At 42.5% G+C, this 144179-nt stretch overlaps 2 protein-coding genes across 4 annotated transcripts in view; one reads left to right on the forward strand and one right to left on the reverse strand.

Annotated features, from left to right (window-relative positions):
* Positions 1-18110: 18110 nt before the first annotated feature.
* Positions 18111-78387, reverse strand: hhipl1 (HHIP-like 1). Of its 2 annotated transcripts, none has more exons than XM_028821251.2 (10): positions 77989-78387; positions 59706-60352; positions 49299-49442; positions 42260-42588; positions 41506-41632; positions 39055-39200; positions 38198-38279; positions 30068-30150; positions 20225-21975; positions 18111-19653 (listed from the first exon to the last, which is right to left on the reverse strand). In XM_028821251.2, exons 1-9 carry the CDS (start codon positions 78268-78270, stop codon positions 21356-21358), a joined length of 2460 nt encoding a protein of 819 aa, XP_028677084.2. In that variant the 5' UTR covers positions 78271-78387; the 3' UTR covers positions 18111-19653; positions 20225-21355. The 2 variants fall into 2 exon arrangements, with proteins under 2 accessions (XP_028677084.2, XP_051775753.1); XM_051919793.1 differs by having other exon boundaries at positions 18111-19674; positions 19706-21975.
* A 37020-nt stretch (positions 78388-115407) lies between these two features.
* The window catches only part of ccdc85ca (coiled-coil domain containing 85C, a), a 229277-nt gene continuing 200505 nt past the window's right edge, over positions 115408-144179 (forward strand). The window contains exon 1 of one of the 2 annotated variants that reach the window (XM_028821331.2): positions 115408-116997. In XM_028821331.2, the coding sequence (XP_028677164.1) occupies positions 116289-116997 (709 nt within the window). In that variant the 5' untranslated portion in view covers positions 115408-116288. The remainder of the gene's footprint in view (positions 116998-144179) is intronic. The other variant, XM_028821332.2, reaches the window with a different exon arrangement.

Genomic DNA, 144179 nt, shown 5'->3' on the forward strand with positions numbered 1-144179 from the left:
AGAAAGGAAAAAAAACTGTACTGCTAGTAACAGTTATGGCTTCATAAATTGTACAAAGTGATAGATTTACATGCTTGTCTGTCTGTCTGTCTGTCCCCACAAAGTCGATCAGTCACAGCTGTCAGTCTGAGGATATTATAAAGACAATGAAATGACTGTGGTAACACAGCACATGAATACATAGCTTTGCTAGCTTCGCCTGGCGTAGCTAAAGTTAAGATTATAAAACGGGATTTTCTAATGGGCAAATATAACCAAAACAATTGTTCAGCCTTACCTATGAAATGTATTCCCCCGGGATCTGGTTTGGTGCGTACATCGGTTTGTACAATCCCAAGCAGCACATGCGTGAGGCATCTTTATCCACTACTCCACGTATGATGCTGCTGGAGATAGCAATTCAGGAGAAGCACTTTGAAAGGGTCTGTCTCCCTGTTGCTGAAGTCTTCCCGGCTGCATGCATGGCCACTGGCAAATCTTGGGTGTGGACTCTGGTCTTGGCTCGGCTCATGGAGCCCACGTAAAGTCTGACCCCAGGTGAGCGGAGTGAGGCGAGATTGGCAGTGGGAATGAAGCAGCGGGCAGCACGTGGTGCCGCACAGGGCCTGTGCAGTGTGGTGGAGTGGCTGATGAAGAAGGGAACAGATCTAGCCACAGAAGAAGTTAACAGTTCTTCTACAGTGTGGGCCATCTACTGTTATCTTTGTACAGAGTGCTAAGTTCTTACAGTATTTTCTCAGTAACTCTACCAGATTATGAAAATGTGGAGAAAATCTAAAATACAGGGGGTCCTCGGGTTACAACGTCTCAGCATATAATGTTTCGAGTTTACAACACTCACTCTCATAAAAACTTAAAAAGATTGAGATGTGAGTGTTTCGGCTTACGCCGTTAGCGTCGTACTTACGGACTACGTGGGCGAACTAGTTTGGTTGCACGCAGCGGAAGAATACGCAGTAATGAGGCGTATGAGTGAGGGAGTTGGCGAACTCGTTTGGTTGTGCGCGGAGGAAGTGTTCCATTTGTGTTGCTTTGTTTGGTGACTTTGTGGCCCTTATCATGGTTCCTAAACAAAAGTCAGAGTCTTCAGTTGGTAGTGCATCGAAGAAAAGGAAAGCCATCACAATGGAAGTGAAATTAGACATTGTAAAGAGATCAGAAGGAATAAAGGTACGGAATTTTTTTACACTCATTTTTTGTCATTTTTTCTGTTACTACAGTACAGTGTACAGTATATTTAGGTCGTTTTCCTTTTTCTGTTGCTTAGTTGTGTTTTTATGTAGATTATTATTTTGCAAATGTGTTAGGATAGGTAAGCGACTTAGGCTAGGGTGTGTTTCGACTTACACCAAAATTCGGGTTACATCACTGTTGTAGGAACGGAACTGTGTCGTAACCCGAGGACCCCCTGTATTTTTAAAAAATGTATTGGAAGATATTCCCATTTAAAATGCACGATTGCTTCTCTTCTTTAAGACAATACAAATGTTAATGCCACTGGCATAGTTTATACGTTATTCTTTTTTTCCTGTTGAATGAATGAAATATTTATAATAAAATTATTAAATTACTCAATGTATTGATGCACTTTGTAGTATATTTATATTAAAATGGCAGGCAGTTGTGACATAGTAGTTAGGGATTGACCCTGAAGTTGTGAATTCCACTACTGACACTGTGTGACCATTGCTACAACTGCCAATCATATCTTAAATATTGTAAGTTGTATTGGATAAATGCCAAATTAGTCAGCCAAATCAGTAAATAGATAAACAAAGATGGTTCTTGTGCACATTATTTCACCATGATATTTGTAGATGTGTTTCTGGGGTTGATTGATGTCATAATTTCCATGCTGAAAAGGATTGAAAGTAAATGTTGTGTCTCTTGTCTTCTATTATCTTCACTGTGGAAACCCTTTTATTCTTTGCAAATGCATGGTTACAAGAGGCTCTGTTCGTCATTTTGTTCTACCATTTGTTACATTTATTTAAAAAAATCCAATTAACAACGCTGCTCTATAGGTTGTACCCTAAGCCATTTTGAAAAATTCTCTCAGAATGTAGCTGCCTATCCCGTCTCCTCATGCAAATTAAGTAGCAATTATCCCATCAAATGAGTGACATTCCCAGGGGTGTGAACTTGGGGATTGGGTAGCAGTTTGCTTACTCAAAATGAGCTAAACAATCTTGGGCTAGATTTTGTGGGAATAGGCAGGATTTTGACTTTGAATTATATTGTTAAAAGGTTAGCTCTCCAAGGATGTCTGTGATTGCCTGTGTCTTCTGTGGAACAAGATGTTCCTATGCATGCACTCGTAACAACCCAAAGATGTTGCCATCTTTAATCTTCCTCCTTGTCCCCTGTCTCTCTATTACAGGATCAGGGGCCTCATGTATAAACGGTGCATACGCACAAAAATGTTGCGTAAGAGTGTTTCCACGTTCAAATCGCGATGTATAAAACCTAAACTTGGCGTAAAGCCACGCACATTTCCACGGTAGCTCATACCCTGTCGTAAGCAAATTCTCCACTCGGTTTTGCAGACTGGCGGCACCCAGCATCAAAGCAGTCCTACTGTTCCTGTGTGGTTTCCCTTTCTTTTTTTTTAGATATGGCTTTATAAATACACTGAAATTAACCACATATCGTTTATTAGTTTAATGCATCTGATTGTAATTAACCCGTAACAATATAATGGTCCACAGAATGGTCATACTATTCCAAATACCATAGCTGCTTTAGCGTTGTTACTCTCACTGCACCTTCTTCTTCTCCTTTCAGCTGCTCCCGTTAGAGGTTGTCACATCAGATCATTTTTTCCATATTACTCTCACTGCACCACTCAGAGTATTTATATCACTGTATCTGAGTGTGAATCACAGATCTACAGCAGCTGATCGGAAAGAGAATTATCGATATACAGCATCAAGCAAACGCTGCCTTAGCCATGCTGTATATTGAACTGCTCTCATACGGCAAACACTTCAGAGCCTTTCCTATATTGACCTTGTGGTTCAGAAACAGTTTCATCCCAAGAACTATAAACGCACTCTATCAGTCCATCAAGTGCTCCTGGTAGAACTGTTTGCACTTATAAGTACAATTACCTCACTGTAAACTTGCAATACAGTTATAATATTGCACAACCTGAGCCACTTTATAAAGCGCGTATTTACATATGATGACGATATCATTTTTAAGATGAAATGCAGCAAAATATGTTTATTATATTATACAGATAAAACTTTAACTTCATTTAAATAATCTATATTGTTAATAATTAAACATGTGAGGACACGGTGCCGCAACACTAGTGAGGAGATGGCGCTCCATTCACGGATTGTTCCTGCCTTGCCCTGTATTCTTGCTGGTGCTGACGCTACACTGGAAGGATAGATGGATAGAATACTTAAACACGTACTACGAAGATATTTCAAAGTTCCTTAAAAAAGTTTTGAAGAATCGGCGTTCTAAGCTTACAGATGGCTTAATGTCTATTACAGAGCTGATCGTGTGGCGATTGGGTATTTGGAGAAAGAAAAGTAAGGACAGGAATAGGGGGTTAGTATAAGTTTGAAAGAGACAGTACTGCTGCAATAAAGTATTTCATCGAAGGTCGCGCATGGCGCAGCAAGCATCTTGCGTGAGACATGAACAATCACTGCACCACCGTGTTCCCATGTTTAATAACATGCTTTAACTCCTATCATCATGAAAATGATATCACGTATACATCTCCGTATTTAAATTATTCAGAGAGCTGTAATATTACGAATGTAATGGATTCTGTGTCCTGTCAGAGGAAGAGAAAGCCCGGAAGCACATAGTGATTCACACACATTGAGCACATAGAAGATCAAATACAAAACAAAGCATGTAACGTGCTACTTTAGTTGCGATGGGATTTGATAAACTAGTAAATGAAACAATTTTAAGATTAAGTTTATGATGTTCTACTTTAATGACAAAATAAACTACGTGATTAAAGTGGAAATTTCGAGATTAAAGTTGACATTTCGTGCTTTTTGCCCACTATGTGCCTTTTTTTTTCTCTGTACCCTAATAAGCTTTTGTGTGACACTCAGACAGTGGGCTACAACTCACCTTTTCACGGCGACTTTGATATCTGACAACTTCTTTTTATTTTGGGCACTGTGCGACTTTGTGAACTTGAGCTTTCGAGTTTCCCTGACACGCCATGTCACTCGATCAACTTCCTTTTGTTGTTTATACCACTGTTTAAACCAACAAATAGTACATTTTGCCTTTGCCTGCACTTGGTATTCGCTGAAATTCTATTTTCGCCTCGTGCTTTTGCCATTGTCTTTTCACAGAAGGCTCAGCTTAAGGGCTATTTATATTGATTTGCATATTCAAAGAGGCGTAATTCTGGGAGGAGTTTGGTTAGGGCAGCAGGCGTGTGCACGTGTGTTAATTTTCACGCTGACTGGGATTTATGTAGCAGAAGAACGTGGAAGCTGGCGTTCGCACAGATTCCTGCATCTAGATTTTATTGCGCGCCAGCACATTTCTGCTTTTGTGCTTACGTCATGTTATAGTGCGAATTCTACGCACAGTGTTATACATGAGGCCCCAGGTGACTGGGTCATATGCCCTGTTTTGTCCTGCATGAATATTGCACATATTGTCTTTTCTCCTATGTTAGGTTAGTGCCCCTACGTACAACTCTAGAGAGACATTCTCATTATCACAGCATATTGCCACCTGGCTGCGAGGCAGCTATATCTACATGGTTAGTCATATTTCCATTTTCCGTTTACTATCTGTCCAGCAGACCACACCTTAACAGGGCTCTTGCCTGGACTTTTCCCTGTCCTGTATTGTATGACAATTACAGTAGATAGATAGATAAATAGATAGATTGATTGGGAGTGACTAAATGGAGACAAATGGAATTATTACATCTTGTTGCATTTATTACTGAGCAGCTCTGTGAGGATTATGTTTTTTGTTTCCTTCAGTGCCTTCAGGACTATCAAGCCATTTATGTTAAGGGGTAAACTCAGAGATGTACAGTTGGATGAGCCTATGGTGTCCTGGAGAACAGACTATCTGTCCAGCAGACCACACCTTAATAGGGACTTGCCTGGTCTTTTCTCTGTCCTGTTTTTCATGACAATTAGACGCTTCACCCTGTACACACAACGCGTGGGCCTAATGCTAAAAACCTTGAGGCTCAGCACGTGTAAGGCAAATAGACTGATTGATTGATTGGGAGTGACTAATTAGAGACAAATTGAATTATTAGTTCTTGTTGCTATTTTTACGGAGCAGAAAGTCTACACTTGAATAAACCAATCCAATTATGTTAGTGCAGTTTCCTTCCATGTCCCATACATGTTAAGCTAAACTGACCGCTCCACATTTTCTCAACATACACAAGTGTGCCTTGTGATGAACAAAAATTAATTCCACATTGTCAGCCCATTAGCTATGAATCCCTTTACCCCTTTTTACAGACACAAGAGGAGTCAGGGTTCCCAGTGGGGAAAATCATCGTGGACAAGACCAGGAGATGCAGAGACAGCAATTCAGAGTAGGCAACATCCTAGTCTAGGGAATGGCTGAGGTCAGAAACTGGAAGAGCCAAACATAATAATAACTAAGGACAAAATGAGGAGACAACTGAAGAGGCTGCACACAGCAAAAGCTGTGGGACTAGATGGAGTCAGTCTTCAAGCTCTTAAGGTCTCTGCTAATCAGCTTTGTGGTAACCTCTGTCACATGTCCTGTCTTTCTCTAAGGTTACATTAAGAGGTGCTGCCGTGGAATACATCGTGCATTGTTCCTGTTCAAGAGAAGGCAGGGAACTGTTCACGTAATGACTACAGAGTGGTGGACCTTACTGTATGTCTAACATCATTAAGACCTTTGGGAGGCAAGTCCTGGACTTTATGAGTCCTCTTGTGGTAGATCACCTAAACCCACTGCCGTTTACCTATCAGACAAAGATTGGTGTGGAAGATGCAATTATCTATCTGCTCCACAAGGCGTATTCTCACCTGGATAAAGCTGGCAGCACTGTGAGAATAATTTTTTGTTTTGTTTTCTTCAGTGCCTTCAGTACTATCATGCCATTTCTGTTAAGGGGTAAACTCAGAAATATTCAGTTGGATGAGCCTATGGTGTCCTGGATAACTGATTGTCTGTCCAGCAGACCACAGTTTGTGAGACTGAAGGACTATATTTCTGAGTATAACACTCTATGGCCAGTCATTATTTAGGGAATGGATGAGGAGGTGGTGCTCTCATACAGGAACTTGGGGGTCCACATCAATGACAGGTTGGAACAGTCTCAGAACACATAGGGACTACATAAGAAAGGGCAGAGCAGACTCTTTTTTCTTAGGAGACTGTATTCCTTGCATGTGGGTATTGACATCTTTCACATCTTCTAAAACTCTATGATGGCCAGTGTGATTTTCTATGCTGTGGTGTGCTGGGTTGGTAACATCAGTACAAGAGAGGCCCACCAAATGAACAAACTAATTAAAACTACAGGCTCAATAATGGGAGGTACTCTGGACATGCTGGAGGCAGTAGTGGAGGAGAGAATTAAGACAAAACTAATGGCCATCATGAGCAATGCTGCACATCCTCTCTCTGACAAATTATATGCAATAACTGGACACCTCTGCTTCTTGTTAAACATCAAGAAAATCCTGTCACCCGTTAAACAATACTTTTACGGTAGGATTAGATGTAGACATATTCCAAAAGACCAATGCCTGTCCACATTCGATTGCCAGTCCCCAGGAATGCCCGTGTTACATCAACAACATTTTCTATTTTGGAGAGCTCACAACTGAGACTTTCTAGGATTCCAGTCAGAGTTGATGGATCACTGCCTTCCTGGAGAAGCAGATGCACTGTATTTGTTTGACTGTGCCACATCTGGCACCTCCATGAACTTCAGTCTATGTTGTGTAGCCCCTTGTATTGCCAAGTATTTAGTATTAGCCACTGTGGACCAACAAATCATTCCTTTGGTCTTGTTTTCATATCGGATCTTATTCAAGTCTCCTTTTCATATGCAATGGCTACCACTTCTTCTGAAGGAAAGAGTTTTTTTCTGTGTGTATCCATATTACTAACTGAGAATGGTAAACCGGATGGCATGGACGCAAGTACACGGCGATGGGACCATGAGACATACTGCGCAGGCGCGTACAGCGTGCGTCTCATAAACCGCACGCGAAGTCGTATCCACCGTGAACGAAGGAGTCACGGCCCAAAAACGAAAGAGCTCAACTGACGTGAATGAGAAATGAAGCAACAACGCGCCCATAGGTAACAACTAACGAGACAGCCATACAAAAAAGAGGATTCTGCGCTGCAGCCCAGATTCAAATGGAAGAGGCTACGGCGGCCCCACAGGTCCACAATGATAGTACGGAAGGCGCAGGCGTCACCGCCATATTGTGAGTGGCACTACTGCGGAGTGAAGTTAGGAATAATGTGCTGCTTGGGATTGTACAAACCGCTGAACGATTTACACAGAATTCAAACACAATACAGCTCAACGATACAAACATGAGCCCACCTACATAAGATCAATGAACGCAGGCGCCTACAACGCGCGTCTGAAACTGCGGAAGCAAAGCAGGCACGGGTTCAAAACGAACAAGCTCGACTGATGGATATACAAACACGAGCCCGCCTGGATAAAATCAATGAATGCGGGCGCCTACAACGTGCGTCTGAAATGCCGCAAGCAAAGCGGGCACGGCTCCAAGATGAACGAGCTTGACTAATGTATTTCAGGATACCCAACGCCGGGGGTAGGCGAGCGAAGCGAGCAGGGGGCGGAACCCCCCTTGTATGAATATAATGGTCATTTCTTTTCAAAGTAAGTAAACACTTTCCTCTGTAATTAATAACTGCATCATAAGGGTAACTGATTGTAACTGGCTTGAAAAATGATGTTTTCAGGAGAGAACATTAATGTTTTTTGATGAGCAATTACAGAGTCTCAAAAATTTGAGTTCAAAATGACAGCTTCACACGGTCATTGTAGTGATCAAGTGTTGATGACAGTATATAGACTCTGCCAAGCACTGCTCTGAGAATGTCACGTCGGATCAGTGCAGGTATGCTGTCTGATGGAGCTGCTGGCATTATCTTCCTTAGCTCCTGTCAAAACTACACATTTTTTAAAATAAATATTTCATTTAGAGGGTTTTTAAAGAGGCACCAAGTGACAGAGTGCACTATCAAGTCTTCATACATGGCTTGTTGTTTCAGCATCGGATCAGATCCGACAGTTGACATTGCTTGCCGTCAATGAGAAAAGACAGCTGTCTCTTTGTGTCACCAACATTGTAAAGCTTTAATGCTTTTTTCTTGCAGGCACAATTCACAAAAGCAGTTTATAATACACCGTAGAAAGATGGCTTGAAATTTCCATTAGGAGAGTTACACTCCATGCAGCCTTACATATCAAGCAGTATTAGCAAAGACACATGCTTCACTCTCCTTCTTGTCTGAAGCTTTGTACTTCTTCACATTGTACCCAGATATCTCAGGAGTTGTCAAAGTATTATACTTTTAAATGATATTTGACAGGTGCCTAACAATGTAGTTTTTTTTTTATTATTAAATTACTAAAGTGCTACGTTTTGCAAGTAAAGTGGAATACACTCAAGACATGATTGGGGTGAATTGGGCTTTTTTAAATGCTTAGTAGGTCTGTCAAACCAGAAATATCCATTGCTGGGCAGGAGCAGATCAGCAGCCTCTTAGGTTTCTTTCAGAGTGCACTTTGTCTTGAAAACAGTAAGAGAAGGGAAGTCAGCCCAGGTCAGGTGATGGGAACCTAGAGGATTAAGTCAAGGCAAGGTAAGGCAACATGCTCAAAATGTCGAGGGCTTTGTCACCTACAGCAGCTACTCACGTTTTCGTCCTTGTAGAAGACCAACAGGAGACATTGTGTTTCATATCTTTATCCAATGAATTGCCGTTATTGTTTTTGATTGGGCAATATTAAGCATTTCCCTTTTTCTTTCTCGTCTTTGGTGTCCAAAGTGGCACTGGGTTTTGCCTTGAAGAGGATTTGTGGTCACATATGTCGGGCCAGTTCCAGATGTCTTCATCAATTTCAAATGGTCTAGGAGTGTTGGAGTCTGGTCTCACCCTGTATATAGGTGTGTATACTACCTGGCATATCTGTAAATGAAATCTTTTCACGGCAGAGTCCTGTTTATAGACTACATCTCAGCATTTAACACGTTTTTTACAATGAAACTTGGATCACCAAGGTGCGTGGCACTCTGTGACACTCTCTGCAACTTAATTTTGGAGTTCTTAAATGGCAGTCCCCAACATGAGTGGGCTGGCAGCATCACTGTCTTCACACTGTTTTTTTAGCACTGCACCCCCTTAATATATTATCTGATAAAGGTGATGTTCTCCTTGGTCACCTATGACTGTGCAACCGGACACATCTCCCAACTTCATCACTTGCTGATGACATCAGCATCATAGGCCTGATCATCAACAATGGAAAGAGATTTACCTTCTGACTCAGAGGGGTCAAAACTTTAATCTCTTTCTTAATGTGAGGAAAACCAAGGAGCTTGTCACAGATATCACGAAACAGAAATCAGGCCTCTCTCCCATCTACATCAAAATGCGTGCTGTGGAAAGGGTCAGCAGCTTTAAATTTCTTGAAGTGACCATCACGGATTACCTTACCTGGGCTATAATCAAGAAAGCTCACCTACATCTTTACTTTTAAAAATGTCAGAGAAATGCTGAAATGGTTCATTCTGTGCTTAACAGATTCTAGAGGAGCACAGTTCAGTCCATTCTTAAAAGTTGTAGACAATCCTGGTATGGCACTTGCTCAGCTTTGGACTGCAAAACACTACTGAAGGTGATGAAGACGGACAGAATGTTATTGGCACACAACACCCTTTTGTGCAGAACATGTAATATGTATGTAATATAAAATCCTACTAATAACTTACAAAGCCTTAAATAACCTCGCGCCAAACTACATCAGTGACCTTCTCCATCACTATGTGCCTGTCCGCCCACTAAGGTCCTCTGATTCTGGTAATCTTGTTGTGCCCCTCACTAATCTACACTCCATGGGTGACAGCGGGCCTTCAGCTGTATAGCGCCCAGACTCGGGAATGACCTACTGAAATTAATCAGGTCAGCTGACTCCATGAATTCTTTTAAAAAACAACTCAAAACTCATCTGTTCAGGAAGGCTTTTAGCTCTACTTGACTTTATTACCCTTCTCTCAGTTTACTTCTCTGTCAAGATGCTCATGTAACCTGTGTGTGTGTGTGTGTGCGAGACCATCAATTATGTTGTCTGTTTCTTTTTTTTTCAGAATTCACTGTCTTAATCTTCTTTATTTATTTATCTGGTTTGTACATTGCTGTATACTGTATACGCTGCTGTTCTTTATTATATTCTGTAAGTGCCTTGAGCATGGGAAAGGCGCTATATAAATAAAATGTATTATTATTTATTATTATGTAACACCCACGCCTTTAGAAAATACCTGTGGGAATCATTTAAGTAAGAACTGTATTGTACTCTGTGAAAGTAACAATAATTTAACATTGTGGTAAACAGCATCCCTGTACATCGCAGACACGACACCAATGTCCAAAACACACACTTTTTATTCTTCCTTTGCGATACACCACACAGTGCACTGCACTATGCTTTGTCACACTCACTCCTCCTCTCTCAAGCTCTGTCTCCTTCCTCCCAACTCCGGCTCATCTACTGGAGTGAAGCGGCCTCCTTTATAATGCCCCGGATGTGCTGCAGGTGCTTCCTGATAGTCTTCTGATGGCACTTCCTGGTGCGGTGGAAGTGTCGTATCAGCACCCGGAAGCACTCCGGGTGTTTCTGGAATTACTTCTGGCAGCATTTCCAGTTGTGGCAGAAGTGCTGTATTCCAGGGCTCCTTAATCCTCCGGGTGCCCCCTGGTAGTGGCCACAGTCCCCAACAGGGATGAGCTTCCCAGCTCTGTTCCTGTGGCCCCCATGCAGACCAGGGCGGCTGCCCTCTCGTGGCCCAGGGAGGGTATTGTCCCTCTCGTGGTCCTTCCGGGCATCCCGACTGGGTAGGGTCCCAAGCCGTCTGCCACAACATCCATCCCTCCATTTTCTTGATCTGCTTATCTAAGACAGGGTGGCAGGGAAGCTGGAGCCCCTCAAAGCATATTCTCAGATTGGGAGCCTATCTCTGCAGGATCAGGTACAAGGCACAAAAATATTGGACATGGTGTAAGTCCATCATAGGACTTTTTAGAAGTTATAAGCCTCTGACATCTTGCTGCAAAATATGTATTTTTTAATTTTTTTATCTATACTAATAAAAGGCAAAGCCCTCACTGACTGACTCACTGACTGACTGACTCACTCATCACTATTTCTCCAACTTTCCGTGTAGGTAGAAGGCTGAAAATTGGCAGGCTCATTCCTTACAGCTTACTTACAAAAGTTAAGCAGGTTTCATTTCAAAATTCTACGTGTAACGGTCATAACGGTCGACAACGTACGCCATGTTAAACTTTCTTATTTATGGCCCCATCTTCACGAAACTTGGTAGGCGGCTTCCCTGTGCTAACCAAAACCGATGTACTTACTTATTTCGGTGGTATGACGCCACTGTCGGCCACCATATTAACTTTCCAACGGTCTTTGTTACTTATGGGCCCATCTTCAAGAAATTTGGTACGTGGGTTCCCAACGCTAACTGAATCCTACTTGCGTACATATATACGTCCATAGCCTGCAGTTCGGTTGCCGTGTGAGGCGGCGTTGGGTCCCCCATCCCCACGCCTCCCACGTAGTTGGCTGCCTGCCTATATAAGGCCGTCCGTCACTCCGGTCTCTTCATTCCCTTCCTTGCTTCGCCACGGTATTCACGTCTCCCTGCTGATAACTGCAGCCTTTTTATTATTGTTTGTTTATTATGATTATAGTTATTGTGTAGGTATTTTAGACTTAGTTTACATTGTTCAGGTACCCATTTCCTTTATCGTTCCAACCATACCCCCATTAACATGTCTATCGAGGTGATCACCATCGATCAAAGAACTGTCACTTACTGAGTGGTTTCCATACCCGGAGATGGCGACTGCCTTTTCCATTCTCTGTGTTACATATTGCACGGCAATATCAGACTCACTCTTGATATACGGAGGAACATTGTGTCTTATGTATTGAATGACTGGTACAGGTTCAAGGTGTGGAGTGATGACGGTACAGGAGATAATTATACTACACAGGAGCACTAGAAGAGTGAAATGCTTAAGCCCTTCACCTATGGTTCTGCATGTGAGTTGATGGCTGCCGCTGAATTGTTCGGTTGTCGCTTTCAAGTGTACCGAAATAGCCAAATATTTTACACCTTTGGACAACCGCCAATGCCTCTTAAACATCTTAGATTCACAGGTGACGATTTGAGTAGTGGACACTTTGATGTTTATTAGTGTTTAAACTCTCAAAAGCTGGGTGTGAAGTTATCGATTTCAATTCAAACGCCTCCAATTTCCAGTAAGGGTCTGCTTCGCAATTACAATTAAAGTCTCAGGGACAGACCTTACAAAAGGTTGGCATTGATTTGAGGCAAGATTGCTTTTCACATACGTTGCATGCTCAAGAGTAAGCTCAGCGCACAGCTTGGTCATATTACAACCGGAGGGCCGAACTGACAACGTGGTATACAAAGAGATCCTTAACAAATAATTATTGGTATATTTTCCCTCAGTTTAAAAAGGTTTACTTTTCTTCTTAATAAAAATTTTAAAGCAGTACTTCGCCGCTGTATTTTGCTAGTTGTTAATATTCTTAGTATCTTTTTCATGAAACACGATCATAGATGTGTTTTGGTTCAATTGTTTAGTTTGAGAAAGATATTAATATTTCTGTTATTTAATATAACATGCGATAGTCTTAGCATTTTGTTGCGAGTTGCTAGGGCGCACTGCATCATTACTAAGAAATGTCTCCCAAGATCCACCACACATCCCATCATGAAGGCTCCACCAATAAAACTCAGTGCAATGCTTAAGTTCTCTGTCCGAGATTACGGATATAAACCTTGAACAGTGTTCAGTGTTGAGCGCATAGTGTTAGGTATTCTGATTACCAACTCATAGCTTCCCTCTTCTCAGTTTGTTTGACAGTCTTAGCATACAGTCATAGTCTTTGGGTCTGGTGATAGTCTTGTAGTTTTGGTAATGACTCCAGAGAATTCTAAATTTGACTTTCATTGCAGTTTAGCCTTCTGGACTTTGTTGTTCATAGCGAAACTTAAATATTCTAGAAAATGCACATCTGCCAGTGTGACTTTAGCAATGTTTTTGCAGTGAATCACAATTCACCAAAATTGGTCTGCTGGAATTTAAAAAAAGCAAGTAGAGCGAGTCCGTGCTATGGTCCAGTCAAGCTGCTTGAGTATTCACTTCTGTCCATTCACACACCTTTTAACTCCTCTTTCTTGCTCACCATATGATATCTAATTTGTCTGTAGTCATTAAAACAGCCGCACCGTATACTTGTACAGCATTGGACACAGCCTATATGTTGAGAGTCAGCCAGCCACTGCCAATTCTGCCTTGTTCTAACTTCAGTGTTGAGAGAGCAAAATTAAGTAAGAAACTTCTGCAAGTCCCAAAACACACTCATGAGAGGAGAACAACACATACAGTAGGTGACTCATGACTGAACTGGAATGTTTTTCATTGATAGATGGTTTAGGCTAAACATTTCTTTGTTTTTATCGACAGCTTGGTAGCTGTGCCTCTTCCATTAGTGTCAACAGCTTGTTATCTTCAATACAGTGATCCCTCCTCGATTGCAGGGGTTGTGTTCCAGAACCCCCCGGGAAAGGTGAAAATCCGCGAAGTAAAACCCATATGTTTATATGGTTATTTTTATATATTTTAAGCCCTTATAAACTCTCCCACACTCTTATAAACATTTTCCACACAGTTATACAGCATAAACCACCTTATTACGTCCACTTACAACTCGTTTCACGCCCTGGTTAAAGGACACTGTGGCCGTAGATCTTATATTCTTTTCATCCTTCTTAATATAATGAACCATGGACTCATTGATGTTGTAACGGCGTCCTATAGCTGTTCCCTTCCTTCAACATATCCAAAATTTTACCTTTTCAGTGATTGTTAGCATCTTCTGGTGGCGCTTGGGCATGGCCTCGGAAGCAGTAGCAGGAGCAAATTGTTTTGGAGACATAACAAAGGGCTTGACTACGCACAAAGATAAGCACAAAAGAGCACAAAAGTTAACTCTTTACACAGCGAAACACGTTGATGCTGAATGAACAAGACGAGATGCTGGCTAACGCGAAGCGGAATCGAATGCTGCTCTCCGTCGCTGAGCCAATCAGCACCCAGGAGCTTAACTGCGTGCTCTGATTGGGTAGCCTCTCAGCAATCCACCAATAGCGTCCCTTGTATGAAATCAACTGGGCAAACCAACTGAGGAAGCATGTACCAGAAATAAAAAGACCCATTGTCCGAAGAAATCCGCGAACCAGCGAAAAATCTGCGATATATATTTAGATATGCTTACATATAAAATCTGCAATAGAGTGAAGCTGCGCAAGTCAAAGCGCGATATAGCGAGGGATTACTGTATGCCAAATGCTCAGTGGACCGTCTTAGGCCAGGGTTGTCCAAACTTTTTTCACTGGGGGTCACATACAGAGAAATATACGAAGGGCTGAGCCACCCACTAGAGGTGAGCTATATTGCCTCACCTCCTATGTATTAAGCTAGCAAAATCAATCAAATATCGGTAAATTATGCTTCATAATAGAATATGATTAAAGAATAAAGCAGCATCACAGCTCTCCATTAATAGGTCTTCATTTATCTATATATATAAAATTCTTTTCGTGTTTGAAACGGAAATTACGTATTACCATAGAGGAACAGGAAACACATTCTTAATAAACCTGATTCTTGCCGAGAGAGCAAATGGTGACATAGCTCTGGCTGTAGCGTCATCGGGAATCGCTTTTACATTATTAGATGGAGGCCGCACAGTACATTCGGCATTGCAATTACCATTAAACCTTGCTCACGATGAAAATCCAATTTGCAACATACGCAAGGGCTCTGGAAAGGCAAAAGTCTCGCAACATTCAAAGATAATAGTTTGGGATGAGTGCACCATGGCACATAAAAGAGCTTATGAAGCCTTGAACCGAACAATGCAAGATCTCAGAGATCCTAGCAAAATAACGGGAGGTACTGTCGTTTTACTCGCAGGAGATTTTCGTCAGACATTACCAGTTATTCCACGAGGGACACCAGCAGATGAATTCAATGCATGTTTAAAATCCATGCTTCTCCCACGGTCAGTTATATGTCACGTGTTCTTAGGTAGGTACACCAAAAAATGTATACATTTATACATGTAATGGGCAAACAAGAAATGTAGTACAGTAATCCCTGACTTATCACGGGAGATAGGTTCCAAGGCCGACCGCGATAACTGAATTTCCGCAAAGTAGGGACACCATATTTATTTAATTATTTAACGTGTATTTGGACATTTTTAAACCCTCCCTGTATTGTTTACAACCCACCCTTTACTCTATTAATAACAGGGACAACTTCTAAGCAATATGGTAGATAGATAATATCGGTAGATAAGTTTACACTTACTGTATAGCGAAGTACATGTAGCAGCTTGTAGGCGGTCATGACGTCGTCAACCTTGTTGCAATGATTCCTAAAGCAGATTCCATCCAGACTACTGCCTTATCACGTCCACTTGCAACTCGTTTTGCGCCCTGGTTAAAGGACACTGCGGCCGTAGATCTTATATGCTTTTCCTCCTTTTTAAATAAAAAGAATCGTGGACTCATTGATGCTGTAATGGTGTCCTGCAACGGTGTAGCTGTTCCCTTCCTTCAACATATCCAAAACTTTTACCTTTTCTGCAATCATTTGCATCTTCTGTTGGCGCTTGGACACGGCCCCTGAAGCATTAGCACGTTAATGATGAATGAGTGAGATGAGACTTCCTGGTTAATGCAGCACTCTGTCACTAAGCCAATCAGCAGCACACAGGAACTTAACTGCGTGCTCTGATTGAGTAGCTTCTCAGCCATCCGCCAATAGCATCTCTTGTATGAAATCAACTGGGCAAACCAACTGAGGAAGCAAGTACCAGAAGTAAAAAGACCCATTGTCCGCAGAAACCCGCGAAGCAGCGAAAAATCCGCGTTATATATTTAGATATGCTTACATATAAAATCCGCGAAGTCGTGAATCCGTGAAAAGTGAACCGCGAAGTAGCGAGGGATTACTGTATACCCGAAAGCACTGCAGTAGTACTCAATGTATCTTTACTTCTTAAATGTTAATGTATTACTGTTTAACACTGTAATTTATATGCTTCTTATATGTTGTTCAAATTCTTTTATCAAAATATTTTACTGTTTAATAATTTATATTTATATGCAATGTGCTTCTTATATATTCATATTCTCATATGATAATGATGTTAATAATGTTGTTTATATTAATTTCTATGTTATTGTAAGTGCTTTTTATTTGTTAAAAAATAAAATTGGCAATTAACAAACTTATTTTATAAATACTACATTTAATTTTTTTCCCTTGCACTCAGTGAGCGAAGCCACTGGGTAATCAGCTAGTTGTATTATAAAGTGCTCTCATCACATGCAATCAAGTAAAAATCAAAAGCACAAGCTTTATCTGACACTTGATGTTTTAAGTTAGCTGACAAACTTTCCATTCACCGCACAACTGCGTTTCTGGACAAGTGAACAACTTGTTGAATTCCTGCATTTTCTCTGGGCACATTATTCCTGCGACTGTTTTATGAAGTCACCATCTGAGAAAGGTTTCCCGTGTCGGGCAGTGAGTTGTGCTACCTTATAACTAGCTAATGTGGCATTTTCTTGTGTTTTGTTAGCATGGAAAAAATCCTGTTGTTGAGCTAGCAGACTAGCTGCCATTTGCTTAAACTTTCTGTTCTCGCTTGGCACCGGTGTAGGACGTGTAGGTCGGATGTTCGGTTTCGTAGTGTCGACACACATTATATTCTTTCATCACTGTTCTTTCATCACTTTCATGAATAGTTTCATTGCAAATCAAGTAGACACAGTTGCCCTTTACTAGATTCTAGGAAGAAATATTCATTTTCCCACCGTGTCTGAAATTTTCTGCACTCACTTGCTATTGTGAGTTCCTTTGGCTCTGCCATTTTTGGTCACTCGTAGCAAAATTGTTCTTTGGTTGGAATGTTTGTGAAGACGTTGCCTTGATCAAGACAGTATCTCTGCCTTGTGTTAAACCTAAGAAGTGCAATACAGTTAAGAACAAGTTTCTTGTGTTGGCCATATTTTATTATATTTTTAGAATTTGCTGCAGGCCAATTCAAAATGGCCCGCAGGCCATAGATTGGACACCCTTGTCTTGCTTCCCAAGTAGTATCAGCTCCAGCCAGTCACTATTTTGCATGTCTTACTGTATATTTCATGGCTTAGCATCACTTGTACAGATCCTTTTTTAACACACAGCATCATCAATTATTGTCCCCCAATGGCAAACTGGCAGTGTGGTGTAGTGATCTTGCTGTTGGCACTGTGTGACCCTGAGCAAGTCACTTGACCCTCCTGTGCTCCAATTTAAAACTAAAGAAATGCAACCGAATTGCATCTCAAATGTTGTAAGTTGCTTTGGATAAAGGCCTCAGTCACAAATAATTGAAATGTGTTATTTTTCTTTATGTAAACATGTATAGAACATGGATTCCCAAGCTGCTGCCCAAGTGAGACATGGAGACAGCACCAGCTGCTTTATCAGAAACAGAAAATTCACAACACATTAAACTGGACAGGAGAAACAGTTCAGTTCAGGACTTTCTGTCCTGTACGGATTTCTGTTTTACAAAAAAATTGAGAATGCTGCACACATTAAAGAGTGGAAAACAAAAGTTAACAGGGCCGAGGCACACTTTGAACTGAGCGAGTAAATAAAAAAGAAGCAAGTTGCACAAATCCATCAAGAGGCTAATGATTTGAAAACACAACTCCTTCAGACAGTTTTATCTTAGAAACAAAATTGATTTATTGAGTAACAGCCTGAGAGTCAACAAAAGATCAATAACATAAGACAATGCGTTCTTTATCCTGGGCAAGTTACGGTATTTACTTGTAAAACATACTTTTGACTTGAATTGCCTTCTGCATTTCATTTATCCAGTTGTACCTTTTCAGAGAATGTAAGAAAAACAGCAGCAGGCTAGTGTAATGCATACCGACATCCTAAAATGGCAGCAGAAATTCTGTCAGCCATCTTGGTGAAGTCACAGTGAGGTTCAGACTTGCCCGAGTGTCGATTTATATTTTGCATCGGTGACAGCAGTTTATTCTGCACCAAAGTACATGTACAAAAAGATTTTGATATTCTAGGGGACAAAGCGATTACACCCAAGCATCAAACATTAGGACTAAATGACAACAAGAGTACACACAGGCTGAGGCTGAGGCTAGGGATCTGCACTGGCAATCGGAAAGGTTGCCGGTTCGAATCCCGTAACTGCCAATAGGGACTCTGCTCTGTTGGGCCCTTAACCTGCAATTGCTGAGCGCTTTGCATTTACAGTCGACCCTTGATATACGACCGGCCTGACATGCGAACAACTTGATTTACGACCAAAATTTTTATTTTGATTTACGACCAACATCTTGCGTTACAACGTGAATGCGGTCACGTGTATCCGCTTGCGTGATTGTAAACAAACAGCCGACAGCGTTCGTAAGCGTCAGTCAGAGCCCAGATACATGTGTTTGTGGACGTAATTTCGGTCAGTGCAGTGATTTATCTATATATATAATTCACTAAGACCATGGCAAGCAAGACACATAATTGCTAAGGAAGGAAGAGAAGGTAACGAAGGTAAAGAAAGCGATCACAATCGAAACGAAGAAGGAAATTGTGTGGAAATATGAGAATGCTGTTCGTGTAACCGATCTCACTAATATGTACAGCATGTCGAAATCCACCATCTTGACAATTTTACAAAGAAAAGATTTGTATAAGGAGGCTCCTTCTAAACAATAACCACCTTCCATTTCATTCTCTTCCTCCTCCCTTCCTGCAGCCCAAAGATGTCAAAATAAATGGTGAGTACAGTATGAAATTGGTGTTTCTGGTAGGCTAGGCACTTTTAATAACTTTTTGGTTAGTACATTAGAAAAATTATTGGTGTTTTGGTAAATTATGCACATTATACAACCCTTTTTTATTATGAAAAGGTTAAGTAAGTGTTGCTCTGCGAGGTTCTGAACGCATTATGGGTATTTCCATTATTTCTTATGGGAAAAATAGTCTTGAGTTACAACCAACTTGAGTTACAACCAGCCCTTGCGAACGAATTAAGTTCGTAAGTCAAGGGTCCACTGTATATAGCGCTTTTCTCACTACTCAAAGAATTATTATTATTACACAGGGGTAAGTGAGTGACAAGTGTAACCAGATGTCATAAATGAACATCTATAAATGTATCCTTAATTATGATCAGATAATAAAGGACTGAAATAAAATTAAACTTGTTCACCAATGGTACAACTTTAGACATGTAAACTGGTGACCCAATGTTTTTCTCTTTCTTCTCATCGAGCCTTAATGCCCTTACTGCTTTTTAATATTTGACACAGTGTGTTAAAATGCACTTATTATACATCTTTAACTCAATGATTATTGAGCGCTGGGTCCAGTCCAACTGATTTCCAACACAAAGGCCAATTCCTTCCTCGTTTCATGAGCTTGAAGGTTTCTGAACAGTCTTCATTGTGTATTTTATTTTGATGACGATTTCATCTGGCAGAAATCTTATTAAAATCCATTTTCGAAGGCTCCTTTTCACACTACCATGTCATGGGTTGATCACTGTACGTAAAACGTTTCGTTAGAATCTGCATTAGCTGTACCTTTGGGATTTATATGATATTGCCATTGTGGTGGGGCGGGTTGGGACGCCAATGGAATGGAAAGACAGCGCTGAGGCAATACCTCCCCTGGGACGCTAGAGGGGGCTATGGCACCATGGATTCCCGTAGGGCACGCTGGGAGCCGGAGTTTGGCGCAGCCCTGTTGGGTTCTGTGAGGAATGCCAGGGGGAGCTGCAGAGGAATTCAATGGATTTCCACCACACCTGGAAGTGATTCCAGGTAATCCTGATGAACCGCCTGGAGCCCTCCCAGGTGCTGAATAAAAAGAGCCGCCTCACTCCATTCAGAGAACCAGAGTCAGGAGGAGGTGGACGAAGCTTGTCTGGAGAGGAGTGAAGGCGGAGGAAGAAGAAGAAGGAAAGGAAAAGGACTGTCCTTTGTTATTGGAGCTTTGGACTGTAATGTGCTGTGGGGAGCGAGAGAAAAGCGCTCCCCGACTGTAAATAAAACGTGTGTTGTGTGGCAGACTGGTGTCGGGTTAGGGGCATCTGTACGCACCCCGGTGGTCCACATCATCCATCACAGAACCCACTTAATCCAGTTTATGGTCACTAATGCTGATGCCTACAGCTCTTGAGAGAGTGCCAGTCTATTCCAAGACCCATCCACGCATAAGGAGCCTATTTAGAGTTGCCAGTTAACCTCGTCTTTGGGATATTGGGGGGAAAGCTGGAGCACCCATTGAAAAACCCACACTGCGACAAAGAGAAAACTTATAGACTCCACATCACAAAGATATCTAACACATTTGAAGAACAATAGAATTCATTCTTTAGTGTTTGTAACAGAACACACCATCTGATTGCCTGCATTCAACTAAATGTAGGATCCCTGACTAAGAAACAGGGAACTGGAAACATGTTGGATCCCTGGAATGCCATTTAAAATGACTTTTACAATTAATGCACAATAATGAGTATTGTGTTTTACATGACAGAATACAGAAATGGAATAACAAAGCAGTTTTAATTTGTCTGAATGCCACCTTACCTGAACCTTCATGTTCGTACAGAATTGTTCAGACTACATTTTTTGTTGCATTAAATCCAATAAAATAACCTTTTTTTAAATCAACAAAAGAAATAAGTGTCTATTACAAATTACTGGCTACAGACCACTATGAACTTGGTGGTCTGATAACAGGCAACCTAGACCAAAAAAAAAAACTCTTTTGTTTTTGCCCATTTCATTTGGAACAAGTTGGCTATGAAATTTGATTTGAATACATCATTTTCAGTACCTGAACAAAATAATCTTAAAAAAAAAAAATGTAGCACACGTAAGGTCTTGTTTGAGACATACATAAGAAATATCCCTGCAGAACTTCTTCATACCTAAAAGCCAATCTCCTCCGTCTCAGTAAGCTGCCCGCTTCCACAGACAACTCCTGCATCCTCATAATGGCCACAGTTGTGATGCCCTATTTCAGAATGCTTACATTGAAGAAGGCTCGTCTCCATTCCTTCACACTGCACATCATCTAGTAAAATCCTTAAATGCCTTCCCTCTCCAAACTCAGCCTTTTTAGAAGCTCTCACAACATACTGGAAGCCCAGTTGATGGCAGACGACAGCCGCAGCCTGCACATTCCACAGGTCATCACAGATTGTCCCCCATTCTTTATTAATGTAGATTTCCACTCTCCCACGGTCACGTCTGCCTTCCTCATTCGCCAGTCGCAAAGCTCCATCCTGGAGAGTTTCAGAACGTGGCCTTCCCTTTCTTTTTCGCCCATGCCTGGTTCGTCCTCTGCCGTCTTTTTGTGGGCTTCTTGTTGTGGACGTTGTTGTCATTGTGGTGGTAGCCACTGTTGTTTGCTCTACATAAGTGTTTTCCTGATTGCGAAGAATTTTCATGAGCTCCTGAAACCAATCTGAGGTTGTTGGTTTGGGAGCTGAAGTTGTCTTTGGAATAGGCTTTGGTCGTTTCGTAGGTTGGACTTCAATTATAAGTTCTTGAAAACAAAAAGAAGAACTTCATGAGTACACATCATGAATAGTCAATTGAATTGGTTAAGAAGCTCTAAGATATTCCACGCTAGAATAAATGGTAATAACATATCAAAACCATCTCTTTATAAACATGATATGTTAATTAACAAACAGCAAGGATCAGCAGATTTACTGTATACAGGTAGTCCCCAGGTTACGGACACCCAACCTACGACTTACGAACGAGGCCGCAGCTGTGACGCATGCGCCTCATTAACTGCCGCTCCATCATCTTTGACCGGAGGACGCTGCAAGTAGTGGCTGGAGGGGTGCGATTTCGCTGCTCGCGCAGTGTAGTGTCCCTGTGTCCCTCGGGCGGCAAGCGAGCGCTGACCCGTGGTCCATAGTCACTGGGGCCACAGCTATCGCTCATGTGCAGGACGGAGGCTTAATGGGGTGTTTCACTGCCTGCCCACTACACACGGCTCCCCCCGAATCATTTTCAGTGGGCGGCTGGTAATGCTGCAAGTGGTGACCTGGTTGTGGCTGAACGGAGGCCATTGAGGATGAACGGGGCGGCGGGGGGTAGCATTGTAGTGTGCTTCGGGTGGCTGCCTGTTGAATGGAGGCTCATGGGGCTCGGCCGGGCACAGCCCGAAGAGGCAACGTGGGTCCCCCTTCCCATGGGCTCACCACCTATAGGAGGGGCCAAGGAGGTCGGGTGCAGTGTGAGTTGGCTGGTGACCTTGGCGGTCCGATCCTCGGCTACATAAGCTGGCTCTTGGGACGTGGAATGTCACCTCTCTGAAGGGGAAGGAGCCTGAGCTAGTGCGCGAAGTTGAGAGGTTCCGGCTAGATATAGTCGGACTCACCTCGACACACAGCTTGGACTCTGGAACCAATCTTCTTGAGAGGGGCTGGACTCTGTACCACTCTGGAGTTGCCCCCGGTGAGAGGCGCCGAGCAGGTGTGGGTATACTTATTGCCCCCCGACTTGGAGCCTGTACATTGGGGTTTACCCCAGTAGACAAGAGGGTAGCCTCCCTTCGCCTTCGGGTGGGGGGACAGGTCCTAACTGTTGTTTGTGCGTATGCACCGAACAGCAGTTCGGAGTACCCACCCTTTTTGGAGTCCTTGGAGGGGGTGCTAGAGGGCATACCTTCTGGGGACTCCCTCGTTCTGCTGGGAGACTTCAATGCTCACGTGGGCAATGACAATGAGACCTGGAAGGGCGTGATTGGGAGGAATGGCCCCCCCGATCTGAACCCGAGTGGTGTTTTGTTACTGGACTTCTGTGCTCGTCACGGATTGTCCATAACGAACACCATGTTCAAGCATAGGGGTGTTCATATGTGCACTTGGCACCAGGACACCCTAGGCCTCAGTTCGATGATCGACTTTGTGGTCATGTCGTCGGACTTGTGGCCACATGTCTTGGACACTCGGGTGAAGAGAGGGGCGGAGCTGTCAGCTGATCACCACCTGGTGGTGAGTTGGCTTCGATGGTGGGGGAGGATGCCGGTCAGGCGTGGTAGGCCCAAACGTGTTGTGAGAGTCTGCTGGGAACGTCTGGCAGAGCCCCCTGTCAGAAGTAGCTTCAACTCCCACCTCCGGCAGAACTTCAACCACTTCCCGAGGGAGGTGGGGGACATTGAGTCCGAATGGGCCATGTTCCATGCCTCTATTGTTGAGGCAGCTGACCGGAGCTGTGGCCATAAGGTGGTCGGTGCCTGTCGTGGCGGCAATCCCCGAACCCGTTGGTGGACACCGGCGGTGAAGGATGCCGTCAAGCTGAAGAAGGAGTCCTACCAGTCTCTTTTGTCCTGTGGGACCCTGGAGGCAGCTGATAGGTACCGGCAGGCCAAGCGGAATGCGGCTTTGGTGGTTGCTGAGGCAAAAACTCGGGCGTGGGAGGAGTTCGGGGAGGCCATGGAGAACGACTTTCGGACGGCTTCGAGGAGATTCTGGTCCACCATCCGGCGTCTCAGGAAGGGGAAGCAGTGCAGTGTCAACACTGTATATGGTGGGGATGGTGCGCTGCTGACCTCGACTCGGGACGTTGTGGGTCGGTGGGGGGAGTACTTCGAAGACCTCCTCAATCCCATTAACATGCCTTCCAATGAGGAAGCAGAGCCTGGGGACTCAGAGGTGGGCTCCCCCATCTCTGGGACTGAGGTCACCGAGGTGGTCAAAAAACTCCTTGGTGGCAGGGCCCCGGGGGTGGATGAGATACGCCTGGAGTTCCTCAAGGCTCTGGATGTTGTAGGACTGTCTTGGTTGACACGCCTCTGCAACATCGCATGGACATCAGGGACAGTGCCTCTGGATTGGCAGACCGGGGTGGTGGTCCCCCTCTTTAAGAAAGGGGATCGGAGGGTGTGTTCCAACTACAGAGGGATCACACTCCTCAGCCTCCCTGGAAAAGTCTATTCAGGGGTCCTAGAGAGGAGGGTCCGTCGGATAGTCGAGCCTCGAATTCAGGAGGAACAGTGTGGTTTTCGTCCTGGTAGCGGAACAGTGGACCAGCTCTATACCCTTAGCAGGGTCCTGGAGGGTGCATGGGAGTTTGCCCAACCAGTCTACATGTGTTTTGTGGACTTGGAAAAGGCATTCGACCGTGTCCCTCGGGGAATCCTGTGGGGGGTACTCCGAGAGTATGGGGTACCGGCCCCCTTGATAAGGGCTGTTCGGTCCCTGTACGATCGTTGCCAGAGCCTGGTCCGCATTGCCGGCAGTAAGTCGAACCCGTTTCCAGTGAGAGTTGGACTCCGCCAGGGCTGCCCTTTGTCACCGATTCTGTTCATAACTTTTATGGACAGAATTTCTAGGCGCAGCCAGGGTGTTGAGGGGGTCCAGTTTGGTGGACTCAGGATTGGGTCACTGCTTTTTGCAGATGATGTTGTCCTGTTTGCTTCATCAGGCCGTGATCTTCAGCTCTCTCTGGATCGGTTCGCAGCCGAGTGTGAAGCGGCTGGGATGAGAATCAGCATCTCCAGATCCGAGACCATGGTCCTCAGCCGGAAAAGGGTGGAGTGCCCTCTCAGGGTTGGTAGCGAGATCCTGCCCCAAGTGGAGGAGTTCAAGTATCTCGGGGTCTTGTTCACGAGTGAGGGAAGAATGGAGCGTAAGATCGACAGGCGGATCGGTGCGGCATCCGCAGTAATGCGGGCGCTGCATCAGTCTGTCGTGGTGAAAAAGGAGCTGAGCCGCAAGGCGAAGCTCTCAATTTACCAGTCGATCTATGTTCCTACCCTCACCTATGGTCATGAGCTATGGGTAGTGACCGAAAGAACGAGATCGCGAATACAAGCGGCTGAAATGAGTTTCCTACGCAGGGTGCCTGGGCTTTCCCTTAAAGATAGGGTGAGAAGCTCAGTCATCCGGGAGGGGCTCAGAGTAGAGCAGCTGCTCCTCCACATCGAGAGGGGTCAGATGAGGTGGCTCGGGCATCTGATCAGGATGCCTCCTGGACGCCTCCCTGGTGAGGTGTTCCGGGCACGTCTAACCGGGAGGAGGCCCCGGGGAAGACCCAGGACACGCTGGAGGGACTATGTCTCTCGACTGGCCTGGGAACGCCTTGGGATTCTCCCGGAAGAGCTAGAAGAAGTGGCCAGGGAGAGGGAAGTCTGGGCATCTCTGCTGAAGCTGCTGCCCCGTGACCCGACCTCGGATAAGCGGGAGACAATGGATGGATGGGTGGATGGATGAATTACTCTCTGATTACTCTCTGACTCAGCATGAAACCAATTCAGTATTTCGTTGTAGTAAGTAAAAGAACGCTTTTCAGTCATTCGAGCATATAATATAATAAATGAAGTTGAAAGGAATATTTTTCTATTTGAATAGATTATAAAAATTACAGTCATACTTAAATATTTTGTGGAATATGGAAAAGGACAGCAGAATATCAAACTGATTATAAAACTGCTCATAGTTAATGTTCATGTTATTTCAGTTAGCTAAAAAACCTAACTCTAAACTCAACTGATATTGCATTGCAATGTTTTCACATACTTATTCATACAAAGTACATCACCAGCATCAATTTAACGTGTGGAAAGAAGAACACGCATGAGAATACATTGTGGATGGATCAAGCTGTGATTAAAGCAGCTTGCTTTCATATTTTTCACGGACACGACATTCGCACTAAGTGTGTGTTGCTACCCACATGTCTCATTCTCCTCCAGACAACTTTACAATAATCACAAAAAAATATCAAAATATAATATTTTTCAGTTAGCTACAAAAGTATATAAACTCACCTGAAATTGCATTGCAGTGTTTTCACAGAACTTTCAATACAAAACATACCGGGAGTATCAATTTGACGTGGTGTAAGGAGAACATGCGAGGTGGCATATTGTGGATGGTATCAGTTGCAATGTGATGAGCACAGCAATAGAATGATGCTCACTCTCAACGGCAGACATGGCAGACCACTACAATGTATGCAAATGCAAGAATGAACAATGGGCTTTCTTTGTGAAAATACAAGGATTGACAGAATGTGGTATATGCCACGAGTGAAGTGCTTTTTACAAAAAAAATTAATCTGAATTGAATTCAGGTATATTGAAATGCACACCTTTTACAGCAGATGTGTGCACAAGCAAAGAAAACTGACTGTTTATTTGTTTACACTGTGTGAAGGATGGCCAGGGATCTTGCCCAGATGGGATGCCCTTTTGAAGAGAAGACCAGGGAAATGGAAATACTACCAGCAGTACCTCCACCGAGACACGAGAGGGCAGCCCCCTTGGTTTACATCGGGGCCACGAAATTGGAGCTCAGAAGCGCAGCCTGGCGGGGGTCCGTGGCCACCACCAAGGGGACAGCTCAAGAGTCTGGGCATACAGCACTTCCACCACACCCGGAAGTGCTGCCGGATGTCAATCGGGAGAAACCTGGAGCACTTCCGGGTGCAGTATAAAGGAGGCCGCCTCGCTCCATTCGGGTTGCTAGAGTTGGGTGGAAGGTGGATGAAGCTTAGGAGGAAAGGAGTAGAGGCAGCAGAAGAAAAGAAAGGAAAAGGGAATGAGTTAGTGTGGCTGTTTGGTGCACTGTGTTGTGTGCAGGAATTAAAGAAGAAATAAATGTGTGTGCTTTTGGATATTCTGAGTTAGTGTCTGTCTGTGTCCGGGGTTCAAGTTCTACAACTGCCAGAAATGATAGTGTCTGTGCATTGTAATGTTTTCATACAACTTGGAATACAAACTACACAGCTAGTTTCGATTATAAGATGTGCTGTGTTCTTCAGCGCTTTGCTCTTTACACGCAGCACGCTCTGTCCACAATGTGCCATCTCATGTGTTCGCCTTCGTTTCTGACTTCGTACACTGACAGCTTTGCTGACACTCGGGACACTTTAATGCTGGCTGCGTCCCTCGTATTCCAGGTTGTGTGAAGACATTGCACTGCAATTTCAAGTGCGTTTATACAATATTTTTATCTCACTGTAAATACAGGAACACCCATAGTTTTTAGATGTGCCTATTATTTTTTATTACATACTCTAAAAACGTGAGTAATTATAAGTGATATTTATTTTACAGTTATTGTATAGCCATCTGTAGGAGGGAGACACAGTAATTGACATTTGGGAAACAACATTCAATAACCTTGATAAAGGTGGCTAGATTGGATTTTTTTGAAGTAAAAAGAATATGCAAATGTGGTCAATGGTGAGAAGAGAGAGACAGTGAATCACACCAGGGGACCAATGTTTAATGAGTCACTTGTGGCAGTAAAAAGGGGTCTTTCATGTAAGAAAACAAAGAAAAATATCATCAATCACGTTTTCTGAATAGAATTTCAGAGTCACAGCAATGGAGGAATTTGCAGTGCGGCAAATTAGGAAAAGTCAAGGAGGAACTAATTAAAGATTTAAAACAACAATGCCAGTTAGCATCGGCCATGGCGCTTCTAGTGTTAAAAGTCAATAGTGGAATTTCACTGGCTTCTACAGGAAACGTAGAGAGCCTTGGCATGTGCTGGGATATTCCAGGAGGCTTTAATGCAGGTCTCCACACTCCCCCTCACATGGCCCTTACCTAACCACAATGATACTCTAACTTGCTGCCACTGGTACCACTTTGTTAGTGAGGGAAACCTCTACAATGTTCAAACAAAATTATACAGTCATATGAAAAAGTTTGGGAACCCCTCTCAGCCTGCATAATAATTGACTCTCCTTTCAACAAAAAGATAACAGTGGTATGTCTTTCATTTCCTAGAAGTACTGGGGTGTTTTCTGAACAAAGATTTTTAGTGACGTAGTATTTAGTTGTATGAAATTAAATCAAATGTGAAAAACTGGCTGTGCACAAATGTGGGTCCCCTTGTCATTGTGCTGATTTGAATGCCTGTCACTGCTCAATGCTGATTACAACACCAAATTGGTTGGATGAGCTCTTTAAGCCTTGAACTTCATAGACAGGTGTGTCCAATCATGAGATATAAAGGGATTTAAGGTGGTCAATTGCAAGTTGTGCTTCCTTCCCTTTGACTCTCCTCTGAAGAGTGACAGCATGGGATCCTCAAAGCAACTCTCCAAAGATCTGAAAACAAAGATTGTTGAGTCTCCTGGTTTACGGGAAGGCTACAAAAAGCCATCTCAGAGGTTTAAACTGTCAGTTTCAACTGTAAGTAATGGAATCAGGACATGGAAGGCCACAAGCACAGTTGCTGTTGAACACAGCAGGTCTGGCAGGCCAAGAAAAATACAGGAGCGGCATATGAACAGGATTGTGAGAATGGTTACAGACAACCCACAGATCACCTCCAAAGACCTGCAAGAACATCTTGCTGCAGATGGTGTATCTGGACATCGTTCTACAATTCAGCACAATTTGTACAAAGAACATCTGTATGGCAGGGTGATGAGAAAGAAGCCCTTTCTGCACTCGCGCCACAAACAGAGTCGCTTGTTGTATGCCAATGCTCATTTAGACAAGCCAGATTCATTTTGGAACAAAGTGCTTTGGACTGATGAGACAAAAATGGAGTTATTTGGTCAGAACAAAAAGTGCTTTGCATGGCGGAAGAAGAACACCGCATTCCAAGAAAAACACCTGCTACCTACTGTCAAATTTGGTGGAGTTTCCATCATGCTGTGGGGCTGTGTGGCTAGTTCAGGGACTGGGGCCCTTGTTAAAGTCGAGGGTCAGATAAATTCAACCCAATATCAACAAATTCTTCAGGATAATGTTCAAGCATCAGTCACAAAGTTGAAGTTACTCAGGGGTTGAATATTCCAACAAGACAATGACCCAAAACACAGTTGGAAATCTACAAAGGCATTCATGCAGAGGGAGAAGTACAATGTTCTGGAATGGTCGTCACAGTCCCCTGACTTGAATATCATCGAAAATCTATGGGATGATTTGAAGCAGGCTGTCCATGCTCGGCAGCCATCAAATTGAAGTGAACTGGAGAGATTTTGTATGAAGAATGGTCTGAAATACCTCCATCCAGAATCCAGACACTCATCAGAGGCTTTAGGAGGACAGCGTCTAGAGGCTGTTAGATTTGAAAAGGAGGCTCAACTAAGTATTGATGTCATATCTCTGTTGTGGTGCCCACATTTATGCACCTGTCTAATTTTGTTATAATGCATATTGCATATTTTCTGTTAATCCAATAAACTTAATGTCACTGCTGAAATCCTACTGTTTCCATAAAGCATGTCAGATATTAAAAGGAAGTTGATACTTTGAAAGCTCAGCCAATGAGAAACACAAATCCAAAGAATTAAGAGGGGTTCCCAAACTTTTTCATATGACTGTAGCAAAGGAAAACAAATACATATTAATTGTAAAACATTTCTATGAAGTCTGTGGTAATTCAATAGGTACTCGTATCATACTGTTACAGAAAAATTTGATATCTGCTCAGTTACACTATCAGAGGTCAAGATCCCTTCCATAAAATAGTTTCAATCATGAACATATCTTCATGAATATGAAGCAACGCAAACCACACATTCAGGCCAAACTCTGTAAATGTAACACTTCACACATTCAACACAGAAATCATTTTAAATGTTGAACAACACTTTATAATTCTGAATTTCTGTGTTCATTATCTGTACTAAATAAAATAAATTATACATACTTTCCTTTGGCTGAAAATGGATTTGCCTGCTTTTAAGTTTAACCGGCAAAGGATCATAGTGACATTTTCTTGGCGGAGCTCGTCTATAACAAAGAGAGAATGAAATTAAACCCAGAGCAAGGCAGGCTTTCACCAATAATTCACACTACAGCAGGATGCTGACATTGTGTTTTCCATTGCAGTATTCAAATAAAAAAAGCAGTGAATGTAAACCAATATCTATAATAACATTGAAAATAATGAATAATGCATAAAGTACATTTACTAGGGAGAGTCATCTCACGATTGTAATAATTGTGTACCTATTCTGGTGTAATGATTACAAAGCTGAGATGTAAATTATAAGGTCAGTTACCAAAATAGGCACAAATATGAAGGGGTAAACATCAAAGAAATTCGGCAGAAATGCCTTCTGTTCTTCTAGTGGCTTCTCAATAAAACATTAAACCTTAGAGATGCATGGCACTATAGTAGAGTATCCTTGTTTAGAAAACTATACTTTCATCCAAAAAGCACGGATTTAAAAACATAAAATCCAGCAATGCAGTAAAGGAAGGCAGACAAAGGCATTCGTAAGGCGGACCCAGCACAGTGCATCCTCTGTGTGACTCTTACCCTTCAAGCAGCACATTTATTAAAGATTGTATGACTCAAGAACAGTTGAAAGAGCAGGAAAACAAAGACAGCATTCAAACGTCATTCAGAAACTACAACAAATAGTTTAATGATCATTATCTGAGTTAAGCTAGGTTGGCCCGTTGCCACCGAAATTCCCTTCCTCCATTTTCTACTGCGTCGGAGTCCGTATGGATGAAGCCTTTCTGATTGATGTCATTTCATCAATGTTTTCTTTATCCCTCCTTTTTAATGTCAATCTTCCTCTTTGTGTTCCTTTTTACCCAAATAAACTCAGCATGGTGTGACCACCAGAGGGCATAGCAGCACCCCAAACCCTGAGACGTAACTAGACGGCACAGTCCTGAGTTCAAATGCAAGATGTTTTATTTACACAGTACCTCAACAGACTTCCAATTCCTCTTTCCAAGGTAACACAAAACAATAACTGGGTTTTCTTTCTCCTTCCACACCTCACATTGAGTCTCATCCACTTCCTCCCGACTCTGGTGAAAGAAAATTGGCTTCTTTTTATGCTGGACCCAGGAGCACTTCAGGTGCCACAACTTTGCGCAACTGCACCACTTCCAGGTCAGGTGGAAGCTCTTCAATGGAAGTATAATGTTCTCCTGCAACTTCCTGCTAGAGGCACCCAAGAATCCCGACAAGGCTGTCCCACGGGACTGCAATTCCCAGTCTGCCCTGCGGGTATCAATATGGGAGTAGCACAAGCTGGATTTTGCCATCGTGTGCATGGGGTTGGACATAACTCTGGGAAGCAGCTACACTTTGTCCATCTGAGCAGGCCTCCTGTCCTGGCGATGAACTAGCACCCATCCCAGATGGGATGCCAGTCCAGTTCTGTCCTTCTATTATAGCCCCCTGTCCTGGCAAGTAATCAGCTTCCATCCCGGTCAGGTCGCTGGACCATCCAGCATGATGCTGACAATAGTAAAACCACCTTAGCCTGTTTCTGCTTCATTATAATTAATTTTCCTTTCCCTGCCCCAAGATCATTTTCATCTCAGTTGCTTCTCTCCCAGAAAATTTAACACAGCTAGGTAAATTTCCTAGACTGGCATACATATGACCCAAAGGAGAAAATTGTTGGGGAAAGTATGCAAAATATCACAACATCCTTGGGTAAGATGTGCTGACACGCATGTGATTGACGCAGTAATGAGAGATCTGGGCAATGCTAAAGGAAAAATCTAGCCTGAAGTTGATTTATTGGCTTACTAATGTTAACAGTTTGAAAAGTATTGGCAAGTTAGAATGATCCTGAAGTAAAGCTTCTCAGTCCAACACAAGAAGTAAACTGTTGAGCCTGGCTGAGTACTGAAAAAAGACTTGTGTGGAGGTGCATTTGTCTGAAGGAAACTGAGCTTTGTGAAGCTTTTTGGATCAATAATCATGCAGTGGTGTTAGCCGTATTATTTTTCATGTTAGATAGATAGATAGATAGATAGATAGATAGATAGATAGATAGATAGATAGATAGATAGATAGATAGATAGATAGATAGATAGATAGATACTTTATTAATCCCCAAGGGGAAATTCACATACTCCAGCAGCAGCATATTGATAAAAAACAATATCAAATTAAAAAGTGATAAAAATGCAGGTATAACAGACAGTAACTTTGTATAATGTTAACGTTTACCCCCCCCCCCCCCGGGTGGAATTGAAGAGTCGTATAGTGTGGTGGAGGAACGATCTCCTCAGTCTGTCAGTGGAGCAGGACGGTGACAGCAGTCTGTCGCTGACGCTGCTCCTCTGTCTGGAGATGATCCTGTTCAGTGGATGCAGTGGATTCTCCATGATTGACAGGAGTCTGCTCAGCGCCCGTCGCTCTGCCACAGATGTCAAACTGTCCAGCTCCATGCCTACAATAGAGCCTGCCTTCCTCACCAGTTTGTCCAGGTGTGAGGCGTCCCTCTTCTTTATGCTGCCTCCCCAGCACACCACCGTATAGAAGAGGGTGCTCGCCACAACCGTCTGATAGAACATCTGCAGCATCTTATTGCAGATGTTGAAGGACGCCAGCCTTCTAAGGAAGTATAGTCGGCTCTGTCCTCTCTTGCACAGAGCATCAGTATTGGCAGTCCAGTCTAATTTATCATCCAGCTGCACTCCCAGGTATTTATAGGTCTGCACCCTCTGCACACAGTCACCTCTGATGATCACGGGGTCCATGAGGGGCCTGGTCCTCCTAAAATCCACCACCAGCTCTTTGGTTTTGCTGGTGTTCAGTTGTAGGTGGTTTGAATCACACCATTTAACAAAGTCATTGATTAGGTTCCTATACTCCTCCTCCTGCCCACTCCTGATGTAGCCCACGATAGCAGTGTCATCAGCGAACTTTTGCATGTGGCAGGACTCTGAGTTGTATTGGAAGTCTGATGTATATAGGCTGAACAGGACCAGAGAAAGCACAGTTCCCTGCGGCGCTCCTGCGTTGCTGACCACAATGTCAGACCTGCAGTTCCCGAGACGCACATACTGAGGTCTGTCTGTAAGATAGTCCACGATCCATGCCACCAGGTATGAATCTACTCCCATCTCTGTCAGCTTATCCCTGAGGAGCAGAGGTTGAATGGTGTTGAAGGCGCTAGAGAAGTCCAGAAACATAATTCTTACAGCACCACTGCCTCTGTCCAAGTGGGAGAGGGAACTGTGTAGCATGTAGATGATGGCATCCTCCGCTCCCACCTTCTCCTGGTATGCGAACTGCAGAGGGTCGAGGGCGTGGCGGATCTGTGGCCTCAGGTGGTGAAGCAGCAGCCGCTCCATGGTCTTCATCACATGCGACGTCAGAGCAACAGGCCGGAAGTCATTCAGCTCACCAGGACGTGATACCTTTGGGACTGGGGTGATACAAGATGTTTTCCAAAGCCTCGGGACTCTCCCCTGTTCCAGGCTCAGGTTGAAGATGTGCTGTAGAGGACTCCCCAGCTCGAACACACAGGCCTTCAGCAGTCGTGGCGATACTCCATCTGGCGTATGTGTCTTTGGGGTTCAAGTACATTGCACAAAAAATAAAGAAATAGAAAGAATGCAACACTTGAGCACTGCTGCTCCCCAAAGTATTTTCTTCCAGAGATTGTGATGATAATGGTCAGTTCTTACACAAATCTCTAAGGTTTAACACTGCGATGATGTTAAGATTTCGATAGACCAAAGGAATGTAGTGGCCAAGAAATGAAAAGACAAAGGAAGTAGGGAGACAAGTATTCAAAAAACAGGCAAAGGTCAGAATGCCAAAAATATCTTGGTCAAAGCCCAAAACACAAAATAAGAATAACGGTCAAAAAAAGTTAATGAACATTTACTTTGAAGTACAATTAATCTTCCACTAACACTAGTAAGAACATCTTTAGTGAGATTTGAGAAAGACATCCAGTTTACAGATATCAAGAGCTGTGTGCCACCACTTTTTATGGGCAAATCAAGATAACACACGTGACTGCCAATGGGCATTGTCATTGTCAAAAATAAGGCTGTGGGCATGCATGCAAAGATAGTAACAAAATGGCAGCGTACACCCAAACAGAAGAACACATAATGTTTTCATCCAAAAAAATGATAAAATAAAAGTAAAAATTACAAAAACAACACATATTGTGAACATAACAGATGAGACTTTCACACACTGTATGCATGCTGACATCCTAGGAAACGGCACAGTATCCCAGCCATATAAGACCAGCACAATCCTAGTAAACTCTCGGGACAGCTAACCCTGGAATTTCTTAGGCTCTATGTATTAAAAGGACTTTTGTCTCTTGATCCGCCGTGTCTCACTCCCATGCCTTGAGCAACTCTGCACACAGCCTGTATAAAATATCTCTTTTAATGCCAGAAAGACTGAGGGAGAGTTGCTGGGAATTCTTCCATACACATGTTACCATTACGTCTGCCAGCAAACTAAACTAACTCTTACACCACTGCAGCTTTTACAGCATACAGCACATGCCCAATCACCTCCTACATATCTCTGGTTCTTCACCCCCAGGGTTCACCTTAGCCTCTCCTGCTTATACCCTCCTGACGTTAGCCCAGGTTTCAATTTTCTTCGCACATCCCCAAACATGTATATCTTAAGCCGAAGTCATACTGTAAAACTTCTAGTCAGACGGGAAGTCAAACTTGCAGACTGCAGCAACTGATCCCGTTGCTTGAGCATGTCACATGACAAAACTAAAAACAGCAGGGTATGTCAAATTACATGACCGCGGAATGACTTTCCAGCACAATTGCACATTTATAAAGTATCAGAAGCTTGATCTTTTTTCTGAGAGGCTGTAACGTCCTGTCTCACAGAATAGGTGCCCAAGCAAAGGCTTTCCAGGTACGGCAAGTTCAGCTGCAGTCTTCAACGTTTTATTTTTCTTTTTCTTTTCTGTTGTGGTACATGAAACACACAACATCAGACAGAAGAGTTTCTATTCTGCTTGTTAGGTCCAAACACCTGCGTTCCTCATCTTATTCCTCATTGCTGCGATATATGCATTGAGTGTGCACTCAATAGTTATAATGTCTCACACACACACACAAGTCCACCCATATGACTTAAGACAAAATTGAACCTATTTGATTTTGTCAAATGTTAGTTGTAGACTAGTTGGCCTGGAACATTAGAACAATCTAACAAGAACAGGCCATTCAGCACAACAAAGCTTGACGGTCTTATCTACCTAATTCTTCTGAAACAACAGCAAGTCGAGTTTTGAGCATCCCTAAAGTCCTACTGTCTACCACACTACTTGGCAACTTATCCCATGTGCCTGTGGTTTTCTGTGTGAAGAAAAGCTTCCTAATGTTTGTCTGAAATTTACCCTTAACAAGTTTCTGACTGTGTCCCTGTGTTCTTGATAAACTCATTTTAAAGCAACAGTCTCATAATTTTAAAACACTTCAATCATGTCACCTCTTAATCTCCTTTTGCTTTAACTGAAAAGCCTTAGCTCCTTTAGTGTTTCCTGCAGTCCTTGAATTAGCCTAGTCACTCTTCTATGCAGGATATGTCAGACTACCCGACCGGCGGTCATGGGAGCGTCCCGACTTGCTAAGATTCTCTGGAATATTCAGGTAATGTGGTATGCCATTAGGTGGATTGGCTATTCAAAACTGAGCCCAGTCGGAGTGATTACAGGAGTGCTTTATGAGCTCCTTGAAATCCAGAATTACATTAAGCAGTTTTTAGAATATATTCATGCATAGAAAAGAATAACTTGATTGGGGTTAGCACAGAAATACTCTTGGAGTTAGGGGTGCGGATGTAAATAGCTGTTTCTTCTTCTTCTTTCGGCTGCTCCCGTTAGGGGTTGCCACAGTGGATCATCTTCTTCCATATCTTTCTGTTCTCGTCATCTTGCTCTGTTACACCCATCACCTGCATGTCCTCTCCCACCACATGGATAAACCTTCTCTTAGGCCTTCCTCTTTTCCTCTTCCCTGGCAGCTCTATCCTTAGTATCCTTCTCCCAATACACCCAGCATCTCTCCTCTGCACATGTCCAAACCAACACAATCTCGCCTCTCTGACTTTGTCTCCCAACTGTCCAACTTGAGCTGACCCTCTAATGTCCTCATTTCTAATCCTGTCCATCCTCGTCACACCCAGTGCAAATCTTAGCATCTTTAACTCTGCCACCTCCAGCTCTGTCTCCTGCTTTCTGGCCAGTGCCACCGTCTCCAACCCATATAACATAGCTGGTCTCACTACCGTCCTGTAGACCTTTCCTTTCACTCTCGCTGATACCCGTCTGTCACACATCACTCCTGACACTCTTCTCCACCCATTCCACCCTGCCTGCACTCTCTTCTTCACGTCTCTTCCACAATCCCCATTACTCTGTACTGTTGATCCCATGTATTTAAACTCCTCCACCTTCGCCAACTCTACTCCCTGCATCCTCACCATTCCACTGACCTCCCTCTCATTCACACACATGTATTCTGTCTTGTTCCTACTGACCTTCGTTCTTCTCCTCTCTAGATCATATCTCCACCTCTCCAGGGTCTCCTCAACCTGCTCCCTACTATTGCTACAGATCACAATGTCATCAGCAAACGAATAGCTGTTTCAAATCAGTATAATAGCACAAAAATAAACTGTAGCAAAGAAACATTTTCTTGTTAATATTAATAACAATAATAATAATAATAATAATAATAATACATTTTATTTATATAGCACCTTTCCCATGCTCAAGGCACTTACAGAATATAAGAAGAACGGCAGGGTATACAGTATATAGCATTGTACAAACCAGATAAATAAATAAAGAAGATTACGACAGTGAATTCAGAGAAAAAAATCCTAACAGACAACATCATTGACGGTCTCGCACACACACACACACACAGGTTACATGAGCATCTTGACAGAGAAGTAAACTGAGAGAAGGGTAATAAAGTCAAGTGGAGCTAAAAGCCTTCCTGAACAGATGAGTTTTCAGTTGTTTTTTAAAAGAATTCATGGAGTCAGCTGACCTGATTAATTTCGGTAGGTCATTCCAGAGTCTGGGCGCTCTACAGCTGAAGGCCCTGCTGTCACCCATGGAGTGTAGATTAGTGAGGGGCACAACAAGATTACCAGAATCAGAGGACCTTAGTGGGCGGAAGGTTATTGAAGGCTTTGTAGGTGATTAGTAGGATTTTATATTCGATTCTGTAAGACACAGGGAGCCAGTGAAGACGGAGCAGGATGGTGTGATGTGCTCGCTGTTGCTGGTTCGAGTAAGGACTCTTGCAGCTGAGTTTTGAATAAGCTGGAGCTGTGATAGAAGATTAGAAGGGGCACCTGCCAGTAGGGAATTTTAATAATCGATGTGGGATGTGATAATAGCATGGACAAGTTTCTCAGCGTTAGAAAAGGAGAGGAAGGAGCAAACACGGGATATGTTATGGAGGTGAAAGTAAGAAAGTTTCTTAATGTGATTTATGTGGGCGGAATAAGAGAGGGAGGAATCATAAATGACACCAAGATTCTTTACAATAGAGGCAGGTCTGATGAGACTATCCATCCATCTTACCTAAGGAAGTCTACTGCCACAGGAGAGAGGGGGAGGCAGGGCACAAACACAGAAATGGATAATTAGACTAAAGTGAAAATGCATGGCTGAAACATTTGCAAGAGTCTGAACCAATAATATCAAATGAACCAATACACCAACGCCAAAATCCATCCATCCATTCATTATCCAACCTGCTATATCCTAACTACAGGGTCACGGGGGTCAGCTGGAGCCAATCCCAGCCAATGCAGGGCGCAAGGCAGGAACAAACTCTGGGCAGGACGCCAGCCCACCGCAGTAGTTCAGACTATTGAACTGTAATTCACACATATCAAACATAGCAGGCAGAAGACAAAAAGGAAAATTACTATAAAACTAATAAGGACTCATGTATGATTTCTGATATTAACCTCGATGGTAGGAAATTGCTTCAAATGAATAGGCTTGCTGCCTTAATGTACATAAATAAGCTTGTATTAACAATCTTTTACCGTGATGGGTCCACAATTTTGTAAACTACTCCAGAGGGTGCAGTTGCACTTGGTATGCCAGTTGACATGAAATACAATTCCCCTGTAAAGGCAAAAAAAAAAAAAATCAATAAATCTTGTCCGGATAAAGAAAATGCAGTGTACAGATCTCCCAAAATCAGCACAAATAAAGTGTCCTATTTACATAACCTCCATAAGCAAGGAATAGCTGAAGTCTGCAACGGCTAAATCATGAATCCTTTGATTCATGTAAGGTTATCCAGATGTGAGAAATTCAAACCAGAGTCTTTCCTAAAGCTGCAACCAAATGAAAAGTATATAAATAATTAATAAAGACTCGAGGAGTGTAGCTAGAGGCCATCACACAACACATCTGCTGTATTCTCTTCCTGCTGTTTGAAGAAAACTAAAACAAGGTGAAGATTAAGTTATTGTATTAAAAAAAAAAAAATGTATTGCATAAAAGGGCCTTCCTCTTTTATTTGGATCAACAAACTACCTTTTAAAATTATTAAAAAAAATACACACTTTCCAGAATTAGATTGGCTTAGTGACAAAGCTGTTAAAGCTACTGCCTCAAGGGTTCACATCTTGCGCCCAGTCATTGTTTTGTGAAACCTGCATGTTGTTCCTGAGCCTGCACATTTCCTCCCAGTCATTCCGGCTTTCCTTCTCCATCCCCTGAGACACGTGTTTCCAATTCTCAAGTGTGAGTTGGCCCTGCGATGGACTGGGGCCTTGTTCAGGGCTGCTTCTCACCTTGGGCTCAGAATTGCCAGGATAGGCTGAAGTGTTTTACAATACTATGTTACTCTTCAGAATTAATAATGAAGAAATTGATTAAAGAATAAAGTTACCTGCCTCATCTTCAGCAAAAGAAATGATGTACTGATAATAGTTATTGATGAGTCCAGGGAACATGCATGTTTGTCCCATTCCCATGCAGATTTCATGGTAGTCCCACTGGCTTGACTGCCTGTTCTCTTGCAAAGACATTAACCTCCTGCAAAGATGAGTAGATGCAATAATAATGTATCAAACTTTCTACCATATTTTAATAAATGATATATTGTACAATGATTCATTTATATATGAAATGTCTCAAAATCTGTAAATATTTCATAATCTCAAAGGATAAGTGACACTATGTTTTGCACTGCTGCCTCCCAGCTGACAGTTGGGTTCAATTTTCTGCCTGCTTATTATCTGTGTGGAGTCTCAGTGTTCTCTCTGTGTCTCCACAACTCTTCTCAGGCTATGTCCACACTACTATGTTTTCATTTAAAAAAACACCATTTTTAGTCCAAAACGAACTTCATGCTTTCTAGAGTTTTCACATCATGTACGAAAGTATCTCCGTCCGCTCTAAAACAACCGAAAATGCATATGTCATGGCTTTTCGCCTGCACCGGGCATGAATGCATCGGTGTAAAAATCCTTGAAAGAGCGGTAATGCCAACGGCCATGACGTTTATCACAAAACTGTAACTGCTGGTACTTTATTTGTCTTCTGCTCATGTATCAAAATTGTACAAAATGCAATTTAGATGCATATGGGTAAACAACACAACAAATGCCATGGGAAGCAACTCCTCTGTGTCCATTATATAGGAATATGGTTTTCTTCCATGAAAGGTAGCCAATCAGGGAATCTATCTTACTAAACCACAGTTAATTTATGCACGGCGGACGCACCGAGGCGCATGCGCACTGCGGCCTTTGCGCCCGCCCCATAGTCCAGAGTCAAACGCAGCGGCTTCCCAAAAACGCGGCAGCTTCCCAGAGTCAGTAGGTGGCGCCCAAACAACACAACCTGTGAGCGCCCCCGCCCCATAATCCAGAGTCAAACGCAGTGCACTACACTTACTCTAATCCACTGTGCCAGTAATATAGTTCATATAACGGTCACAGACTCAAACCCAGCGGCTTCCCAGACTCAGTGGCTGGCACACGAACACCATAACCTGTAAACTAAACCTGCTGTGCTCCACTCTGCCAGCAGTCGGTGTCAGCAAAGGCAACGGAATCACGTCTCCACAAAACGAAACCGCCTTAGTAAAGATATGCTTATTTAATTAAATGACTTTTCCCCAGACGCACCCACACTCCATCATATGTCATCCATCCAAATAATTTATGCACGGCGGACGCGCCGCTGTGCGCGGATAAACACAATGAACGATCGCGCCCATAACGCGCTTTTGACACAGCACAGGCAAAGGAGGCACGTATTCAAATGGAGGGAGCTCAATGATTAGTAATACAAACACGAGCCCGTATGGCTACGACCTGTAAACGAGCCCGTATGCATACAAACAATGAACGAAGGCGCCCACACAAAGAAACCACTTTAGTTCAAATAGGGTTATTGAATTAAATGGAAACTTTACCATGCCTACGACCTGTGAACTACACCTGAGGTAAAGTGTGCACGCCGGGCTGTACAGCCGCTCGGACGCGACCATAACTAAACTTGCTGTGCTCCACTCTGCCAGCAGTCGGTGTCAGCAAAGGCAACAGAATCACGTCTCCACAAAACAAAACCGCTTTAGTACAGATGTGCTTATTGAATTAAATGACATTTCCCCAGACGCACACACCCTCCATGATATGTCATCCATCCAAATATCGGACAGAACAGAAACTGATTGCCATTCTTGGATTTCCGATTTGCTCGCAAATCACGGGCTTACTTGTGAGACATAAAGAACAGGAACCAATCAGGGAAAGAGACATTGTAATGAGCAGGATCCAGTTAAGAAAATAATGTAATAAGCACAAGCAAATCAGAGCACAATTAGAGTTTGTGTTTTAACTTGTCCCCATTACGATTTCGAGACTGCGTTGTCAGAAGTATACGGCTGAGAGAGCGTTTTCAAATGTCTTTGTTTTCAGGAAATTAAAACACCAGTTTGTGTGGACGAAAGCCAAAAACGGAGACTAATATCTGTGTTTTTAAACAAAAACGTCAGAGTGTGGGTTAGGTTTCAGCATACTCTGGCTTTTCTCATATCCCACAGATGTATGCGTAAGGTTCATTTAACTTGGAGTTCTGTAAATCTGTGCGTGTGAGGGAACGTGCTTGACCGTGCCCTGTGAAGTGACTGCCATCCTGTCCCATCTGCTCCTTGCACCCTAAAACGAAATAAATGGGTTCAAGAAAAGAACAGATAGAAAATGATATGATTATTCGGTAGTATAACCATTTAACTTCACAAAAATTTAAATACTTCATTGATACTTGTGACTTTCTCTGCTACGTTACATTTATAAATTCGGGCAAAATAGAAGTGCAATAGAAGTCTCACCCACTCATAAAGTCTCCAAATATATACATTCCATTGAGGTTAGGATACTCGCAGCCCCTGTAGATGTATCCCCCCGTCACCGACTTGCCCATTTTGTGTGGATATGCATATATCGGAAGTACATCATCTGTTGAAACAGAACAAACTGCATTTTAGCACCTCTGCTTATGGATACTCATTAAACAATGCTGGCTTATTTTTTTTAGTTAAATCATAACTACAACTAATTTATTTGGGAAAAGTCTTGTCATGTTATAATGATCAAATTATAGTTGTCATCCACTTCCAATAAAGAGCTACTTAGGAAGGATTTAAAACATAATGTTTACATCTACTACAGTATATAACTCCAGCTAGCAGTTTATTGGAGCTGAGTTTATTTACGCAGATGCTAATATGTCTCATAAAATAATGAAAAAAAAAAAACATTTATAATGTAAGTCCTGCTTTGGGCAAGAAACTGCGATTCTGATAACAAATTCTGCCAACAATGACCTTAAAATCTTTTAAAGTGTTATGTGTTTATTTTACTAGACATGCAATGTTAATTTCCTTGTATCTAAAATGGAATGTAAATAAGGAAAAAAGTGAAGGCCAACGATAAAAAACTATCTTGACACAACACTTTGAATACAAAATAATGATAATATATTAATGTACTCCAACAGAAACACCCAAGACTCAGACGCTTTTTTTGTATCACTTTAAAAACACGAGCGCAAGTCAAAGACAGCATGACTGCAGGCGGCTCTACCTAATGATCTGTTTGCACACAGCTTCTTGTCATAACAAGAGAACCCTTCTTTCGCTCTCCAGCCGTAGTTTTTCCCACTTTCAATGATGTCTACTTCTTCATATTTATTTTGGCCCACATCCCCACAGAAGATTCTCCCTTTTCCTTCTTTGGTGATCGGGTCTCCTCGATCTACAGAACATCTCCACATGTTGCGAACTCCATAAGCATAAACCTCCGGTCGAGCTTTCAGGTCGTGGATGAACGGATTATCAGGAGGAATTCTGTAGAGTGGCCCTTTGTTATTGTTGTCGACATCAATTCGGAGCACTTTACCCAAGAGTGCTGACCTGAAAATAACCAAAGTTAAAGAAAGCTCATTATTAAACTGTTGTTTAGCTTTTACTAACTGACTCAACTCATGCCTTTTCAGACCTTTGTCTAGAGTTAAAAACCTGTAGAGATAGTAAAAACGAGGAAGCATTTTTACTCCTTTATACTTTTTCAAGTCAAAACATGAAATTCTCTTTATCTCCTGTGGCATTAGATGAAATGCCTTCAGGCCTGATTTGAACTTGCAAAATCCAGTAATTAACTCTCTTTCTCCCCTGGCATTTTCACCTTTTTTTCAAATTTAATACATTCTTGCAAAGCTCAGTAAATGTTACACTTTAAATTCAATCTGACAAAAATTAAATCTGGCACCTAGAAAAAAAATGCAAAATACAAACAAGAGAAATAAAATTAAGAAAACTACAAAAATAAGTAGGCTTTTAAAATGGAACTATTTTCATAAAACTATTTGTGAAAATATACAGTACATCTAGCTTTAAATCGCACATATGTAGTGCTAAACCACAAACTCATACAGTGGATGAAATAAGTATTCAGACCCCTGAATTGTTTTTTTTACATTATGCCATGTTGTAGCTGTAAGAGCCATTTTCCTAGTTCTGTAAGATTCATAAATATTTTACTAGATAACAATGCATAATCTATGGGAGGTTCCTATAACCCCCCATAAGTAGAATTGTATTGGTATATACTTGCCATTTCTAGCAGCTTTGAGTAAGTATTATACTTCAGTTAGTGACAGCCTTGCCATGTGCAAGGTGTAGAGGCATACGGTTTTAAACCATGACCGTGCTTACGCACGTGACCGTGCCTGGGCATGTGCTCGTGCCCGCACCTACGGACTTTTTGAGTGTGTAAAGTAAATTGTAAAATAGCACATATTTAAGTGTTGAACCGTACACTTAAGACGTACAGAAGAAGAAATTAAGAACCTTTAAGTATAGAAAGAAGAAGTAAGAAACTTTTAAGTACAGAAATAGCTAAACTTTCTTAAGGAAAGCTTACTTTAGAGAAGATACAATTTTCCTTTTTTTTTTGCCTTTTATTCTACGTGTGTAATTACTTTTCTTTATTCTTGTGTGGATTATTTGCTTTTAACTTTCACTAAATATTTTCAAAACGAACTTTTGGACTGTTTTGCCCATGCTCAACTTTGCCTTATACTTCGGCGGCTACAGTAGCTGTGTGCTAAAATCATTTAAATTCAGTTTTTATCTACATCAAGCCAACACTCAATACTCCAGAATACAAAGCAAAAACAGGATTTTAGGAATTTTTGCATATTTATTAAAAACTAGACATTAAGCCCGTTACAATAACGGGCGCTAGAATAGTAGTGCATAAACATTAGTAGGAACAGTCTATATTAAATGGCAGAGGACCGTCTATTTTCTGTTACAGTAATACTGGCTTGTATGTGGCTGTAATATGCGTCACTGTATTGTGTGCCTTTAATTTTCTCTCACAGTAATACGTCTCTCCAGCAAGTATTTTAATCTGTGCTGGCGTGCAGCTGATTATTATATGTATGGCGTCTCCCCAGCAACGGATTTTATGTGCGCGAGCATAAATCTACTTTTAAAAGTCATCCTATTGTAATATCATGAAAATTCGTATATTTAGGAAAACACTTTACACTTTACCGGGCCAAGTTTGTTAATTGCAAATCTGACATCCTCAGAGTGAACAACAAACACTAATCCCACCTCTTTGGGGAAACTGGTCTCCGCATCTCAGTACCTGATTGGATTTTTCATGTGATTTTTCATCCAATTGGATCGGCCGTGCGATATTTTATAGGTCCCGCCCTCTCTGTCTTGTGTGACGCGTCAGGCGGCCTTTGAAGCATCGCACCGTGCCCCGCGCATGCGCACTTCACCAGAAGACACACACACGGACACATGGACGCACACAGGGATTTTATTAAAGAGGATAAGAAAGTAAAATATCACACTGACCCTTTACTTTGCACTTATTTGAAGCCTGTTCCTCAGCCTTGCCTACTCTCCCAGTCCCTGGCACTGAACAACAACCCCACAGGTTGATACATCCACCACCATGCTATTACACAAGTGATGACCAGTGCCTGGTTTCCTCCATACATGACTGGGAGTCCTTTAGGTGGTTTTTGGCAAACTGCAGGCAGGCTTATTAAATGAGGTTTCTGTCTGGCCACTCTGACGTAAAGCCCAGATTGGTGGAGTGTTGCAGTGATAGTTCTCCTTCTGGAAGTTTCTCCTATCTCCAAACAGTTTCTCTGGAGCTCAACCAGAGTGACCGTTGGGTTCTTGGTCACCCATTTTACCAATGCCTTTCTCCTATGATTGCTCAGTTTAGCAAGGTGGCCAGCTTTAGGAAGCGTTGTGGTTGTTCCAAACTTCTTCCATTTAAGAATTATGAAGGCAACGTCTTGCTTTTTGGAACTTTCAGTGGTGCAGGAATTTGTTGTAACCTTCCCGAGATCTGTGCTTTGACACAATCTCATCTCTAATTGTCTAAGCTCTGCAGACATTCCTCCAAGCACATGGCTGGCTATTTGCTCTGATACTGTTTGACTGTTTGCACTGCCAACAGTCCATAAACATTTGTGTGTGCCTTTCGTGATCAAGTCCAATCAATTGAATTGACTACAGGTGGACTCTAAACAGAGCAGAGGATGCCATCATCTATATGCTACACCGATCCCTCTCTCACTTGGACAGAGGTAGTGGTGCTGTAAGAATTATGTTTCTAGACTTCTCTAGCGCCTTCAACACAATCCAACCTCTGCTCCTTAGGGACAAGCTGACAGAGATGGGATTAGATTCATACCTAGTGGCATGGATCGTGGACTATCTTAAAGACAGACCTCAGTATGTGCGTCTTGGGAACTGCACATCTGACATTGTGGTCAGCAACACAGGAGCACCACAGGGGACTGTACTTTCTCCGGTCCTGTTCAGCCTATATACATCGGACTTCCAATACAACTCAGAGTCCTGCCATGTGCAAAAGTTCGCTGATGACACTGCTATCGTGGGCTGCATCAGGAATGGGCTGGAGGAGGAGTATAGGGACCTAATCATGGTGCGACTCAAACCACCTACACCTGAACACCAGCAAAACCAAAGAGCTGGTGGTGGATTTTAGGAGGCCCAGACCCCTCATAGACCCAGTGATCATCAAAGGTGACTGTGTGCAGATGGTGCAGACCTATAAATATCTGGGAGTGCAGCTGGATGATAAATTAGACTGGACTGCCAATACTGATGCGCTGTGCAAGAAAGGACAGAGCCGGTTATACTACCTTAGAAGGCTGGCGTCCTTCAACATCTGCAATAAGATGCTGCAGATGTTCTATCAGACAGTTGTGGCGATCGCCCTCTTCTACGCAGTGGTGTGCTGGGGAGGCAGCATTAAGAGGAAAGACGCCTCACGCCTGGACAAACTGGTGAGGAAGGCAGGCTCTATTGTTGGCATGGAGCTGGACAGTTTAACATCTGTGGCAGAGCGAAGGGCGCTCAGCAGGCTCCTATCAATTATGGAGAATCCACTGCATCCACTTAATAGTATCATCTCCAGACAGAAGAGCAGCTTCAGCGACAGACTGCTGTCACTGTCCTGCTCCACTGACAGATTGAGGAGATCGTTTCTCCCCCAAACTATGCGACTCTTTAATTTCACCCAGAGGGGTAAACGTTAACATTCAACATTATACATAGTTATTGTCTGTTTTTCTGTTTTTTTCACCTGCATTGTTATCATTCTTTAATTTAATATTATTTATTATATCAGTATGCTGCTGCTGAAGAATGTGAATTTCCCATTGGGATTAATAAAGTATCTATCTATCTATCTATCTATCTATCTATCTATCTATCTATCTATCTATCTATCTATCTATCTATCTATCTATCTATCTATCTATCTATCTATCTATCTATCTATCTATCTATCTATCTATCTATCTATCTATCTATCTATCTATCTAAACAAGGTGCAAAAACATCTCAACAATGATCAAAATAAAGGGATGCCCCTCACCCATATTTCAAATGTCAGAGCAAAGGGTTTGTGTCAATACTTGTGTCAATATGATATTTCAGGCTTTTATTTTTAACTAGCTGTGTAAGTCTGTGCTGTAAAAAGCCCAGGCTCCTAGAAATCATGGATTCTAGCACTTCAATCAATCGATTGCATCGGTTGTGAATTAGCAGCTAGGCGAGGTTCTCTTTTTTTCAGCAATTTCGTTTTGTGGATGTGCTCGCCTCCATTGTCTATCAGCAGCTAAGCGAGTTTCTCTCTCCTCGGAGGTTTCGTTTTGCCGATGTGTTCGCCTCGCTTGTGTATTAGCGGCGGTGGTTTCACTTTGGTGACAGAGTCGCTTTCTTTGAGCTTCATGCTGTAGCCTCACACTTCCGGGCCAGACAGACAGACATACATACTTCCACACGTAGATAGTTTATAATATAAAAGATGACTGCAAAAATTTCTAAAATCTTGTTTTTTCTTTGGCATTTCAGGATATTTACTGTTGTTTGAGGAGGGAAAAAAAGTAATTTAAATGATTGTAGCACAAGGCAGCAACATAGGACATTTGCAAGAAAAACAACTCTCTGCTGCTTTACTTTATTTCAGTTTATTGCTTCTTTGCTTGTGTATTTCTGCCCAGGTATGGAACAGCTTCCATCAGAATTTTACTCTCATTTTTGGGAGCTTTTGTCTTTTCCCTGCAGATACTACCAGTCATCAGTCTCAAGTAACCATTTTAAGCCTTGTATTAACATGTCACACTGTTTAAGCAAAACAAGAGTTCCCTGACATGTTCAAGCTACAGGCCCCTATCACTAATGAACAAAGATGTAAAAATGCTTGTCCTAAGGCTGCATACTGCTACAACTGGCCCGTCCAGACCAGATGAGATTGATTAAATCATGTAAGGCTTCTGACTTTGTCCACAAGTTTTATGACTTTATTCCCCGTGTGCAGACTTAACTGTCGGATGCAGAAAAGACTTTTGACCTACTAAACTGGACTTACAGATCATATTCCACCGCAAGGGTCAAGTTCATTGGCATGACTGAAACACAATAGTCAGCACCAATGTTCCCTCAAAGGAGTAGCATATAGTAAGCAAAAAACATTGTTTATGAGCGACATTTTGTTTAAGCCAAAAATTTATGAGCACCTCGGAGTGAGCGATCGTGCGATAAGTACGAGCGACGCCATCGGAATGAGCGATCGTGAGGGAAGTATGAGCGACGCTCTGAATTCGTGTGAGCGATCGCTCACGCGCTCAGCTTAGAGGGAACAATGGTCAGCACCATCAGTGAGTCTAAGCAACTCAGACATCTTCATCTCCTTTCAGATTACAAAGGGCTCAAGGCAGGGCTTCCTGTTGTCACCATTAGTATACCTTGCCTTGTCCAATACGAAAATGGCACCAGCACAAGCCTATATTCAGAAAACATTCCTGGTTGACCTGCATATTTTTCTCCTTTCTGGTTGCAATGTGCTGTTAATACTTTGGGAGGATACTGTATTTTTGATAATCATAGCCCCAGAAAATTCTATGAACTCTACAAGGTAACTTCTTCCTCATTTTTCTTTTATCCAAAGCTCTGCTCCCTCCTTAAGAGCATGAATTCTCTTTTAAGCTCAAAGTCCTAGCCATCTTGCTTACTTGCTTAGTTTTAGCCTTACTTTGTTCCTCTTTCTTCTTTGTGCTCTTTTTTTAATGTAAAACGTCTTCTCAGTCCCTCCCCTTCTGCAATATCTACACTCATGATACTCCTCCTGTTCTTCTTCCATTTGTTGGAACAATGTTTTAAGAAACATCAAGCTGTGCTCTAAGACTGACTATCAATATAGCAATTTCAGTTTGGAGGCGGGTTATATCTAACCTCTTCATTGTTTGAATATGGGTATTGCCCTTAGCCCATTTCGTTACTCTTGTCACATCACCGAGCCTGGGACGGTGTTAAAAATGTTTAGGATATGTCTGTCTGTCATGTCCTTGTGGTCTGCTCTCTGTTCCTAGTTCCTTCTTTTTCATACACTGTGTGCTTAATTACGATGTCCTTGTATTTTTTATCCTGTTTATCTGTGATTCATATCCAAATGAAAGATCTCGCAGTGAACACCGTAGCAGCTAAACCCCTGTATAATTCCAGGATAATAACATCCCAAGGTTATCAGTATTCACCAGAGGGTAACATCTTTGAGTAATGTTATTCATCTGGAATTGTCTGAAACTTGAATTAATAAAGCTTCAGTCAAATCTGGCACCACCTGGGAAAAGGCCTCATTATCATTTAAAGTACTGGTAGATATTCTCCCATAATACCCCTTGTTTTCACTTAAACTTTCACTGTCTGTATTTTTTTTTTCTGCTCTAAGTTGACTGTTGACATCTGATTGATATCAACATGTACAGTAAATGGCATACAACATGTGATTATTTTAGCATGGCGTTCACGTTTTAGAACCATTGACAAGCCTCTTCAGATGACATTGTTCTGTTTAATGTATCTCTTAACAATTCATCGATCCTCTCCCACAACTACCTTCATGTTAAAGAGCAACCATAAGATGAGATTCAAATAAACTGAACCAGACCTTCCACATCATTTGAGTGTTCTCAGAATCACAGCAGTCTCATTTATTAGTTTATATTTTCAGTTAATACTCTCTACAGAACAACACAGTGGTTAGACAGACATCTTACTTGTTCTGAGCATTTCCAAAATCTCCAAATGGATCACCAGACATTCCTCCATCTCCAGTAAAGATGTATAGAAATCCATCGTCGGCAAACAGCAACTGCCCCCCATTATGATTAGAAGCTGGTTCATCTATCTCTAAAATAATCCTGTAAGGACAATCAAATAAATGTTTAGAACTGTTTGAAACATTTCAGTTACTTATTATACAAGTACACTAATAACAGGTCCTCCCTGCGTGGAGTTTGCATGTTCTCCCCGTGTCTGCGTGGGTTTCCTCCCACAGTCCAAAGACATGCAGGTTACGTGCATTGGCGATCCTAAATTGTCCCTAGTGTCTGCTTGGTGTGTGTGTGTGTGCCCTGTGGTGGGCTGGCGCCCTGCCCGGGGTTTGTTTCCTGTCTTGCACCCTGTGTTGGGTGGGATTGGCTCCAGCAGACCCCCCGTGACCTTGTGTTAGTACCTCTTCCTCCTGACTCTGGCCCCTCTAAATGGTGGGACTGACCCCTTTTTATAGGGCACCCAGAAGGACTCCTGGTGCCTAATGAGCTTCTTCCGGATGTGGCAGAAGTGTGGCCCAATAAGGCCCTGGAACGGTCCATGCGCCCCCTGGTGATGGTTCCAATAGGGTTCAGCTCCCTCTGTCAGCCCGGGGGAGAAACAAAAATACTCTCCCCCAGTCCTTCCACACTTTGGGTGTCCTGGCCACTCACCACACTATCTTATCTATCTATCTATCTATCTATCTATCTATCTATCTATCTATCTATCTATCTATCTATCTATCTATCTATCTATCTATCTATCTATCTATCTATCTATCTATCTATCTATCTATCTATCTATCTATGTTTAGAAATACTCAGTGATGGTAAATGACACACAGTGATGCTTCATAAGATGTGGTACTAAGTTTGTAGTAGGACTGTCGTCTGAACCAATTGCTGAAATTCAAATATTATATATTTAAAATGTGTCAAATCAGTTTGAATTTGGGTTTATCCCACCATTCACAGGTATTTTCTTTTCTCAAGTACATGACCCTGGGAGTCAATCTGCATCCTGTTTTTACAATAAATAATTTGTTAAACACATTTGTTTAGATTGTTGAAGTAGCATTAAAAAAGCATAATGCGTTGAACACTATTCAACTCCTAAATTCTATGTTGATTAGCCACTAAAGAATAAACATCCTGTGATGTTCTGCATACCCTTCATTTTTAGTAAAGGAATTTCTTTGCTTTTTAAAATTTTTTTACAGAGATTTATTACCGATCAGGCCAGATTTAAGCTACGTTCAATTTACCAGGCTCAAATCTGATTTTTTTGCCTTCATGTGACACAAATCTGATGTTCTCACAGAAATCCAATCTTTTCAAATTAGATTTGAGTCACTTTCATATGTGGTCCTACATAGGATACATATCTGATTTGTGGCCATGCGACATAAATGAGAATGGTCAGATGGGAATTCAAGTGGTTTTTTGCCTGTACATATGGGCTGAGCACTGCCATCATCAGCCAGCACCAGCACCGCAGCAAAACAACAATGAAGGAGAACTACAACTGTGACGGTGCTACCATTGCTGGTTCTTTTCTCATACGCACACATCTTTTGGTGCAGTAGTGTCAGCAGTAGCTGCGAAAAGAGCAAAAGCTACCTGTCTGGCGAGCTTTGTTGGGCTGAATGGCCTGTTCTTGTCTAGAGTGTTCTAATGTTCTAATGTCTGGCTTTTTTTCACCTTCTTGACTTATTCATCTACAGCTGTCAAGCTTTTTGCCGTCCTCCAGAGCAAAATGCAATGCATACAACTAGGTTCTACTCACTCGTCCATTTTCTTGGTTTTAATGCTGTATTCCATCTGAAGTGGGAAGTCCGATTTTTTGAAGTCCTAGTCAGGATTTTCAACTGGAATGCCCCCTTAAGCCAGATCTCCAAACCAGAAACTCTGAGCTGGTCTGTCAAGTCCGAGTTTGTCAGACTTCAAATCATGACGTCAATCCAAAATGGTGACATACATCGCAAACTTTAGTGAAAGCTGTAGTATTACACTGTTTATCAGTATTTCTGTTCTTTTGTGTATCATTAAATCAGTCCTAGACAAAGTAGCCTACTGTCCAACCTCTATCCATAGATGTTGCTATGGTATTTAGATATGCAAAATACCACGCAACGTGTTGTTATCAACTGCTATTTATTCCATTTGAGCAAGCACAACAAAGGATTTCCTGGACGTGTCCATATTGGTTTTCCGAATGTTTTACTGGAATTCAGTCAACTCAGGTGTGATGTCATTCCCAACTTCAATATCTGACTTGTGAGGTAAATGGACTTATTCCATAAGTCGTCTCACAAATATGACATTTTTTTGTTGTTGGTGACACAGATGATGCATACACAAACGTATCAATGTGCACGTGCGTGCCGTTTCGAAGGATGGATGTCTTCACGCTACAATTAGATATACAGTAGGTCACTTGTACTTATGAATGTGAACCATCAAGATACAGTAGGTAAATCAATCTCAGCAAAAAATCAAAATTGAACAGTGAGGCTTGTAATGCAAATGTGAACGTTTCACTTTATCCAGAAAGAAACTTTGCCTAAGTAGGATGGGAGCACACAAAGAGCCCACTGCAGCTCTCCCATGAAAGTACCAAGTAGTTATAGCCAGGGCTTTTTCTAAGCTCTTGTAGTCGCTCTGTGTGCAGCGGGTAGTTAGAGACACATTGTGTGAAGTGTTTGAAGTGTTAGCGTCTCCTCTTTCTCTCTTCACTGTTAGTGAAATGGAAACAATTACAACAGATCACAATAAAACACATTATAATACCCAACAGCCCCCCACCAACTTCTGAGTTTATATAATCCTCTTTCTCTTTGGTTACATTACAGCACTACATTACTGAGAATCCAAACCTCGGCTCCACATGAGGCCTCAACCAGAATTCAAGAGCTCCTGTCAGCTGGAGGAGAGAAGGTGAGACGTTTTCTTCCTTTTTAAAATGAACAGACTACTCGTTCTCACTGGACAGGAGGCTATTCATTTAATTCATGACAAGAGAATCTAACCAATCACAAATATAAATAACCTTTTTCTAAAAGCAATTTTAAAAGATAAGATATGGATTTCCAAAATGTCACTGCATTACATAACATGCTCTGAGTAAAATGGCATGCACTGCAAATGCATGTGCTAATGCTATCATCATTTTCAATATAATTTGAATATTCAAGCTGTAACACTGTCATGTTTCTGCTTATGATTTTTTTCTTGTTTTTCGTGTCTCTAGTTTCTCTTTTCTAATTTTTTGCCTTCATTATATTAATTTTTAGAGATAGGGAAAAAATCAGTACTGCAGAATATTACAATATTCTCCATGGTGATATATCATCAATAAAATGAGGACAGGTGTTGGGATTATGTTTTTGCCCTATTATTCTTTGTAAAGGTATAAGAATCTATGTGGCAGTGGTAACTTGGTGATACACCATCTGTTAGAATAAAAAAAAAAAAACGCTGTATTTTATAAGTTCATGAATTTTGAAATGCAATTAATGAAATGATAAATATAAATGATATCGGAGGTCAGGGGTGGGAGTCCCCTTTCAAAGCTTAATATGTATGTAATACAAATGTATTTTACAATGGAGTAGCTTGTGGGGTACCCATTGAGTTTAAACTCGAACCATCGATATAGGGGCATTTCTAGAATTTGCTGGTATCAAGGTCTTAGCCCCCTGGGTGATTGTTGCACTTGGTCTTACATGTATATAAAATTGAAGATCTCTTTGGGCATTCTTGTACATTCACATAATAGTTTAATAAATTGATCATGATATTGTATATGAAGGACAAAGGATCAGGGGCTTGTCACTATTGTCATGTAAATAATCGAGTAAAATATCAAAAAACAGAAAACATCAGCAACTTATGACTGTGAAGCTCCTACCACCCTCCTGACGCCACTGCGTCGCTCCTGGCTGGTCTTGGATCCGAAGACATCACATTCAGCTCTGCTTCTGTCTCACTCACATTTTGCTCAAGATTTATGCATGCTTGCTAACCTTTAACCTTTGCATCTTCCTTGAGCATTTTTACTGTCACCTTCCATTTCACACCTGACTGCAGACACCAAATATGGTCATGTCTCCCTTTTCGTGTCCAGGACACCACCTCTTCTTCAGGCATTCGTCCACCCTATTGGCCAGTGCTGCTGTTCAACTTGTCAATCGCTTCTGCTGCACCCTTTGTTTGCATAAAGCATCTTCTCAGCACAGCACAGAGCATGCAAGTTAGCATAATATTGTTAAAAAAATAATCGACAAATAAAAAAAAGTGTCAGGTAATTTTCTTCCTTCTATAAAGCAAAATTTCAATCAAATCTGTCAAGGCATGTTTTAAGGTATTTAGTTTTTCTATTGTATGTTTACCTGTAAATCTTCCATCCATCCATCCATTTTCCAACCCGCTGAATCCGAACACAGGGTCACGGGGGTCTGCTGGAGCCAATCCCAGCCAACACAGGGCACAAGGCAGGAATCAATCCCGGGCAGGGTGCCAACCCACTACCTGTAAATCTTGATATATCAAAATGTCCTTTCTTAGTGGATACCCACTGCTCTAGATGTACCATCCTGCCAAATTTGAGCTTTTTAACAAAACAGGACATAGTGCTTTAGTTGATGAATGAGTGAGTAAGTCAGTCAGCTTTGCATTATATACATATAGATATGATGATCATTAACTTTCTCAATAAATTAAATTTATTAAATACTACTATGCTCTCAGTTACTGCTAAAAGTTTCATGTCAATTAATCTCGGGGCAAACTTTCTGGCAAAGCTTCACATTCTCTTACTTTTCCTCTTTTAGGGATAAGCACTTTGTTTGTTCTGGAATGTTTGTTGCAGGTCAGGCAGGGGTGAACTTTGACCAATCAGAATGAGAACAAAACAAATGACCACAAGAGTTTGCACGTGATGTGTGATTTTGGCAGAGTTTTCTTGCTTCTCGACATTCTGTTTGATTACATTAGTTTGTGATTCTGAATTAAGGCCTTATCTCATAAGGACTTGTCCAGTTAAAATGTCCATTATAGACCAATCTGCTGTATGTGTGTTATGTTTACTGTAACAATGTAGAAAGTGCTTCAAATCCATTTCCATTACTACAAAAAAAGTAAGTGAAATTAATTGAGCCAATAGTTTCTCTGGTTAGGTATGTGACAATTTATGTCTATGGTGATATAATTTCAGTAATATAAAGAAGGAAATACATTATAGTACAGAATCAAATCACAGCACTTAATATACCGCAAAATGTTTTAAAAAATTAAATTTTATTGTATTGCAACCTAAATATCAGGATTAGTAGCAGTTCTTACCCCTGCACCAGCAAAGCTGATAGGCCATATCATGGAAATGAATCGTCTTCTTTAGCCAAATTAGACCAACACCCGGTGAGGCATGGCCTTTAACTGAAGATTACCCTTCACTTGCTGCTATTAATAGTAAATTAAATTATCATGTGGTCACCTGCAGAGCTTCTAAGAAAGCAAAGGGCCGACTACTGCCTCATATGAGTGTTCCAGCACTGAGCTTATTCTCTTGGCTAATTCAAAAATTAGTTTTGGTAAATGATCTCCTTGTAAAAGACCAAGGTTATATCCATGATTAAGTCCTTCTTCTGTTTGTTGTTGTGTGCATAGGTTTGGTTGTTCATGGTTACTTTTTACCTTATGGTTTTGATGTTTTTAAGCATCATGGTTTAAGGTCATGAACGTTAATCTAGGATTATACACAACTTATTATTAAATATTATTGCTTTTTTTTGCCTGTTTCTGTATTTAGGTATACAATTTTAGTTCTTGATTCAAACATTTAATTTGGTTAATTAATCTATTATTAGGATTTTGTCTGTTCTAGATTTGTTTTTATTTGAGTGCATATGAATTCATTTCTATCCTTTTTATGCGTTTGACTCTTGTTTTGCAAAGTAAAAAAACTCCATTTTTTATTAGTCATTTAGAGGACAATTTCTTTCATTTTAGTTGGGTTTTTTGGGTTCTTCTTTTCCCACTGAATTATCCTCTCAAATTCTCATTTAACTATGCATGAAATGCAAATGGGAAAATGACAATCCTAGCTTGTAATTTGCCGCAGTAACTGCTTTTCACGTGACAGTGTTTGAAAATTGTGTATTTTTACATCAAGCTCTTTCTTCTTTGTAAATCTGTGATATGTCATAACATATTATGTGATCCTTCGTGGGGTTTTTTTTTCCTAATTTTCTCCTTGCTGTTCTATTATTTTGTTGAGTTCTATTTGGGTTTTGTTACATAGAGAATACATTTAGACTATTTATTATTTTGATCTATACGTGTACATTTGATTTTGTATGTTTATTTTCTACTAGACAAAGAGCCCGTTTTGACAACGTAAGATGAAACGGGCACGAGTGGAATAGTAATAAGTATAAGCACCACAAACCTGATATAGGTGTATTGAATGAATGCGTAATTAGGCCTCGAGCTGTAGTCGAAATCGCCTTTCAGGCCTCTAGAGCTTTAATCGAAGTCGCCTTTCTCTTTGAATTTTTGCGGCCGTAAATCCGCCGCCTCCCGCGATGTTGGGGTTGGATATCGGTCGAAGTCGCCTTTCTCTTTGAATTTTTGCGGCCGTAAATCCGCCGCCTCCCGCGATGTTGGGGTTGGATGTCGGTCGAAGTCGCCTTTCTCTTTGAATTTTTGCGGCCGTAAATCCGCCGCCTCCCGCGATGTTGGGGTTGGATGTCGGTCGAAGTCGCCTTTCTCTTTGAATTTTCACGGCCGTAAATCCGCCGCCTGCCGCGATGTTGGGGTTGGATGTCGGTCGAAGTCGCCTTTCTCTTTGAATTTTTGCGGCCGTAAATCCGCCGTCTCCCGCGATGTTGGGGTTGGATGTCAGTCGAAGTCGCCTTTCTCTTTGAATTTTCACGGCCGTAAATCCGCCGCCTGCCGCGATGTTGGGGTTGGATGTCGGTCGAAGTCGCCTTTCTCTTTGAATTTTCACGGCCGTAAATCTGCCGCCTGCTGCGATGTTGGGGTTGGATGTCAGTTGAAGTTGCCTTTCTCTTTGAATTTTCGCGGCCGTAAATCCGCCGCCTGCCGCGATGTCGGTCTCGTAAGGTTTTTCGGGCAGCTGCGCAGAAGGCGACTGCGCATTCGGCTTCGGACATGTGCAGAAGGCAACGTGCGCAGAAGGAGACTCCGCATTCGGACGTGAGTGAGTGACTGAGTGAGTGAGTGAGTGAGTGAGTGAGTGAGTGAGTGAGTGAGTGAGTGAGTGAGTGAGTAGACTGGCGAATTATATATTAAGATTATGGGCAGCACGGTGGCACAGTAGGTAGCGCTGCTGCCTCGCAGTAAGGAGACCTGGGTTCGCTTCCCTGTGTGGAGTTTGCATGTTCTCCCCGTGTCTGCGTGGGTTTCCTCCCACAGTCCAAAGACATGCAGGTTAGGTGCATTGGCGATTCTAAATTGTCCCTAGTGTGTGGGTGTGTGTGTGTGTGTCCTGCGGTGAGCTGGGTTTGTTTCCTGCCTTGCGCCGTGTTGGCTGGGATTGGCTCCAGCAGACCCCCGTGACCTTGTAGTTAGGCTATAGCGGGTTGGATGATGGATGGATTTTCTGTTGTCATTTTGTTTTCTATGGGCACCAATATTTTTTATGAATCATTGGGATAGGAGGGTCATTTGGCCAGCCCGAGTGAACCCAGAAAATGTCCAATAAACCGCCTGACTGACAGAGACAGAGAGAGTATAAATCAGGTATCAAGTGCTTCTGTCAGCTCGAGAGGAGAGACAGTCCTAGGTTGTAGTATTGCTGGAGTTTTTGAATGACAATACTTAGAGATGCCATGTTAATTCATTAAACTTCTTTTCCCCAGTAACACTGTGAAATGCAAAAGGAAATATGGCTGAAGCATTTTGTTCTGGAATCTGTAAGCAGTGTTCTATCAACTGGAGTTTACAAGCAAAACATTTTATTATGTTGGTACCAATAAATCTCATGTAAATTTCATACACCTCTCCATTGCCTACACATACAGCCTATCTGAAACGCATCCATTTATCTCATTACAAGGTTAACAGGGCACAATACCAATTTCTCAATAATTTCAGATGGAAAGGAAGTGTTTCTGATTACAGGGTCCACTCATACACACAGCCAACAATGCATTCACTCGCTTACTCACTGTCTTTCAAGAATGACACAGCAATAAATCAAAGTCACAAGTTAACCTAATGAACACACATGTGAGATGTGGGCAGACTTCATTGTACCCATATGAACATAAGAAGACAGTACCAAGTCCACATAGTGTCCTGAGCTCAGATTTATATCATCTTTGTATGCACATAAAGAGGTTGAAAATGTGTGTACACAGCTTTCCAAACAAAAGTCAGGATTTATAAAAGAAAACTTGATTGGGGAAAATGCGTATATTTACCATAATTCTGATCTATCAAGACACAACATTTTGGAGAAACTGAAAAATGATGACACCATTATTCAAGTAGGGAAATTCAACCAAATCAGCTCACTGATGACTCACATCTTTATATATAATACGCTAACATGGCTGTCCGTCTGTCTGTCCATGATTTTAAATGACCTGTAGCTCGCAAACCGTTTGACCGAGTGACCTGAAATTTGGTACACATATACTACGTGACATCTACTATCCGCTTTCAGGGTGATGACTAACCTCCAAGGTTATTCCTCTTTTTATTTTTATTTTATTATAGAATCAACTCTCGGCAGCAGGGTGGCCGTGTGGCACACGCGTAAGGGCGCTGTTATAATCCCTACCTCCTTCGCCATCACTTCCCCTATCTCTTCATATCTTAAATCATTCTTGAGGAAGATTGAAGACTTAAGTGCCAGGTTAAGTGAAAAATTAAAGAAAACATATTAAGTAATTGCAACACAAACACTGACTTAATCAGTTTTAACATGAAAAGATGGCGACAAAAGAAGAGAAGAAGCGGGCCGCTAGAGTGGAGAAAAGAAGAGCTGCTAAGGAAGCAGCAAGCGCATCGACCTCTGAACAAACGAATGCTAAACGTACAGAGAAAGAGGAGGAAAACTAGGAATGCTCAAGTCAAGTGTATTCACTGCACGTTATTGTGCAGTAGGCCATTACTGGTACATAATAATCTGTATCACCAAGCTGTTGTTATAATCTGCATTGACTTGATTTGTAATTATCATAAATGATAAATGTGACGTACAGACTGTACTTTAGTTCGTTTTAATGAGGGCCAACTCTGCATATTTGCAATGAAGAACGTTTTTGGTTTTTCAGTAGTTTGTATTGGCCACTGGTTGTCACTTCTATGGCTGATAGCCAAACGTCACTTCATCATGCCTGCTGTGCCAGAAGCCATGAACCGACCAGCAAGGCACCACATTCAGTTTTTGTATCGTGTCGGTGTACATACTGTACATGAAACATAAAAGTTTTCTGCCAACTTAGAAAGGCAGTTTGCAGTTGTGTCCGGTTTTTCTTATGTATTTGGAGCAATTGACTGAACTCATATTGCAAAAAAGGTACCTAGTGAGAATGAAGCTGCTTTTGTTAACCATGAGCACTGACATTCCATTAACGCACAAGTAATCTGTGATATCAAGAGGGGTCTGACAAACATTGTGGCTCGGTGGCCTGGGTCATTTATTTTGAGGCAAAGTAGCTTTAGCGGACGTGATGTTCTGTATGTGATGACTGGCTTCTTGGTAAGGTAATTGGCTGAGCCCTCAGTGTTTTATATGGCCTGTAGTATTTATTGTAACATCAATCACGTCATTATGTGTAGCAGGCAATAGCATCTATCTGCTCAGGCACTGGTGTCTTTCCTTAACCCCCAGAACACAGAGGAGAGGTACCACAATGCTGTGAATGATCTTCTGTTCTCAGTTGCCAGATACGCAGCCAGATTCTCTTGAATGCAGGTGGTGGTGTCTCAATATGTCAGGAGGGATGTGGCCAATAAAGTTCTGCAGCATCGAGACTGCGTATGTATGAGGTTGATTGGTATAGTCCATGTATGGCTGTTTTGGGGTGGCGTTCGAGGTGCGTTCACGTACACACATTTACAAGATGACTGTGATTTATGAAGGTAAATTGAGCAGAAATGTCACATGCCAGATTTTATAAATTTGATTATTTTGTGCTGTATACATTTTCCTGTTTTTTTGGCCATTGCATTGCTCAGAAAGTTTTATCTATTTGTCCTCTAGTACAGAATTTTCATGCTTCATAATAAACATAGTAAGACTGAAATATTTCATTAAATATGCGAAACATGAAATTACATTATACAAGAATGTGGATAAAACATTGCCAATAGAACAAAATATCTTGCAGCACTCACCTTTCTGAATTGTGGTCTACAGTGTTCATGTCATTTGAATCTATTCGAAACTCACTTATTCGAATCCTCTCGTCAAAACCCACCTCCACTGAATAATAAACGTAAAGTTTCCCATTAAACTTGAACTGAGGGTGAAAGACCAATCCAAGAAATCCTCTTTCATCGCCTTCCCAAGGTGACGTAAGTACTGCTTTGCTGATGTTTAGAAAGGGTTTTTCTAATCTTGACCGATCTGGAAGGTATGTCCATACAACACCAACTTGTTCAGCAATAAAAAATCTGTGTGTTCCATCATTGGCATGTACCATTGCCAATGGATTCCTTAAACTATTGGCAACCTCCTCAAGACAAAGCTGTAGGCATCCATCAGAATCATATGTTACTCGTCCCAGATTCTTACTCAGTTTGTCATTAACCAATAAATGGGGATAGCAGTAATCCACATCGTCAAGCTGTAGATACTGGCAGAATTGTTCCTGGTCCTGTTCAACTTCTATCAGTCTTTTATCATCTGAGAGCAGTGTGATGGCTGACCTGCATTTGAGCCAAAATTCCGAGCAGTAGTCCCCACAAAGACCTGGTAACTCTTTCAGTTCTGTACTCGTATCTTCAGCATCATATAAGTGGGCAGCATAAGGAGAGCATTCCTAAATAAAGGTAAGCAAAAATTGGTTTAATTAACCTCTTTCAAGGTTTATGTGAGCAATGCTTTGTAAAAGAGAACTCGGGGCAGGAGTTTGTCAATTTAGAAATGCTGCTGAGCCCATATGTCAAAAAGAGCAAACTTCTCATTTATGCAGCTGGTTAAGAAAAAGGAAAGCAAAAAGAAGTTTAGAATGTGAACAGGCTTTGAATTCAAATTAGACAGAGAATGAAAGAAGCATGTGCAGGAGGTGCAGTGGTTAGTTCTTCTGCCTCCCAGAGCCTGGGCTGAAACCTGGCCAAAGTCACAGTCTGAAACTTCTTCTTATGTCTGGGTTTCCATTCTCATCCATATAAGTAAAATCATAATCTGTACGTTTGCTTGCCAGTCATGCAAAAATGGCCAAACCAATTTTCATATGTGTTGCCGTTAGTCCCAGTTAAAATATGGCCTATATGGCGTTTCAGTGAGAGAAGTTGTAATGGAAGCTGGCAACTCAAAAGCCAACACCAACATGAGGACTACAATTACAGTGGAACCTCGAGATACGAACAGCTCTGTATACGAGAAATTCAAGATACGAGGATAGTATGAGTGAAAAATTCGGATCTAAATATGAGCATTGGCTCGCGTAACGAGCCATGAGCCAGGCTGTGGGTATGCGTGATGCGTTTCCCGATCTGCCTCGACTCGGGGATTCACCCAAGCTGACGCTGCCCGCCCATCAGCTCACTCAGTGTTCCTTGTTCTCCCATAGCGTGAGGATTTACGTGTTTGTGCGCTTGTGATTTCATTGTTTTTTTTGCATTTAACGTGAAAATAATTATTCCACGATGCCTCTCGGTAACCCGTTTCCTCCTCCCCACCTCCCTATCGTCTCCCTCAAGCCAGCCAGGACTCTTCATAAAGGTAAACTACAGTTATATTATTTACCAGTGTTATTTATTAAAGGTAAACTACAGTACATATTATTTATCAGTGTTATTTGTTAGGAAAATTGATTTTTATGTTGATATTTTTGGGGGTGCGGAACAGATTAACTGGATTTCCATTATTTTCAATGGGGAAGTTTGTTCTAGATACGAGAAATTCGCTATACGAGCTCAGTGCTGGGATGAATTAAACTCGTATCTCGAGGTTCCACTGTACTATCTGGCAGGAGGAGAGTGCTGGGGCTGATGGGAGGGGACAGCGCACACAAAGTTTTGTACTGGCCTTTAAACAAGGATCTCATCAAAAGCCACAGGTACTGGTTTTTCTTCTAAACTAATTTGGATAACAATTTTATTTTCTTGCTGGATTACAGCTTATGTCTAAATATACGTCACTTTGTCTCATCATGGGTCGTGTTAAGCCATGTTGAATTACCTAAAGTATTCTTTCCCTGTTTATTTTCTTCTAGACACTTTTCTGAAAAATATATACAGGTCCACAAGTGGTATACAGTGTTGACAAACCCTTATGGAGCAAAGTTTCTTTCTTTTAACCCTCCCCTCCTCAAAAAGTTTTTAAAACTCTAAAACACCCTTTTTTGTGAATTAACATTTGCGAAATTTCAGGTGAAAAAGAAGCTCGGCATCAATTTCGCAAAAATATATGTGAAAGAAAGCTTAGCTGTTTCGCTCACCACTACAAATTATTTTGCAATGTTATACATAACCTATGGAGCAAGATTTGGGCCATCGGGCAAAGAGAATGGTGGTCTGCTCCTTGTTGGTCAAACATGTAGGCAGGAATCTCATTGCTCTATGCACACATGACGATAATTCTAATAAGAACTGATGACACTCCAGATTTCATAAAAGCAAACCATTACATTTTTGAAAAATCGGGAGTGGTCTCCCCCTAGACTTTCTCGTTTACTCAGATATGGGGATGGATATTTGAGGAGTAAACTGTAAAACAATGATTACAATTTCATATTATTAGGGCCCTATGATTTCTGCAATGCGGAAAACATGGACGGAATCACAGAATGAACACTTAAAAATGGATTTTAGATTTACAAATGGAAATTTAGAGACTGAAGGGGTAACTGTTACAAAACTTCCCAATAAATTAAATGATTGAATAATCTGTAGTCTATCATTGAGATACTATTTTCTAGTTTGTTGTTTTTGAAGAGAATGCAGTTCTTCGTAGAAATCCAGTCGTGCCTCTATCTGTCTGTGCGTGTGTTTCCTGTATGTTTTCTCATTAAAGGCACCAGAATTAGCTAGCTGCATGAGAAATGAAATGTCGAAGCGAGCAGTACCAGATACCCTAACTTCGTCGAAAAAACTAAGAAACACGAGCTTAACTGCAAAATTAAGGGCACAACAATATCTCGGTGACATTTACGAATCTGGACAACTTTTCTGCAAGTTTTGCCAGCATACCATAGACTGGACACGCAAAGATACTTGCAATGACCACGTCAAGTCTAAAGCCCATCTCAAAAACAAGGAGAAATTAAAATCAAAAAGTGTTCCCCTTCAGGTAGTGACAGAGGAAACAACAAAATCGTCAGATGTCAGTTTGGGGCCATGTGAGTCAGACATACCACTTGTTTTGTCTTGGTAGAGCAATATTTTACTCTACTTTCCCCTTTTGTATTATTAATGTGTAGACTTTGTCAGAATGCCTCAAATCTTCCAGACTTACCACTGTTTATAAGGTATTATAGTATATAACTTCTCCCCACCTTCCCTTCTGCATTTATAACCTCAGGCAATTAGGTGTAGTAAAAGACAAGCAGGAGTTAAGTTACAATTAAAAAATGTATTATTGATAATATTCATAAATAATAACAATATGCAAAGTACATTTGAATATTGGCAACTATACAACCTGATAAATGGTGATGTGTAGTTTCAGACGGCACACAGACTTGTTAGTTACTTAAAATGTCTCTAGTTAAGGCATCATTGGTGGTCAGCTTTCTTTAGAACAGGCTGTCTCAATATGGCTGCCGAGCTGTGCTCTCCATTGTCTTGTCCTTTTCAGTTCATGGTGTGAGATGGTCATTCATCAGTTTGGTAAGAGAGACAGAGAGCTGGGTGAAGTAAACAAATTTATAGGTTTTCTGTCCAACGCCTAGAGCCAATAGGACATCATGGTACTTAAAGGCTTCTGATACAAGCCAGTTCCAAACAGCCATACTTCAGACCAATGGGGGAACAGAAAACATCTTCACGCCTGCCACCCCCCAAAACCATTTGTTGAGCTAAAGTTTGCCAGTTAGGCAGCCTGACTTTCCTATGGGGGTTTAGAGACTTCAGAGAAACATTTACCAATTTTTTGTATGAATGCTTCTCACTAATGTAACACTAATATTACATTTGCTTTGCCTAAGTTACAAATAAAGACATACAAAATATTTATCAACTTGCATGCAAAATTTCACATCACAACACCACTCGAAAAAACAATGAAGATGTGTGATTTCTTTATTAAGCATTGTAGACAAGGAGGCGCACTGCCAGAAAATGAGAGTAGTCTTCATCAAACTCATTTGCCCCGTGTCTTTGAACAACATTTGGACGCCATTCTTCGAAATGAATTGTGGCAAGAAAATGTTGTAGGTGATGAAACCACAGATAGCCAAGAGCACATAGTGATAGGTGAGTAAACATTTGACTGTACGGTAATTCTTTTACGTAGGCAGTTCTAATTGTACAGGATGTATTTACTGTGAATCATATAACTGATTAAATTATACAGATATTTAACCAGTATTAACAGTCTTTCCCGTAGAAAAATGTTATTAGTGAATGGAACTGGTTGTTAATGGGTTCCCTTTTAAAAATTAACAACGATGTTTGTGGATTTAATAGATGTTTTGCCTCATGGTGACTCGACACGCAAGGCCCACATTTGACTCTCCTGTTACCTGCACCTACAAACCAGGTGTCTCCACAGATGCAACGAGGCCTTAAAAGTGGGTCACTCTTTCTCTTTTCTAAAAGTGAAGTTAACCTTCATCTCAGAAGGATGCATCACACTAGTAACTGTTCTGACAATTCTGGGGGGGGCTCTCACTGTTCTACTGCAGTCTCAGCATACAGCATCATGGAGGATCTGGGCTCCTACCTGATGAATGGAACTGTAGAATAAGGTTCAGTTGTGCTAGTGTGCTGTGTCATTAAAAGGAATGTAAAGTGCCATTTCATTATTGTTTGTTTTGCTGTAGCTGTTACTAATTTCGTACAGTAAAAAAAAAAATCTAAATCAAGGAAAAATAAAATGGTGAAAACCAAAAATAAAAAAAAAAATAAAACTGAATTTGTGAAAAAATAAAACTGTTTCCATAGGGCCCTATATTATGTACATTAAAGAACCAATAACAACAAATCAAATCAAATTAATAATATATTGAACAATTATTATAAAAGTAAAGTTGAATAAATCAGATTCTGCAGCTGCAATGAAAAATTTGTCACAATAATTTTATTTTGGCAAACGATTCAGGTAAATTACCACTTTCACTAAGCGGAAGTGAGTCAAAAGTTGCAAGAGACTTTAGTAATGTGTATAATGTAACACTTGTACACTCATTTACATAAAGCAAAAATGTTCTCAAATATGTCTGTATTACCATTTGAACGTCAAACGGAAAATTGCGATTATCTCGAAAACTAGTCTCTTTTCGAAAAAATGCAAAGCAACAAAAAACGCTTAGAATGTGGTGCTTTAACATAATATGATGTGAAATTATCAAATTTCTGCGGTGGGATGGCACCCATGGGCGGCACGGTGGCGCAGTGGGTAGCGCTGCTGCCTTGCAGTTAGGAGACCCGGGTTCGCTTCCCGGGTCCTCCCTGCGTGGAGTTTGCATGTTCTCCCCGTGTCTGCGTTGGATTCCTCCGGGTGCTCCAGTTTCCTCCCACAGTCCAAAGACATGCAGGTTAGGTGGATTGGCGATTCTAAATGGGCCCTAGTGTGTGCTTGGTGTGTGGGTGTGTTTGTGTGTGTCCTGCGGTGGGTTGGCACCCTGCCGGGATTGGTTCCTGCCTTGTGCCCTGTGTTGGCTGGGATTGGCTCCAGCAGACCCCTGTGACCCTGTGTTCGGATTCAGCGGGTTGGAAAATGGATGGATGGATGGGATGGCACCCTGCCCAGGGTTTGTTTCCTGCTTTGTGCCCTGTGTTGGCTGGGATTGGCTCCAGTAGACCCCCGTGACCCTGTGTTAGGATATAGCAGGTTGGACAATGACTGACTGACTGATTATCAAATTTTTAATATTTTTTGGGAAACGTTCCAGGTTAAGTACTACTTCTGATTAGTCGAAACAGCTCAAAAGTTGATAGAAAGCTACGGTTTGTATCTAATACTTACATACAAAATTTGGTTGACCTAAGTGAAAGCGTACTCAAGTTATCCTGTTTACACACTGTGATCAACGGCCAGCATTTCAGTCCGGCCGGGACGTCCCTCATCAGAAGAAAATAGCCTTTTCAGGGCAAAATATCCCCCGGGACGCTAGATGGCAGCTCCCCGGGATGGAAATGGTTTTTCGGATTCCCACAGGGCAGCATGGGACATGGAGTCCATCTCTTCAGCCCTGTTGGGTGCTGTGGGTGCCGCCAGGGGAAGCTCACCAAGAACCCGGGGACTATTACGGTTACGTCAACCCGGAAGCACTTCGGAGTCACGAGGACGGAAGCCCGCAGTACTTCCGGGATACTTGAAGAAGGTGTTTGACCCGGAGAAGGAATACTTCCTGGTCATGGACTTTAAAAGGACTATGGGAAACCCAGCAGATCGAGCCGGAGTTGGGAGGGAGTGTAATAGAGCGGCTGGGAGTGGAGGATTGGTTATTGTGCTTATTGATTACTAGGTTTAGGTTTAGGTTTATTTGTCATATATAGGTTAACACAGGGTCAACATACAATGAAATGTGTATGACGAGAAAAACAAGTCGCTCAGCCTAGATCTAATAAAGCTTAAAAAAAGATTACAAGTTAAAAATAGACAAGCCATATAAAATAACATGTGTACGTTTTAAAAGAAGTTATAGAGCAATATGAGTTGAATGAGCAGCAAGTACAGATGACAGTTATTGCACAGATAATGTTTTATAAGTACAGATGCATATTCCATAAAGTGCAGATGCATGTTCCAGTCAGTATTCTGAGTGTGTGCAGGTACAGTTTGTGTGTGAGTAGTGCAATGTTGATGTAATGTAAGTGTATGTAAGTGTTCAGGTGTTGCTGTTGAGGAGTCGAATGACCTGGTGGTAAAAGCTGTTCTTAAGTCTTGTAGTCCGAGCAGCCAGACTCCTGTATCGTCTGCCAGACGGTAACAAGGAGAACAGCTGGCGTGCTGGATGGCTGTGGTCCTTTATGATGCTGCTTGTCTTACGCAAGCACCGCTGGAGGTAAATGTCTTCAATGGCAGGAAGACTCTTGCCCGTGATGTGCTCTGCTGCCTTCACCACTCTCTGTAGTGATTTCCGGCTGCTGGCAGATCAGCTCCCATACCAGACGGTAATGCAGCCCGTCAACAGACTCTCGACCACACTCCTGTTTGAGGTGATGTTGGCATTCATGCCAAACTTCCTCAGCCTCCTCAGGAAGTAGAGCCGCTGGCGAGCTTTCTTGACCACAGTGTCTATGTGAAGGGTCCATGAGAGATCCTTGGTGATGTTTACTCTGAGGAACTTGAAGCTGTTAACCCTTTCAACTTCTATGCCGCTGATGTAGATAGCCTGGTGTTCTCTGCCTTGTTGTTTTCGATAGTCCACAATCATCTCCTTGGTTTTGCTGACGTTAAGAGACAAGTTGTTATCTAAGCACCAATTACTCAGTGCCAGCATGTCCTCTCTGTAGGCCGTCTCATCGTTGTCAGTGATAAGGCCTATGATGGTTGTGTCGTCTGCAAACTTGATGATGGTGTTTGTGCCGTGTTTTGCAACACAGTCATGGGTGAACAAGGAATACAAGAGGGGGCTAAGCACACAGCCCTGCGGCGCTCCTGTGTTTAAAATGAGTGATGAGGATGTGTGTGTTTGCCGACTCTCACCACCTGGGGCCTGTTTGTGAGGAAAGAGAAAATCCATCTGCAGATGGTCGTCCCCAACCCAAGGTCGTCAAGCTTCAAGACGAGTTTTGAGGGGATGATGGTGTTGAATGCCGAGCTGTAATCTATGAACAGCATTCTTACATATGTATTTCCTCTTTCCAGGTGGGTGAGGGCAGTGTTTATTGTTAGTGCAACGGCATCCTCTGTCGATCTGTTTGCTCTGTAAGCAAATTGGAGAGGATCCAGCGTGTCAGGGAGGGGAGAGCAGATGTAACCTTTGACTAGTTGCTCGAAACACTTCATAATGACCGATGTCAGTGCAACCGGGCGATAGTCATTCAGACAGGAGACCACCGGTTTCTTTGGGACAGGAATGATGGTGGATGCCTTGAAGGAAGTGGGGACCACTGACTGCCTCAGGGAGAGATTGAAAATGTTGGTGAACACACCTGCTAGCTGGTCAGCACACGCCCTGAGGGCACGGCCTGGGATGCCATCTGGTCCCGGAGCTTTGCGAGGATTGACCTTTTTGAAGGACCTTCTCACATCAGACGTTAAACGTCGAGATTCATCAAAATCTTGAAATCAAATTTTTGGACGATTCCAATACTTACATATATGAGAAAGTAAAAAGACAATGCTATTATACCTCTGTATATCTTTAACAAGGGTGATAGAGATTGGCCATGATGAAACAGAATGAAACACAATTTTTCACAGTTAAGAATGTGGTTGAAAGATAACAACTGTTTCTTGATGGCAGACATTTATTCCGGTCCATTTTATGATGAGGCAGTTATAATTTTAGACTTTGATGTCAGCATAGCCACACAATTTGTAGCAATTTTAAATCAAGCACTAGCTTATGCAAAAACTAAAAACTGGATTAAACAGATGGATCTAATAAATGTTGACATTCAATTGACATGTGCAGTTAAAACTATGACAGCAATGATATTTTATGTTATTAAAAAGAAAAGCAAAAAAAATCCATGGTTGGTAGTTTATGTGATTGCAGACAGGGAGCAGAAACATGACGGTTAATTAAATGACACAATCTAATTAAAACAAGACTGGGATTCTAATTAACAAACTGAATTGATCAAACACCTGCTGCCATTGTGGCCCTCTGGAAGCGGAGTTTGAGATCTCTGGTGTAAGCGTTAAGAAATAATCAGGAGCAAACTGTGGACAAAATTAACAGTTTATAATGAAGTAGTAGTGCCAGTAGCCTTGTATGGAGCCAGAAACTGGACGTTTAGCCAAGCAATTAAGAGAAGACTAGACGTGTGTGACAGCAGATGCTTGAGAAGAATTATGAAAATATGATGGCCAAGGACAATTAAGATTTGAGAGAAAAGACTGGTCAAAAATGGAGCTGAGTGAAACAGGCGTATCGAGAATGATAAGATGGGCAGGACATGTAGGGCGCGTGGACGACTCAAGGACAGGAAGAAAACAGTGGAAAGATGGTTTCCAGTAGAAAGGAAAAGAGCAGGAAAGCCAAGAAAGAAATGGGAAGATGTGGTGACAGAGGAATTAAGAGGAGAGGAACAAATAGAAGAAACCCGGGGAAAGTTGCACAGGATAGAGAAAAGTGGAGGAGGCTCCAGAACAGGCCGGGGCGTAGCATTGAAGACGAGAGAAGCGTGGCTAACTAACTAAACTGTAAAAACGTCCCTAATGAAACTGTTTTGCTCCTTAGAACGCAAGGTTAGGTCCAAAAAATGTCCCTAAAATGAAGCATAAAATTAGTAACCATTTAATAGGTGTCACTATCATGCTAAAATGCTGCTTTGACACTCTGGCTTCTTCTGACGTTATGCTTGTTTTCACTGCGTTGACTTCTCCTGCCTTCACATACAGACTGCATAAGCCCTCTTGTTCATAAAATGGATTGCCTCCTTATGTGAATGGCTACTGGGAAACCTGATTCAAATGCAAAGGACATTAACACACCATAAACATGGGGCTCGTAACTATTAAACAGATCGGTCAGTCAGTCGACCAACCATTGGAAAACGGAAGTTACATTAGCTAGAAATAGAAAGGCATGCTGATAAAACTACTTTAAATGGACTTCAAAGCCTGCTGGGCTTCCTTCACAGTAGCACCACTGCTGCTTTATGGAACCAATCGACCAAGCATCATATTATTATTATTTATGTAGCAGACACCTTTATCCAAGGTGACTTGCAAAACAAGTTAAATACATACAAGAATGACGGTGACGGCATCTAAAGCAACAGAGAATAAGACAAAAAACGAGTACATGGGAATTAGAACATATATCTGAAGCTAGAAAACAGCAATCCGTATCTTAAACTCTTTGTCATTTCAACATCAGGCTTCCCTGTAGGAGAGAAACTAAGCAGTACCAAAATATTTAATAAGAGGGTGTGTTTTCAAAGGATGCCTAAAAGCAAGCAAATTGGGTGCCATTCAAATAGACAAAGTGAGATCATTCGACAGCTTTGGAGCAAGAACGGAGAAGCACTGTCCAGTCTTGGCACGTCTGGCAAGAGAAGGGAAGGTCAGCAGACAGGCAGAGGCAGATCGGAGACTTCTTGAGGGGATGTAAGGAGAGGTTTGAATTACGGAGCAGAACCGTTCAGAGAATAGTAGGTCAGGACAAGGGATGTCTGTATACAGTGTTACAGACATGGGTGTTGACTGGAATCCTGACCGGAGTTGAGGTTTCCCTTACTTGACTGGGAGACCTTTATAATGGAAGGAGAAGGATGAACAAGCATCCCATTCTGGGTTGGATAAAATTGCCTATCCCCGTCGGGAGGCCATTATAGGAGGAGGACCTGGGGGAGGCTGCCTCCCAGGGAATTGTGTTCAGCCAGTACGCTGGGTGGCAGTATCCCTCTGGTATGGACACCCACAAAGCAGTATGGGAATTGTGGTGCTAGTGGGCAGCCCTGTCCTCAGGTGATGCTAGGGTTAGCTGCTTGGGGCAGGTTCTCCTGTTACAGGGTGGTTACACCTGACCCAGAAGTGCTTGCTGGATGCAATGTGGTGATACCAGAAATACTCCAGAGTCTGGTATAAAGAAAGCTGCTCCGCTTCACCTGGGTGAGTTGGATTCAGGAGTGAAGAATGGGCAAAGTTAGCCCGGGAGGAGAAATCTAGGGGGAAGAAGAAAAGGAATCTTGTGTGTGTGTTTGTGCTCATGCAAATCTTATGAAGAAGACTTTGTTAAGGTGTTTGGTTACAACTAAATCATTATATCAACACAAGATTCGTGTCTGTGCAATTGTGTTTGAGGTTGGGGTGCTGTTACGGCCCCTACTGTTCTCAGTCACTCTGATGGTAGCTTATGAATGGGTCATTTGGGTAGCGGACAGGCAGGGTAATGTCATGTTAGCAATCCAGGCCGGAAACGTATATCAGTGGTTCTCAAAGTGTGACAGTCATTGTGTCACAGCATCGTGATATTTAAGTGGCTCAAACTGTTTAGTGTGTGCTGCTAAATTAACTAAGAGCCATGAGGAACGGGTCTACAACTACCTCTGTGGAGCACACCATCTGACTTTGCAGGAGACAAGAACGATTTTTACATGAATTCCATTCCTGCTCTGATCCTGTTCACTTGTTCTGATGGCTCCCTCTCTTTCTCTCAGCCAGCACTCCTTCAAACTTGGTGCTTCTTTCAGTTCAACCGGTCTCTCTTTCTTACACTCAGTTATGTCCGCTTAGAGAGCTCATTTCAGGTCACTGCAGTCCCTTAATTCTATTTGGATGGTGACATGTGCCACTTCTGCTGTAGCAGTGCTGTCAAGCCCCTTGTTGTTACAATATGTCCATGGCCAAGGGGTTATTATGGAACACAGGCAGGAAAGTGGGAATTGGAAACATAAACCCAGAAACACTGGATTAAAACATTGGCATTTTCATACAAATACATTTAGTACAATAAATACATGTAATTTTAAGTGAATTTACTCTAACAAGTGGCTTTTGACCATTTGTGGCCCACTGTATTTTTAACTTTAGCAGACTGGTCTTCACTTTGAGTCATTTCAATTACATACAGACTTAGATAGATAGATAGATAGATAGATAGATAGATAGATAGATAGATAGATAGATAGATAGATAGATAGATAGATAGATAGATAGATAGATAGATAGATAGATAGATAGATAGATAGATAGAGTGAAAATCACTATATAATAAATAGATAGATAGAGTGAAAGGCACTATATAATAGATAGATAGATAGATAGATAGATAGATAGATAGATAGATAGATAGATAGATAGATAGATAGATAGATAGATAGATAGATAGATAGATAGATACTTTATTCATCCCAAGGGGAAATTCACACCCAAGAGGAAATTCACAATTATATAAAACATGAATGAATATATTGCTTATAGTTTGACTTTGTTCAATATGAAAGAAATTTGAATCAATACACTGCTTAATTTACAGCGGATCTGGAAAGTATTCAGACCCCTTCACTTTCTGCAGTCTTTATTGTGTTGTAGATTTAGTTTTAAATGGATACATTTGTCATAACCCATAATGACAAAGTGAAAGCATATTTTCAGAAAGGTTTGCAAATTTATTAAAATCAGAAATCTGCCACTCATATAAAGTATTCAGACCCTTTGCTGTGTCACTCCAAATTGTGGTCAGGTGGCTCCTGATTGCTTCAGTTCTTCTTGAGATGTGTGTAGACCTTGAATGGGGTCCACCTGAATTGATTGGACATCATTTAGAAAAAGGCACACATCTGAGTAGAGAAGGTCCCACAATTGACACCATATAACAGGACAAAAGCCAAGTCAGAGGACCTCTTTAGACTTCCACGATCAAATTGTGTTTAGGTGTAGATCGGGTCAAGGGGATAAAACCATTTTTAAAACTTTGAGTGTTCCCAGGAGTACAACAGCCTCAATAATTGAGAAATGAAAGAAGTTTGCAACCACCAGGACTCCTCCTAAAGTTGCTCGTCTGACCAAACTGAGCAACCAGGCATGAAGGACTGTGGGAAGGGGGTGACTAAGAACTCAATGGTCACTCCAACATTGCTTCACAGGTCCTCTGCTGAGATGTAAGAACCTCTCAGAAGGACTACTGTCTCAGCAGCACTCCATTAAACAGGCAGAATCCACTCTTTGGATAAAAGGTATATGACAGTTTAAAGGGCACTAAGAGTCTGAGACAAAAATTTTACTTTTTGGACACAACTTCAATCACTGTGTCTAGTGAAGACCAAGCACTGCTCAACACCTGGCTAATACCTGTACCCACTGTGATGGACGGCCAACAGCTCATCCCGGTCGACACATCCAAGACGCTAGATGGCATCTTCCCTGCACCATGGAAGATGGAGTTCGGCTTCACAGCCCTGCTGGGTGCCATTGTGTGACGCTGCAGGGAGATGCGGGGATTTTTTTTTTCTCTATAGCCCGGAAGTACTCCCAAGTCACGGGGAAGGAAGAACAGAAGTACTTCCGGGCTGAAGAAAAATGCAAGTCTTCATCTGACCCGGAAGTGCTATTAAATCACATGGATAGAAGGACAGGAGCACTTCCGGGTCAAGGACTATATAAAGGACTATGAGAGACACAGCAAGCTGAGCCGGAGTTGGGAGGTAGAGTGATGGAGCTGCTGGGAGGAGAGGAGGATTGATTTATTGTTTATTGGGGTGATTGTGGTGTATACTGTGGCCCAATATCGAAAAAAAAAGAAATTAAAAAGATTATTGGTGCTTTTACTTGGTGTCTTGGACGTTTGTCTGTGGGGTTTGAGGAGCGACAGTGCCCTCTAGTGTCACACCACCCTACAGTGAAGCATGGTGGTGGCAGCATCATGCTGTGGGGATGCATCTCTATGGCACTGGCAGGGAGACTGGTCAGATTAGAGGGAAGAATGACTGCAGCCAGAAACCTTGAAGAAAATCTGCTCCAGAGTGCACGCCACTTCACTTCATTGATGATTCACCTTTCGGAACAACAATGACCAGAAACATACAGCCAAGACAACACTGGAGTGGCTTCAGGTCAAGTCTCTTGACTGTTCTTGAGTGGCCAAGCCAAACCCCAGACCCCCTGTGGAGAGACCTGAAGATGGCAGTTTACAGAAAATCCCCATCCAATCCAACCAAGCCTGAGAGGACCTGCCAAGATAGAATGAGATAAACAGTCCATATCCAGGTGTGCAAGGCTTGTGGAGATTAACCTAGGAACACTGGAAGCTGAACCTGCTGCCAAAGGGGCTTCTACAAGGTACTGAATTAAGGGTCAGAATACCTATTTGAAAGGGAGATTTCGGTTTGTGATGTTTAATAAATTTGCAAACCTTTCTGGGAACATGTTTTCACTTTGTCATGATGGGTTACTGAGTGAAGATTGATGGGTAAAAATGGCAAAATTATCTATTTAAAATGAACACAACACAATAAAGTGTGTAGAAAGTGAAGGGGCCTGAATAAGTTCTGAATCCACTGAGTCATTTTTTCTGCTATTATATTTTTACCTTGTCTATTTGTTTTCAATGCCTGTAGGATTTGATCAGTCAGCCCCGTGGAATAAAAATATTTTCCACCCTGAATCCACATCAGCTTAATCAGTTTTCATTCAGACCAGTGAATTAAACCTGCTATTCTCCTTATTATAGGAACAGTGCATTTAAAGCAGTTTTTAGTTCATTTGTCCAAAAAAAACCCTATTCACAATACTAGATTGTTACATAAAGATAAAGCAGCTGCAGCAGATTATTATTGCTCTCCGGTAGACTGCAGTTAGCTCAGTGTAACACGTGAAACATGTCACGTAGCAAACAAGCAGCTCCCCACACAGTTCATACAATTGGGCAATACTACGGAGAATGCTGGCCGGCTTCCTTGAATTTCTCATTGTACCTTCACCCCAGTGCTTCTAAACTTTGTTGGTTTACAATTTTGAATGGGAATAACATAACATCCTCAAATCGCTTTCTTTATTCCGTTGCTGATTTATACCTACCAAGAATGTAGTAATCTTGGTCCAGTTATTCATAATTACAGATGTTGTTCACTATAATGATCTGAACTTCTGTTAATATATCTATTCTATTCTCTTAACAAAATCATCTTTCTTTTCTGTTTGCTGTGCGACTGCATGTGAGCAGGATGATTTGTTCTTGGTGTCTACTCTGAATATTCCAACAGACCTTTAAAACAGATGTACTGTATGACAAAATCAAACAAAAAGAATACCCTTCTACCTAGAGCTACAAGAACATTCACATTTTACCTTTGAGATGTCATAATAGTGTCACGAAAAGAAAAGGAGAGCCTTGCCCTGCTCAGATCTAACCTTTCGCAATATCACCTCACTTTTGGTACAGCCAGCATTTTTCTAAGAATTAGTGTAGCGTTCCGGACATACCGGTTATATTGTCTCAGCCAATCATTTGGTGATCCCATCTGGATCAAACAGCCCCAGTAATGATGGCAGTCTGGGTTATGGCGATTCCCATTAGCCTGCTAATCCGCCTGTGAGCGATGGAAGGAAAGCAGAGCGTTTAAGAGAAATTCACAGAAACACGAGGAGAACATGCAGATGTCCGCACAGCTGTCAGCTCAACCCAGAACACAAGGCTACAAACTAGGCCACTACCCAAAACTCCATTACAACAAGCAGGCTTTATTTAATGAAACACGATTATTGAAAACAGTACACTAAGAGCTATACTGAATAAATAAAATGATACCCTTCTTGGAATTTAATGTACAGTATGTGTTCAAAATATGAATGTGAACAGCAGGTTCTAAAACATCACTCTTTATTATGGCAGTTTATGAGCATTTTGAATTCTGTTACTTGTAGGGATACAGCGGAATTATTATTTTATGTGCTTTTTGAGGTAAGTATTCATCTTTGTATGAGGGCGAATCAAAAAGAAAAGGCAATTTCAAAGTTACACAGTAACCATGACAGATAGAAGCTGACAGCATGTTCTCAATGGCTTGTGGGTGGTTTGATCATTCACAGTGCAGCGCTCTGCCTTTAGTCTAGTGAACATGGACGCTCTGTTGCAGGATTGTACCAATGTTGAACAATGTGCCGTATTTAGCATAGGGAATGAAACCTGCTGAAATTTCCCAAAGGATGTCGGCTTGTGCAGATCAGTAAGCTGTTTGCGTACCCATCTCTGTCATCATGCACTATGGCACATGCAGATCTATAGCTGATATCCAAATGGGCAGCAACTTCAGACAACATAATCCACAGGTCTTCTCTAAATGAAGGCATTCGCCATGTCGACGTTAGCTTGTTTGAGTGATGATGAAGGTCGACCAGACTGAGCCCGTTCGGTTACACTTGTTCTTTCTGCTTGAAACCCATGTACCCTTTCATAAAGTTTTCATTTTCATTTCACTTCCTTACTGAGCCAACATCCTTCGGAGAATTTCAGCAGGTGTCACTCCCTTTGCTCACTAGGGTGCGCTGTTCAACAGTGGTGCAACCCAACAGCAGGACGTCCATGTTCGTTTGACTCTGGCTTTAATTACACTTAAGGGCAGAGTGCTGCACTGTGCATGTTCAAGCTACCCATAAGCCATTGCAAACGGGCTGTATTGCTTCAACTTTTATCTGTTGCGCTTACCGCGTAATTTTCAAATTGCATTTACTTTTTGATTTACCCTCATACTCATGGCCGGATTAAGGTGGGTGCTATTGATGCTGCAGCATTAGGCCCATTCCTGAAATAGGCCCAGATGAAAACAGACGAGAATTTTCCGGAAGCTGAACCATTTTCCTTTGCTATTTTAACCTCAAAATAATTCTTAGAATGAAATTTGGAGTCTGACTTTTGGACGCCTAGACACAGCGTTATTTATTATACAGTTACTATTGTTCTTTGCGCTGTGACGTAACTATAATGTCGTTGTGTTTATTGTTAACCGAAGATTTCAAGTTAATGCTATCAATTTTACATTAAAACAGCTTACTTAGTAATTTAGCTGCGTTTTTTGCAATATCTTGGGGATTCTTGCCACTTTATTATTGCTCGGTAAGTGCCATGTAGTAAATTTTTCACCTTGAAAGTTAGTTGTACAGTAAAAATCGATGGCTATTTAAATGGTTATCTGTAAAGGTAAAACTAAAAGCCGGCCCGCGGGCCCAGCATGGATGTTTAGAATTTTTAAAATCCTCGACAGGATTCTGGTCTATTATGAAATTTAAATCGTGAACAAAAGCCTGAACTGAGTCACTTTGACCCAATGTCTCTGCAAATTCATTTTTTCTTACTTTATTTCATAAGATAATTGCGAAATTTTGTGTATGTCAGTTAGGTTTTCTGCATTAAGTGCACTTTTCAGACAACTGCTATTGAATGTTGATGTTTCATAGTTTGATATTAATCTCGAGTTGTTATGATACTACGTCGTTATTATTATTCATGTTCAATAAAGGCTGCAAGCAATTAAGGCTCCTTGGTCGGTCTGAGTGCGCCTGTACGGTGAGTGCGGTGAAGCTCCCTTCATTGTATCCTAATAATGAGAAGCAGCGGAGCAGACAGCCAAGCAAACAACAAGGCTGCAACTACTTCAGCATTAGACCCACTAATTAGAAAATAATGAATTAATTAAACAATTAGAACACTCTGCAAAAAACTGAATGAAAATCAAGATGAAAATAGTGTTAAAAAGAAAACAAAATACATTATTCCAATATAACTGCTTGGTACATTTTAATATACCAAACATAGTTCTCTAATTTCTACATTTTTCCCAAAACACAGAATTTGACAAATAACAGTTCACTTAATTAGCCCAGGAGTCCAATTAAAAATAGAAGCTGGTTGAAACAAAAACCTGCAGCCATCGTGAGCCCCCGGGACCGACACTGAGAACCTCTGTGCTAGGGAATGAGAACGATGCACGTACGCATGCGCCGCACAGCCGCCTTGCTGCGCGCTGCCGAGACTTGATTCTACAATAAAATAAAAAAATAAATAAAAGGAGTAATAAAAATCATCACGCCGAAAGCAGGTAGTAGACATCACGTAGTATATGTGTACCAAATTTCAGATCAACAGGTGAAGCGGTTTGCGAGCTAAAGCTGATTTGAAATCCTGGACAGACAAACGAACAGCCAAGGTAGCGTATTATAGAAGAAGATAGTACAGTTCACCCAAAGGGGGCGCTATCGAATCACTCTTTGAAAAAGTGGGCTCTGGCCCAAAAAAGGTTGGGAACTTATGAATCAGACGGTTTATTAGAAAACTGGAAAAAGTTTTATAAAGATTAGGACACAGTGAAGTCGCTACAGTGACTAGTTGATTGATTTTTTTCGTTTTGTTGTTTTCTGATTTATTTTTAGTGTGCAAAGCGTTGTATTCTTTCCTGATTGAATCCATAGGACGGCTGTTAGGTTTTCCGTTTAGACCTTAACGATCCAACATAAAACCACGTCAATACTGGCGAAATACTACTGGAAATAATGAAACCAAAGCATTCGAGTCACACGTGCAACGGCAGTGAAATGTTAAGACTTCGATGGGCACCGCCTGGCATAAACGACAGAAAAAGGTAAAATGTTGGAGGTGCTCAAGGAAAAGAGCTGCAAGATCAGCAGGATCAAGAAAGCGCCAGGGGCTGCCAAGCGTCCCTGCCAAATACTCACTTGACAAAGGATGTCTTGCACGTAGCCGGCGCAGTTGGCGTACCCGTAGTAGTCGAAGTTGTCCATGATGCGATAGAATTTGGCCATCAGCTGCGAGTCTTTCTCGGAATCGCAACAGCCGAAGTTTTTGTACATCACACAGAAAGTGAGTTCTTTCGGGGGCTGGAACGGGGGCTTGAAATCCAGACACTGCGGGTGAAGAATCGCAGGTGTAACCCAGAACGCCGCAGTCACGGCCAGCAGCAGGGGCCCGCGACCACTCCGCCTGGCTCGGTGGAGCATCTCTGGTGAGCTGGGACGAGCGAGACGATTTGCCAAGAAGCGCTTGGTGTTGCGCTTAGCGAGGAAGCGAGCAGCGGCGGACTTTGCCCGGGTTTCAGAGGCTCGGCAGTCACTGGAGTTTCACGCATCGGGGGGCAGGGGGAGGAGGTACGTGCGGCTTGCGAAACTACAAGGACGACTCTGTAAAACACACACACACGCACACAAAAGGGACGTAAGAGATAAACGTGCTCGGAAAGACTCGAGCAAAACAACAAGATATTCAAGCAGGATCAATAAAGGTAGTGCCGACTGCTCATTTCCGTTCTAGTGTGCTGATTTATTATTAAAAAAGAATCCTGTTAGTTGTAGAGAACAGTGTGCAATCGGATAGATCTCGGAGTAGGTCATCTGGATTAAACAAATGAATAAAAATATGACACCTTGGCAAGATCTCACCTTGTTCAGCATTATTATCGCCTAATGACTCGGGTAGGAGGCGCGTGAGCGGGGTGCCTGTCCACCACAGGACCCCCCACTCACACAAAGCCAAAGGAGGACTGTCAACACACGTGCCCAAAAAGTTAAGCTGGAGATATCACATCCTGCAGTTATCCTGCTCATTTATACTCCGCGTCCGCTGTGGATACACAAGGCGGTCATGTGGCTGGTTGCTGCTTGTCTTCATCCCAGTACCGCCCTCAGTCTTCAGAATTCATGGCATAGCGAATTATGGCAGTGAACCTTTTCACACCTTGAAGCCCACCACACAGGGCAGCTTATTAATAGCTGGAATAGGATTTGGCTCACCAGTCCAATTTTTGCTTTGGGTACTGTTAGAGGTCGATTGTAACGGGGAATTCTTGGGTAGAAATCCACAGACCTGTATTGGGGTCTTAAAGTTGCATAAGGTACCCCACACCACGCTACAAGGGTATAGTAAGAAATATCTGTGATCCCAGCCCACTTTTTCAATACAGAGACATGGAGAGCCGGTGCTTCTCTCAGCCTTTTTGAGTGCAAGACTAAAGCCATTTGTTGAAAGGATGCCGACCCGTTACAGGGGGAAAAAAAAACTGCATCCACTTACACTCACAGTGTGCTGAGATATGAGCATGTCTTTGGAATATGAGAGGACCCTCATGTGAGCACAGGGAGAACATGTACAGTCCACACAGAAGCAGCCCACTTCTGCATTACCATATCACCCAGCAGTCTATATGTATATGTGCAAAAAGAGACGAGCGACTGGGCTGATTCCAGGGCTACAGGGGATCAATTATGAGGAAAGATTAAAAGAGCTGAACTTTTGTAGTTTAAACAAAAGAAGATTAAAAGGTGGCATGATTGAAGTGTTTAAAATCAGGAAGGGAATTAGTCCAGTGGAAAGAGACTGTTACTTTAAAATGAGTTCATCAAGAAAATGGGGACAGAGCTGGACACTTGGTACTCGGGACATTTTGTCTGCTAGTCTGGCTTCATTCTGTTCAGATGTTTCATTTGGTTGGAGCCAGCAGGTGGCACTGGTGTACAAACTGTAGCACACAGGACAAAAAAAAGCACTGGGATCACCAGGGTCAAAATTTTAAGTTCCAAAGTAGTCTGTCTCATCTGTATGGTCATAGCGAACAACTATGCAAAATTAGGTCCAGATCGATCAAAGTGTGTTTAGGGAACAGACAGACATTCTGTTTATGTTTATACTAGCCACGGTACCCATCGTAGAGAGGAAACATCCATCCATTATCCAACCCGCTATATCCTAACTACAGGGTCATGGGAGTCTACTGGAGCCAATCCCAGCCAACACAGGGCTCAAGGCAGGAAGCAAATACCCGGGCAGGGCGCCAGCCCACTGCAGGGTGCACACACACACTTTACACACACACACACACACACACACACACTAGGGACAATTTAGGATCGCCAATGCACCTAACATGCATATCTTTGGACTGTGGGAGGAAACCGGAGCACCTGGAGGAAACCCACGCAGACACGGGGAGAACATAGAGAGGAAACAGAATAATTAAAAAATATTTGCTGTCTCTTGCCCTACATGTACTTCCAGCACCTTTGCTCTGTGTTCACTTGTGTCTGAACATCTGTTCACCAGCGCTCCCCTTCTCAAGCGCATTCTCATAAAGCCTGCTTCTTAGACTCTGTCATTATTTTGAATGCACATTTCTCGCAGCCTGTCTGGTTTTATAGTTTTCTGTCTTTGAAGGCATCTCTCGCTCGGTGTGCCCCTTTATTCCTCCTTGTGCATCTCACACTCACACCTCCTCTTTCTTCATGTCACAAACGCCAAAAGGACCAATCAGATTGCTCTGAGGGACCGTACACCCAGAACTTAATATAAGATAAAAAAGGGTTAGTTTCATTAAATTGATGAAGGCTATACAGTCAAAATGTTGTTTTGTCTTTTACCTTCTTTTAACTTCAGCATGGAAACAACCATTAATCTTAATTTTTTACTTTGCAGATGCATGCTGACATATCTATCTATCTATCTATCTATCTATCTATCTATCTATCTATCTATCTATCTATCTATCTATCTATCTATCTATCTATCTATCTATCTACAGTGCATCCGGAAAGTATTCACAGTGCATCACTTTCTCCACATTTTGTTATGTTACAGCCGTATTTCAAAATGGATTAAATTAATTTTTTTCCTCAGAATTCTGCACACAACACCCCATAATGACAACGTGAAAAAAGTTTACTTGAGATTTTTGCAAATTCATTAAAAATAAAAAAATTGAGAAAGCACATGTACATAAGTAGTCACAGCCTTTGCCATGAAGCTCCAAATTGAGCTCAGATGCATCCTGTTTCCCCTGATCATCCTTGAGATGTTTCTGCAGCTTCATTGGAGTCCACCTGTGGTAAATTCAGTTGATTGGACATGATTTGGAAAGGCACACACCTGTCTATAGAAGATCCCACAGTTGACAGTTCATGTCAGAGCACAAACCAAGCATGAAGTCAAAGGAATTGTCTGTAGACCTCCAAGACAGGATTGTCTCGAGGCACAAATCTGGGGAAGGTTGCAGAAAAATTTCTGCTGCTTTGAAGGTCCCAATGAGCACAGTGGCCTCCATCATCCGTAAGTGGAAGAAGTTCAAAACCACCAGGACTCTTCCTAGAGCTGGCCGGCCATCTAAACTGAGCGATCAGGGGAGAAGGGCCTTAGTCAGGGAGGTGACCAAGAACCCGATGGTCACTCTGTCAGAGCTCCAGAGGTCCTCTGTGGAGAGAGGAGAACCTTCCAGAAGGACAACCATCTCTGCAGCAATCCACCAATCAGGCCTGTATGGTAGAGTGGCCAGACGGAAGCCACTCCTTAGTAAAAGGCACATGGCAGCCCGCCTGGAGTTTGCCAAAAGGCACCTGAAGGACTCTCAGACCATGAGAAAGAAAATTCTCTGGTCTGATGTGACAAAGATTGAACTCTTTGGTGTGAATGCCAGGCGTTACGTTTGGAGGAAACCTGGCACCATCCCTACAGTGAAGCATGGTGGTGGCAGCATCACGCTGTGGGGATGTTTTTCAGCGGCAGGGACTGGGAGACTAGTCAGGATAAAGGGAAAGATGACTGCAGTAATGTACAGAGACATCCTGGATGAAAACCTGCTCCAGAGCGCTCTTGACCTCAGACTGGGGCGACGGTTCATCTTTCAGCAGGACAACGACCCTAAGCACACAGCCAAGATATCAAAGGAGTGGCTTCAGGACAACTCTGTGAATGTCCTTGAGTGGCCCAGCCAGAGCCCAGACTTGAATCCGATTGAACATCTCTGGAGAGATCTTAAAATGGCTGTGCACCGACGCTTCCCATCCAACCTGATGGAGCTTGAGAGGTGCTGCAAAGAGGAATGGGCAAAACTGGCCAAGGATAGGTGTGCCAAGCTTGTGGCATCATATTCAAAAAGACTTGAGGCTGGAATTGCTGCCAAAGGGGCATCGACAAAGTATTGAGCAAAGGCTGTGAATACTTATGGACATGGGATTTCTCAGTTTTTTTATTTTTTAATAAATTTGCAAAAACCTCAAGTAAACTTTTTTTCACGTTGTCATTATGGGGTGTTGTGTGCAGAATTCTGAGGAAAAAAATGAATTTAATCCATTTTGGAATAAGGCTGTAACATAACAAAATGTGGAAACAGTGATGCGCTGTGAATACTTTCTGGATGCAATGTATCTATCTGTCTATCTATTATCTACTATCTATCTATCTATCTTCCTATCTATCTATCTATCTATCTTTCTATCTATCTATCTATCTATCTATCTATCTATCTATCTATCTATCTATCTATCTATCTATCTATCTATCTATCTATCTATCATATAGTGCCTTTCATATCCTATCTATCTATCTATCTATCTATTTTGTATCTGGTGGGGTTTTGATTGTAACTCCTTTCTAGATGGATTTCTTGACATGCATCCTTTCTTGGGTGGTACAGTAGTTAGTGCAGCTGCTTTATGAATCCACTGTCCTGGGTTCAAATCCACGTCATATTTTCTTTTTTGGCATCCCTTTGGGTATTTCCAGTTTTCCTCCAGTTTTTCTCACACATCATCAAAGACGGTTAGATTAACTGGCGATTCCATATGTGTGAGTGGGCACTGTGCTGGGCTGGCACCCTGTCTAGTACTGTTCTATGCCTTATACTCAGTTCTGCTCTAGCACCTAGTGACCGTAATGGCATTAAGTGGGTTTAAGAACGTAAAGCTTTTGTTACAATTTTGAAGCTTATTTCAGTGTTTCCACTGATGGACGTGAGATTTTGGTGAAGATGATGCACCAGGTGAGAGGCTTTTGGTTCAGGTATCTTTTAAGGATGGCAGTAGAAATGTCTTCCTTTTTATTACCTTTGATTCCTTCCATTAGAAACAGTGTGGTTAGTTTTTTGACTTGCAGCCACTTTTGATGTTTTTTATATTCTTTTACAGACTTTTTAGTTAGATTTCTTGACAAGAAGACTGACTTTCCTTAAATAATCTTATATGTAACTTTCATCAATTTGCTGCTGCACTTGCTTGAACGTCTGCACACTCCAATGGAAAGATAACTCGAATGCGGAGCGCTCACCAGGGTCTCACCGTGTGGGTCTGTTTCACTGTGTTTAATTAGTTTTAGCTCAGCGTCTTCTTTAAAGACCTCACTTCCTCTGTTGCTTTTTTTTCAGTGAAAGCAGACTTCGAGCAGACCGGCCAAGAAGCATATTTGCTGTATGACGTTTGGCTTCCTAAACGTAAAAAGTGACATGCACCAAGTTTTAAGGAGAAAAAGCTTTTAAAGTGTGCAGAGCCTCACACTAGTGTAATACAGAGGGAGCTTTCAGACCCACTCACTCTTCCATGGGAAAAAAAAAATCTCTAAAAGCCAGACGTGTTGAACATTAGAAGAGCTGAAAATGGCACCTTTAAAAAGTTGAGGCTTCTCTATTTCACTTGCAGCACAGACTGGCACAGGTTTTCTCAATTCAAGCTGAACTTTTGCTTTGGTCCTGATTTTCACTTTCCCTCCATCATCCTAAAAGCTGTTTACTTCAGTTCAGGGGCACCCACTGCTCATTCTGAAAGTTGACTGCTGTTATTCCTAGGCAATAGAAAGAAGCATCAGGAGCTCACCTTTGGGGCAACACCAAGTACCAGACATGCAGTGTGTTTGTCAGAAAGACAATTTCTTAAAACTGACTTAATAAGCCATACTATATAGGCAATAAACTACAATACATTTGTAAATTGTAAACTGAATGACTTCCGGCCTGTCGCTGTGATGTCACATGTGATGAAGACCATGGAGCGGCTGCTGCTTCACCACCTGAGGCCACAGGTCCGTCACGCCCTCGACCCTCTGCAGTTCGCATACCAGGAGAAGGTGGGAGTGGAGGATGCCATCATCTACATGCTACACCGATCCCTCTCCCACTTGGACAGAGGCAGTGGTGCTGTAAGAATTATGTTTCTAGACTTCTCTAGCACCTTCAGCACCATCCAACCTCTGCTCCTTAGGGACAAGCTGACAGAGATGGGAGTAGATTCATACCTGGTGGCATGGATCATGGACTATCTTACAGACAGACCTTGGTATGTGCATCTTGGGAACTGCAGGTCTGACACTGTGTTCAGCAGCACAGGAGCACCGCAGGGGACTGTACTTTCTCTGGTCCTGTTCAGCCTATATACATCAGACATACAACTCGGAGTCCTGCCACGTGCAAAAGTTCGCTGACGACACTGCTATCGTGGGCTGCATCAGGAGTGGGCAGGAGGAGGAGTATAGGAACCTAATCAAGGACTTTGTTAAATGGTGCGACTCAAACCACCTACACCTGAACACCAGAAAAACCAAGGAGCTGGTGGTGGATTTTAGGAGGACCAGGCCTCTCCTGGACCCCGTGATCATCAGAGGTGACTGTGTGCAGAGGGTGCAGACCTATAAATACCTGGGAGTGCAGCTGGATGATAAATTGGACTGGACTGCCAATACTGATGCTCTGTGCAAGAGAGGACAGAGCCGACTATACTTCCTTAGAAGGCTGGCGTCCTTCAACATCTGCAATAAGATGCTGCAGATGTTCTATCAGACTGTTATGGCGAGCGCCCTCTTCTACGCGGTGGTGTGCTGGGGAGGCAGCATAAAGAAGAGGGTCGCCTCACGCCTGGACAAACTGGTGAGGAAGGCAGGCTCTATTGTAGGCACGAAGCTGGACAGTTTGACATCTGTGGCAGAGCAACGGGCGCTGAGCAGGCTCCTGTCAATCATGGAGAATCCACTGCATCCGCTGAACAGGATCATCTCCAGACAGAAGAGCAACTTCAGCGACAGACTGCTGTCACCGTCCTGCTCCACTGACAGACTGAGGAGATCGTTCCTCCACCACACTATGTGACTCTTCAATTCCACCCGGGGGGGTAAACGTTAACATTATACAAAGTTATTGTCTGTCTGTATACCTGCATTGTTATCACTCTTTAATTTAATATTGTCTTTATCAGTATGCTGCTGCTGGAGTATGTGAATTTCCCCTTGGGATTAATAAAGTATCTATCTATCTATCTATCTATCTATCTATCTATCTATCTATCTATCTATCTATCTATCTATCTATCTATCTATCTAAATTAGAGAAAGGTGTTCACTTTATCAAGATTGTTTGTTTAACTAATTATCAAAATTGCTTATTTCACTTCAGTGGTGCAAAGACATGAGCCTGTGCCAGGGACACCAGGTTGTCTAAGGGTATATTCACCCACACCCCCTTATATAGTATTCCCATTTTATTGTTCTCCTTCCCCCTATCCATTCAGTCATGTCTGACCCTTGGATACTCTGTAGGCTAGTCCTCGCTGTGCTTCCCTGTTTTCCACGGCTTCTTTCAGTTACTTGATGTTCATTCCCATGTCATTCTTGATGGTATCCAGCCAAATGGCCTTTGGTCTCCCTTGCTTTCTTTTACCACTGTCCATTCTGAGTAGCACCTCCTTTTCTAGTGAATTCGCCCTCAGCACATGTCCAAAATAGGTCAGTTTCTGTCTGATGATCTTGCCTTCCAGGGCCAACTCTGGGTTTATATGATGAAGAACATCTTTGTTGGTGATCCTATCTGTCCATGGGGATTTGTAGAAGTCTTCTCCAGCACCACAGCTCGGAGATTTCGATTTTTCTTCTATCTGCTTTTATGAGTGTCCATGTCTCACAACCATATATTGCGATTGGGAACACAATGGCAGTGATCAGTCTTTGTTTGATGGTGACTGTGACGTCCTTGTACTTCCATATTTGGTCCATGCTCATCATGACTGCGTGCCCCAGTGCTAATCAACACTTGATCTCTGCTCTCGAACCGCCACTGTGACCAATGAGGGACCCAAGGAAAACGAAGCTGTCAGCCATTTGTATTTCTTCATTGTTGATCATTATGTGCACTTTCTTGTTGGCGTTACTCATGATCTTGTCTTCTTGATGTTCAGGTAAAGTCCCATCTTCATGCTTTCTTTCTTTTTTTATTGTTACACAGCATTGAATATTAGTACATTTAATTGGGCGTTTTTCTACATCAATCAACAGAAAAAGACTCTTCAGTGTCAAAGTGAAAGTAGATGTCTGCAAAGTAGTGTAAAATAACTAAAAATACACAAACGTATTCAGCCCCCTTAATATGACATACCTAAACCATCACAAGATGAATTAAATGGAGTTCACCTGTCTGTAGTCGCTCTGAAGTCAGCTAGAAGAAGGTTCCCTGGACTCATGAGACCAAAAGTGAGCTTTTTGTCCATCAGACTAATTGCCATGTCATAATGCACTTTATGAGAAACACATCATAACCATCATGAACCATGGTGGTTGCACAATCAAGCTGTGGGGATGCTTTTCTGCAGGAGGCCCTTTAATGATTGTGAGGGTTGAGGATAAAAGAATTAAAGGCAAAATGCATGGACATCCTGGAAGAAAACTTGATGTGGTCTGCAAGAAACCTGTGCCTTGGGAGAAGATGTTTTCCAGCAGCACAACAACCCCAAGCATAAAGCCAAAGCTTCACAGGAATGGCTTCAAAAACAACAATGTTAATGTCCTGGGGTGGCCAAGTCAGCAGATTTCATTTAATGTTGACAATTTCTTGCTGGACTTGAAAAGAGCTACTCACTCCCAATCTCCACTCCACCTGACAGAGCTTGAGCAGTTCTGCAAATGAGAATGAGGGTAAATATATATATATATATATATATATATATATATATATATATATATATATATATATATATATATATACTGAGCTTTCAACACCTACCAGGTATCACCATCAGAGAAAATGATTAGATATACAGGAATCAAAGGCAATATATAGCAAAGGAGGAAGTGGGGGCTGAATTAGTAAGGTGGGGTTCAGAAGGTGTTGGTCTTGAAGTCTTTATTATTATTTGGATGTTCTTCTTTTTAAGCCTGCACATGCTGGGTCATGTCCAAATGTCTGTTAATGACGTTTTCACCAACAACCTCTGAATACACCTTCCTGTACATCTAATCAGTTTCCTCTGATAATGTCACCTGGTTGGTGTTGAAAGTTCAGGAATTAAATACTATTTTAAGATAAATGATTCATCTATCTATCAATATCAATATGCAAACCACATCATAGACCTTCACTTCTTTATATATATATATATGTATATATTGTATATATATAACATAGTTTACTGTCAAATAATGCAATGTGTACGCAACACGTGTTTCGCCCTTATTTGGGCTCATCAGGCGTACACACTCCACTGCACCCCTCTCGGGGATTGAACCTCGGACAAGGGCGAAACGTGTCGCGTACTCTTTGCATTATTTGACAGTAAACTATGTAACATTCTATGATTTGCTTCTTGCAACTGAGAGGGCCCCGTGGCGGATGTTTGCAAACTTGCAGACCAACCACAAGCGTTACGTGGTAGGTAACCACCCATACAATCAGATCGAGATTCAGAGACTGGCTCAGACACAGACAGGCAGACACGCTCATGTCACCCAACACACGTTTATTTACAATATTTACAAATTCCAAGTGCCCACAAACCCCAAAGTCCTGGCCACGCTACAATGCCTTCTCTCTCTTCATGCCGCCTCCTTGCCTTCCTCCCGACATCATCCGACTTCCTCCCGACTCTTGTCCCTGTCTGAAGGGAGGCGGCCCCTTTTATACACACCTGGATGTGCTCCAGGTGCTCCCCGGCAATCTTCCACCGGCACTCCCCAGTGTGGTGGAAGTGCCGGCTGCGTACCCGTAAACACTCCGGGTGTTCCCTCTTTTCTTCCCCCCAGCACTTCCGGGTGTGGCAGAAGCGCTGGGGTCCAGGGTCCCCAAGGCATTGGGGCGCCCCCTGGCGGTGGCCACAGGCCCCTACAGGGTAGAGCTTCCAAGCTCTGTACCCGTGGCCCCCAATACAACCAGGGCGGACGCCCCCTCGCGGTCTGGAGGAGGAATGAGCCCTCCTCCTGTCTTCCTGGGTGTACCGGCTGGGCGTGAGCCCCGACCGGGTGCCACACTACGAATGCTATGAATATACAGTATTTATATATATATATATATATATATATATATATATATATATATATATATATATATATATATATATATATATTCATTGCATTCGTAGTCTGTGTCACAATCTAATTGTATGGGTGGTTACCTACCGTCAAATAAACGAACCACACGCCGTGGCGCAATGTTAGGGGCTTCGCCTCTAGCGCTGATGTATAAGGGAGTGCAATGAGTGTGTACGCCCGATGAGCCCAGAATTAGGGCGAAACACATGTCACGTACTCTTTGCATTATTTGACAGTAAACTATTTCAACCATATATATATATGACTGTTCAAATTGATGCTACACATGGTTCAAATCTGACATGGAAGTCTTTCGATATCTAACCTGAATCTGTAAAATTAAATAAAAATTAGTGCTGACTTCAGACTGTTTATATTACCCAATGTCTGTGAGTTTTATTAGCTGAAAATTAGTTAAAGACTTTGAATTGGATAATTGTTGCTATATGTGGAAATGAGATAGAAATATTGGGGACAGGATGTGGAGCGGTTTAAGACAAAGTAGCTATTTAGTAATTTCAGAATGTGGAGTGAGATTTTTGATATATACTGTATTGTGTGATGGACGGTAGGCAGGGGCTGGTGTCCAGACCTTCATGGTGCATGATCTCTTACCTGGCCGGGAGGCCACCATACTGAACCACCAAGAACAATGGCAGGGCATTCCCTGCCTCAGCCAGAAGATTACCAGATGCCATCTAAGAAGTGGGTACACTGGCATCTCAGCAGGGATGGACTGAAGATCTGTACCCGGCCAAGAAGCCAGTATAATTGAGGGACTGGGGGAGACGACTTATTTGGACCATTGGCCCCGACATACTAGGTGGCACCATGCCGGTCGGGACACCAGCCCCTGTCTGCTGTCCAACATATATATACCTTGTAGGTTGTTGAAAGCTTAGGAATAAAAAACTATTTTAAGATATTTGAGTTGTGCCCTGTGTTGTCTGGGATTGGCTCCAGCAGACTCCCGTGACCCTGTAGTTAGGATATAGCGGGTTGGATAATGGATGGATGGATGAGTCATTTAATATATATATATAGATATAGATATAGATTTATGTATATATATATATATATATATATATATATATATATATATATATATATATATATATATATATATATATATATATATACTGTATATATATGTATAGTGGTTAAAATAAGGTACTTCACTTCCCAGAAGAAGTATTGGGATGCCAAATTGGTCGTCCATGTTTACTATACTCCCACAAATTAAACATAAATGAGACGCTATGCACGCCTCTGTAATAAATATTAGCAAACAAACAAGCCAGGCCTTTTTGACAAATTGTTGTTTTAAGTTTTCAGAGCTCCATTTTTTGGCTCTGTTGAGTCAGCACTGACTCCCTCTGTCTGGCCGTGGTGGGCTTTAAAACCAGAAGAGGCGGAGTCAATTGCCTTCACTGGGAATGTTCTCACTGCTGTGGAGGGAAAAGCCGAGGAGAAGTTTAGCGATAGATAGATAGATAGATAGATAGATAGATAGATAGATAGATAGATAGATAGCTAGATAGATAGATAGATAGATAGATAGATAGATAGATAGATAGATAGATAGATAGATAGATAAAAAGATAGATAGATAGATTAAAAAGGCATTATATAACATTGATAGATAGATAGATAGATAGATAGATAGATAGATAGATAGATAGATAGATAGATAGATAGATAGATAGATAGATAGATAGATAGATAGATAGATAGATAGATTAAAAAGGCATTATATAACATTGATAGATAGATAGATAGATAGATAGATAGATAGATAGATAGATAGATAGATAGATAGATAGATAGATAGATAGATAGATAGATAGATAGATCTGTGCCCCCTTTCGGCCCAGGGTGATATTACTTGTTTTATATGAGCCTTTGGGGATGATCCACAGATGCACATGTGTTACAATATTGTGTATGTATTGTGACAGATGTCTGGGGACATTACCCCACTGGGATGCCGGGAAAGAGGAAGGACCGAGAGAGAGGCAGTATTTTCCCCAGAACATGAGAGAGCAGCCTTCCTGGGTTGCATGGGGGCCACAGAGCTGGGACACTCAACCTTGTGGGAGGACGTGGCCACCGCCAGGGGACCTCTGGACAGCTCCAGAACGGTGGTCAACAGCACTTCCACCACAACAGGAAGTGCTGGCGGTTGTTAATCAAGAAACACCTGGAGCACTTCCAGGTGCTGTATAAAGGAGGCCACCGCACTCCACTTGAGGCTGGAGTCGGGAGGTAGAAGATGGGAGCCTGAGTAAGGAGGAGGAGGTGGCCGAAGAAGTGAAAGAAAGAAAGAGAAAGAAAGAGACTGAGTTGACCAGTTTAGGCAATGTGGTACTGTGTTGTTGTGCTGAAAATAAAGCATGTGTATAATCGGGACATTCGGTGTCTGTCTGTCTGTGGTCAGGCCGGTTCTCACAGTATATATATATATATTGTGGGAAGCAGCCCGGACCCAGACAGACGGACACCGTTATGCTACCCAACACACGTTTATTTACAACTATATTTACAGGAATAAGTGCACACAAACCCCCAAGACTCCCCCAAAGTCCAGGCCTCTTTCACTCTGCCTTCTTCAGCACCTCCACTCCTCTCCACCAAGCTCTGTCCGGCTCCTCATGCAACTCCAGCTTTGAATGATGGGAGGCAGCCCCTTTTATGTTCCCCGGATGTGCTCCAGGTGTGTTTCAGCAATCTTCCACCGACACGCCCCAGTGTGGTGGAAGTGCCGGCTGCATCCCCGGAAGCACTCCGGGTGTCCCTGCTTCTCTTCCCCCCAGCACTTCCTGGTGTGGCAGAAGTGCTGAGGTCCAGGGCTGCCTCCTGGCGGTGACCACAGGCCCCTACAGGGTTGAGCTTCAAAGCTCTGTACCCGTGGCCCCCAAAGCAACCAGGGCAGTCACCCCCTCGTGGTCTGGAGGAGGCCTCCGGTCCTCCTGGGCGTCCCAGCTGGATACCACCCCCACCCGCATGCTACAATATATATATATATATAGTAAGAAATTAAACAAGAGATCATAAAGGTCAGGGGTTTGTGGCCCCGTATACTGTAAAGTAAAATTCTCAGGTCAGTGTTCCAAAATACAACAGACAAAAAAATGGTGGGTAGATGGACATTTTCTAAGGGGGGACCGGAAGTGAACTAAAACGATGCTGGGAAAGTCATGGTGATGGCTGGGAAGATGACGTCATCATAAGGGGACCAGAGGTTAGAAAGGGACCCGGAAATGGCTGGTTTCCCTAGGCGTCCGGGAGAAGTTACGACGGTGGTGCTTTCTGCGGAAATAAAGAAAGAGAGGGCAGTACCCCGTGGTTGTCCCCTGGCACGACTTGTTGGGTCCTTAAGCTGCTCCCTATGCGCTCGTGCGTGACAATATATATATATCTATATATATAATTCACTAAGTCCATGGCAAGCAAGATGCATGCAAGACCGAGCCCCGCCCACCAACAATTCACTAAGCAGCCGACCATGGCACACTCACGACAACAACTCACGTGAGAGCGAAAGCATTTGCCAAGAATGTTTTAATTAATCTAGAACGAAAGTCGGAGGTTCGAAGAAGATCACATACCGTCGTAGTTCCGACCATAAACAATGCCGACTGGCGATCTGGCGGTGTTATTCCCATGACCCGCTGGGCAGCCATTACTCAATGGTTAGCAAGTGCTGTTTTTTTGTTTTTGCTGTTGACTACCAGCACTCTTACATGTGGACTGGCTCTTATCTTAGTTATCCATTCCACACTGTGGACAATGCATGCCATGCACAATGAGCAGAGGGGTGGGTCCATGGCTGCCAGACCCCCGTGTAATATTGAGCACAATCCAGCTCCATAACCACTAGGCCACAATGTCCATTTTTATTAGAATCATTTTTTTTTAATTGTTACTGATTTGTTTACGACTGTTTAGCAGCTCAAGTTAATCTCACAGCCCATAATAAATATGCTCCAGAATTCATCCGTGGTATGTTCAGCTCTGTGAATTCCTCATGCTGAGCACATGCAGCCTCTTACAAAGTTCTTTTCGTCTTCCTTAATAGAATCCAAATGTTACTTCAGAAGGTTTTCAGTGAGCTGTGTGTCTGCTAAAGTACTCCGAAAAATCAGGGAGCAATGGGGGATGGGAAAGGAGCGATGAGGGACTCTGCTGCTCAGGGCCAGTCAGAAAGGAGCACAAAGAACGTTTTATCTCATTGGGCAGGACGCCCTCTGCCAGTCTGGCACCAGTTTTTAATTGGGTTTTGTTATTTATTTATTGTGTAAAAGGCCTGGCTGTTCCTAAACAATGGGTACCCTGCCAAGGCCCCTAGAGAGCTGCTTATATTTCATCTTGTTTTCTATACATTAACTTTGTAAAACTGATAATAACTGTTAACTGTTTAGTAGCCATCTATCTGCCTATTCTCTGAACCCACATCTATCTATATATTTTATGGATCTTATGTATACTGTATATATTTTTGGACACCCTGTCTATCTTGATGAAAATCTGCCAAACAAATGGATTGGGTAAAGAGGTCCCCCTCGCATTCACCAGACATCATGGCATTGGACTTTTTTTTTTTTTCTTCAACGGGGTCGTATCAAAGATAAGGTTTATCTCACAATACTGCAGCAATCAAAAAACTGAAAACAGTCAATTATAGAGAATGTGTCCAAATACCAAATGAAAAGATCTGTGATGTTTGCAAATCCATTGGTCTGCGTTATCAGCAGTGCCTGGACCAGAGCAGCCAGGAGTTTGAACATGCACTTGTGATAACTGATTGTACACTTGTATTCTTTAATATGAATTGTAAAAGTTAGATCCATCCATCCATTTTCCAACCCGCTATATCCTAACACAGGGTCACGGGGGTCTGCTGGAGCCAATCCCAGCCAGTACAGGGTGCCAGGCAGGAAGAAATCCCAGGGCAGGGCACACACACACAAACCAGGGACAATTGAGGATCGCCAATGCAGCTAACCTGCATGTCTTTGGACTGTGGGAGGAAACCCACGCAGACACGGGGAGAACATGCAAACTCCACACAGGGAGGACCTGGGAAGTGAACCCGAGTCTCCTTACTGCGAGGCAGCAGTGCTACTACTGCGCCGCCTGTAAAAGTTAGATGTATCTTAATAAACATTTTATTTATAATTATTCAAAGTGTGTACATTTCGTGGGACACCCAGTTTATATTTGTAGCTGGAAATCAACAAAAGGACAAAATGAATCATGTATTTTAGAATAATTATCCGGAGTCATCATCACAGAAAAATTATTACACACACAGGAATCCAAGGCAATATATGGCAAATCAGGAATACATACAGTTAGGTCCATAAATATTTGGACAGAGACAACTTTTTTCTAATTTTGGTTCTGTACATTACCACAATGAATTTTAAATAAAACAACTCTGATGCAGTTGAAGTGCAGACTTTCAGCTTTAATTCAGTGGGGTGAACAAAACGATTGCATAAAAATGTGAGGCAACTAAAACATTTTTTGAACACAATCCCTTCATTTCAGGGGCTCAAAAGTAACTGGACAATTGACTCAAAGGCTATTTCATGGGCAGGTGTGGGCAAGTCCGTCGTTATGTCATTATCAATTAAGCAGATAAAAGGCTTGGAGTTGATTTGTGGTGTGGTACTTGCATGTGGAAGATTTTGCTGTGAACAGACAACATGCGGTCAAAGGAGCTCTCCATGCAGGTGAAAGAAGCCATCCTTAAGCTGTGAAAACAGAAAAAACCCATCCGAGAAATTGCTCCAATATTACGAGTGGCAAAATCTACAGTTTGGTACATCCTGAGAAAGAAAGCAAGCACTGGTGAACTCAGCAACGCAAAAAGACCTGGACGTCCACGGAAGACAACAGTGGTGGATGATCGCAGAATCATTTCCATGGTGAAGAGAAACCCCTTCAAAACAGCCCACCAAGTGAACAACACTCTCCAGGGGGTAGGTTTATCGATATCCAAGTCTACCATAAAGAGAAGACTACATGAAAGTAAATACAGAGGGTGCACTGCAAGGTGCAAGCCACTCATTAGCCTCAAGAATAGAAAGGCTAGATTGGACTTTGCTAAAGAACATCTAAAAAAGCCAGCACAGTTCTGGAAAAACATTCTTTGGACAGATGACACCAAGATCAACCTCTACCAGAATGATGGCAAGAAAAAAGTATGGAGAAGGCGTGGAACAGCTCATTATCCAAAGCATACCACATCATCTGTAAAACACGGTGGAGGCAGTGTGATGACTTGGGCGTGCATGGCTGCCAGTGGCACTGGGACACTAGTGTTTATTGATGATGCGACACAGGACAGCAGCAGCCAAATGAATTCTGAGGTGTTCAGAGACATACTGTCTGCTCAAATCCAGCTAAATACAGCAGTCAAATTGATTCATGATACAGTGGACAATGACCCAAAACATACAGCCAAACCAACCCAGGAGTTTATTAAAGCAAAGAAATGGAAAATTCTTGAATGGCCAAGTCAGTCACCTGATCTTAACCCAATTAAGCAGGCATTTCACTTGTTGAAGACTAAACTTCAGACAGAAAGGCCCACAAACAAACAGCAACTGAAAGCCGCTGCAGTAAAGGCCTGGCAGAGCATTAAAAAGGAGGAAACCCAACATCTGGTGATGTCCAGGAGTTCAAGACTTCAGGCTGTCATTGCCAGCAAAGGGTTTTCAACCAAGTATTAGAAATAAACATTTTATTTCCAGTCATTTAATTTGTCCAATTACTTTTGAGCCCCTGAAATGAAGGGATTGTGTTCAAAAAATGCTTTAGTTGCCTCACATTTTTATGCAATCGTTTTGTTCACCCCACTGAATTAAAACTGAAAATCTGCACTTCAACTGCATCTGAGTTGTTTCATTTAAAATTCATTGTGGTAATGTGCAGAACCAAAATTAGAAAAAAGTTGTCTCTGTCCAAATATTTATGGACTTAACTGTATATATGCACTGCGGTGGGCTGGCACCCTGCCTGGAATTTGTTCCTGCCTTGCTCCCTGTGTTGGCTAGGATTGGCTCCAGCAGACCCCCGTGACCCTGTGTTAGGATATAGCGGGTTGGATAATAGATGGTTGAATATATATATATATATACAGTATATGTTGCATAGTTTACTGTCAAATAATGCAGAGTACATAACACGTGTTTCGCCCTTATTTGGGCTCATCAGGCATACACACTCTTCTGCTCCCCTTGTGGGAATCGAATCTTGGACATCAGCGTCCGAGATGAAGTCCCTTTACGCTTGCGGTGTGTAGTTCGTTTATTTGACAGCCTATAGATCGGAGTAATTACATTCATTGCATTCGTAATCTGAGTCCTGACAATACAACACCTGGGTTTATTTACAGTTTTTTAATTTTATTGATTTTATTGAAATCACGCAACATTCCATACAAATACATCAATTTTTACAGAAATAGGATCGAAAACAAATCAACAGTTTTAAGTGCACAAAACACCAAGGCTGCAATACACCATCCCTTCTTTGCCGCCAGTCCATCCGCCTCCACTCCTCCTCAGGTTTTGTCTTCTTCCTCCTGTCTCGGTCACGGGAGGGCTCCAGGCGGCTCATCAGTATTACCTGGAATCACTCCCAGGTGCTCTGGAGGTCCTCTGTAGGGCTCTGCAGCTCCCCCTGGTGGCCTCTACAGTATGGAACCCAACAGGGCTTCACCAGGTTTGGACACCAGCGGGGTTACCTGGGATTTGTAATATGGAAGGGCACTCCTGACTGGGTGCTTGGGTTCCACCAGGGGGCACCAGCAGGAGAGGACCTCGCTGTTATGGGCTGCATGCATGTGACCTTTAAGCACTTCTATCATGCAATGCTGTAGCACCAGAAGTGCTCCTGTGTCCAAGATAAAAGGAGGTGTGTCGCCTCACTCAGCAAGTTGAAGTCAGGAGGTAGAGGACAAGACTTGTTGGGAGAAGAGTGGGGAAATACAATATTGGATTGTGTTTGCAATTACTCTTGTGTTGGAGGAAGAACCTGTGAAAGGTGTTTAGTGTAATAAAATATACTTCATTTGTACCCTTGATTGTGTTTGTGTACTTGTGTCTGGAAGCTGCAGCTCTACAGCGTCCCTATATATATTGTCACGGGTGGCCAGGACCCTTGCTCAGCAGTACGAGTTTATTGTGGAAGGATGAGGGGAGAGAGCATGGTCAGGACAGTATCTCCCCCGAGTTGCTTGGTGGCAGCCCCTCAGGATTCCTGCAGGGCTTTATGGCAGTTCGCTGCAGTCCTGTTGGATTCAGGAGAAGATGTGGAAATGGCAGAGTCCTTCATGGCAGGAATGCCACCACACCAGGAAATGCTGCCGGAAGGAGATCATGGGACACCTGGAGCACTTCTGAGTAGTCTATAAAAGGAGCCAGCTGCCACTACTCCGGGAGCAGGAGTCAGGGAGGAGGTGGACAAAGCTTGCTAGAGGAGGAGTGGAGGTGAAGAAACAGAGAGAGAGAGAAGAAGAAGAAAAAAAAGTACTGTGATTTGGGCTTAACTGGTGCTTTATTGGGGGGAACGATAGAGAAGAGTTTCCCATTGAGAATAAACGTGTGCTGTGCTGTGTGGTTGTGTCTGGCTTGTGTTTGGGAGGCTAGAGGGTCCCTGTCAGGTCACTATATATATATATATATATATATATAAACCATCACACAAAGTAAAACAAAACAAAAGTACGATGGTACCAAATAACTGAAACAAAATCTACAATTCAGTAATCTGCTCAGTCGAGTGGGTGTTACCTTTCGGTAGCTCCTTCCTTCACTCTGGCTCAAATCAAAGTGAAATCTGAGAACGCCTAGCATTACTGGACGTAGCCCAGAGCAGGCAGAGTCAGTTTCCCACACCAGATGTCTTCAAAAGCTGTGTAGGTAGAAACAGGTGAAAATGTTAGCAACAGCACCCCCTTTTACTCCAGAGTGGTACTGCATACCTCAGCTAAGCCTGGAAGGCGACCCTTTCAACACATATACGAGGTGGGACCCAAAAATAACTGGAAATATTTTTAAAACGTGTGTAATTTAATTTTCTGTACAAACTACAATTAGTCTCCTTCAAAGTACTCTCCATTGGCGGAAATACACTTATCTAACCGTTTGTTCCATTGTTCGAAACATTTTTTAAATTCATCTGAAGTAATGCCCATTAATGCTCTGGTCGTTTCTTGTTTTACCTCTTCGACATCAGCAAAACGCCTTCCTTTCAAGTCTTTTTTCATCCGAGGGAACAAAAAGAAATCACACGGAGCTAAATCTGGTGAGTAGGGTGGGTGGTTCAGGGTTGTCATACCGTTTCTTGCCAAAAATTGGCAAATGCTGAGAGCAGTGTGAGATGGAGCGTTGTCATGATGAAAGAACCAATCGTCCGACTCCCACAAATCAGGGCGTCATATTTTAGGTAAAAGGTTTGAACAGATCCTCTAACAGTTTCAGATTGTATATTATATCAGTTACCCACTGACTGATAACAGGTGAGCTGAGATTCTTCCAGTTTTAGCAAGATAAGTCTGCCATACGTGCTAGTAGTGAGGTAAAGGCAATTACAGTTTCTTTGTCCTTCTTCACTTTAAGCCATTCTGGGAGTCCACCAGAAATGGGTGTTAATGGGTTAGGAGGGCTTGTGACACCAAAGCGGAAAGGCAGTGTGGCAGAAGGCTGGCAGCTCAACCCGGTCGGGATGCCCAAAGAAGAGAAGGATGGGGGAAGGCAACTACAGTGATCCCTCGCTATATCGCGCTTCGCCTTTCGCGGCTTCACTCCATCGCGGATTTTATATGTAAGCATATTTAAATATATATCACGGATTTTTTGCTGGTTCGCGGATTTCTGCGGACAATGGGTCTTTTAATTTCTGGTACATGCTTCCTCAGTTGGTTTGCCCAGTTGATTTCATACAAGGGACGCTATTGGCAGATGGCTGAGAAGCTACCCAGCTTACTTTTCTCTCTCTCTTGCGTTGACTTTCTCTGATCCTGACGTAGGGGGATTGAGCAGGGGGGCTGTTCGCACACCTAGACGATACGGACGCTCGTCTAAAAATGCTTCCTGAAAAGACATGCTGCACGGTGCTTCGCATACTTAAAAGCTCGAAGGGCACGTATTGATTTTTGATTGAAAAACAAACTCTCTCTCTCTCTCTCTCTCTCTCTCTCTCTCTCTCTCTGCTCCTGACGGAGGGGGTGTGAGCTGCTGCCTTCAACAGCTTTTTGCCGCGGTGCTTCGCATACTTAAAAGCAAACAGCCCTATTGATTTGTTTGCTTTTCTCTCTATCTATGTGACATTCTGTGCTCCTGACCCGCACTCCTTTGAAGAGGAAGATATGTTTGCATTCTTTTAATTGTGAGACGGAACTGTCATCTCTGTCTTGTCATGGAGCACAGTTTAAACTTTTGAAAAAGAGACAAATGTTTGTTTGCAGTGTTTGAATAACGTTCCTGTCTCTCTACAACCTCCTGTGTTTCTGCGCAAATCTGTGACCCAAGCATGACAATATAAAAATAACCATATAAACATATGGTTTCTACTTCGCGGATTTTCTTATTTCGCGGGTGGCTCTGGAACGCAACCCCCGCGATGGAGGAGGGATTACTGTACTGAGGGACACTGCCTCCCCCAAGATGCCAGATGGCGAGTTCCCTGCAGCGTAGCAATGCCCTGGATTCCCACAGCGCTTCATGGGATCTGTAGTTCGACATCACAGCCCTGCTGGTTACCGTGGAGGTGCCGCCAGGAGATGCTGCGGGAAGATCTGGGGATTTGTATTTTCCGTATAGCCCGGAAGTACTCCCAAGTCACAGGGTTGGAAGCCCCAAAGTACTTCCGGGCTGAAGAAGAATCCAATTCTCTGGAAGTGCTAGCAAGTCACGTGGGTGGAAGAACAGAAGCACTTCCGGGTCAAGGACTATAGGAGGAGGTAGTAGGACAGAGCTGGCTGGGAGGATTGGAGGAGAGATTTGTGCGTTATTGTGATTATTATTGGTATTGTACTGCCTGTCTATGGTGGCGGAGGTGCTATGAGTTTCTATAAGCATTAAAACTTAGTATGAATTAGATATGTCAAGCAAATAGTTAAATAAAGGCATTTGCCATATTTCTTTTTTAGTTGAGTTTAGAGCAAAACCACCAATATTGAGTAACTCAGGCAGACAGAGAAGGAAGACAATGACGTTCAGAAAGTGCCCGAGGACAGAGGAGGGGGAACAGGGGGAACACCTGTTGTTTGAAGGCCAGTTAGGAAATAATGAAAGCAAGGAATGATACTGAACGATGAGATACAGAAAATATTGGTGGCCAAGAAAGGGCCCGTGAGAAGCCAGCTGAAGTAGTGAGTCAGAATAGACAGCAAATGCATTGTTACGAGCGAGGTCAAGATGATAAGAAACGATTATATACTGTCAACTGTGATTTTTGGCTCGTTCTGGGGGTGGTCCAGAATGATGTTAGTTTAGTGCAGGGGTCACCAGCTCCAGTCCTGGAAGACCACCGTGGCTGCAGGTTTTCATTCTAACCCTTTTTTTAATGAGTGACCCGTTTTTGCTGCTAATTAACTTCTTTTGAATTCATTTGAATTGACTTGTTCTTGAAGACTCAGCCACCTTAATTGTGTCTTTTTCCTTAATAAGCAGCCAAACAATAATGAGACACAAAATGAGCCAAAACAACTGGTGTCCATCATACAATATCTGAAAATAAAGAAAGATGAAGGTCTCAAGAATGTCGATCTGCTTGGGTCCCCAAAACATTTTAATGGTGCTCTTAGAAAAGAGAAAATCAACAATTTCAGAAATGTCTGCTAATGCACCATGAGAGCAGAAACAAGCCACGAAATTAAAGAACGAGTTTAATTAACAACAAGAATTGGCGCCTCATTACGCAGCTGGTTGGAGTTTGAGGCCCTGACTTAGTTGGTCTTCCGTTGGCTCCCTCACTTCACATTTCATTTCTGTTTGGGTGTCGTTTAAGGAAAGAAATGAAGCAATTCAGAGGAATAAATCTTAAAGAAGCAATTCAATTAAAATGAATTCACAAGAAATTAATTAGCAGCACAAACAGGACACTCATTAAAAAAAGAGTCAGAATGAAAACCTGCAGCCACGGTGGTCCTCCAGGACCGGACTTGGAGACCCCTGATTTAGTGCATGTGGCCCAGTGAGGCTGGAGCTAGACTGCAATGTTCACAGGTTGAATCTTGGCCCGGATACATTTTGGACAATTTTAAATGAGATAAATGTTCTCAATGAAAGATTTTAAGTTGAATGATGAAGTGCTTTGCGCCTATGGAGCTGGAGTGTATTCTATGTAGCGCTGCCTTTCCACTCCTTTCCTGAATTAAGTGAAACATCCTCTCCCCATTGTACCCTGGGATCATTGAAAGGCATAAAGTTGAAAATGTTTTTATATGGTGGCACGGTGGCGCAGTGGGTAGCCCTGCTGCCTCGCAGTTAGGAGACCCGGGTTCGCTTCCTGGGTCCTCCCTGCGTGGAGTTTGCATGTTCTCCCCGTGTCTGTGTGGGTTTCCTCCGGGCGCTCCGGTTTCCTCCCACAGTCCAAAGACATGCAGGTTAGGTGGATTGGCGATCCGAAATTGTCCCTACTGTGTGCTTGGTGTGTGTGTGGGTGTGTGTGCACCCTGCAGTGAGCTGGCGCCCTGCCCGGGGTTTGTTTCCTGCCTAGCGCCCTGTGTTGGCTGGGATTGGCTCCAGCAGACCCCTGTGACCCTGTGTTCGGATTCAGCGGGTTGGAAAATGGATGGATGGATGTTTTTTATATATTATTGAGATGCTGTCTGAGTGTTCAAGACTGATCAGCATTGCCTCAGGAATAGAAATGGGTGGGAGGTGAGGAAAATTGGGCAGATTTCAACGTTTCTGATTTGAAAGTAGTGGAAAAGGTTTGTTGCTGCGAAGTTAAATTTGAAGCGTAATTGTTCATAGGATGCAAAGACATTATCTATATATAGTTCTTTAAGTGTTTCAATCCCAAACATTTTCCAAACATTAAGTACTGTGTAGGTTTTGAGAGGGTAGAAAAATGTGTGTCTATGGGCTATCAAAGGAGGATGGCATCTACCTGTGTTGGTTGAATGTGCCCATGTTTTCTCTTTCGCTTGAGTTTAAGTGAACATGAAAGACTGAAGCCATCGTAAACAGGCCGATTAGGGCAGATATGCTTTCTTTGTCCCCAAGGAAACTTTACAGGCGCTCAAAAGATGAAAAAAGAAAAACAAATTACAGATATACACCTCAATATACCTATACACTTGTTTGTGTTTGGCTGTTCGGGGTCATTGTACCCACCACTTTATTGTTGGGATCATTTCTATTTCTTCTTTCTGAATAACTTATGCTTTGACTTTTAGAATAAATGGAAAACGTTACTTAAGACACATTTTCTGCAGTAGGCAATTATTGAATTTGTCAGCACTGGAAATGAGCTGTTCTGAGCTATTAGTGCTGAAAAAGTCTATGGTGTGGATACATCAAACCACAAGATGGCGCAATTTCCATAATTACATTTAATCTCAAAGTCCCGGAAAGTGGTTTTTTTTTTTTTTTACTTTTTAAAAAGCTTTATTTAATAATTCATTAGTATTTTTGAAATGCCAGTAACACATAATAAATTCTGCGATGTCCCCAATGTATGGATCAAAGACACTTTTATAGTTTTAATTTAGAGTAATGATTGAACTAAGGGGATTTATCTAACAAAAGATGGTCAGAGAGTCAGTAACACTTTAGTTTAGGGGTCCATTGTAAGCAGCTTTTAATAGTCTGCACTTTATAGAATATATTATAAGCCTTAAACATATTTTAATAGTCTTTTTACCTGTTATGACATTATCATTAAAATAATTTATTGATAATGAATTATGAAATTATAATTTACTATTGAATTTAAAAAGTCTTACTACTTTTAATTATAATGTATTATTGTTCAAAAAATAGTTAATCAAATATTTATAGACTGCTTTATAATGAATACCCAAATTAAAGTGCAACCATTAAGTCTTTCCAGGAAAAATTAGTTTCTAAATTAATGCTATTATTGCTTATATTAAGATCACTGGAATGAAATGCAAGCAAAGGCTTCTGTCTCCCATTCCTTAGTCCACTGAGTGAGCCCCCTTAATTCAATGGGGGGGGGGGGGGTGAGCGGCAGGAGTGAAAACAGGAACCAACTTTGTGGTGAAGCCACTCTGAAAAGGGGTTGGGGTGTGTGTGTGTGTGTGTGTGTATACACTCTATATATCCTGTATATACAGTCATATGAATAAGTTTGGGAGCCCCTCTCAGCATGCATAATAATTGACTCTCCTTTCAACAAAAAAGATAACAGTGGTATGTCTTTCATTTCCTAGGAACATCTGAGTACTGCGGTGTTTTATGAAAAAAGATTTTTAGTGACGCAGTATTTAGTTGTATGAAATTAAATAAATGTGAAAAACTGGCTGTGCACAAATGCAGGTCCCCTTGTCATTGTGCTGATTTGAATGCCTGTCACTGCTCAATGCTGATTACTTGGTGTGATGAGCTCTTTAAGCCTTGAACTTCATAGACAGGTGTGTCCAATCATGAGATATAAAGGTATTTAAGGTGGTCAATTACAAGTTGTGCTTCCTTCCCTTTGAGTCTCCTCTGAAGAGTGACAGCATGGGATCCTCAAAGCAACTCTCCAAAGATCTGAAAGCAAAGATTGTTCAGTCTCCTGGTTTAGGGGAAGGCTACAAAAAGCCATCTCAGAGGTTTAAACTGTCAGTTTCAACTGTAAGGAATGGAATCAGGAAATGGAAGGCCACAGGCACAGTTGCTTTTAAACCCAGCAGGTCTGGCTGGCCAAGAAAAATACAGGAGCAGCATATGAACAGGATTGTGAGAATGGTGACAGACAACCGACAGATCACCTCCAAAGACCTGCAAGAACATCTGGCTGCAGATGGTGTATCTGTACATCGTTCTACAATTCAGCGCAATTTGAACAAAGAACATGTGTATGGCAGGGTGATGAGAAAGAAGCCCTTTCTGCACTCACGCCACAAACAGAGTCGCTTGTTGTATGCCAATGCTCATTTAGACAAGCCTGATTCATTTTGGAACAAAGTGCTTTGGACTGATGAGACAAAAATTGAGTTAGTTGGTCAAAACAAAAAGTGCTTTGCATGGCGGAAGAAGAACACTGCATTCCAAGAAAAACACCTGCTACTTACTGTCAAATTTGGTGGAGGTTCCATCATGCTGTGGGGCTGTGTGGCTAGTTCAGGGACTGGGGCCCTTGTTAAAGTTGAGGGTCAGATGAATTCAACCCAATATCAACAAATTGTCATTATGGGTTATTGAGTATAAATTGATGGGAGCAAAGAACTGTTTGTCCATTTAAAATTAAATCTGCAAAAAGTAAAGGGGTCTGAGTATTTTTTATTCACTGTATACATACATACATATTTATTGATTTAACTGATCCATTGGATCGAGAGTCAAGCGAGGGGTAGATGGAGCCCCTCTGGTTAACAAATGCATTCCTTCTGGTTTTATAGTCTCTAGATAAGGAGAGGAGCTAAAAGCAGTAAATCAGATTGTGAAAGAGCTAGAAAGGTGACAGAAATAACTTCCCACATATTCACACCTGTGCCATCTTTGGGTGAGGCTGGTGAAGATCCTGGTTTCTAACAATAACAATATATATATAAAATAGAAAGAAAAATATGGTACATAAAAAAGTCATTTCCTTCACAGGTGCCCACTCACACAGAGCCCATTTAGAACTGTCATGATATCCAAAATGATTTACAGCCTGAGAAGTTGACATCCCACAGTTAGCACAGGGTGCTTTGTGGAGACACAGGGTCTGGGGCTGCCCTTAGTCTTCATATTCATTCCTTGAAGCATTCCCCAGTGGTCCAGCTGGGCCCACTCATGCACACACCCATGTCAAGCTATTGCGTAGATCTTTTTTCCCCATTGTTGATGAGAGTGTTTCCTCCATTTTACAGACGATCTCTACTGGCAGCATTCAGAAGAGGTGCAGTTGAGACTTTCCTTCTAATCTTTGCCCTTCTCAATGAAGTGGGCAGTGAGACCCTCCTCGTTTCCTAAAGCCTTGGTGTCACTGACTCACTTGGGTCAGCCCAGGAGATGTTGTGCTGAACATTGAAAGACCTTTGAAAAACAAAAGAAAGCACACGTTGAAGCTACAGATACCATAACTTTCAAAAATGTGTGAAGAAGAGCAAGAATCCTCCATCTTTACTTTAAACATAAGGAGCATTTCTGTGGTCTGCCAGAGCTTCTTCTTCTTCTTCTTTCGGCTGCTCCCATTAGGGGTTGCCACAGTGGATCATCTTCTTCCATATCTTTCTGTCCTCTGCATCTTGTTCTGTTACACCCATCACCTGCATGTCCTCTCCCACCACATCCATAAACCTTCTCTTAGGCCTTCCTCTTTTCCTCTTCCCTGGCAGCTTTATCCTTATCACCCTTCTCCCAATATACTCAGCATCTCTCCTCTGCACGTCCAAACCAACGCAATCTCGCCTCTCTGACTTTGTCTCCCAACCGACAACTTGAGCTGATCCTCTAATGTCCTCATTTCTAATCCTGTCCATCCTCGTCACACCCAATGCAACTCTTAGCATCTTTAATTCTGCCACCTCCAGCTCATTCTCCTGCTTTCTGGTCAGTGCCACCGTCTCCAACCCATACAACAAAGCTGGTCTCACTACCATACTGTAGACCTTCCCTTTCACTCTTGCTGATACCCATCTGTCACAAATTACTCCTGACACTCTTCTCCACCCATTCCACCCTGCCTGCACTCTCTTTTTCACCTCTCTTCCACAATCCCCATTACTCTGTACTGTTGATCCCAAGTATTTAAACTCATCCACCTTCGCCAACTCTACTCCCTGCATCCTCACCATTCCACTGACCTCCCTCTCATTCACACACATGTATTCTGTCTTGTTCCTACTGACCTTCATTCCTTTCCTCTCATATCTCCACCTCTCCAGGGTCTCCTCAACCTGCTCCCTACTATCGCTACAGATCACAATGTCATCAGCAAACATCATAGTCCACGGGGACTCCTGTATAATCTCATCTGTCAACCTGTCCCTCACCATTGAAAATAAGAAAGGGCTCAGAGCCGATCCCTGATGTAATCCCACCTCCGTCACTCCTACCGCAGACCTCACCACAGTCACACTTCCCTCGTACATATCCTGTACAACTCTTACATACTTCTCTGCCATTCCCGACTTCCTCATACAATACCACAGCTCCTCTCTCCTCACCCTGTCATATGATTTCTCCAGGTCCACAGAGACGCAATGCAACTCCTTCTGGCCTTCTCTATACTTCCCCATCAACATCCTCAGAGCAAACATCTCATCTGTGGTGCTCTCTCTTGGCATGAAACCATCCTGCTGCTCACTAATCATCACCTAACTTCTTAACCTAGCTTCCACTACTCTTTCCCATAACTTCATGCTGTGGCTCATCAATTTTATCCCCCTGTAGTTACTGCAGTTCTGCACATCCCCCTTATTCTTAAATGTCAGCACCAGTACACTTCTCCACTCCTCAGGCATCCTCTCACTTTCCAAGATTCCATTAAACAATCTGGTTAAGATCAACAACACACACAAATACTACTAACTCAGAGTTGCTGATTAGTCCAACAAGCATGTTTTTGGGAATATGGGAGGAAACCCATACACACATAAGGAGAACTTGCAAAATCTACACAGAGGACATCTGGGTATGAGATTGAAAGTCCGAATGCAGGATTTGTGAGGCAGCAGAAATAGTTACTGGGCCACCATGCTGCCCTATTCTATTAGTAGTAGTAGTCAGTTCATAATTGTAGTTTCACAAACTGGCCAATGGTCTGATGACAGACTAACAACTTGAGGGCAGCTTAGTGATGGTTATCATGCAACGCTGTCCCAGTTACAAGAGAGCTTACTTTATAGTCTTATACTGCAGCTGTACCTTATTTGTATCGCTCCTTTAGACACTCACTTTTACTTTGTCCATCTTTGTTGGCGATCCGCTTTAAATTGGAGTTTGACCCAATATAAACTCATTCTCTTCCTTACTTCTTTCTAAGCCTGCCATGTAATGCCCAAGGCCCCCCTGATGCCAGTCAGCAGTGTTTATGGTACATGTTTTATTAATTGTATTGTTTAGTTTATATATTGATGCTGCATTGTAACTAAAGTGCTTTTGCATGCTGTTAATTGTGGTATTTTCTCTGAATAATGAATTGATCAATCAATTGATCAGGTGGTTGATTGAAAGATTTAATGAGGATGACTTGGTTAACTGATGGATTCAGTCATTAACTGATCTAAAAGAATATTACTGGAGAGCTAGTATGATATGAGCAAGAAAAACAGTCGGGTCAGGTTAGGTTGGGGAGCATGCACTGGTATAGTGCGTTGCCACACGCACCAGACAACGAAACAGCTCGGGATTCTGGTTGGAAACCCCCCAAGGCAGACACACAGTCCAGTCTCACCCTCCAGAAATGACCCTCTATCTGCCCCAGCCTGGTGTTACATGGATGTCACCTTGGCCTGGTCCAGCCACTCTGATCCACAACAATGAGGATACTGCGAGATAGATCACCCTCGGGGAATGGCACCACATGGCCGTAGTGCTGCAACTGACGCTCCCTCACAATGCAGGTCATGTGCCTCATTCGGGACTCCATGAGCAACACAAAGTCAAACCAGCGGTACCCATGGGTTCTCTGAAGCTGGAGTCCCTGAGGTTGTCCTGATTAATTTTGAAAATGGAACAAAGCACCAGTGTGCTCAAGAAGATTCTGTCATAACACCATTAGATAAAGGGAGTTCACTAGCACGGGGCTCTAATCTCCTCCAAAGTTGGTTTGGAAGTGAGCACTGACTTCCAGTGCAGGCTACAATTATATACAGCTGAAAATGGAGAGGACGGGGCTTCATAGGTGCATTAGGGGACCTCATCGGTCTTCAGGTGGTTTCTCTTTCTCCATTCCAGGAAGCAGATGTAAGGAAGTTTAGCGACTGTGTCACACTTTTCCTTCCTTATATTAGTAAGCTTATTCAATGCTCCCAAAACTTGAGTGTCTGATAGAAGCTTGATTTAAATACGGAAAATTACAAATGGACTGAGTGCCATGTCAGAAGATCCCTGTCTGTAGGTTTAGCATTCTTTGGGCTCTGACAACACCTATTGTGGACATGTTTACTGCTGATGATGGCCAGCACACAGTAACCTGAAACCCTAAATCCCCTTCTCGGCTCTGCAGAGCTCTTTGATAAGGATGCTCTTGAGAAGACTTTTAAAAGTAAACAGCAGAAAGCCTCTCTGATAATAAAATAATATTGACAATAGGTCAGATGTATAGACGTGTAACCTGACTCACTACCGTCATAGATAGATAGATAGATAGATAGATAGATAGATAGATAGATAGATAGATAGATAGATAGATAGATAGATAGATAGATAGATAGATAGATAGATAGATAGATACTTTAGACTCAGTGGACTGAGCATGAAAACCTCAAAATGCAGTAAAGCTTTAGGTTACAATTACTTTATTTCTCATTTTTGTGTACTCATTTTTAGCTATAATGTCTTGATACACTGCCTATTTCCTCACCCTATAGTGGCACTGCCTCCTTAGGCTGCACATACAGGAGACAGGGTAGAAAACAAAAACATACCTTAATAACATACCACAGCATCACAAAATTGATAAACTATATGATATTAACTAGATAAAACACGGGAAGACCGACACCAAAACAGAATTAATAACATAATTTAAATAATAATAATAAAATATGTTTAAAAGATAAAAAAAATATTAAATAAACAAAAAATATCACTGACCCTGGCAAAAATATAACAAGTGGTGTGCGTGGCTGTCTCACAGTTATAGCGTCTTACGCTTCATTTCTAGCCAATGACAACTCTATGTGGAGTTTGCTCTTTATTTTTCTGTTTCGCATGGGACTTCTTCGGGAATTCTGGCTTCCTCCCAGATCCCACAAGCTTAGCTGTTGACTGTAAATTGTATAAATGTGTGGAACTTGCATATTGGATTAGTTGTTTACTCTAAATCGGCCAGATGAGAGTGACATTTGCTGTGTGCTCGAGCAGACTTCTGTTCCATCCAAGGAAGGATCCTGCTTTGTAGCCTATGCTTTCTAAATAGGGTCCCCGCAATCCCTTAATGAACTCTGAAAAACAGCAGACTGATTGTTTACAATTGCAGATATTTTGCTAACTGCAAAGCTAACCATGAATGCACTGCACCTGGGGAACAGCTGGACATCTCTATCAGTCTTATTATTTTTCATCCATCCATCCATCCTCTTCCGCTTATCCGAGGTTGGGTCACTGGGGCAGCAGCTTGAGCAGAGATACCCAGACTTCCCTCTCTCTGGCCACTTCTTCTAGCTCTTCCGGGAGAATCCCAAGGCGTTCCCAGGCCAGTCGAGAGACATAGTCCCTCCAGCGTGTCCTGGGTCTTCCCCGGGGCCTCCTCCTGGTTAGACGTGCCCGGAACACCTCACCAGGGAGGCGTCCAGGAGGCATCCTAATCAGATGCCCGAGCCACCTCATCTGACTCCTCTCAATGTGGAGGAGCAGCGGATCTACTCTGAGCCCCTCCTGGATGACTGAGCTTCTCACCCTATCTTTAAGGGAGAGCCCAGACAACCTGCGGAGGAAACTCATTTCAGCCGCTTGTATTTGCGATCTCGTTCTTTCGGTCACTACCCATAGCTCCTGACCATAGGTGAGGGTAGGAACATAGATCGACTGGTAAATTGAGAGCTTTGCCTTACGGCTCAGCTCCTTTTTCACCACGACAGACCAATGCAGAGCCCGCATCACTGCAGACGCCGCACCGATCCGCCTGTCGATCTCACGCTCCATTCTTCCCTCACTCGTGAACAGGACCCCGAGATACTTGAACTCCTCCACTTGAGGCAGGATCTCGCTCCCAACCCTGAGAGGGCACTCCACCCTTTTCCGGCTGAGGACCATGGTCTTGAATTTGGAGGTGCTGATTCCCATCCCAGCCACTTCACACTCAGCTGCGAAATGATCCAGAGAGAGCTGAAGATCACGGCCTGATGAAGCAAACAGGACAACATCATCTGCAAAAAGCAGTGACCCAATGCTGAGTCCACCAAACCGGACCCCCTCGACACCCTGGCTGTGCCTAGAAATTCTGTCCATAAAAGTTATGATTTTTCAACAAAATTTTATTGGGCTTATGGTTGTCCAGAACTCATAATAACAAGCTGGCTTGGTGCAAAGAACAGAGCGTCAAGATGAAAAAAATCAGTGACATATATTCATGGGAAATACCCAGGAGTGGAAATCAAAAACTGCATCCTGGTAGTTTGGAAGTGGAGAGGAGGACAAGGCCGGGTAGTCACCAAGATGAGCCAGGAGTAAGGACAGCTAACCACCAAAGAAAGAGGACAGCAAGGACAGCTAGGCATTCGTTCAAGAGCAGACCAAGGCCAACTAGCCACCAAGCTCAGCAGAGAGTAAAGCCAAGTAGCCACTAAATCCAGAGGACAGTGAGGCCAGGTAGCCATCAAGTCTAACGAAGACCAAGGCTAACAAGTCACCAGGTCGATAGGACAACAAAGCCAACTGTTTAGCAGAGAGTAAAGCCAGTTAATGACCAAGTCAAGAAGACAGTAAGGCCAATCAGCCACCAAGATGAACAGAGAACATAACCAGCTAACCACCAAGTCAAGAGAACAGCAAGGCTAACTAGCTAGCATGTTTAGCAGAGAGCAATGCCAGCTAGCAGCTGACTCAAGAGGACAGTAAGGCCAGCTAACCACATAGTCAAGAGGAGAACAAAACTAACTAGCCACCAAGTCAAAAGAAGAGTAAGACCAGCTAGCCACCAAGTTGAGCAGAGAACATAACCAGCTAACCACCAACTGAAGAGAACAGCAAGGCTAACTAGCTAGCATGTTTAGCAGGAAGTAATGCCAGATAGTACCTAAGTCAAGGGGACAGTAAGGCCAGCTTGCCACCAAGTTGAGAGGAGAACAATGCTAACTAGTCTTCTAGTCAAGAGGGCAGCAAGGCCAGCTAGTCACCAAGTCAAGGAGTGAACAAGGCCAACTAGCCATAAAGCTTAGCGGAGAGTAAGAAAGATCAAACTGAGAGGATAGCAATGCCAGCTAGGCACCAAATTGAGAAGAACAAGACCAGGCAGCCACCAAGTCATGAGGAGAACAAGGCCAACTAGCCTGTAGGTTGATTGGAGACCAAAATGAACTAGAGGACAGCAAGGCCACCTAGCCACCATGTTTAGCAGGCAGTAATGTAAACTAGCCACTGAGCTGAGAATCAGCAAAGCCAGTCAGCCATGAAGTGGAGTGGAGAGGAAGGCCAACTAGTAACCAAGTCAAAAGGCAGCAAGTCCAAGCAGCCACCAAATCCTCTGTCACAGATCCAGAAAAATGACCCAGGGCAGTCAAAGTAATCACAAGAAACATGCAGTTAAACACTGGTAGATAACGCCTGTAGAAGATAAGGAGAAAATGACCAACAAAGAAACAATAAGTACTGTAAGCCAACAGGACGGACACATTAGAGAACTGAATTCATCACAAACAGAAAAGAGACATCAAGTGACCAAAAATACACCCAGAAGCTGCTGGTTCCACTCAAACTCCAGTTAGGCTCATTTTCGCAAGCACTATGGGGTACAAATAGGTTTAAGAAGTAGCAACGGGCTCAAAAAGTAGGAAGGGGTAGGGGGATTTCTCGAGGAGGTCATTCAGTTTCATTCATGCCAGTGTGAGGCTTGAAACTTTTATAGAAAGACGCAGACAGATGGCTGTCATTTAGACGTTGGGTTAGCTGAGTGGAATTAATGTGCTTATGGGGATTTAGAGAGAGGAAAGAAAGATGTGGGATAGGAAAGAAATAAACATGGAGAATAGAAGGAACCCACTCAGGCAAGCAATGCTGCTGGTAACTAGTCAGTCTGTTTGTGGTTTTATGTAGTTTTTCTGACCACACAATGCCAAGGCACTATACTGGGAATAATGGTTGCAATATGAAGCAATGATACACAGGCCATCACACCCCTGCAATAAATCACATCAATCCACCTTTCTTGCAGCCTGCTTGATCCACTTCAAAACTTAATCTGAGAGAAGACAAGGGACTGGCCATGAAATGGGTTACAGTCATTTAGAAGTCACACTCCGGCTAACACCTCATTACCTAAGCAAGGAAATGGAAAAGAATGTTCAAAATTACCAAAATCATTCTCTCATTTCATATGCTTGCAAAGTAATGCTAAAGATCCTTCAAGCAAGACTCCAGCAATATATGGACTGAGAAATGCCAGAAGTACAAGATTTACTTAGAAATTGCAGAGGCACCAGAGGTCAAATTTCTAACATAAGCCAGATATTGGAGAAATCAACGGAGTTCCAGAAAAAAACATCTACGGTATTTCTGTTTTATTGGCTACTCTAAAGCAGTCGAATGTGGACCCTAACAAAATCTGACACGTCCATAAAGAAACTGGAATATCCAGTCATTTCATATGTTATGCAGTAGTGAGACCACATCTGGAGTATTGAGTGCAGTTCTGGTCAGGTCAGGTCAGGTTGAGGAGCATGGACTGGTACAGTGTGTTGCTGCTTCCACTACATGATGAAACAGCTCAGGGTCCTGTTTGGCAACAACCCCCCAGGCAGGCAGGCAGTCCCACCTCACAGAAATGACCCTCTATCTGCTGCAGCCAGGTGTTACGTGGCCATCCCCTTGGCCTGGTCCAGCCACTCAGCTCCTCAACAATGAGGACCCTGAGAGATGGATCACCCTCGGAGAATTGGCCCTAGTGCCGTAACTGATGCTCCCTCACAATGCAGGTCATGTGCCTCATCCGGGACTCCATGAGCAATCGCTTGTTCAACACAAAGTCAAACCAGCGGTACTCAAGGATTCTCCGAAGAGACACAGTGGTGAAGGAGTCCAGTCTTTACCTCAGGTCACTGGATAGCGTCCATGTCTTACAACCATATAGCAAAACAGGAAGCATCAGGACTCTAAGCACTTGGACCTTCATCCTTTTGCATAGATATCGGGAGCGCCACACACCCCTTTCCAGCAACCTCATGACCCCCCCATGCTCTCCCAATCCGTCTACTGACTTCATAGTTAAGAGTCACCAGAGACATGAATGTTGCTGCCAAGGTAGGTCAACACTCTCTCTGCAGACAGACACAACCTGACTTGACCTCTCTAAAGAGTAGAGACATCATGGTGTCAACAAAGGTCCAAATTGTTAAAGGCTGCTAGTGATCTATCGCTAAAGCTGAACTGTGTTGCTGGAGAAGGCTGCTGTGAGTTCCCAGTACAGCAAGAAGATCCAACAAATGATTACTTGAAAATATACAGTGCATCCTGAAAGTATTCACAGCGGATCACTTTTTCCACATTTTGTTATGTTACAGCCTTATTCCAAAATGGATTAAATTCATTTTTTTCCTCAGAATTCTACACACAACACCCCATAATGACAACATGAAAAAAGTTTACTTGAGGTTTTTGCAAATTTATTAAAAATAAAAAAACTGAGAAATCCCATATCCATAAGTATTCACAGCCTTTGCTCAATACTTTGTCGATGCACCTTTGGCAGCAATTACAGCCTCAAGTCTTGTTGAATATGATGCCACAAGCTTGGCACACCTATCCTTGGCCAGTTTCGCCCATTCCTCTTTGCAGCACCTCTCAAGCTCCATCAGGTTGGATGGGAAGCGTCGGTGCACAGCCATTTTAAGATCTCTCCAGAGATGTTCAATCAGATTCAAGTCTGGGCTCTGGCTGGGCCACTCAAGGACATTCACAGCGTTGTCCTGAAGCCACTCCTTTGATATCTTGGCTGTGTGCTTAGGGTCGTTGTCCTGCTGAAAGATGAACCGTCGCCCCAGTCTGAGGTCAAGAGCGCTCTGGAGCAGGTTTTCATCCAGGATGTCTCTGTACATTGCTGCAGTCATCTTTCCATTTATCCTGACTAGTCTCCCAGTTCCTGCCGCTGAAAAACATCCCCACAGCATGATGCTGCCACCACCATGCTTCACTGTAGGGATGGTGCCATGTTTCCTCCAAACATGACGCCTGGCATTCACACCAAAGAGTTCAATCTTTGTCTCATCAGACCAGAGAATTTTCTTTCTCATGGTCTGAGAGTCCTTCAGGTGCCTTTTGGCAAACTCCAGGCGGGCTGCCATGTGCCTTTTACTAAGGAGTGGCTTCCGTCTGGCCACTCTACCATACAGGCCTGATTGGTGGATTGCTGCAGAGATGGTTGTCCTTCTGGAAGGTTCTCCTCTCTCCACAGAGGACCTCTGGAGCTCTGACAGAGTGACCATCGGGTTCTTGGTCACCTCCCTGACTAAGGCCCTTCTCCCCCCGATCGCTCAGTTTAGATGGCCGGCCAACTCTAGGAAGAGTCCTGGTGGTTTCGAACTTCTTCCACTTACGGATGATGGAGGCCACTGTGCTCATTGGGACCTTCAAAGCAGCAGAAATTTTTCTGGAACCTTCCCCAGATTTGTGCCTCGAGACAATCCTGTCTCGGAGGTCTACAGACAATTCCTTTGACTTCATGCTTGGTTTGTGCTCTGACATGAACTGTCAGCTGTGGGACCTTATATAGACAGGTGTGTGCCTTTCCAAATCATGTCCAGTCAACTGAATTTACCACAGGTGGACTCCAATTAAGCTGCAGAAACATCTCAAGGATGGGCTGGGCGGAGTGGTGGCTCTGAGGCTAAGGATCTGCGCTGGTATCCCGAAGGTTGCCAGTTCAAATCCCCGTCACTGCCAAAAAAAGGCCACTGCTCTGCTGGGCCCTTGAGCAAGGCCCTTAACCTGTAATTGCTCCAGGGGTGCTGTGTAATGGCTGACCCTGCGCTCTGACCCTAAGGGGTATGCGAAAACTACCAAATTCCTAATACAAGAAATTGTATAAGGCGAAATAAAGAAAAAAAAAATGATCAGGGCAAACGGGATGCACCTGAGCTCAATTTTGAGCTTCATGGCAAAGGCTGTGAATACTTATGTACATGTACTTTCTCAATTCTTTTTTATTTTTATTAAATTTGCAAAAACTTCAAGTAAACGTTTTTCACGTTGTCATTATGGGGTGTTGTGTGTAGAATTCTGAGGAAAAAAATGAATGTAATCCATTTTGGAATAAGGCTGTAACATAACAAAATGTGGAAAAAGTGATGTGCTGGGAATACTTTCCGGATGCACTGTACAACCAGGGTATCCCATTGGAAGGCTTGATTGCCAAAGAAAGGCTTAATCATTTTGTCCACATAATGAGAAGACTGCGTTCCTTGTTAGAGGGAAAAATTGAAGGCAAAAGGAGACGAGGACGACATAAAGTAGCATGGATAGACGGCATTAGCCAGACAATGCATATAAACCTTGAAGAAACTCAAAAGAAATAATTTCGGCTTTAAAGGTTTGGGCAAGTCCATCAGGCCACGAAGAATCGGACACGACTAGACGATTAAACGGCATCATTAAACCTAAAAGAGGCGAGTTTGTGATGTGGGAGAGAAATCGCCCAGAGAATATCACGGAGGACATGAATTCGCGCAGTCCGTATTACCAAGAGGTGAACCAGGCAGCCGCGCTAGTCACTGCGCCGCATGAAGTTCAGTAGAAAACAGACGATACCACAGCGTTCATTTTCTTATCACAGATCGTACAAAGTTAACATGAATGGGTTGTGTGCGTTAGTTTTCGATTCTGGTCTCAGCTTTTACTACCGGACGCTTTTGAACTGACAACCGTTTAAAGCGCCGGAGTCTGGGGAAGGCACAGCAAGCAGTTCAGCTGCTCAGCCTCCACCAGCGTTGCCCCTTTAAGTGGGCGGAGCCTAGTCTTGCGAAGGACGGGCCCTACCTTTTAAGCTACCTGCTTTCAGAGGCTGTTTTCTTACGTCTTGATTGGCCGCTTAAACCAAATCCTCTTGAGCAACTTGAACCAAGCGTCGGGAAGAAGGGAGGAGAAGGTCGGAGCAAAATCCAACCCGACTGAAAGCCCTTTTATCGGCAAACCACCATTTGAAAGTTGCCTTTTGTTGCATCGAAGAGAAAATACGAGAGTCGGAACCAGTGGGTTTTGCGTTGTCAGTCGATTTACCTGTTTTTTTTTTCTAAAGCATCTGCAAGTCGTAATTTTTCTTTTTGCTTTTCTTTTTTCTTTTTATTTACACTACGGTTTGAACTGGCCGGTCAGTCGGTGGAGGTGTTGTTATCACTTCCGATCGCTAATAGCCAGAGGGCTCATCGGTGTTTTACACTTGCTTGCGCCCGGCTCTCACGGAATGTGCCTTTTACGATCTAAAAGAAAATTGCGAAGGCGCTGACATCACAGCGAGCGCAGCTCGGGGCAGCTCCGGTAGGATTTGGGGGAGGTGACGGCGGTGCGAGAAATCGGCGAGAAGGGACACCCGAGATACCTGGCTACACTGAAAAACAAATCATAAGTGGGATTTATTTGTGTTCGTTCAGCCTCCGAGTGCTATGCAAAAGAAGAAGAAATGTACGGAATATTTCGATTAGGGGCACGTTCTGGGAGGAATCGCCGACTGCGCTGTGCTGCGCTGTAACTGGTGAGCAAACGCAAAGTGCCGGCAGAGTGAATTTCATCTTCTCTTTTTTTCAATTCTTGAAGCTCTTTTCCTAAATGACATATTAACTTTGACAAACTCTGTGTACAGTTAATAAGGATCGAACAGGGAGGACAGGAAAGCGAAACACAAATAAATACATCTACAAAAAAATAAGGAAATGGCCAAGAGCCCACAGGACGGTTCCCGGGAGGACCTGAGCAAGTTGTCCGACGAGGAGCTGCTAAAATGGAACCGGGAGGATTTGATCAAAAGGCTCCGGAAAGCCGAAAACGAAAGGATGAACTTAATGGTGGAGCACGGCAACCTGATGAAGGACGTGAACAAGCGGCTGCAGGTCCACCTGCACGAAATCCGCGGGCTCAAGGAGGTCAACCAGAGGCTTCAGGACGACAACCAAGAGCTCCGAGAGCTCTGCTGCTTTCTGGATGACGACCGGCAAAAGGGGAAAAAACTATCCCGGGAGTGGCAGAGGTTTGGCCGCTACACCGCCAGCGTCATGTGGAAAGAGGTGAGCATGTATCAGCAGAAACTGAAGGAGCTGGAGACGAAGCAGGAGACGGTGATGAGAGAAAATCTGGAGCTGAAGGAGATCATCCTCATGCTAGACGAGGAGAGGAACGGAGCGGGTTCGAGGAGCTCCATAGACAGCCAGTCCAGTCTGACCAATTTAAACGGGGGCTCCAGCACCATACGGGATGTTGGAGACGGCAGCAGTACTTCGAGTACGGGCAGCGCTGGAAGTCCAGATCACCACCAAAACCACCTCCACCACAAGCCCGGAGAGCCCAAGGCCGGTACTATCAGGAGGTCAATGGATGATCTCAGCACGCCCCACCACCACAGGAGCATCCCCAACGGCCTCAACGGTAAGTGGGCAAAATCCGCCGCGCCAGTCGGAGTCAACTTGCTAAATGGTGAAAGGGACATTTGGATGGAACGATCAAGTCCATCAGATTTGTTTTTCAGGGTCTTGATTTAGTGCATGTGCGGGTTCAGTTTCTGCACCATGTCAGTGTGTGTGGCTCTGCTTTGCTCAGCTTTTATTTCTTTTTTTTATCAGTTATGTGAAATGGGAGGTTTTGGAATGACATGGCTGCAGGTTCAAATCCAGTAGATCACTTTGCATTACTTCTAAAAGATGCGTGATGGTTTGAAAGCACATGGCTGCAGGTTCAAATCCAGCACCATACCAGTCACTAAAATAAATTGGTCAGCTTCACCCAGCTTTTATTTTACTGTATGAGTGTACTTATGAGATGGTTGAGAAGGAAGGACATGGATGCAGGTTCAAATCCAGTAGATCACTTTGCATTACTTCTAAAAGATGCGTGATGGTTTGAAAGCACATGGCTGCAGGTTCAAATCCAGCACCATACCAGTCACTAAAATAAATTGGTCAGCTTCGCCCAGCTTTTATTTTACTGTATGAGTGTACTTATGAGATGGTTGAGAAGGAAGGACATGGATGCAGGTTCAAATCCAGTAGATCACTTTGCATTACTTCTAAAAGATGCGTGATGGTTTGAAAGCACATGGCTGCAGGTTCAAATCCAGCACCATACCAGTCACTAAAATAAATTGGTCAGCTTCGCCCAGCTTTTATTTTACTGTATGAGTGTACTTATGAGATGGTTGAGAAGGAAGGATATGGATGCAGGTTCAAATCCAGTAGATCACTTTGCATTACTTCTAAAAGATGCGTGATGGTTTGAAAGCACATGGCTGCAGGTTCAAATCCAGCACCATACCAGTCACTAAAATAAATTGGTCAGCTTCGCCCAGCTTTTATTTTACTGTATGAGTGTACTTATGAGATGGTTGAGAAGGAAGGATATGGATGCAGGTTCAAGAACACAACCCGTATCTTGGTAGGCCACCAAAGTAATTCAGTTTGCTTTACCTGTGCTTTAGTAATAGGAATATGGGATGGTTTGAAAGAACATGGCTGCAGGTTGAAATGCAGCACCTCGGCATGTCTCACTGAAGTAAATCCCTCCATACTGCTCAGCTTGTGTTTTAGATGAGTGTGCATATGGCTGTGTTTGGAGGACACGGATGCGGGTTCAAATCCTGAACCCATAATACTGTGTGCCACCAAAATAAATTGTTTTGTTTGCCTGAATATGGGATGGTGTGAAAGAACATGGCAGCAGGCTCAGACCCAGCACTGTGTCCGAGTGGCAGTAAAGTAAATCAGTCCGCTTTGCTCAGCTTTTGTTTTATAGGAGTTTGTATATCGGATAGTTTGGATGGTCATGGACGCATGAGCCCATATCACTGTGTGCCACTGCAGTAATTCACTTTGCTTTGCCTGAGCTTTTTACTTGTTATCTCTGATTGAAAACGCAGAGGTGTAGGATCAAATCGAGCGCCATGCCAGTGTGTGCCAGTCTCTCCCTTTTTGCCTGGGTTTGACTTGCAGGAATACGGATATGGGGTGGCGATGACACTGAAAAGTGCAATACAGACTGGATTTATTTTGTGATTGACTTGGTCTATTGTTGCACAAATAATGGGAGACTTATTTGCGGCATTATTACCCTGACACAACAATGCATGAATCGTTTTTGGAGCAGGATTAAGTTTGATCTCCTAATGATCCTAACCTGGATTAGTAATTCGAGAACTGGCGAGTGTATGCATATTCTAAAATGTGTGGATGGGTCTCTGACTGGCATTTTGTTGAAGACCACTTATTGAGGGGGGCGGGGGGGGGGATATTATTTAATACCTGGCTCCAATTACATGTATACTGCTGCTGTAAGCTTAAAAAGTTGAATTTTTATTGAAGTTCGTAGGCACAAACCTAATTGTGAACTTCACTCCTGCCTACTACACCATATCTGGGGGACTAGCTATATTGTGTTAAAAGTGCTTTAGAGTTTAATCCGAGCCTCTGTGTGCCATACATGTTGCCACAACACTCGGTTTTATTGCCTGGGTCATTTAAAGTAATCAAGGGGTTGGGTGATGATAGTAGTGACGGTCCTAAAACACTGGTGGGATCTTGAAGTTATTTGAAAAGTTTGCACATGACTGTGAATGGCCTGTGTGGGTAACATAAGTGAAGACCTGCAGTTCAAAGAATTTGCCCGTGGTGGGTTGCTGAGGTTTAAGCTCCACCACCCTGTGGCTGTAAATTTGTGTGCCACTCCAAGAGTATTTTGATACCGCACCTTTCTTATAGTGTTGGCAAAATGTAAATATTTATCAGGAGCCATAAAGTGTAACAGAGGGAAGCGATTTCCACTCAATTTAAACAAATGGCAAATGCAGGGAATAGTGGCTCGCCTCCCCGCCAGGCATCCAGGCATGAAGTCAGAACATGGCATGCTGTGTTTAAAATGAATTTTTCTCGTAAAGTGTTGTCGTTATTTTTTTTTTTTCTCTCCTTTAAGAGATGTGTGCTGAAAGCCTAATTGTGCCCACAAAGCCAGGCATGCGGAGTGTTCAGAGCGGTTGTGCCCAGTGGAAGCAATGCTGATGTTGTTTGATTTGAGGGCTGTTTATTTAATATGTTGACGGTGACGGGCAAATATAAACGGACCAATTAAAGTAATGAGAAAATGAGTGGAGCAGCATGTGTTCCGGTTTGCTTTCTGCTCCTTAGAAACTCCCGCTTCATATTAGTCTCTGATTAGATTGTTCATAAATCAAGTGGCTGTGCATTGGCGCCACGCCGCAGGAAGGTTATGTTCTGTGTGTGCTGCCGTTGGTTGGTTGGCCAAATCTGCTGACTGAACTGTGTATCTTCATGGCTGGGTTTGTACCTGGCATCAGTGAGTAAACCTTTCCAGTCATGTTCAAGTTGTCCATCAGTGTGTGAACTTTGCTCGTTGCCCCCGTAGGTTTCCACCAAAGGCACCAGTTCCTGTTCACGTCCGTTCCAAACTGTGTGTGTGTTACTCTGCTGTCCTAGACTGGCACTCCTTTGGGTGGGTACCTGCATTTCCCCCACTACCACTGCAGCTGCTGCCGTGATGTTGTGAAGTTTTTACCAGGCAGATCTTCTTCACGTTCACACCGCAGCTAAAAGTGACTCCGTTTTATTTTTTGACCGTTCACTTTAATTTTATATTAGAATGATGAGTGCATGCAGCTATCCATCCTCAATGTGCCCTGGATCCATAAAATATGATAAAAAGTAAATTTGCCAGACAGTGCAACCTAATAGACCACCATGCGTACCAACAGCATGTGGTGCCCCTTAGCACTGATTTTTAGTACGGGATGTCTGTGAATTTCATCAGCATGAGGTGACAAGAAAGTGAACCAGAAAACAACAAACCTTAAGTTTGAGTGCAGTCATCTCTGCTACGTCAGTGTGCCAAAACCCAGTGGCACAGGAGAAGAACCAGGGCTGGTGGGGCTGAGCTGTGGAAGATCTGCTGCAGGATTGTGGTGTGACAATGTCAGAACGTCAAGAGGCACGTTTGAGGAACGCCATGTTTGAGTGTGTAGCAATTGCGGTGTTTTGGCTTACGCCCCCCCTTGCTTAATAAGTCCGTCACGTCACTTTCTTTCCATGCTGTGTCAGTCTTGGCATCCATTTTGTTTTTACAGTGTAGAGATAAGGTGAAGGTTCCATAGACAGTGGGGAGGGCAACTTTCCAGACAATTCCATTTCGAGGATTCAAACGCAGGTTAGATTCAAGTCGTAGATGTCTGATAATTCGGACTGCATACATATATATAATATTTCATTTATTTTTTTTTAGCTGGTTGCATTTCTTTATAGAGATAGAATCTGTGTCGAATATAAATGAAGGAAGGGGAGATGAGCTGCAGTGGTTTTCCTTTTCTATCCTCGGAGATGTACATGTTAGGTTCATTAACAACGCTAAGTCAGTCTTGCATGGGTGTGGTGGTCATGTGAGTGAGTGATGCCCCTGATGGACTGGCGTGCTGACTTTGTTCCTGCATCGTCCACAACGTTGGTAGGGCAGGCCCTGAGCTCACGTGATACATACAAGAATTAGGTGGATTAAGAGTTGCCTCCATGCCAGCTCACTATTCAAGGAGTTGATGTAGAGGTGGTGCACTGCTACAGGTGTTTGGGGGTCCACATCAGTGACTGGTTAGACTGGTATTGTGACACAGAGGAATGGTATAAGAAGGGGCTGAGCAGGCTTGTCTTCCTTGGGAGACTCTCCATTCCTTTTGTGTGGGTGGTGAAATCCTGCACATCTTCTACAACTCTGTGATGACCAGAGTGATGGGCCGTTAACCGAATTAACAAATGAATTGAAAGAGCAGACTCCGTTATGATATGCATGATTGACCCCCTGGAGGTCGCAACAAAGGAAAGAATTAAAACAAAACTGAGTGCCATTATGAACAATGCTGCACATCCTCTTTCTGACACACAAACGCTGAGAACTCTCAGCTAATGAATCATTCAGCAGAAATGTGTCAAGAAATGCTATGGGAGTCCTTTGCACCAACCGCAATACGCCTGCATAATGGCTAGCTGGGACTGCTCTCATAGCAATAACAAAGTTAGGTAGGTAGATACTTTATTAATCCCAAGGGGAAATTCACAAGTTACAAGTTTTCATGTGCTTTGTAATTATTGTGTGTGTTTGGTGAGGTTTTTGCTGTTGTTTGTTATCACTTTTCTTGAGCTTATGTAAAAAGCAAAATTTCTGTTTGGGACAAAGTAGTGAAAAGTCGAGCAAAGTGACACATTTTATTGGCCAACTAAAAAGATTGCAATATGCAAGCTTTCGAGGCAACTTGGGCCCCTTGTTCAGGCGAGATGTAATCAACAGTCCCTCCATCATAGTACAGTAGTCCTGTATGTATATCTTCTTCTTCTTCTTCTTTCGGCTGCTCCCGTTAGGGGTTGCCACAGCGGATCATCTTCTTCCATACCTTTCTGTCCTCGTCATCTTGTTCTGTCACACCCATCACCTGCATGTCCTCTCTCACCACATCCATAAGCCTTCTCTTAGGCCTTCCTCTTCTCCTCTTGCCTGGCAGCTCCATCCTTGGCACCCTTCTAATAATAATAATTCCTTGCATTTATATAGCGCTTTTCTCACTACTCAAAGCGCTCAGCAATTGCAGGTTAAGGGCCTTGCTCAAGGGTCCAACAGAGCAGAGTCCCTTTTGGCATTTAGGAGATTCGAACCGGCAACCTTCCGATTGGCAGTGCAGATCCCTAGACTCAGAGCCACCTTCTAATTATACAAAATGCTAATATCTGTCTGTCCTGAGATAACATGTGAATTAATGGGGCTAGAACTTTGATCTTGGAGTTAAACGAAAGTAAATGAAAGCTTATGTTCTGGAAATTCAACAAATTTTCAGTAGTGGCAACCTGATGGGCAGAAAAATATATTGTAATTGGCAAGCCCATCTATTGCCCATCTATTGATAATCCCCCAGGGTGTGGTACATACAGTACTTGTTCAGAGTTCATATCCAAGTGTAAGTTCTTGTGTTTGTAAATAACGCCTGGGGAGTTTACTGCTGTTCACATGTAGTCTTGTGCAGTGGGACGGACCTGGCGGAACCAGCGGTCTGTGTGTTTTCACTACAACAATTTACTTTTGTATAGTTTGAAATCACACCAGAATTGCCTTGATGGCCCTGTTTCTTTTTTGATAGCTCGAGCCTTGACTCTCTAAGAAGTGAAGAATTTCGCGGCGCTTCAAACATTTTAAAGGCTGTACAGCAGCTGTCCTACTCTTTGTCTTTCGTTTCCGGCCCCAGGCGTGGTTAAATCTTTTGGCATAAAGTCTTGTCTCGCGGGACATGACTTCTTGATATTTTTTAGTTTATAATTTAAAAACGGAATAAAAATTTGAAACTCTAACAACATTACATTAAAGTTTGAGAAATTCTGAAAAGAATGATACCAAACATATATAAAATGTAGGTTTTAAAATAAGCCCGATTTAAAGCATGACAGAACGTCACATAAAACCATTGCAGTTTTTAGGCTTAGGATTATATACAGTAGAGTCTCGCTTATCCAACCTTCGCTTATCCAACATTCTGTATTATCCGACGTCCCAGCACAAAAAAAAAAAACCAAAAAAAACTCATCAATCGGCAACGAGAACTGCAAGTTGTGAGCGTGAGTGTAGTCTATTTTTATGTGGATTATGTGGCTGGCCCTCTCTGGCATGCGTGCGCGTGTGTGTGTGTGCGCGCACATGCGTCCATGTGTGTGCGTGTCTCTCTCTCTCGCACGCGTGTGTGTGAGTGCGTGTGTCTCTCTTTCTCTCTTGCTCTCTTGCGCGTGTATGTGTCTGTCTGTCTCTCTCTCTCGCGCTCTCTCTCTAACGCTGCACAGGGAGAGACTGAACACGTGCGGAAATCATCGGCGCGCACAAACCGAAAGGGAAACTGGCTTGTTCCTATACCAAGTGTGTGGTCATGCACAGAGGCAAAAGTTTGGCAAACTTTTTTGGTCATAACCCGATTTGTGTGTGTTCAGAGATGTTCGTGAACTGAGGTTCCACTGTATTAGGCTCGTAATGTGTAAAATTATAACATAGTTTGACATTTAATGGGCTTTTTCTTAATAGATAGATAGATAGATAGATAGATAGATAGATAGATAGATACTTTATTAATCCCAATGGGAAATTCCGACATTTTCGTTTATCTGACTTTCTGCCGGCCCGTTTATGTTGGATAAGCGAGACTCTACTGTGTGTGTGTATATATATATATATATATATATATATATATATATATATATATATATATATATATATATATATATATATAGCACACACACACACTTAGGTTAAGGGCTTTGCTCAAGGTGTGCACTGTTTTTAAGTATTGATGGCCATTTTTTAAAGGAATGTAAACTTTAATATACATTTTTCAAGAATATTCTCATGTAAATAGGCACTATAAATTTTGCCACTAGTATATATTATTGCTCAAATCTGTGCATATTCTACATGCTGACGTCTATACAGGACTGTTAGGCGCAATGTGATTTAAAGATTTAAATTTGAGGTAATATTTGTTGTTGCTGCCCTTTTTTATTGTTAAAGTTTCTATTTCTCCCATTTAAGTCTGACTATTTAACAGTCTGGTCCATTTGTGTCTTGCTGTGAAGCAGATGTTTATTCAAACAAGGATTTGGAAACGTGAAGCCCAAACACAAGTGGGCACATTCCTTTGCTGTCAAAGGGCTACCCTCGGGCTTCAGGGCTGGAATGTGCACAAGACCTCACGGTGTGACAGATCCCACCAGACCAGGAATGCGATCAGGTGGAATGAAAGAATGCGGTTGGTTATGGTGTTCGTTCCTTAGTTGCCGCTATTCCTTTCTGGTGACTTCAGGAAGTTTTTTGCATTTGCTTGAAAATTTAAAATGTTGTGGTTTTCAAGCAAATGGCTTAACGATGCCCAACTCGAAGTGTGCTGTAAGAAACACTGGGGCTTATGAAAGTTACACTGGTGTGTGAGTGAAAAGTAGCAGCAGACTATAGCAGGCCGAAAAGCAGGCTTCAAAGTGTAATGAGATTAATTAAAGGAGTTTGTTTTTGTCTTGGTCTGTTTGTTCTCTAGGTTTATTGTTCTGTTGAAACTCTCCGCTTGTTGTTGGAGCTTTTATTTATTTCAACGGGCCTGTGCTTAGATGCAGCCTCCCGGCACTGAATTCTGTTTGTGTAACAGAGTTGTGTGCAGCTTGTATGCTCTCGCCATCTCTGTGTGAGTTCTATTTATTTATTTATGGATTCTCCAGTTTTCGTCCCACATCTCCAAAAATGTGCATGTTAATCGGTACTTGAGCATTGGCGCTCTGTGCGCATGAGTGCGCGTACACGAGTGCGCATGCACGAGTCAGTCCTGTAATTGTCTGGTGTCCTGCTGTGCGGCTTTTGCTGCCGGGGACATCTGAACCTCTGCAACCCCGAATTAAATTAAGTGGGTTTGAAAATGGTGTGTTAAAATTATTTGTACATCAGATACCCTCGTCATATTCGGTATCGGGATTACCTATTAGGAGGTGGTGGGAGTTTTGCTTTTTTGTGTGTGGATTTGCTGATTAAACATACACACATTCTGTTTGTGTTGTTGTCAGTGCAGGGCTGATTAGATTAAACACACACACACACACACACACACACACACACACACACACAAATGTGATTAAGCTTTTTCTTAAGAGTTTCGCTGCAATCACAAATTATTAAAAGGGTCTTGAGCCAGAGCATTCACTTTGCTCTTGTCTTCTAGCAGAGGGCCTGCTGGCTTGGACAACAGATGCCGAGCCACTAATCCTGGTGAAGCCTTAAGAGCGAGCTTAACTGAAGTTTAGGTGATTCATCCTCGGCACGGAAATGAACTGAAGTGGAGTAAACTAAATTTAAACCTGTTTTAAAGTCTATGATGGGGGGAAAAATAGATAGTTTTGTTCCAAGTTACACTTTTTATACTCTGAATCATGTCCTAAGCCACTGAACGAACTCTGGAGCAATGAGGTTTTGAGGCTATTGCAGCCCGTTCCTCCCTGCTGTGGAATATCCTTTTACAAACCTGTACTTCAAAGTCCTCCAACTGCTTAGCGACTCTTCACTGTGAGGCTGTGGAGTGAAGGGTCCTCAGTGAAGTTGTTTGCTATAACCTTATCCCGGGAAGGCTGGCAGCCATGTCTGGAGTGCGTCAAGGAGTTAACTGTCTCGAGGGAAAATGTCCTGGATTTGAGTGATAATTATTCCCCGCCTGCCTCTTCCTCACGTCACTGTTGGCAAGAGCTGCACTTCACTTTTAGGGCCTCTAATGAGGTGCTTAGGGGACGCGTCAAAAAACAATGGTGTTAATGGAGCAGACAAAGCACTCGTAAGCTGGGCAGCACGGTCTGCTTCATATGCAAAAGACTTCCATAATGGAAGCAAAAATCGTAACGGCTTAAATTAACGTGAAACACCCTGTAATGGACATTTAGTGGTGTATAGGTGATCAATAGGTTTGTGAGGGTTCGCATTATTAGATATAGAATATTCATTTTGGAGGGAAAGGAAACAATACAGTTTAAAAATACAGTATAGTATGTGAATTATACTATGTATGTGTAGATATACTGTGCATTTATGTATAATCTGCAGTATATAGTGTGTGTATGCACACATAAACTCTGTCCTTTACAATCTCTATGTGTATTTGTAATATATATTGTGTGTGTGTATGTATATGTCAATATTATCCTCTGTGTGTATATGTAGAAATAATGTACAAATATATTTGTATATAACGTGTGTGTATGCATACATAAATATTTATAAATACATATAGTGTGTGTGTGTGTGTATAATTATGAAGTATATCTCAATGTAATAATATACTTCTCATACATAAATATATTACATATTCAGTATATATACTACTGCTCTTTTATTTAACATAGAATTCTCAAATCCACCTAAATCCCCCTGGGGGGCTCCAAGCCATCCTGGCAGTACCTACTGCCTATATATGTGTGTATATATAAGCTTCTTTTTATGCATTTTTTTAATATATATTAATATTAATATTCAATATACTCTCTGCAAGCAAGCCTAAATTAGTAGAAGTTCATTTCTCAAACAGAGTCAGTTTTGTGAAAAGCTGTGAATTTTATTACATCCTACAAAGTATTGTTTTGACCTTTTTAATTATATAATTTTTTCCTCTAACAAAGCTAAACTATGCACTTGTTAGGCACATAATGGCCTTGGTTGTTAATTAACCCAAACATTGAATGTTCTGCTTCTATTATTTCTCGTTCCTCGAGCCCCTTGTTGTACTGTACATCTATTTTGCTGGTCGGCCGGTGCAGTGGTTAGTGCTGCCGCTTCACCGCTCCTCCGGCCGACAATGTTTGAAGATGCAGGTCCTCTTCACTTCGGTGTAGATCTTGCATGTTTGTCCCGTGTTCATGTGGGGTTTTCAGTCTAAACCCGAGAGTTTCAGGGTGTACCCTAGAATTGCTTGCCACCCTGTCTATGATTGATTCTTACCTTGTTCTTGATACTGCTGGGGTAGTTTTGATCTCCCAGGGTCCTGAATTGGGTAAAGTGGGTGTAAATAATGGTTGTGCGAGTCAATTGGAATCCAAAATAGGTAGCCTGTAATGAACTATTTCACCATTTCTGAACAAAGATCCACGTTTTTTCCTTTACCTCATCAGCAGACCCCTCATTCTAAATGAATATGGCACAGACTTGATTTTATGTCAAGCTGTAGGATTCCCTTTACATTATTATAGCCAATGAATTGGTGGGGGCTTTTCATGGTTTGCTATCTTGCTGTTTGCAGTCTGCTTTCATACGAATGAGACCCCTCTTTTTAGTTGGCCAATTAAAGGTGTCATTTTACTTGACTCCCCCCTTTTTTGGTAATCCGGGGGTGCTTCATTTTCTTACTCTGCCACATCCCAACTGTTCCATTTTGGTGCCTTGGAACAACATGCTAATGGGTCTGATTTGCACTCGACTGGTCATTTTCATTTAGTTTTGCACAGTTTTTGATTTATTCCAATTGTAATACGAGTTACTTTGCTAAGCGTTTGGTGACAGGGCTCATAGAAAAGCCTGCTTGAAATATTAATGCTTATCCTTACAGATGAGGTCACGTACAGTACAGCACAGCTAGGGCTTCTTAAACTTTTTTTTTTTTGGTTGCAGCCCAATCTTGCCCTTTCTTAGTGTCTTTGAGACCCACTCCTTGTAGAATGCCCAGATGATCATCAGTGCAGCAGGGGAGGTCCCCCTTGGAGAATCCAAGCCAATTGTCAGTGCAGCAGGAGGTCGTCTTGGAAAACTGGAGAGTTTTCCCCTTGGAGAATAGTTGACGATCGTCGGGGTGTGTGCGTGTAGGGGGAGAATTGTGGGGCTGACGATCATCAGAGAGGGGGGTTCATTACTAGACAATCTTCAGAACAGTGTTGTAGCAGTCCGGTGCCGCTAAGATTCACACCGTCAATATGATGGTGATTTATTTATTTTTGTAGAGGAGATCCCAGAGATGCCCCCAGCCTTGGCCCGACCCGCACACACTCAAAATAAAGCACACTGGGAACTAACAACAATTAAGAATATAATGAAATTAAGTAATATAAATGAAAACACTACTACCACCCCTGTACCCCTAGGGCGATATTACATTAAACACAAAATGTTTCTGATCATCAAACACATTTAACCATTAGTCAAATATAACACAAGTAAACACAAAATGCAGTTTTTCAATGATGGTTTTTATTATTTAGGGAGAAAAAAAAATCCAAACCTACATGGCCCTGTGTGAAAAAGTAATTGCCCCCTTGTTAAAAAATAACCTAACTGTGGTGTATCACACCTGAGTTCAATTTCCGTAGCCACCCCCAGGCCTGATTACTGCCACACCTGTTTCAATCAGGAAATCACTTAAATAGGAGCTGCCTGACACAGAGAAGTAAACCAAAAGCACCTCAAAAGCTAGACATCATGCCAAGATCCAAAGAAATTCAGGAACAAATGAGAACAGAAGTAATTGAGATCTATCAGTCTGGTAAAGGTTATAAAGCCATTTCTAAAGCTTTGGGACTCCAGCGAACCACAGTGAGAACCATTATCCACAAATGGCAAAAACATGGAACAGTGGTGAACCTTCCCAGGAGTGGCCGGCCCGACCAAAATTACCCCAAGAGCGCAGAGACGACTCATCCGAGAGGTCACAAAAGACCCCAGGACAACATCTAAAGAACTGCAGGCCTCACTTGCCTCAATTAAGGTCAGTGTTCACGACTCCACCATAAGAAAGAGACTGGGCAAAAAACGGCCTGCATGGCAGATGTCCAAGACGCAAACCACTGTTAAGCAAAAAGAACATTAGGGCTCGTCTCAATTTTGCTAAGAAACATCTCAATGATTGCCAAGACTTTTGGGAAAATACCTTGTGGACTGATGAGACAAAAGTTGAACTTTTTGGAAGGCAAATGTTCCGTTACATCTGGCGTAAAAGGAACACAGCATTTCAGAAAAAGAACATCATACCAACAGTAAAATATGGTGGTGGTAGTGTGATGGTCTGGGGGTTGTTTTGCTGCTTCAGGACCTGGAAGGCTTGCTGTGATAGATGGAACCATGAATTCTACTGTCTACCAAAAAATCCTGAAGGAGAATGTCCAGTCCATCTGTTCGTCAACTCAAGCTGAAGCGATCTTGGGTGGCTGCAACAGGACAATGACCCAAAACACACCAGCAAATCCACCTCTGAATGGCTGAAGAAAAACAAAATGAAGACTTTGGAGTGGCCTAGTCAAAGTCTGACCTGAAATCCAATTGAGATGCTATGGCATGACCTTAAAAAGGCGGGTTCATACTAGAAAACCCTCAAATAAAGCTGAATTACAACAATTTTGCAAAGATGAGTGGGCCAAAATTCCTCCAGAGCGCTGTTAAAAGACTCATTGCAAGTTATTGCAAACGCTTGATTGCAGTTATTGCTGCTAAGGGTGGCCCAACCAGTTATTAGGTTCAGGGGGGCAATTACTTTTTCACACAGGGCCATGTAGGTTTGGATTTTTTTTTCTCCCTAAATAATAAAAACCACCATTTACAAACTGCATTTTGTGTTTACTTGTGTTATATTTGACTAATGGTTAAATGTGTTTGATGATCAGAAACATTTTGTGTGACAAACATGCAAAAGAATAAGAAATCAGGAAGGGGGCAAATAGGCACTATACAGTGGTGTGAAAAACTTTCATATTGACCAGTTTTTTTACATCGTATTATTTTAGTATCTGTCTGTCTGTCTAATCCTACTGTGACTTAATTTTATGCCATTATTATTGTTTTTGCCAAAAGTCCCAATATTAGCCCGGGTTTATCTCTGACTCTCTGGCCCCATCATGCCTCTATCATTTGTGTTGTATAAATATCTTCGGTTACTTTACGAGGAGTATTATAAGGGTACTTGCTGTGAACAGTGTTATTGATTGACTGAGATGAAAGGCGCCATACTGGCCAAACCGACGTTTGCTGTCATTATAAAAGGTGCTGTAGGAGACTGGGCTTGTATGGTAGGCAGCACATCAGATGAAGTTTGACTGGAGCTCGCTGTATTGTTTGCATTGTTAAATAAGACTGTTTGTACAAAAGGCTGAGTGTAAAATCGCCTCTGTGCTACTGAGACTTGCTGAGACGGTGCGGTTATGAAAGACGCCACATACAAGTGGAGCAGCTTACCTTTTCAGTTTTCTAACCCTACTTATCCCAGTTCTGGATCTTGAGGACCCAAGCCCTTTCCCAGTGGCAACTGGCACAAGGTGGAAACAAGCTCTGGGCAGGGCACACACACATGCTTCCTCACAATTAGCACATAACATGTCTTATACGGTTACCAGTCCTATTTTTTGTTTCCATTTTTGTACCAGTGACACTGTATTATATTAATTCGGAGCGTTCAGGCTAGGACTGAAGGAATGTGCAGTAATGACTGACTGATTACGGAGCTACATGCGTGGTGTTTATCGGCCGGACAGGTGGGTCGTGTCGGTTGTTTTCCCACAGCTCTTCAGACCTTGCAGGTTTGAAAAGTACAGGAAATGGTACAGAATAGCCACAATGTGAACTGTACGGATTTTGAAGTATTTAACTGCTTCTGTTTAGAAATATTAACACTGTGTCTCAGATAGACAAGATTACTTTGTCCACTCAGATGGCACTCAGATGTGAAGTGGGCAGCACCCCTCACTTCCCCCATATATCGCTGCTGTTGTCTGATGCTGTTTTTATTTGTTCTGTTAGTGAGGCTGTTTGAGTCGGAGTGAACAGGAATGACGTGGGGTCAGACTCCAGGATGTCTCCCTGCCGTGGCCGGTGTGCTGTGGACGCTGCAGGCCTTTTCTAGTTTGATTGCTGCTGCCGAGGGCTTTGAACCTCCTAGTTTGTGTTCAGATTCTTTATCACCACATGACTGAATGCTTCCTCAATGCTACCACACTGTGCATACTGTAACTAAACTCATTTCCCTCTAAACTGAAAACCTGTCCCGGTAGTACTTGGCATACGGTGGAAAAACAACCCCCATCTGAAACCCACTTTAACCAAATTTGGATCAATAGGGGGCAAAACCTTTTTAGGTAACATCGGGGAGCTTCAGTACAGAATGCCCAGTTAACCCAACGTGCACATCTTTGGCATGCAGAAGGGAAACTGGAGTGCCTGAGTGCAGACATGGAGTGAGGGTTTAAACTCCGCATAAACCTAACGGCTGGGCATTTGGCTATAGTGTTCGCTCCTTGTTTTGTCATCTCTTTGGTATTTTCTGTATCTACAGTCATATGAAAAAGTTTGGGAACCCCTCTTAATTGTTTGGATTTTTGTTTCTCATTGGCTGAGCTTTAAAAGTAGAACTTCCTTTTAATATCTGAGATGCCGTATGGAAACAGGAGTATTACAGCAGTGACATTAAGTTTATCGGATTAACAGAAAATATGCAATATGCATCATAACAAAATTAGACAGGTGCAGAAATGTGGGCACCCCAACAGAGATATGACATCAATACTTAGTTGAGCCTCCTTTTGGCCTCTAGACGCTGTCCTCCTATAGCCTTTGACGAGTGTCTGATTCTGGATGGAGGTATTTCTGACCATTCTTCATACAAAATCTCTCCAGTTCAATTTGATGGACAGCCTGCTTCAAATCATCCCGTAGATTTTCGATGATATTCAAGTCAGGGGACTGTGACGGCCATTCCAGAACATTGTACTTCTCCCTCCGTTCAAATCATCCCGTAGATTTTCGATGATATTCAAGTCAGGGGACTGTGACGGCCATTCCAGAACATTGTACTTCTCCCTCCGCATGAATGCCTTTGTAGATTTCCAACTGTGTTTTGGGTCATTGTCTTGTTGGAATATCCAACCCCTGCATAACTTCAACTTTGTGACTGATGCTTGAACATTATCCTGAACAATTTGTTGATATTGGGTTGAATTCATCTGACCCTCGACTTTAACAAGGTCCCCAGTCCCTGAACTAGCCACACAGCCTCACAGCATGATGGAACATCCACCAAATTTGACAGTAGGTAGCAGGTGTTTTTCTTGGAATGCGGTGTTCTTCTTCCGCCATGCAAAGTGCTTTTACCTTTAAAAAAATTTGATATCTGTTGCTCTACTTGTATGGTCAGTGTTGCTCGTACTCTTATTGATATCCTCATGTGTCTCAGCCTGACTTATCAGGTGACTCCTCTCTCTGTCTGTTCAGACTCTGTAATTTTGAGGTTCCTTGCTCACCACTTGTATGCATTTTCACTCCCACCAGTGGTGGATGGACTCCCGTTACCCACTGTGAAAACATCATTCATGTTATACTGTACCGTTCTATTGTATGGAGGATTACTTGTGTTCTGTTCTGTTTTGTGTATTGCATTGTATTGACCCCCTTTTCTTTTTGACACCCACTGCACGCCCAGCCTACTTGGAAAGGGGTCTCACTTTGAACTGCCTTTCCCAAGTTTTCTTCCATTTTTTCCCTATTCCCTATTGGGAGTTTTTCCTTGTCTTCTTAGAGAGTCAAGGCTGGGGGGCTGTCAGGAGGCAAGGCCTGTTAAAACCCATTGCGGCACTTCTTGTGTGATTTTTGGGCAATACAAAAATAAGTTGTATTGTATGTTCTTGCAAGTACTTCCTGTTTTTGAAGGCAACTCATTACGATTTAGCAACCCAATGACGCTCATTAACTCATTTGCTTTGTCAAATGCTCCATTTTAACTCTTTTAACCATCATACCCTTAAACTATCTTATCATCGTTCCTACCGCTGATCCACCGCAGCCAGGCCGACCAATTGGGCTGCTCAGACTGACCGGACACAAACACACACACACACACACACACACACACACACACACACACACAGACCGTGGCATTTTATTATATAGTAGGTTAAAACAATATTCTATTGATTTCTTGTCATTTCTTTATATATCATTAATGCCCTGTTTTAGCCTAGCTTACAGATAACCCTTTAGCTTCAAGAAACTTTCATTTGCTGCTTCTTTTCTCAATGAATTTTCGGCATGTCTTCTCGACTTTAATTTTTGGGTCACATGTAGGGTTTGACAAAATATGTTTTCAAACTTGACAGTTTTGCATTCGGCTTGTTTAAACTACTACATCTTTTTTTTATTATCCTTGCGTCTAGTTTTTTCATTCCTAGCAGTACCATAGTGGCAGAGTTTAAAAACTTGGTGGGATAGTGCATCACATCGGGGTTATGGGATTGGACCCGACCTCCAGGTTGGGAAACTGGCCAAGGAGGACTTGACCGATTGCTGCTGCCTGCTTGTTAGTTGGGGTCAGCATGGGGCTTTCACACTGCCAGTCTCTACGTTTTGCTGCATTGTTGCAGACATCGGGGTGCATGTGGACTTTGAATTCTTCCACTATACAAATATTAAAGGGTACAGCCTAAGTTGGGCTGTTTCCCAAATGGGCACTGAATCAGATTTAAAAAACAAAAAATCTACCCAGATCTTTTAATGTGATATTGGTGCAAGCAATTTCCATTCATCTATCTATCCATTATCCAACCCACTATATCCTAACACAGGGTCATGGGGGTCTGCTGGAGCCAATCCCAGCCAACACAGGGTGCAAGGCAAGAAACAAACCCCGGGCAGGGCGCCAGCCCACCGCAGGGTGCACACACTAGGGTCAACTTAGAATCGCCAATGCACCTAACCTGCATGTCTTTGGACTGTGGGAGGAAACCCACGCAGACACGGGGAAAACATGCAAACTCTATGCAGGGAGGACCCGGGAAGCGAACCCACAGCTACCCACTGCGCCACCGTGCCGCCTGCAAGCAATTTATTGCTTCAAATTCATTTTATTAATGATCAAGATGATATTACAAAGAAGTAATAATGACTAAGGTATTATTTTATTTTGTCAGTTAGATACAACATCCATTTGCTGCCTAGAGAGCAAAGAAAGAGCAAGACTTGCTGTAATGGGAACTAATCTCTCAGAGACGCTGAAATACGAAAAGGTCAGCAATGGTTCAACAATTTTTCATTTTGTTAATGAAGGTTCACAATTGAGAGCCAGAGCCCACCATGGCAGCCCTGGGCCCAGATGTAGGCAGGGAAGCCTTCAAGGCACAGGTCTTGGTAAAGTGTGTGGGAAGCTGAGAAAAGCCAAGGTGAACACAGGGAGAGCGGGCAGAATCCACACAGGATGTGACCGCGCTTTGGATTGAAGTCCAGAACTGTAATTTTTCGCAGTGCAACAGTCTGGGCTCAGTAAGACTTGTAACGTAATGTATGGGCACAGTAAGACCTGAATGGAGGTTGTGTTTGAATTTAACACGTTTTACAAAGCGTTAGTTAGTTAGTTAGTTAGGTCATATTACATCCATCCATCCATCCATTTTCCAACCCTCTGAATCCGAACACAGGGTCACGGGTGTCTGCTGGAGCCAATCCCAACCAACACAGGGCACAAGGCAGGAACCAATCCCGGGCAGGGTGCCAACCCACCGCGGGATACACACAAACACATCCACACACCAAGCGCACACTAGGGACAATTTAGAATCGCCAATCCACCAAACCTGCATGTCTTTGGACTGTGGGAGGAAACCCACGCAAACACGGGGAGAACATGCAAACTCCACGCAGGGAGGACCCGGGAAGCGAACCCGGGTCTCCTAACTGCGAGGCAGCAGTGCTACAACTGCGCCACCGTGCCGCCTCATATTACATTGTCACAAGTATTTTTCTAGTTATGTTCGCATGTTTTCCTATATGTTAGTGCACAGTTAATGGAATATTCTAATTATTTCTTGTCATTCTGACTAGAGACGAGTTCAGTTTATTGGTAAGGCATGGAGGGCTAACAGTTTCAGAACGTACATACAGAATGTACTGAATGTACTAAGTGCTGCTTAAGTAAGTTTGCCATTGAGAAATTACCCAACCTTTAAGTACAGAAAGTGACTAAAGTTTAATATGAGAAACCTAAGATTGTAATAAAACAGATAAGAAACCATTTTTGCCTTTTTATCCTGTTGTGATTTGTACTTTTTTAAAAATTTCACTAAACTTTTTTTCTTTTTTAAAACAAATGTTATTGGACTGTGGAATCTCTTTTGTTGCATGTTTGACTCATGCCGAATCCTACCTTGACAGCTCAGTAGCTGCTCAGTTTTTGGGAACCTGGGAAAGGCGCAGCTTCAGCATCAAGGAAACATGAAAATGGCTGACCTGTGCTGCATCATGTCAGTCACTTACTGCTCCACCAGACCGCACAAAGGTGTTACAAAGCAGTGCGTGACTAAGAGAGGCCTTCTAGCAAGCCCTCGACTCTAAAGTGTTAACTGTGCACTTTCCCTTTGTTTAGAGCCCCCTATCACTGCCAGTTTCATTGCCTTTTTCCAGGTTCACCCGGGTTGTATAAAGCGGCTATTTGAGCAGAAAATTGTACCATCGGAGGCCCTTCCCCATCCCAGTCTCCTTTAGTACAAAAAGAAAAAGAATGGCATTGTACTAATGTCCTAACGGAAGGCTAACATTGCTGCCTCACCGTGCTAGGAATGTGGGATCTTTCTAGTTCTGGCCCAGTCACTTTCAGTGTGGCGTTTTCATGTTCCTATCCTGCCCATGTGGATTCTTTTTCGTGATTTCTTCCTACATCCTAACGGTATACGTCTTAGACTGAGCTAGCATGGGTGAATATGAGATTTATTTATTTATTTAAATCGTAAAAGTCTTTGTTGATGTGAGAGATGTTAAAAACAAAACTGAAAAATGTCTGGGAGAAACGTCTCCTGTTTTTTGCCCGTTCTCTGACTACAACACGATGGAGTGTCAAAACTAAACCTAGAAATCAAACTTAAAAAAACGAACAGAGATTCAGAAACCTAGAAGGACAAACAAATAGTTTTTAGCACAGTGAAATAAAGTACATCTGTCAAGCGCTGGTACCCTGAAATGAATGATCTTTAAGCTATCCCCATCGAGTGTGCTGTAGAGCATTCTGGGAACAGTTGCCAGGGAAACAGCAAATACAGAAGCTCTAGAATTGCAACGCTTGTCTCAACCAATAACAAAATGGCAACACAGTAAAGCATAAATATAATATGGTGAACTTTCTAAACATGCCAGATGCACCATTTTTGACCAAATATTCAGAATTCTTGCCTTTTGTCACAGATAGATAGAGCTTTATTTTACCTCAGACTCTCTGGATTATACTCGACAAAACAGTCTTTAGGTCTACTTTGACCTGTTTTTGTGTTTGAAATTACCTGTTCAGGGTGAAACCTTGTGACTTACCCTTTAATTTCCCAAAATTAATGAACAATAAGAAAACGCTTCATAATTTTGTACTGCTTCTAAAAAAAATGTTTACCTTGCCATGCCTTTGGGTCATTTTAGACCTATCATTGTCTTTAATGGATTTTCCCCTGCATTTTAGTAATTTGTTTATTCACAGTCCATAAAAACCTCCAAAATATCATCTTGACGGCTTTTAATAAAGCAACCAAAATTTTGATGCACATTTGGAACACAGCACCATCCTTCAGGTCACCACTGACGCCACTGCATTTAGGGTTAGTTTGCTCGCAATCTGTTGGGGGGGAAACGCCTGAGTGCCATCTTTACACATCAGAGGTGTTGAGACTTTATGACATGTTTTGTACACTGCCATGTCCTTCTGGTCAATTTTAACCCACCATGTTTCTATATCCCTCTCCTATAACCGACAGTAAGCTGAAATGCCACTTGGGACATGTAAAGTGCTATCTGTTAACACAGCGTTTCTCAACCTTTAAGTATTTGCCACCCGAGTTTTCGTAAGTTTTAATCGCGCCCCCCCTAACGTTTTTTTGAAACCCTAATAAAATGCATTCCTAAATTTTTTTGCTGCTGATACACCGCTACAAGTTTAAAATTTCCCTACGAATAGCGAAATTACGCCACATATGGCAACATTCGCGCCCCCTTTTTTTTGTTACTTTGACGCGCCCCACATTTTGAGAACCGCTGTGTTAACGGATACAGGTATCAAGTCTGTCACATAGTAACTTTCACTTCAGCAGGTTAAGATGGTCACTCAATGTAAAATGGGTTTCTGTGGGAAAAATCTGATGTCCCAGGGTACCTGAAGAAAGGGATATCCGAATCCGAACCCATGGGGCGTGGCATTAAGTAAACACTGCGAGATGTTGTGAAGGCTATACAGTCGACCGTTGATATACAACCGGCCTGACATGCGAACAACTTGGTTTACGACCAAAATTTTTGTTTTGAATTATGACATCTTGCGTTACGACCCGAATGTGGTCGCGTGTATCTGCTTGTGTGATTGTAAACAAACAGCCGAGAGTGTTTAAGTGTCAGTCGGAGCCCAGATAAATGTGTTTGTGGACGTAATTTCGGTCAGTGCATTGATTTATGTAACTTATTTTGATACACTATGTAACAAATTTTTATTTTTATTTTGTTCCTGGGTACAAAGTGTGTTTCCCTAACTCGTTATGCCTAAAAAAATTAGAAAATAGCTGCTGTTCCACAAAAACTTTGCTTTTGTGATCAGGACAATGATATTTTGAAATTTGTCTGTTCTCGAGAAAATTCTCGATTCGCATTCAATACTGAGTAGTCTTCTAGAATATTCTTGAACTGTTAGAATGGTCCAGAAGTTTCTAGAATTTTCCAGAATCATCTAGAACTTTCAAGAAACTTTTAGAACTTTCTACAACGTTCTCGGACTGTCCAATAGCAGTCATACAAGTATAGAAGCACAGGTGACTCGAACCAACAATTCGGTTTATGTTATTTTTTTGATTTGATTTAGATGGCATCAAGAGGTTGCTTGCACCCAGCAGATGCATTTTGCTACATCTGTGGACAATTTATAAAGACAAGAGCAAGAAAGTATTCCGTGAAAGCATGTCGTAAGATGTGCGAGGCCTACAAGGCATACTTCGGCATGCCTGTCGGGGATTAAGACAAGCCCATGGCACCTCATTTCACATGCGAATATTGCAAGAAAACTCTTGAAGGTTGGTACAGGGGAGAAAAGAGAGCCATGAAGTTTGCTATCCCGCGAATTTGGTGGCAACTGACTGACTACTCAAGCAACTGCTACTTCTGCATGGTGGATTCTACCAAACGTCGCACTGGCAAGAATACGCCTCAAATCGTTTATCCAGACATTCCTTCTTCCATTGCCCCAGTACCACACTGCCCCGAGCTGCCCGTTCCCACTCCTCCGAAGAGGAATCAGCCATCTTCAGGAGACAGCAGCAAGTCAGACAGCGAGGAAGATATTGCAGATATCCTTGACGCTCATCTTGACAAATTCAAGGAGAACATGGGAGCTTACTCAGAGGAGCAAGGCGAGCGCTTTCATCAGGATATACTGGACTTTGAACGTCGTTACCAAGGACAGTATAACGAAAACATGATGGGGGACTACATTTGGGGGCTTCTTTGAGAAAGCGATTTGCAGTACAGTCGCAAATCTAGAACACCTACTCATTTCTGAACCTTTTTGAGTGGTTTTGACTATCTTTGTCTATTTACCATGCAAGTGTTGTTCTTTATCAGACCGCATGAGCGAAAAGATAAAAATTCCCTTGTTTTGTCACTATAAATACGAAATTTTCTGGGCTGTGGTCATAAAATCAAAGTTTGTGCTGAATGTAGTCGTTTTTCCATAGGCTTTAGACATAAGCAGTTGAAATATAACTTTTGGAAGCCAGGAACAAAAATAGTGAATTGCTAAGGAAGGAAGAGAAGGTAACGAAGGTAAAGAAAGCGATCACAATCAAAACGAAGAGGGAAATTGTGTGGAAATATGAGAGTGGCATTCGTGTGACCGATCTCGCTAATATGTACAGCATGTCGAAATCCACCATCTCGACAATTTTACAAAGAAAAGATTTATATAAGGAAACTCCTTCTAAACAATAACAACCTTCCATTTCATTCTCCTCCTCCTCCCTTCCTGCAAGCCAAAGATGTCAACTTAAATGGTGAGTACAGTATGAAATTGTTGTTTCTGGTAGGCTAGGCACTTTTTGGTTAGTACATTAGAAAACTTATTGGCGTTTTTGGTAAATAATGCACATTATACAACCCTTTTTTATTTAAAAAAACGTTAAGTGTTGCTGTGGGAGGCTCGGAACGCATTAAGGGTATTTCCATTATTTCTTATGGGGGAAAAATAGTCTTGACTTACAACCAACTTGAGTTACAACAAGCCATCGCGAACGAATTGAATTCATAAGTCAAGGGTCCACTGTACTGGCATTCCATCCAGAGTTTGTGAGCACTGCCATTCACACAACAAGTGCGGTCTGGTGGAGAGGACATTGGTTATTCTGTCAGCTTCGAGAGATTTACAGTGGCAAGGATCTAAACTGGCACACTGCATGGGTGTACAGTATTTGTGTTCCTTTTTATCTCTCGATAGCCTTGTATTTAAGGCACAAGAACACAAATGCTCTTCCTCCTTAAGCTTAGCCGGGGTCACTGCTGATTACTTTTTATCAGAGCTCGGTTGTTTAAAGTGCAGACTCCCCCCTCTCCCCTACCCCCTTTCTGTCCTTGCTGTGCAGTGGTGCTTTTCACATGAATGGCTCCCACACTCTGTTCCCAGAGTTGAGTGCAACTTTCAAAAAAAAAAAAAGAGGAGGGGGTGGGGATCAGCACGAACAAAAGGCTTGAGGGGGAGCATGGCGCTTGTTTGGAGTTCACAGAGATGCAGGGGGTCATCAAGGGCTTGGTTGGGGGTTAGCAAAGCTGCTTGTGTGGAGGCCTGGTGCTCCTTTACTTTGTAAAGTTTAGCGAATATGGGCATCCCACGATTGTTTTCCGCTGTTCTTTGAAGGTGTACTCTTGTAGAAAGTTGGTTTCAGACTGTCAAAGTTAACTTGTGGCAGTCTTGTTCGATTAAATATGTCTGGCCACTAGTTGCTTGTTGGGCAGGTTTTGAACTCGGGGGCCAAGTGCTTGTACCTGGCTCTGGGGTGGGTGATGGCAACTGACCTTTCATTGAAACATTGAAGAGATTCTGTGACCCGTTCACAATCCTCTATTTTGGGGCTGAGCAGCAAGGGCAGTCATTCCTGTGCACAATGGGAACAGGAAGCAAGCAAGTTGTCATCTTGGGTTAGCCTGCAGGAGGCTTATGAAGTTCTGGGGGTTTCTGTTAAACATTCAAATCCTGGTCTGGTCGCTTTTAACAATAATGATAATAATAATACATTTTATTTATATGGCGCCTGTCCCGTGCTCAAGGCACTTACAGAATATAAGAAACATATATAGCATTGTACAAACCAGATAAATAAATAAAGAAGATTACAACAGTAAATTCAGAGAAAGAAAGCCTAACAGACAACATAATTGATGGTCTCACACACACACACACAGGTTACATGAGCATCTTGACAGAGAGGTAAACTGAGAGAAGGGTAATAAAGTCAGGTAGAGCTAAAAACCTTCCTGAACAGATGAGTTTTGAGTTGTTTTTTAAAAGAATTCATGGAGTCAGCTGACCTGATTAATGTCGGTAGGTCATTCCAGAGTCTGGGCACTATATAGCTGAAGGCCCTGCTGTCACCCATGGAGTGTAGATTAGTGTGGGGCACAACAAGATTGCCAGAATCAGAGGACCTTAGTGGGCGGACAGGCACATAGTGATGGAGAAGGTCGCTGATGTAGTTTGGTGTGAGGTTATTTAAGGCTTTGTAGGTTATTAGTAGGATTTTATATTCAATTCTGTAAGACACAGGGAGCCAGTGAAGACGGAGCAGGATGGGTGTGATGTGCTCGCTGCTGCTGGTCCGTGTAAGGACTCTTGCAGCCGAGTTTTGAATAAGCTGGAGCTGTGATATAAGATTAGAAGGGGCACCTGCCAGTAGGGAATTTCAATAATTGATGTGGGATGTGATAAAAGCATGGACAAGTTTCTCGACATTAGAAAAGGAGAGGAAGGAGCGAACACGGGATATGTTACAGAGGTGAAAGTAAGAAAGTTTCTTAATGTGATTTATGTGGGCGGAACAAGAAAGGGAGGAATCAAAAATGACACCAAGATTCTTTGCAGTAGAGGCAGGTCTGATGAGATCACCGCCAAGATGGACTGGGAAGGAGCTCATTTTATTAAGTTGCACTTTAGTCCCAATTTGCAGGAGGTCAGTTTTGTTGCAGTTTAATTTTAAAGAGTTCTGGTCCATCCAGGTTTTAATTTCACTGAGACAGGTTGTGAGCTGAGAAAGCTCTCATGAAGTTCCACTTTTAACATTGAAGTAGAGTTGAGTATCATCTGCATAAAAATGATAACCCAGTCCATAGCTACGGATAATATGGCCAAGGGGAAGTATATAAATACAGAAGAGAAGAGGGCTGAGGACAAAGCTCTGAGGGACTCCTTGTGTGACTGGTGCTGTGCTGGATCTGCTGTCACCAAGACTAACAAACTCTTGCCTATCAGTCAGATAGGACATGAACCACTTTTCTGTGTGCGCTTCGCAAGATGTTGTTTTTGTCTCTTTGTGTGTGTGTGTGTGGTTTTTTTGTTTTTAAAGAATTCTCCAGTCGTCCTCCTTGTGGAAAAAATGGATATAAGAAATGAAAATTAATCAAAGTATTTGGGATATTTTTAGATTATGGAATATTTGCACATACATAATGAGAGATCTTGAGGGGCATCTTTGAAAATTATTTGCTTTGACGTGACAAACGGATTATACCTCAAAAGTGATGAATATGAAGTACAGACTGTATTTTACTTCCATCTTAAGAGGACCAATGTTGTGTATTTGCAGTGAAGAACTTTTTCGGTTTTCCATCAGTTTATTTTGGCTACCTGTTGTCATTTGTCGGTGAACTGACAGACAGGTCAGGAATATCTGAGTCAAGCTTCACTCCACCACGCCTGCCAACCAACGAGGCTCTATGTTAAGTTTTCGTATGGTGTCGGTGTACATGCATAAAACATAGATTAAAAAAAGCAATTTGCAGATGTCCAGTTTTGCTAATGTAATGGGAGGACTTTACGGAATTCATATTGCAGTAAGAACACCTAGTGAGAATGAAGCTGCTTTTGTTGTCCACAAGCAGTGACATGCCATTAACCATTTTAACGGAGCTGCACAGCACCTTTGAGCACAGGTTTTCATGTTATCATGCCCCTTCATTGGCAGACCAAGTTCATTGATTGGGTTTCGTTGCATAGTGGTGCTTGATGCTTCACTGGGTACCCTCCTATTAAACCACAACCCCCATTGTTGACGCGGGATTTCCTCACCGTGCTTGATGCTTTGTCAGCAGTTCCTCCTCTTCACCCCCAGATCTCCAGTCATATGTACTTCCGTCATCCATCTCCGAGAGTATAAATCTGTTTTGAATCTGCACATAATGTATGTTCTTCATGTCTAATTTTTGCCATAAGTATATTTTCACACTTTAATCCAAGGAAAGTTTTATGAAACCTTTGATGTGGAATTTTTTACTTTTGCCATCCTGTTGGTGCTCAAAAAGTTTCAGATTTTGGAATTTCAGATTAAGAATACTCGACCTGTGCAATGCTTCAACAATGAATTGCTCAGCCTTACAATATTCACATACGTAAATACAACAGTAATACAGAATGATCTGATTATCATAAACAATCATGGCAGTAGGATCCGTTGTCTGGTCTCATTCTGAATTAGGCCAGTGTTTTTACAGAAGGGCAACTGTTAACAGATTAAGATGGTGCATTAAGGATTAAAAAAAAATAACATATGCTTTGGAATAATCTAAAGAGATGGAATAAAATAATCGGATCAGTTTTTGTATACCGCTAGCTGGTGCAAAGTGTTTGTCATGAGGTGTGTGTTCTGATAAATGAACTCCTCCCTTCTGTTAACAAGCCTGGCTGGCTGCGTTTATCAGTTTTGTTCAGGATATTGCAAGTGGCAGTCAGAAGAGGGTAGCTGTGTGATCCTGGACTAAAACTACACCAGTGGTTGGATGTTAACTAATGATATATGGATGTACTGTCAAACAGATGAGAAATTCAAGTTTCTTAGTAGGAAATTTCAAATGAATGCTCTTCAAAGGAGGAGCAGACAATGCTACTTGAATTCTCCAAGTTGAGATTGAATGTTAACCTTTCACCTCGGTTAAGAATGAAAATAATATCGTATTTATGCGTGTGCTACACGCACATTTTTTCCTGAAAATTAGCATTAGAAAATCCGGTGCACATCACACACGAGGAAATTTGTTTCTGTAATGTTTACTTCTTCTACTTGGGCTCGGTCGTTCTCTGTCTCGCTCGCGCTTTTTCTCTGTCTCGCTCGCGCTCTTTCTCTGTCTCGCTCGCGCTCTTTCTCTGTCTCGCTCGCGCTCTCTCTCTGTCTCGCTCGCGCTCCCTCTCTGTCTCGCTCGCGCTCCCTCTCTCGCTCGCTCGCGCTCCCTCTCTCGCTCGCTCACTCTCTTGTCATGCAACAAAAACAGAAGGGCATTTCGCGAAAACGTGCCCTAAGCGCTTCCTATACAATCACAACGTGCGTCGTACACAAGGTAAATTTTTTCGTGATTTTCTTTGTTAAAAAAGAAAAAAGGTGTGCGTCTTACACGAGTAAAAATGGTATATACCCTAGTGTGGTGGTGACACTCGGCTGATGACCCCAGGAAGTGCTCCGCTGGCAGTGTTCACGATTGACTACAGGTGGTCTCCTATTAACTCAGGCTGCAAGGAGACCTCTTCCTAGGCAGATGTTGCCAGCTCTCATATGACCAGTGATGGTTCACCACAATGCAAATCTTCAAACTGAAATGCTTTGTGGCGTAAGTCCATAGCAATATACCTAGTTAGCCAGAAATTGAATTTTTATGGTTGAAGTGTTGTGGGGGGGGGGGCACAAAACATTTTTAATTTGTTGAGTTTGCTGTTTATTTTTATTAAAAAAATGAGAGCTTATTTTTATTTTTTTGTAATTCAGTATTTTCTAAAAAAATTTTGACTGGGAATTCACATGGACGCAATGTAGTGAGAAGTTTAGAAGGTTATATTTAGTGAGTGATTGCTG

Source organism: Erpetoichthys calabaricus, chromosome 16 (genome assembly GCF_900747795.2).
Source record: "Erpetoichthys calabaricus chromosome 16, fErpCal1.3, whole genome shotgun sequence".
NCBI classification, from domain to species: Eukaryota; Metazoa; Chordata; class Cladistia; order Polypteriformes; family Polypteridae; genus Erpetoichthys; species Erpetoichthys calabaricus.

Bases quoted from the DNA above. Each gene is read 5' to 3' on its own strand.
- hhipl1 (XM_028821251.2), bottom strand. From the start codon at position 78,270: ATGCTCCACCGAGCCAGGCGGAGTGGTCGCGGGCCCCTGCTGCTGGCC. The intron at 60,353-77,988 runs GTGAGTATTTGG...ACCTTTATTTAG, and splicing joins TGCAAGACATCCTTTGTCAA to GAATGCTCTCCTTATGCTGC. The intron at 42,589-49,298 runs GTAAGATGTCTG...GGTTATTTTCAG, and splicing joins TTTGGAAATGCTCAGAACAA to GTCAGCACTCTTGGGTAAAG.